Here is a 144,179-nt window from a genome sequence, read left to right on the forward strand (position 1 = left end):
CATTGTATACCTCTGTATGTTGTACATTGTATACCCCCTGTATGTTGTACATTGTATACCCCCTGTATGTTGTACATTGTATACCCCTGTATGTTGTACATTGTATACCCATGTATGTTGTACATTGTATAACCCTGTATGTTGTGGTCTTTAAGGTGCCCATCTAATAGGTTTTTTTTTTTAAACTATCGATGCTCCCTGCTGATACCCCTGCTTGTGGAAGAGAATTCCACATCCTTACTGCTCTGACAGTAAAGAACCCTTTTCGCAGTTTAAGGTAAACCACTTTTCTTCTAGTTTTAGTGAGTGGCCGCGTGACTTATTGAATTCCCTTTCTCTGTAAAGTTTGTTCCCTATGCTAGGGTCACCAGTACAATATTTGTACATTGATATCATATCCCCTCCTCTGCTTGTCTTCAGCAAACTTTGCAGGCTTTCTTGTGCATCATCTTTAGAAGAGGCTTCCTTCTGGGATGACAGCCATGCAGACCAATTTGATGCAGTGTGCGGCGTATGGTCTGAGCTCTGACAGGCTGACCCCCAACCCTTCAACCTCTGCAGAAATGCTGGCAGAACTCATGTGTGTATTTCCCAAAGACAACCTCTGGATATGAAGCTTAGCACATGAACTCAACTTCTTTGGTCGACCATGGCAAGGCCTGTTCTGTATGGTCTTGGCCACCCTGCTGCAGCTCAGTTTCAGGGTCTTGGCAATCTTCTTATAGCCTAGGCCATCTTTCTGTAAAGCAACAATTCTTTTTTTCAGATTCTCAGAGATCTGCCATGAATCTTGCCATGAGGTTCCATGTTTTTTTTCTGTGGTCATATCCTCATGACAACCTCCTATTTCCTGGACTGGAGTCACAGGGTCAGGAAGTGAGGTAAAGTCTCCCCTCACGGTCCATTTTGTTCCGTGGGTTCTGGTCCTAATGAAGCGTTCTCCTTTATCCCAACAGAAATATACAGGTTTTGTTCCCTTGTCATCTTGTGACACACATCTTTTTTAAATTTCCCCATCAAGACTACACTTATCCTGACATCAGACGCCATCCAGTCTCCGCCCTACGGTCTCCTGTCCGCCTGGATGCACACAGCCAGTCGGCACGACTGTCTGCACCCAAGGCTCCTCAGGACCCTGCAGACCCCCACCACTCCATCTCGGAGCTGCTGAACCAGGACACATCCTTACTGTTATGTAAGTTACTATGATTTTATCGCTGCAATAAATTTTTACTTTGCACTCAGAGGCGCTCTTCCCTCTTACTTGTTATCCAGAGTTGACTTCACTCTTCTTGAGAGCCGGCCTTGAGTTGCTACCATCCATCCCAGGTACTGGTTTGGACCCCACTTACAGACTTCTTCAAGTTCTTTTAAGTCTTTCATTATTCCCCTAATCCAGTGATATGCACATGGACTATTAATCCCCCCTGTGCATCCCAACCCCCCTGTCCTCAGCATTTGCACTACCATTATTGCTGTTTTATTATTATTATTGCTGCTATATAATTGCCTATATCCTTAAACGCCTATACACCTCTGTCTTTTATGAAGTGCCATGTTGAACTTCCAGTGACCAGTATGAGAGAGTGAGAGCGATAACACCAAATTTAACACACCTGCTCCCCATTCACACCTGAGACCTTGTAACACTAACGAGTCACATGACACCGGGGAGGGAAAATGGCTAATTGGGCCCAATTTGGACATTGTCACTTAGGGGTGTACTCACTTTTGTGGCCAGCGGTTTAGACATTAATGGCTGTGTGTTGAGTTATTTTGAGGGGACAGCAAATTTACACTGTTATACAAGCTGTACACTCACTACTTTACATTGTAGCAAAGTGTCATTTCTTCAGTGTTGTCACATGAAAAGATAGAATAAAATATTTATAGAAATTTGTGTGTGTGTGTGGGTGGGGGGGGGGGGGGTGTACTCACTTTTGTGAGATACTATATATATATTGTATTATTTATATATATATATATATATATATATATATATATATATATATATAAAATATATTAATTATATATATAATTTTGTATTGTTTGTATATATATATATAAAATAAATAATAAAAAATTATATATATAAATAATATAATATTTATACATATATTAATATATATATATATATATATATATATACATATATATATATATATATATATATATATATATATATATATATATATAAATAATACAACATTTTTAAAATATTATTAATAATGTAAATGAGTGTAAATATTTTCAGATGATGCAATACGTTCCCTTTAATTACCGGGCATGATGCACAAAGTTCTCGCCTGACCTTGCCCATAAACACAGCCTGAATGTAATGAGCTGCAGAAGCGGTATAATTTAGATTTGTCAGTAAATAAAGGGATTAGGCGGTAATCCCGGCACAGTCATACACACACCGGGGCCAGTTTAGGTGGAAGCCAATTAACCTACAAGTATGTTTGTGAAGTGTGGGAGGAAACTGGCATCGGTCTGATAGGAATCACAATCAAGGTACGGCTGGAGGGCCGGCGGGGGGCCACAATATTCAGTCAGCGGGAATCTACTGAATCACCTAGCAGAGACGCCGTTTATTAGGACAGACTGTTGTGCAGACATAATAACACATCAGGTACCCGAGGTCAGGCCCCGCCAATTTCATGAGACACCAGGAACTCCGAGTGCAAGAAGTTGTTAAAGTGGATGTAAACTGTAACAAGAAATTTCTGCTATTTTCTCCCTTTCATTCTGGTAAATGTCCCAAAAAATAAATCGCTGATCATCCAGCCAGAAATCCAGTGAGCTCTCCACCTCTGGTCTGTTATTGGTTACCATTGTTCCCCGCTAGCTCTGTGGACTACAAATCATTTTCCTAACTTTATCCACTCGCCGACCACAATACCTATAAATACCATGCAGCTTGCAAGTGGTTTACCAGCATTAAGGCTGAAGCTATCAGTTGGACTTGACACTATGTTCCTACACACAGTGAGATCAAGGCAGCGTGGCTAGGTTCCTATATACAGTGGGGTCAAAACAGTGTTGTTACGTTCCTACTTACAGTGGGACCAAGGCAGGGTGGCTACATTCCTACATACAGTGAGACCAAGGCAGCGTGGCTATGTTCCTACCTACAGTAAGACCAAGATAGTGTGGTCACTTTCCTACATACAGTGGGACCAAGGCAGGGTGGCAATGTTTCTACATACAGTGAGACCAAGGAAGGGTGGCTATGTTCCTACATAGTGTGAGACCAAGGCAGGGTGGCTATGTTCCTACATACAGTGAGACCAAGGAAGGGTGGCTTTTTTCCTACATACAGTGAGACCAAGGCAGGGTGGCTATGTTCCTACATAGTGTGAGACCAAGGCAGGGTGGCTACATTCCTACATACAGTGAGACCAAGGCAGGGTGGCTATGTTCCTACATAGTGTGAGACCAAGGCAGGGTGGCTACATTCCTACGTACAGTGAGATCAAGGCAGCGTGGCTATGTTCCTACCTACAGTAGGACCAAGATAGTGTGGTCACTTTCCTACATACAGTGGGACCAAGGCAGGGTGGCTACATACAGTGAGACCAAGGCAGGGTGGCAATGTTTCTACATACAGTGGGATCAAGGAAGGGTGGCTTTGTTCCTACATACAGTGAGACCAAGGCAGGGTGGCTATGTTCCTACATACAGTGAGACCAAGGAAGGGTGGCTTTGTTCCAACATACAGTGGGACCAAGACAGGGTGGCTACATTCCTACATACAGTGAGACCAAGGAAGGGTGGCTTTGTTCCTACATACAGTGAGACCAAGGAAGGGTGGCTTTGTTCCTACATACAGTGAGACCAAGGAAGGGTGGCTTTGTTCCTACATACAGTGAGACCAAGGAAGGGTGGCTATTTTTCTATACACAGTGTAACCAAGACAGGATGGCTACACTCCTAATATACAGTGGTACCAAGGCAGGGTGGCTGCATTCCTACATACAGTGTCACCAAGTCAGGGTGGTTATGTTCCTACATACAGTAGGACCAGGACAGGGTGGCTTCACTCCTAAATACAGTGGGACCACGGCAGAGTAGCTACATTCCTACAAACAGTGGGACCAAGATGGCGTGGTTACGTTCCTACATACAGTAGGACCAGGACAGGGTGGCTATATTCCTATATACGGTGAGACCAAGGCAGGCTGGCTACATTTCTTTATAGAGTGTGACCACGGCAAGGTGGCTAAAATAATCTGGCAAACAAGATGTGCAGAGACATGGCTAAAATAGGAAATTGATGGGAGGAGCTAAGAAGCCAAGGTTAACTAGAAACAAGATACAAGGTAAGGTTGTCCAAACAACCAGGCAGGGAGCTGTCCAGCATCTCAGGTGGCACAGTGAGGACACCTTCACCCAGACACTGCAGAGGTTCCCCGATTTAGATTCAGATCCTGACACTATGGTTCCAAAAAATAGACCATGTTTTTTTCTTAGGGAAGGACCCATCCACTAATCGTATGACTTTTATAGGTGCTTTCATAAGGTAAGGGCCTGCGAAAAATAACTGGCAATAATGCACATTCCCCTTAACCACTTAAGCCCCGGAAGATTTTACCCCCTTCCTGACCAGGGTTTTTTTTGCGATTCGGCACTGTGTGACTTTAACGGACAATTGCGCGGTCGTGCTACGCTGTACCTAAACGAATTTGACTTCCTTTTTTTCCCACAAACAGAGCTTTCTTTTGGTGGTATTTGATCACCTGTGCGATTTTTACTTTTTGCGCTATAAACAAAAAAAGAGCGTCAATTTTGCAAAAATAACAATATTTTTTAAATTTTTTTATATGAAATTCCCCAAAAAAAAATGTAAAAATCTAAATTTTTTAACATTTTAGGCCAATTTGTTTTATGCTACATATGTTTGCTAAAAAAAATTCGCAAAAAGCGTATTTTGATTGGTTTGCGCAAAAGTTATTGTGTTTACTAACTAAGGGAAAGATTTCTGTCATTTTTGTTGTTTTTTTTTTAACGCGTAATGGCGGCGATCTGCGATTTTTTTGCGGTACTGCGACATTGCGGCGGACAGATCGGACCGTTGACTGACATTTTTGACACTTTTGGGGTTGCCAGTGACATTACTGCAGTAATCAGTGCCATATATATGCACTGTTACTGCAAAATGACACTGGCAGGGAAGGGGTTAACTTTATTGGGGAAGGAGGGGTTAAGTGTGTCCCTAGGGGCGTGCTTCTAACTGTCATTGGACATGGCTACTGCCCTAGGAACAGTGATCAACGGTCCTACATAGTAGAACCGTATGATCACTATTCCTACACAGGGGAGAATGACAGGCGGCTTTGTTTACATCAGCCGCCTGCCTTTCTCCCTCTCCACCGACGATCGCCGAGTGACCGGCGGACATCGGGTCCGCCGGTCACACGCATGGACTTCCTAGGGAACGAGCTGGGGCGGGCGCGCGATCGCCCGCTATTGGCTCACAAGCTAGTGACAGGCTAGTGACGTACCGGTACGTCACTTTGCCTGGCCGGGGCTGACCGCCGCAGTATATGTACTTGTGGCGGTCGGCAACCGGTTAAACAATAGAGAAATCCATAGAGAGTCATTTTCCAGCTTCCCTCATACAGAAGGTGGATGTGAAATGGTAGATACCCGCTGCAATCACTTCTCCTATTAGCAGCTCAGACGGCTCATTAATTGGCGGGTTAGGTCAGCTGTATGACGCGCGGTTCTTACGTTGGGAAAGGGTGAGCTTATTTATTTGTAAATCGTTTTCCTCCTAATTGCAGTTATAAGGCAAAGGCCATCCAGGCTCAGATTAGAACACCTTTTTATGATTGAGGTTTAAATAAAGAGATGAAGAGCTAATGTGCTCCTGATCTTCATCTAAGCTTCGCTTTATTTCTCCATACGGGTCAGTATGAATGCACAGCAAACACAATTTCAAAACCTTTGCACACCAACCTATATAGAGACAGCAAGGCAGCAAAGAATCGTGCCTCCCGATGTCCGCCGGTTTATATTATAAGCATTGGGCTTCAGTCCACCAAGTTACCATGTAAATGAGGAACTTTTATGAACATGTTTTAGAAAAGATGAACCGAACTTCCCTCTACATTGACCCACAAATATCTGACGGTGATAGAAAGGTCAACTGTCTAAAACCATAAAACCAGTGATGGGAAGCTCTGATCCCTGGAGGTGCAACATTTTCTTTTTAATTTACTTTCCTCCAAGCCTAACTCCAGGTTTCATTTCACGTTCACTTCATTTTCATCAAGAGGGTCCAAACAAGCCATTTAATTTACAAATACTTGTGGCCACCAATGTCGGGACAAAGTCAACTGGTGCCCAGGGAGAAGAAAAAACATCTCAGGGCCCAGGGAGAAGAAAAAACTTCTCAGGGCCTAGAAGGAAGAAAAAACTTCTCAGGGCCCAGGGGAGAAGAAAAAACTTTGCAGGGCCCAGGGAGAAGAAAAAACTTTGCAGGGCCCATGGAGAAGAAAAAACTTTGCAGGGCCCAGGGAGAAGAAAAAACTTTGCAGGGCCCATGGAGAAGAAAACAATTCTCAGGGCCCAGTGAGAAGAAAAAACTTTACAGGGCCCAGGGAAAAGAAAAAACTGTTCAGGGGCAGGGAGAAGAAAAAACTTCTCAGGGCCCAGGAGAAGAAAAAACTTCTTAGGGCCCATGAATAATAAAACATTTCTCAGGGTCCAGGGAAAAGAAAAAACTTCTCAGGGCCCAGGGAGAAGAAAAAACTTCTCAGGGTCCAGGGAGAAGAAAAAACTTCTCAGGGCCCAGGGAGAAGAAAAAACTTCTCAGGGCCCAGGGAGAAGAAAAAACTTTTCAGAGCCCAGGGAGAATAAAACACTTCTCAGGGTCCAGGAGAAGAAAAAACCTCTCAGGGCCCAGGGAAAAGAAAAAAAACTCTCAGGGCCCAGGGAAAAGAAAAAAACCTCTCAGAGCCCAGGGGGAAGAAAAAACTTCTCAGGGCCCAGGGAGAAGAAAAAACTTTGCAGAGCCCAGGGAGAAGAAAAAAAATTCTCAGGGCCCAGGGAGAAGAAAACATTTCTCAGGGTCCAGGGAGAAGAAAAAACTTCTCAGGGCCCAGGGAGAAGAAAAAACTATGCAGAGCCCATGGAAAGGAAAAATAAAAATTTAGGGCACAGGGAGAAGAAAAAACTTCTCAGGGCCCAGGTAGAAAACAAACCTCCTGCGTTCTAGTGAAAAAACAATGGTGGGGAAAAAAAGAGGAACACTTCCAACGGGCTTAGATGGATATGACTACTGGTCTTGCCGCCCCCTCAGGACCAAGGGTGTCCGAAAACAAGTGAAAGACAACAAAAAAAGAAAGGGGCGCACCGACCTAGTGCATCACCACTAAAAATGTTTATTAAAATAGTATAAAATAAGCATTATACTCACAAACCAGATGGGAATATCGCACATAACAACATGTTCAACATAGGGTCTCCAATTTGGCCAGGGTACTACGCGATGCTGGATGGCATGCTGTGTACCATGTAATAAACCACTGTGGCTGGGCTGACGTGTTTCGAGGGCGAACCCCCCTTCCTCAGAGCCAAAAGGATGCTGCTGAACCTTCTTTTTTTGTTGTTTTTTTTTGTTGTCTTTCAGAAGAAAACACTTCTCAGGGCTCAGGGAGAAGAAAAAAGTTCTAAGGGTCCAGGGAGAAGTATATTGCCCCTCCCACTCCACCTATTTGACATTGGGTGGAAAAGCAGATGATTAAAGCAGAAATTTCCTTCAAGCCTAACTCCAGAGAAGAAAAAACTTCTCAGGGCCCATGGAGAAGAAAAAACTTTTTAGATCCCAGGGAGAAGAAAAAACTTCTCAGGGCCCATGGAGAAGAAAAAACTTTTTAGATCCCAGGGAGAAGAAAAAACTTCTCAGGGCCCAGGGAGAGGTAAACTGCGCTCCACTCTGCCTATTGGACATTGAGTGGAAAAGCACATGAGGTCAATAGTGGTGGACACAAAAATGTTTATAATGTTTGTGGCATGCTATGAAATATTAACAGTGAAACTTTTGGGGTTACAGTGGCAAGGGAAAATATGTCCCTGGGTTGGTGGTATCACTGAAGGGAAAAAATGGCCCTGCATCAGCTGTGTCACTAACATGAAAAAATGTCCCATAGTTGGTGGTGAGACTGGAATGAAAAAATGTCTCTAAGTCAGTGGTGTCACCAAAAAGCAATAAATGTCCCTCAGTCAGCATCACTGAAAAGAAAAAAAATGTCTCTGCATCATTAATGTCATCGTCGGTGTTGGTGGGGTCACTGGAAGGACAAAAAGGTCCCTGATGAGTTGGTGGTGTCACTGAAAGGAAATAATGTCCCTGTGTGGGGGGTTTCACTAGAAGGAAAAAAATGCCCCTGCATCGGGGGAATGACTAAAAAGAAAAAATGTACCTGTATGGGTGGTGTCACTGGAAAAAACCCCACTACAAAGCCTCCCGTCCTGTTCCTGAACAAAACTGAAGAGGACTTAGGAATGCCCAGTTACTCACAGGCAGCTTTGTATTTTATTGAGGCTTTCTCTGATTTTGCTGAGGTAAGTGTTGTGACATCATCCACCTCTCTATCCTAGCCAATCAGAGGGAACCTTGTGTAGCACCCTCCTAGATAGGTGCTAGGTAAAGGCATTGTTTTGCTCCATTTTCTTATCAGGGGAGCCTGATCAGTAGTTTTGCCTGTTGCATGTGTCCATGTGCGATTCACTTGGTTTGAGGGAGTGTCCACGCTGTATCCAATAGGGCAGCCTGTTGGACAGTGGAGGAAACCCAGCCAGTGACACACAGGCTTTTGTGGCTGTCCCAGTGGGTGGGCACAAGAGTGGTGCATCCTGGGATAGGCTATAAAAGCCAGGGGCACATGTGACAGGGTGTATTTGGGCGGGAAGTCAGGTCCCAAGAGGAGGGTGATGGCTGTCTCTCCTCCTGTCAGCAAGGAAGGTGGACACAGGCAAGTCGGCCTAGTAGATCCAGAGTGTGATGCTGAGCCAAGAGGTCCAGGATACTGACAAATGGGGCTGAAGGCAGAGCAACCCAGGGAAAAACAGTGTCCGTGAGTACCGGGAAGCTTGCCAGGGGTCTGCCCAGGAAGGGGACCAGTGGAGAATTAGTGGACAAGGGGCTAGCGTGCACGAGAAGTAAGAAAAGGGGTTCCCAAGTCAGGACCCTGAAGAGAAATCCAGTCAGGAACCTATTTTCCACTTCACTTCAGTGGCAAGGTGAAGCAGCGGCCTTGCCGCACTCATTACAGTTAGTGTCCTCAGAATTTGTGCATGGTTCAAGTTGGAGTATCCCACTCATCCCTTCTCCCATCAAAGTTCCAAAATAAAACACAAAAACCAAATCACCTGGACTGTTCATTGTCTTAACCTAAGTCTTAAAGTGATAAGTTTTATGGACTGTTGCTATGGGTAACCCAGGGGAATCCACACTCAGCAGCTCCTTAGGGGACAGTGCTACACTTGTATATGTAGCACCCTACAAGGTAGGTGCTAGGCAAAACTATAGTGGGCCTTGGCTGCCTGATTTTCAGCTGGGCTGTCATGTCTCCCAGGTGTTGCTGTTGAGGCTTGGGAGTCTCCCCACTGGTTCCATGAGAACGTTCTCATTGGGCAGTGGAGGAAACCCAATGAGTGGCACATTCAGGCTTGTATCTACCCCAGAAAGGCAGATTCTGCTGCACAGGATTCTGGCAGTGGGTATAGGTTTGCATGACGCAGCGTTTTTGGTGGGAAGCAGAGCCCCAGGAGGGAAAGTACGGCTGTCTCTCCTCCTGTCAGAAGGATCGGGTCGGCTTGCCTGAGAGTACAGAGAGAGCTGAGCTGAGCTGCAGAGAGGATCCGGTGTGTCAAGGACTAGCGAAGTAGAGGGGGTCCAGTTCCAGGAAAGCATTCCCAGTTTGTGAGTACTGTGACCTACCCCTGGGGGTTTGCCTAGCTGAGAGGGGACCGCTCTGGTGAAGGTCCAAGGGATCCAGGAGCCAGCTAGCTGTAAAGGGGGTGCAAGTGTGACCCTGAAGTGTCAGAGGGGGTGCCTAGTGAGAGGACCCTGAAGTGTCAGAGGGGGTGCCTAGTGAGAGGTCCCTGAAGTGTCAGAGGGGGTGCCTAGTGAGAGGACCCTGAAGTGTCAGAGTGGGCGCCAGTGGTTGGGCCCTGAAGAGTTAATGTGTACAGTGTGAAGTGTACAGTGTTGAGAGTTGCTGCAGCACAAGCAATTACAAGGAGCTACCTCAGCCAGTGAAGTCAAGTCTTACTACAGTCCAGGATCTTTTGACTTAACCTGAGAGTTAAAAGCTAAGTTCTAGCACAGCTCAGCAGCATATCACAGGTGACATGGATACTGGGGAGTGAGGTGTGTGTACTGGAGCAAAGATCTCACTGGTGACATGGATACTGGGGTGTGAGCTGTGTGTACTGGAACAAAGATCTCACTGGTGACATGGATACTGGGGAGTGAGGTGTGTGTACTGGAGTACAGATCTCACAGGTGACATGGATACTGGGGAGTGAGGTGTGTACTGCAGTAGAGATCTCACTGGTGACATGGATACTGGGGTGTGAGCTGTGTGTACTGGAATACAGATCTCACTGGTGACATGGATACTGGGGAGTGAGCTGTGTGCACTGGAATACAGATCTCACTGGTGACATGGATACTGGGGAGTGAGCTGTGTGTACTGGAGTAAAGATCTCACTGGTGACATGGATACTGGGGAGTGAGCTGTGTGTACTGGAGTACAGATCTCACTGGTGACATGGATACTGGGGAGTGAGCTGTGTATACTGGAGTACAGATCTCACTGGTGACATGGATACTGGGGAGTGAGCTGTGTGTATTGCAGAGCAGATCTTACTGGTGACATGGATACTGGGGAGTGAGCTGTGTGCACTGGAATACAGATCTCACTGGTGACATGGATACTGGGGAGTGAGCTGTGTGTACTGGAGTACAGATCTCACTGGTGACATGGATACTGGGGAGTGAGCTGTGTGTACTGGAGTACAGATCTCACTGGTGACATGGATACTGGGGAGTGAGCTGTGTGTACTGGAGTACAGATCTCACTGGTGACATGGATACTGGGGAGTGAGCTGTGTGTATTGCAGAGCAGATCTTACTGGTGACATGGATACTGGGGAATGGGCTGTGTGTACTGGAGAGCAGATCTTACTGGTGACATGGATACTGGTTAGTGTACTGGAGAGCAGATCTTACTGGTGACATGGATACTGGTTAGTGTACTGGAGAGCAGATCTTACTGGTGACACGGATACTGGGGAATGGGCTGTGTGTACTGGAGAGCAGATCTTACTGGTGACATGGATACTGGTTAGTGTACTGGAATACAGATCTTACTGGTGACACGGATACTGGGGAATGGGCTGTGTGTTCTGGAATACAGATTATCATTTCCCTTTAAAAGCGTGTGTGCTCAGCAATGATTTACACTTCCTTTAACATTTTATAAAACGCGTTGCTTCACAGGCAGTTTCTTCTCTCCACTCGTATGACAAATCTATATCTGCGTTGGTATAGGAGGAAATCTGCATGAACACTGGTAGAACGTACAAGTCCTATGTAAAAAGATCTCTGCTAGTAATTGATCCCAAGATAATAGTGCTACAGCGATAAACACAGTGCCATCACGCATATTACCGTACACAGGCCAGGCAATGCATAGAGCAGTGATATTGAATGTAAAATAAGCCGAAGAAATCAATGCGGTCCAATCTCTCACCGATCTCACTACAGTAGACTGAGCATGGCTCCTCGCAGTGCATTAGGGAACAAGCCCCCCCCCATGCATCTATTCAATACGTTTACATTTGTTTATCTCTCTGTTATGAATCTTCTTCTGTGTTTAATTGTCCTCCATGTTTTGCCAGCTGTCTAAGCTTTCCTCCATAGTTCATTCATGGACTGTGATTCAGTCCGAGGCGTGTCCCTGAAGAGCCCCATTACTCATTATTAAGCACGTCTGATGATGCAATTAAATGCAAATGTTACACGCATTTGACTACAGTGCAGAATCTCAAGATTGTAACAGATGTTATAATTAGGTTTAGGCCAATGGTGCAAAACTAAGACCTCATTATCATATTTTAAGACCAGCTGTTAACCAGTGTGCTATGTCTCCATGTAAAGTCAAAATTCCAGAAAAATCGTGTCCCCGGGCTTTAAACTTTGTGCTACAGAGTCTCAAACATTCAGAAGAGCGCGCATCGCGTTGTAGGGGTTTAAATGGCGGTGAGCACATGGCAAAGCATCTGAATTGGACTTCAATTGGAGGTATTTGCATACAGTAAGCACCCACTTCCGTGTATACCATTGTTCTCCCAGATCTGCTTTGAAGAGGAACGTATAAAGTTTTTACAAATACTTTCTTTTTTTTTTAAATTGATTTTTATTAGTTTCAATGCAAATTACAAGAAAAAGAAAGAACAAAGTAATTCTTGTACAAGGTTCTGGATATAAACATGAATGCATATATGAAATAGAAGGCATATTACGAGTTGTTAGAGAACCTTTTCGAGCCCGAGTGCCCAAACTGCAACACAAAACCAACTGGGAGTGGGAATGCGATATATCGCCTCCCAGCCACCTGCCAACTGCCGTCTGAAAATTGATCCACCGTGGATTGTTTCTCAGAAGAGCAGCAAGGGATGCTGCATATGTAAATGCACCCCAACCCAGCTACTCACCTCTGCCTCCCAAAGCCCCCCCTCTTTGCTTACTTCTACATGCCCTGCTTACTATTGCACCCCTCACAAAGCTGCTGACCTTATAAAGGTTAGCCGGTCTGTGGTGCACGCTCTTCTTCCTCGCGTGCCCACAGAGAGGGCTCTGCGTGCCAGCTGTGGCACGTGTGCCATGGGTTCGCCATCTCTGTGTTAGTGCTTTAAAAACATCCACTAAGTTACTTCGTAATGGTATAGGAAACAAAGGCCACCAGAATTGCTGGGATGTCTCCATCCTGAGTCAGGGAAAAATACAAGGCTGGAGACATCACATCCTTATTGTCTAACGTAAACCATTACAAATATTTTCTGTTTGTTTTCTTTAGAAATTAATTGCTTCAATAAAGGGCAATTTCACCCCCTTCCTGCCCAGGCCAATTTTCAGCTTTCAGCGCTGTCACACATTGAATGACAAGTGCGCTGTCATGCAACGCTGTACCCATATGAAATGTTTATAATTTTTTTTCACATAAATTGAGCTTTCTTTTGATGGCATTTATTCACCACTGTTTTTTTTTTTTTTGCGAAATAAACAAAAAAAAAAAAAAAAGACTGAAAATTTTGAAATTTTCTTAGTTTCTAATTTTGCAAATAAATAATCTTTCATCAAAAATTTGAGTCAAAATGTATTATGCTACATTTGCTTGGTGAAAATAACCCAAATTAGTGTATATTGTTTAGGCTGTAGGAAAGTTATAGAGTCCACAAACTATGGGATGTATATCTGAAAATTGATCAGTCCTGATGTACTGACGGCTGATGTCATTTCTTGAGACCCGAAAACACCAGGACAGCACAAATGACCCCTTTATGGAAAGTAGACAGTCCAAGGTATTTAGTGGGAGGCATGGCGAGTTTTTTTTAAAGTTGTTATTAATAAAAGAAAAAAAAAAATTTTTTTACATACTGTCACCAGTGCAGTACAGCGTCATCATATAACTGGTGACAGTATATATATATATATATATATATATATATATATATATATATATATAAAACGTATATACCGTATATATATATATTTATTTTTTCCTTTGTGTATTCTTTTTTATTCTTTTTTTTTTAATTTTTTTTTTTAACACACTGTGACCAGAGCAATACAGTGTTACCATAGTAACACTGTTCTACTTTGGATTGATCGGGATTTTTACATTCTTTTTTTACATATTATGATTGCTTATACCAATGACTTTGGTATAAGCAATTTTTATTGAATGAAACTGTTCAGTGTGTATTGTTGTGATTAGCTGTGATTTGGCCAGAGCTAATCACATGGTAAAGATGGGCTGTGATAGCCCCAGTCTGCACCATGTGATCACTGTGGCCAATTACAGCTAGCAGCACAATTGTATATAATGGATGGCATTAAAGGAAGCGATCCATTATATACAATTGTCATGTGATCTGCTGTGATTGGTCAGCCGGTGACAGAAAGTGCCTCTTTGTTGGTGTTCATGGAAGGAATAGTGCCCCATCTTCTGTATTATTGGGAAGAATAGTGCTCCATCATTGGTGTCAATGGGAGGAATAGTGTCCCATTGTATGTTGGAACCTAGCCACCCTGCCTTGGTCCCACTGTATGTAGGAACATAGCCACCCTGCCTTGGTCCCACTGTATGAAGGAACATAGCCACCCTGCCTTGGTCCCACTGTATGAAGGAACATAGCCACCCTGCCTTGGTCCCACTGTATGAAGGAACATAGCCACCCTGCCTTGGTCCCACTGTATGAAGGAACATAGCCACCCTGCCTTGGCCGAACTGTATGTAGGAACATAGCCACTGTTCGTTGGTTTAACTGTATGTAGAAATGTAGCCACCCTGCCTTGGTCCCATTGTATGTAGGAACGTAGTCTCCCTGCCTTGGTCCCACTGTTTGTAGGAACATAATCATCCTGCCCTGGTCCCACTGTATGAAGCAACATAGCCACCCTGCCTTGGCCGAACTGTATGTAGGAACGTAGCCACCCTGCCTTGGCCGAACTGTATGTAGGAACGTAGCCACTGTTCCTTGGTTTAACTGTATGTAGGAACATAGCCACCCTGCCTTGGTCCCACTGTAAGTAGAAACATAGCCACCCTGCCTTGGTCCCACTGTAAGTAGGAACATAGCCACCCTGCCTTGGTCCCACTGACCCCCTTATTGGTGTCAGTGGGAGGAATAGTGACCCATCGTTGGTGTCAGTGGGAGGAATAGTGCCCCATCGTTGGTGTCAGTGGGATTAATAATGCCCCCCTATTGGTATCAGTGGGAAGAAGAGCGCCCCATCGTTGGTGTCAGTGGGAGGAATAGTGAGTAATTGTTGGTGTTAGTGGGAGGAATAATGCCCCAGAGGCCACAAAAGGACACGTAAAGGTCCATAATTTTGAGGCCACTGGTCTACACCATCCGGTAACCAGCTCCCTCCCAGGAACATGCAAATGTAAAGGGTGCCCTGGGGATGTGTTCTTTCACTTGGTCTCAGATTTAGCAACAGTAAAGTTACTGGGGGCACTGAAAGGAATCATGGGAGATATAGTTTTGCAAGAATCTGAGGCATCACCCCCTGCTGGCTAATATGAAGAGCTGGAAATACAAAAAAAAAAATACAGCAGCTGCAGCTACAGGGATGTACGGAGGATTTGCACACATTTTCAAAGAAAGAAAATCTATTTCAACAATACTAATACAGCATTTTGAGTCGATAATTAATGCTCTTTATTAAAACTTAATGTCATAAATGTGACCTTAGTACTCTTTAACCACTAGATATACTGCGGCAGGCTGGCTCGGCTGCGTGAACCGCCATACCTGTATGGTGGTTCGTGGGAGCGCGCCCCCATTAGGCAGCGAGGAAGCTGATCCACGGGGGCGGCACCCGCGATCGCTCCCCGTGAAGAGAGAACGGCAGTCAGCTGTTGTAAACACAGCAGACCGTTGTTCTCTCTGGAATGAACACAGAGCGCCTTTGTTCCTCCTATTTAGGAACACAGGTCTCTGTGTTGATTCCACAAGCTCCTCCCCCTCATAGCTAGAAAGCACCCCCTAGGCTCACACTAAACCTTTTGATTGCCCCTGGGTTAACCCCTTCCCTGCCAGTGTCATTAGTACAGTGACAGTGCATATTTTTAGCACTGATTACTGTAGTGATGTCACCGGTCCCCCCAAAAGTGTCAGAAATGTCAGTTAGGGGTCCGATCTGTCTGCTGCAATGTCGCAGCCCTGCTAAAAATCGCTGATCTCCGCGATAACTTTTGAGCAAACCAATCAAAATACGCTTATTGGGATTTTTTTTTTTTACTAAAAATATGTAGCAGAATACAAATTGGCCTAAAATGATGAAAAAAATGTGATTTTTATATCTTCTTTTTATTGGATGTGTTTTATAGCAGAAAGAAAAATTATTTTAAAAAAAATATTTTTTTTTTTTTTCAGAATTATCGCAGAAAACAAATTGACCTAAAATGTTAAAAGATTTTGATTTTTAAATGTATTAATTTATTATTATTATTTTTTTTTTTGGGAATGTTAAATAGCAGAATGTGAAAAATATTGTTTTTTTTTTTTTTTTTCAGAATTGTCGCTCTTTTTTTTTATAGCGCAAAAAATAAAAATCGCACAGGTGATCAAATACCACCAAAAGAAAGCTCTATTTGTGGGAAAAAAAGAAATCTATTTTTTTTTTTCTTGGTACAGCGTCGCACGACCGTGCTATTGTCCGTTATAGTAACGCAGTGCCGAATCACAAAAAATGGCCTGGTCATTAACCGGTTGCCGACCGCCGCACGACTATATACTGCGGCGGTCAGCCCCGGCCAGGCAGAGTGACGTATCGGTACGTCACTCGCCTGTCACTGACTTGCGAGCCTATCGCGGGCGGGCGCGCGCCCGCCGAGGCGCGCGCCCGCCGCGGCTCGTTCACAGACAAGTCAGTGCGTGTGACCGGCGGACTCGATGTCCGCCGGTCACACTGCGATCGCTCCTGTGAAGGGAGAAAGACAGAGCGGCTTGTGTAAACAAGCCGCCCGTCATTCTCCCTGTGTAAAAGTGAAGATCTGACCGTTCTACTATGTAGAACGGTTGATCTTTGCTTTTACACCAATAGGAATGTCCCTACACAGTAGAAAGCACGCCCCTAGGACACACTTAACCCCTCCCTGTCCAATAAAGTTAACCCCTTCCCTGCCAGTGTCATTTTTGCAGTAACAGTGCATATGTATAGCACTGATTACTGCAGTAATGTCACTGGTACCCCCAAAAGTGTCAAAAATATCAGTCAAGGGTTCGATCTGTCCGCCGCAATGTCGCAGTACCGAAAAAAAAATCGCAGATCGCCGCCATTACGCGTTAAAAAAAAAAACACCAAAAATGACAAAAATCTTTCCCTTTGTTAGTAAACGCGATAACTTTTGCGCAAACCAATCAAAATACGCTTTTTGCGATTTTTTTTACCAAACATATGTAGCATAAAACAAATTGGCCAAAAAATGTTAAAAAATTTTGATTTTTACTTTTTTTTTTGGGGAATTTCATATAAAAAAATGTGAAAAATATTGTTATTTTTGCAAAATTTACGCTCTTTTTTTGTTTATAGCGCGTGATCAAAAAATCGCACAGGTGATCAAATACCACCAAAAGAAAGCTCTGTTTGTGGGAAAAAAAGGACGTCAAATTCGTTTAGGTACAGCGTCGCACGACCGCGCAATTGTCCGTTAAAGTCACGCAGTAAAAAATCGCAAAAAAACCCCTGGTCCTTTAGCAGCCAAATCCTCCGGGGCTTAAGTGGTTAAGGGGGGAAAATCTTCCGGTCTAGAAGTGGTTACCCAAAGATTAAAAAAAAATGTACACAAAATATCTGTATATAAATGTGTATTTTTTATTTTTTTTAATATTTAAATTTTAAGTTAGTTTAAATTTTCCTCTAACAGATGAGGAGGGTCACATTCAGGTATCACATGGTGCCGGCTAATAGGGAGTTCTGTCAGCCGGCTCTTGTTCCTCTTGGTGACAGGTTCTCTTGAAAGGGTTCTTGAAAAAAGACAAACATGCATTGAGAACGTTCTGGAAACGTGTTGATAAGAATCATATTAAATACACATTTGATTCCGGGCAAATTAGTTATGATCTGAGTGATTCTTCTTGTTGCTCCAGGGTCTCCTCTTGTGTGACTTTCAGATATAATTGGTTCTTTTTCTTCCCCCTAACCTCTCCAAGTCTCATCGCTAAAAAAAGCCCAGAGCCGTCTGTGACTGTTATTCCCCAAGGTTGCCGTCTCCCTGCTCAGCTGAGTGCAATTATTCGGAAGTCTGGATTACATCATAGAAAAAAGAAAAGAAAGAAGAAGAAAAAAAAAAAAAAAACAATAACAAACTTCAAAGAGAAGGGAGCGTAAAATATCATTATATTCGGATTTAAAATCGCACTACACTGGATTAACAAAACAAAAAAAATCTATTCAAGTCTGTATTCCTAACTTGTAAATGTCTCCTCTAATACTGCCACCCGCCTCCAAATCTCCAAACTTCTTTTATTTTTGCTACTGTGACCCGACTTCTTGTTAGAGGATGGCTATGGTAGTTCTCAATAGTCCCACTGTATGTAGGAACATACCCTGCCTTGGTCCCATTGTATGTAGGAACATACCCACCCTGCCTTGGTCCCATTGTATGTAGGAACGTATCCACCCTGCCTTGGTCCAATTGTATGTAGGAATGTAGCCACCCTGTCTTGGTCCAACTGTATGTAGGAACATAACCACCCTGCCTTGGTCCAACTGTATGTAGGAACGTAGCCACCCTGCCTTGGTCCAATTGTATGTAGGAATGTAGCCACCCTGCCTTGGTCCAATTGTATGTAGGAATGTAGCCACCCTGTCTTGGTCCAACTGTATGTAGGAACATAACCACCCTGCCTTGGTCCTACTGTATGTAGGAACGTAGCCAACATGCCTCAGTACCACTGTATGTAAGAACATAGTAAGCTTGCTGTGGTCCCAATGTATGTAGAAAAGTAGTTACCCTTCCTTGGTCTTACTGTATGTAGGAACGTAGCCACCCTGTCTTGGTCCCACTGTATGTAGGAACATAGCCACCGTTCCTTGGTCTAACTATATGTAGGAACGTAGCCACCCTGTCTTGGTCCCACTGTATGTAGGAACATAGCCACCGTTCCTTGGTCTAACTATATGTAGGAATGTAGCCACCCTGCCTTGGTCTTACTGTATGTAGGAACGTGACCACCCTGCCTTGGTCCCACAGTATGTAGGAATGTAGCCACCTTATCTTGGTCCCACTGTATGTAGGAATGTATCCACGCCTCATTCAGCCACTTCCTGACTATATACACTCACTCCAGTGTCCATAAAGACATGGATGAGCGAGTTTGGGGTGGAGGAACTTGACTGGCCTGCACAGAGTCCTGACCTCAACCTGATAGAACACCTTTGGGATAAATTAGAGTGCAGACTGCAAGCTAGGCCTTCTCGTCCAACATCAGTGTCGGATCTCACAATTGCGCTTCTGGAAGAATGGTGAAACATTCCCATAGACACTCCTAAACCTTGTGGACGGCCTTCCCAGAAGAGTTGAAGCTGTTATAGCTGTAAAGGGTGAGCCAACTCAATATTGAACCCTACGGACTAAGACTGGGATGCCATTAAAGTTCATGTGTGTGTAAAGGCAGGCGTCCCAATACTTTTGGTAATATAGTGTATGTGCAATGGCAAAACGGTGGACTTTAATGCCCACATACAGCACATCTGCGTCGCTGGGTGGTCAATGTCTATGTGCTGAGAGCACGCTCACCGTCAAAGACAGCCCTCAGGGCTTACTAAAGATCGGTAGCCGGTGGACCACTCTGACAGTGGTCACATGACCGGCGATCCTTCCTGCCCCCCAGGCATTCAGAACTGGGGTTGGTGGGAAGGGGAACTTATTAAAGCTTCTATTAGGTCCCACTCACACCTGTGCGATGCGACTCAGATGTGACACGTGCATTTTATGCGCATTTCCTGTCATGTGACAATATAGGGAATCCCGTTCACTTGAATGGCCTTCCCTATGCGTGACAAACACTCCAAGGCAGTTCAAGTACCTTTTTATTGGCGCTGAACCAAGTGCATTTTGGATTCTGTGTTGAGCCAAGCGCTGAGCTAGGCACATTTTGGAACCCACTGACACCAACGATGGGGCACGATTCTGTGTTTTGCCACATTTTCTGTGCGTTTTGTGGCACTGCGTGTGCAATAAAGCCAGGACTGCTGCCCACATTTAGGGGTGTCAGTAAGAAATAATGTGTATTGCGCCATTTAGTTAGTTTCTCTCCAAAAATGAGGGCAGATGTCTGCATTTCTCCCCTCATTTCTGCTACATGTAGATGTGAATGCAGCCTTAGATATTTGGTTTCGATATCCTATCACTTGAGAAGCCAAAAGAGACGTTTCTCTTTCTTTCTTCCTCCCGGAAAACCTTATCAAAGTATAAGAGATAAATGAGCTTGGATCCTGCCAATCGAATTGCGCGTCTGTCTCTGGTAAACTCACGCAATTAAAGACAGACCCTAAAAATGATGAGAATTAATCGTCAGTGCCAATATTCCAGGTGACAGTACCAGGGAAACAAGGAGTAACTGACAACCAGAAAAGGACCGCATTTAATGAACAGGCTTTTGTCTCTGGTTCAGAGTCTCATTTAGTGGACCCCTCTGGGCAAAAGAGTCTGGAGAGATTTCTTTTTGGAATGCTATCATTAAATTCCAGCCATTGGTACTAATTATGTGGAGGACACGGAGATTATGACTTCATTGTATCACTCCGCATGATATACTTGTAGCTCCAAACTGTGCTGCATTTCAAGGGATTATCCCTCTTCTTTCCCACTTTCCTTCTCTGTTGTCCCCTCTTTCCTCCTCTGTTGTCCCTCTTTCTTCCTGCAGCGTCCCTCTTTGCTATTCTGTCATCCCACTTTTCTCCTCCATTGCCCCTCTTTCCTCCTTCGTTGTCCCTCTTTCCTCCGTCTGTTGTCCATCTTTCCTCCTCTGTCGTCCCTCTTTCCTCCATCATTGTCCCTCTTTCCTCCATCTGTTGTCCCTTTTGTTATCCCTTTTTCCTCGGTCTGTTGTCCCTCTTTACTCCTCTGTCATCCCTCTTTCCCCTCAGTTGTCCCTCTTTCCCCCATCTATTGTCCTTTCATCCTCCTCCATTGCTCCTCTTTCCTCCTCCGTTGTCCCTCTTTCCTCCTTCGTTGTCCCTCTTTCCTCCATCTGTTGTCCCTCTTTCCTCCTTCCTTGTCCCTTCTTCCTCCTCCATTGCCCCTCTTTCCTCCTCCATTGCCCCTCTTCCCTCCATCTGTTGTCCATTTTATTGTCCCTCTTTCCTCGGTCTGTTGTCCCTCTTTCCTCCTCTGTTGTCCCTCTTTCCTCCTCTGTCGTCCCTCTTTCCTCCTTCGTTGTCCCTCTTTCCTCCATCTATTGTCCCTTTTGTTGTCCCTCTTTTCTCCTTTGTCATCCCTCTTTCCCCTCAGTTGTCCCTCTTTCCCCCATCTATTGTCCTTTTATCCTCCTCCATTGTCCCTCTTTCCTCCTCTGTTGTCCCTCTTTCCTCCTTCGTTCTCCCTCTTTCCTCCATCTGTTGTCCCTCTTTCCTCCTTCGTTCTCCCTCTTTCCTCCATCTGTTGTCCCTCTTTCCTCCTTCGTTGTCCGAAGGAGACCTAGGAGAACATGCCGGGAAGATATAGGAGAATATGCCGGGGAGACACAGGAGAACATGCTGGGGAGACATAGGAGAACATGCTGGGGAGACATAGGAGAATATGCCGGGGAGACATAGGAGAACATGCTGGGGAGACATAGGAGAATATGCCGGGGAGACATAGGAGAACATGCCGGGGAGACATAGGAGAACATGCTGGGGAGACATAGGAGAACATGCCGGGGAGACATAGGAGAACATGCCGGGGAGACATAGGAGAACATGCAGGGGAGACATAGGAGGACATGCTGGGGGGACATAGGAGAACATGCCGGGGAGACATAGGAGAACATGCTGGGGGGACATAGGAGAACATGCCGGGGAGACATAGGAGAACATGCCGGGGGGACATAGGAGAACATGCCGGGGGGACATAGGAAAACATGCCGGGGAGACATAGGAGAACATGCCGGGGAGACATAGGAGAACATGCTGGGGAGACATAGAAGAACATGCAGGGGAGACATAGGAGGACATGCTGGGGGGACATAGGAGAACATGCCGGGGAGACATAGGAGAACATGCTGGGGGGACATAGGAGAACATGCCGGGGAGACATAGGAGAACATGCCGGGGGGACATAGGAGAACATGCTGGGGGGACATAGGAAAACATGCCGGGGAGACATAGGAGAACATGCTGGGGAGACATAGGAGAACATGCCGGGGAGACATAGGAGAACATGCCGGGGAGACATAGGAGAACATGCTGGGGGGACATAGGAGAACATGCTGGGGAGACATAGGAGAACATGCTGGGGGGACATAGGAGAACATGCCGGGGAGACATAGGAGAACATGCCGGGGAGCCATAGGAGAACCTGCTGGGGAGCCATAGGAGAACATGCCGGGGAGACATAGGAGAACATGCCGGGGGGACATAGGAGAACATGCTGGGGAGACATAGGAGAACATGCCGGGGAGCCATAGGAGAACCTGCTGGGGAGCCATAGGAGAACATGCCGGGGAGACATAGGAGAACATGCTGGGGAGACATAGGAGAACATGCTGGGGAGCCATAGGAGAACATGCCGGGGAGACATAGGAGAACATGCCGGGGAGACATAGGAGAACATGCTGGGGGGACATAGGAGAACATGCTGGGGAGACATAGGAGAACATGCTGGGGGGACATAGGAGAACATGCCGGGGAGACATAGGAGAACATGCCGGGGAGCCATAGGAGAACCTGCTGGGGAGCCATAGGAGAACATGCCGGGGAGACATAGGAGAACATGCCGGGGAGACATAGGAGAACATGCCGGGGGGACATAGGAGAACATGCTGGGGAGACATAGGAGAACATGCCGGGGAGCCATAGGAGAACCTGCTGGGGAGCCATAGGAGAACATGCCGGGGAGACATAGGAGAACATGCTGGGGAGACATAGGAGAACATGCTGGGGAGCCATAGGAGAACATGCCGGGGAGACATAGGAGAACATGCCGGGGAGACATAGGAGAACATGCTGGGGAGTTTATTGGCTGCAGAAAAAAACGTCTGACACCAAAAACAGCCGCTGTAAAATTGCCCCATGTGCATGAGACCTGAATCTAAAAGAAAATGAAAAATAACATTGTATCATGTATAGTGTTGAGCGAACACGGACTGTATTATTCGTGTTCGTACCGAATAATTGGATTTTTTGTACCCGAACACGGACACGGACACTTTACTGTATGTTCGGGTAAAAATCCGTGTTCGGTCGTTTTATTTCCGGGTTTTGCATGCTTTGGCGCTCTTTTCATGGCGGGCTTTCAACAGCCAATCAACAATCGTTTAACTGGTGTGCCTTAAGCCATCCCAGCCATGCCTGCAAATGTCTCAGTAGCTGTGATTGGCCGTCTGAAGCATGTGACCAAGTCTTTATAAGTTCGAGGCAGCCGCAGCGGCGTCATTATGCTGCTTAGATTCAGGGACAGAGCACACATCAACGTGCTGGCTGCTGATTAGGGAAAGATAGGCAGGAAAAAACCATTTGTGTCCGGATAGAATTGAGGGACAGGTCGGAGTGTTTAGGCAGGGCGAGTTGTAGGCATTTTAGGGATAGAGTCTGCTGAATTATATAGGGTCAGTGTCTTCTACAAACTACAATCGATATTGCTGTGTGGGGGGTGGGGTCTGCACTCAATCCTGATCTACGATCTCTTCTCAATCCTGTTAGGGACAGAGTCTGCTGAATTTTAGGGAAACTGTGTTCTACAAACTACAATCGATATTGCTGTGTGGTGTGGGATTGGAGATAGGCAGGTGTCAGTGATCCACATCCATTTTTCTGTGTGTGAGCTGCAGTGAACACAATCTTTTTGGGCTGCAGTGAACACAATCTTTTTGGGCTGCAGTGAACACAATCTTTTTGGGCTGCAGTGAACACAATCTTTTTGGGCTGCAGTGAACACAATCTTTTTGGGCTGCAGTGAACACAATCTTTTTGGGCTGCAGTGAACACAATCTTTTTGGGCTGCAGTGAACACAATCTTTTTGGGGTGCAGTGAACACAATCCTTTTTGGTGTGCAGTGAACACAATCTTTGTGGGGTGCAGTGAACAAAATCCTTTGTGGGGTGCAGTGAACACAATCTTTTTGGGGTGCAGTGAACAAAATCCTTTTTGGGGTGCAGTGAACAACATCCTTTTTGGGGTGCAGTGAACACAATCTTTTTGGGGTGCAGTGAACAAAATCCTTTGTGGGGTGCAGTGAACACAATCTTTTTGGGGTGCAGTGAACACAATCTTTTTGGGGTGGAGTGAACAACATCCTTTTTGGGGTGCAGTGAACAAAATCATTTTTGGGGTGCAGTGAACACAATCTTTTTGGGGTGCAGTGAACACAATCTTTGTGGGGTGCAGTGAACACAATCTTTTTGGGGTGGAGTGAACAACATCCTTTTTGGGGTGCAGTGAACAACATCCTTTTTGGGGTGCAGTGAACACAATCTTTTTGGGGTGCAGTGAACACAATCTTTGTGGGGTACAGTGAACAGAATCTTTGTGGGGTGCAGTGAACACAATCTTTGGGGGGTACAGTGAACACAATCTTTGTGAGGTGCAGTGAACACAATCTTTGTGGGGTGCAGTGAACACAATCATTGTGGGGTGCAGTGAACTCAATCTTTGTGGGGTACAGTGAACACAATCTCATACTGAAGGTTTGAGGGTGCTGCCTGTTCCATACTCCCCCTACTCCTCATCTAGCCTTTTAGGGGTACAAACAATAGTAATTGGGGCCTAGTGTGGTTGTGTACGTGTGATATACATACACTTTTTTGGGATCATATTTTCTATTCCGCTATTTAATCAAAAACCTTTGGGGATCAGTTAAATTGGGGGATAGTCTGTGTTGGTACGTGTGAGAGAGATCCACCTTTCCAAGTTGTTGGGGTTCATCTCATACTTCTGAAGGTTTGAGGGTGCTGCCTGTTCCATACTCCCCCTACTCCTAGCCTTTTAGGGGTACAAACAATAGTAATTGGGGCCTAGTGTGGTTGTGTACGTGTGATATACATACACTTTTTTGGGATCATATTTTCTATTCCGCTATTTAATCAAAAACCTTTGGGGATCAGTTAAATTGGGGGATAGTCTGTGTTGGTACGTGTGAGAGAGATCCACCTTTCCAAGTTGTTGGGGTTCATCTCATACTTCTGAAGGTTTGAGGGTGCTGCCTGTTCCATACTCCCCCTACTCCTAGCCTTTTAGGGGTACAAACAATAGTAATTGGGGCCTAGTGTGGTTGTGTACGTGTGATATACATACACTTTTTTGGGATCATATTTTCTATTCCGCTATTTAATCAAAAACCTCTGGGGATCAGTTAAATTGGGGGATAGTCTGTGTTGGTACGTGTGAGAGAGATCCACCTTTCCAAGTTGTTGGGGTTCATCTCATACTTCTGAAGGTTTGAGGGTGCTGCCTGTTCCATACCCCCCCTACTCCTCATCTAGCCTTTTAGGGGTACAAACAATAGTAATTGGGGCCTAGTGTGGTTGTGTACGTGTGATATACATACACTTTTTTTGATCATATTTCCTATTCCGCTATTCAATAAAAACCTTTGAGGATCAATTGAATTGCGGGATAGTCTGTGTCGGTACGTGTGAGAGAGATCCACCTTTCCAAGTTGTTGGGGTTCATCTCATACTTCTGAAGGTTTGAGGGTGCTGCCTGTTCCATACCCCCCCTACTCCTCATCTAGCCTTTTAGGGGTACAAACAATAGTAATTGGGGCCTAGTGTGGTTGTGTACGTGCGAGATACATACACTTTTTTTGATCATATTTCCTATTCCGCTATTCAATAAAAACCTTTGAGGATCAATTGAATTGCGGGATAGTCTGTGTCGGTACGTGTGAGAGAGATCCACCTTTCCAAGTTGTTGGGGTTCATCTCATACTTCTGAAGGTTTGAGGGTGCTGCCTGTTCCATACCCCCCCTACTCCTCATCTAGCCTTTTAGGGGTACAAACAATAGTAATTGGGGCCTAGTGTGGTTGTGTACGTGCGAGATACATACACTTTTTTTGATCATATTTCCTATTCCGCTATTCAATAAAAACCTTTGAGGATCAATTGAATTGCGGGATAGTCTGTGTCGGTACGTGTGAGAGAGATCCACCTTTCCAAGTTGTTGGGGTTCATCTCATACTTCTGAAGGTTTGAGGGTGCTGCCTGTTCCATACCCCCCCTACTCCTCATCTAGCCTTTTAGGGGTACAAACAATAGTAATTGGGGCCTAGTGTGGTTGTGTACGTGCGAGATACATACACTTTTTTTGATCATATTTCCTATTCCGCTATTCAATAAAAACCTTTGAGGATCAATTGAATTGCGGGATAGTCTGTGTCGGTACGTGTGAGAGAGATCCACCTTTCCAAGTTGTTGGGGTTCATCTCATACTTCTGAAGGTTTGAGGGTGCTGCCTGTTCCATACCCCCCCTACTCCTCATCTAGCCTTTTAGGGGTACAAACAATAGTAATTGGGGCCTAGTGTGGTTGTGTACGTGCGAGATACATACACTTTTTTTGATCATATTTCCTATTCCGCTATTCAATAAAAACCTTTGAGGATCAATTGAATTGCGGGATAGTCTGTGTCGGTACGTGTGAGAGAGATCCACCTTTCCAAGTTGTTGGGGTTCATCTCATACTTCTGAAGGTTTGAGGGTGCTGCCTGTTCCATACCCCCCCTACTCCTCATCTAGCCTTTTAGGGGTACAAACAATAGTAATTGGGGCCTAGTGTGGTTGTGTACGTGCGAGATACATACACTTTTTTTGATCATATTTCCTATTCCGCTATTCAATAAAAACCTTTGAGGATCAATTGAATTGCGGGATAGTCTGTGTCGGTACGTGTGAGAGAGATCCACCTTTCCAAGTTGTTGGGGTTCATCTCATACTTCTGAAGGTTTGAGGGTGCTGCCTGTTCCATACCCCCCCTACTCCTCATCTAGCCTTTTAGGGGTACAAACAATAGTAATTGGGGCCTAGTGTGGTTGTGTACGTGCGAGATACATACACTTTTTTTGATCATATTTCCTATTCCGCTATTCAATAAAAACCTTTGAGGATCAATTGAATTGCGGGATAGTCTGTGTCGGTACGTGTGAGAGAGATCCACCTTTCCAAGTTGTTGGGGTTCATCTCATACTTCTGAAGGTTTGAGGGTGCTGCCTGTTCCATACCCCCCCTACTCCTCATCTAGCCTTTTAGGGGTACAAACAATAGTAATTGGGGCCTAGTGTGGTTGTGTACGTGCGAGATACATACACTTTTTTTGATCATATTTCCTATTCCGCTATTCAATAAAAACCTTTGAGGATCAATTGAATTGCGGGATAGTCTGTGTCGGTACGTGTGAGAGAGATCCACCTTTCCAAGTTGTTGGGGTTCATCTCATACTTCTGAAGGTTTGAGGGTGCTGCCTGTTCCATACCCCCCCTACTCCTCATCTAGCCTTTTAGGGGTACAAACAATAGTAATTGGGGCCTAGTGTGGTTGTGTACGTGCGAGATACATACACTTTTTTTGATCATATTTCCTATTCCGCTATTCAATAAAAACCTTTGAGGATCAATTGAATTGCGGGATAGTCTGTGTCGGTACGTGTGAGAGAGATCCACCTTTCCAAGTTGTTGGGGTTCATCTCATACTTCTGAAGGTTTGAGGGTGCTGCCTGTTCCATACCCCCCCTACTCCTCATCTAGCCTTTTAGGGGTACAAACAATAGTAATTGGGGCCTAGTGTGGTTGTGTACGTGCGAGATACATACACTTTTTTTGATCATATTTCCTATTCCGCTATTCAATAAAAACCTTTGAGGATCAATTGAATTGCGGGATAGTCTGTGTCGGTACGTGTGAGAGAGATCCACCTTTCCAAGTTGTTGGGGTTCATCTCATACTTCTGAAGGTTTGAGGGTGCTGCCTGTTCCATACCCCCCCTACTCCTCATCTAGCCTTTTAGGGGTACAAACAATAGTAATTGGGGCCTAGTGTGGTTGTGTACGTGCGAGATACATACACTTTTTTTGATCATATTTCCTATTCCGCTATTCAATAAAAACCTTTGAGGATCAATTGAATTGCGGGATAGTCTGTGTCGGTACGTGTGAGAGAGATCCACCTTTCCAAGTTGTTGGGGTTCATCTCATACTTCTGAAGGTTTGAGGGTGCTGCCTGTTCCATACCCCCCCTACTCCTCATCTAGCCTTTTAGGGGTACAAACAATAGTAATTGGGGCCTAGTGTGGTTGTGTACGTGCGAGATACATACACTTTTTTTGATCATATTTCCTATTCCGCTATTCAATAAAAACCTTTGAGGATCAATTGAATTGCGGGATAGTCTGTGTCGGTACGTGTGAGAGAGATCCACCTTTCCAAGTTGTTGGGGTTCATCTCATACTTCTGAAGGTTTGAGGGTGCTGCCTGTTCCATACCCCCCCTACTCCTCATCTAGCCTTTTAGGGGTACAAACAATAGTAATTGGGGCCTAGTGTGGTTGTGTACGTGTGAGATACATACACTTTTTTTGGATCATATTTTCTATTCCGCTATTTAATTTAACTGGGCCTCCATGCGAGACCTGTGTGCCTTGTTGCGCTGTTTTGAGTACTCCACCAACATGGCCAGTGGCAATGACGCCGTTCTCAGCTTAACTATCCCACTTCTATGCCTCCTTGAAAAAACAATTCGGGCGATGATGGAAGAGGATGTGGCACAGGATGAGGAGGAGGAGGAGGATGAAGAGGTAACATTTCCAAGGCTTTCAGGGCAGTCATTCGCAAGGGGCTCCGAGGGTGGGTTCCTGCACACGCAAACGCCAGGGACGCAATTGTCCAGCAGGGGCACAGTTCTGGAGGATGAGGAGGATGAGGAGGAGGAGGAGCTGGAGGAGGAGATGGAACCATGTTCACAGCAGGGTGGCACCCAGGCCAGCTCATGGCCATCACTGGTGCGTGGCTGGGGGGATACAGAGGACACGGACCATACACCTCCCACAGAGGACAGCCTTTCGTTGCCTCTGGGCAGCCTGGCACACATGAGCGATTACATGCTGCAGTGTCTCCACAACGACCGCCGAGTTGCCCACATTCTAACTTGTGCTGATTACTGGGTGGCCACGCTGCTGGATCCCCGTTACAAGGACAACGTACCGTCCTTAATTCACTCACTGGAGCGCGATCGCAAGATGCGCGAGTACAAGCGCACGCTGGTAGACGCCATGCTGCTGGCATTCCCATCTGACAGCGGGGCCACAGTGGAAGCACAAGGCAGAGGAGGAGGAGGAGGAGGTCGCCAACGCAACCAGGGCACCGCCAGCACCTCAGAAGGCAGGGTTAGCATGGCCGAAATGTGGAAAAGCTTTGTCAGCACGCCACAACAAACAGCAGCACCAGCAGCTCAGATGGAACGTCTTAGCAGGAGGCAGCATTTTACCAACATGGTGGAGCAGTATGTGTGCACACGCCTACATGTAGTGAATGACGGGTCTGCCCCCTTCAACTTCTGGGTCTCCAAATTGGGCACATGGCCTGAGCTTGCCCTTTACGCCTTGGAGGTGCTGGCGTGCCCTGCAGCCAGTGTATTATCTGAACGGGTATTTAGCACGGCTGGGGGCGTTATAACAGACAAGCGCAGCCGCCTGTCCAGAGACAATGTGGACAAGCTCACGTTCATTAAAATGAACCAGGCATGGATCCCACGGGACTTTTCCGTACCTTATGCAGAATAGCAATGGATACCGACCTTACCCACCCATTGTTCCATTTTTGCTCTTTCTCACTCTTTTGGGGTGTACCCTCATTTAAAATTTTTGAAAAGAAGCAGTGTTGGCTACCTCGTCCTCCTCCTCAGGGCCAGATTAATGTAGGGGCTATTGGAGCTGCAGCTCCAGGCCCCTACCTTTTATATAGGCCCCGGGTTGGCCATATTCACTGTTACCGCTCTTCTGTCACTTGTAAACACAGAAGTCTGGCTTCTATGCTCGCTTCCCCAGGCAGCACCCTCAGAACCTCCCCACACAGCGTGAAGGCCGGACAAGGAGGGACAGTTGGCGATGCATGGATGTGTTTATGGGCTTCAGAGACAGCATCCCATGTTGAATTAGGCATGCATGGCTGCACCCTTCCTCCTCTGGGTGCATGGCAAGGCACGGCCCTAAGGCCCTTCAAAATCCTCAGCACCAAGCCCATGATGCTGTTAATCCGGCCCTGGTCCTCCTCCACCGCCGCTTCCACCTACACCGCCCATAGGTGTGCGCAGCCTATTGCATTAAGGTGTGCACCCCAAAGTTGAAATACACATGCATGTGTTTGCCAGCAGGGAGAGTAATGTATCGGGGCCATGTACCTGTAGGCAAGGAGAAATAGAGCAGAGCAGGTCCCAGGGAGATCTTTCCCATCTCCTCACTGGCAATGCTATGTGCCCTAGGTGATTAGGGTGTGCCCAGGCACACCCAGCACACCCTGTGCGCACGCCTATGTCACCGCCACATCCACCACCACCTTAACCTCCCTCCTACTCCATATGGGCCTCGTCCTTCAGAGATGAAGAAGAACATTGTTTTATTTTTCTGTTTTTTTTTGTTGTTTTAAGTTATTTCCCTATCCACATTTGTTTTCAGAGCACTTGCCATGCTCTTAATTACGTTTTGCTGCCATTTGCAGCACTCTAGCCCTTTCCTTTGGTGTTTTAGAGCCATTTTAGTGCCTTAAAGTTCGGGTCCCCATTGACTTCAATGGGGTTCGGTGTCCGGGAAAAGTTCGGTAAAAGTCCGGGACACGGACCCGGACTTTTTTTTAAAGTTCGGCCGAACCCGTCGAACACGGACATCTAGGTGTTCGCTCAACCCTAATCATGTATATGGAAAAAATAAATAAATAAATAAACGTTGCCTTTAGTGCCGGTTCACACTACCGCGGCACGACTTCGGGGGCGACCTGTGAAGTCGCGTGCACCGCAACTTTGGCGCGACTTGCACGGACTTCATATAATGAATGTCAATGCAAGTCGCTCCGATGTCGCCCTGAAGTAGTACAGGAACTACTTTCTAAGTCGGAGCGACTTGAGTCGCTCCTATTAGAACCGTTCCCGTAGCACTGCATGGACCGCGACTCCTCAGGCTGACCAGTCGCGGTAGTGTGAATGGGCACTTAGTTCTATTTTAATCCTCGCTACATATTCAGAAAAAGTGTTCCCACCAAACCTTCTCCTTTGGGTGAATTATTATCTGTAAGGTTAAAGGTGGATTCTATTTCTGAGTTAGCAGCCAAGAAAGAACAATATGGTTGTGAACACTGGAATGTATTGAATGTATAGAAGATGCTTGTTTATTTGTCCTTCCTCCAGTGGGTGGAATTGTCTTCCATTCTGCATATTTTCTGCTTTGACGATGCCGATTCTTATTGTTCCATTCAACGCGTTTCGTCTTCCATGTTCCATCCACATTGAAGAAGCCTTACCATGAGACCTTGCAGCAACATTCGCCCTCTGAACAAACACATACCGAGAGAAATTTCTGCCACTGAATAGACAACGCAGATCGGTGTTACTGACAGTGAGAATTATTAGCATTCTTCACCCCGTATGGAAGATACAAAAAAATATTTTGGCTGGAGTTCTGCTTTACAGGGTAACTCCGCGTTTACGGCGGTTTGCGCTAGGACACGGTGCGGGAAAGTCACGTTTTGTGCACGCTTCCAATACCGCATGTGAACGCGCTGCTCTTTCGAGACACGCACAGGTGGCATTGTTAGTGCCCCCCCCCCCAAGTGCAGCACATTTGCGACTACCAAACCACACGGTACCTCAGTACAACGCATTTCGTGCACATGTCCCACACCGCACGTGAACGTGTTGCCCTTGTGATATGTGCAAAGGTGCCATTAATTGTTAGTGCCCCCCCCCCAACCATATGGTACCACATTGTGGCACATTTTGTGCACATTTCCCGCACCGCACGTGATGTGCTGCCCTTGCAAAATGTGCACGGGTGCCATTAATTGTTAGTGGCACCGAAAATGCATTTTGCCAAATACAGCGCGTTTACGATCACCAAACCATATCGCACCATAGTACGTCATGTTTTGTGCACGTTTCCTGCACTGGACATGAGCGAGACATGTACATTTGTGACCACACAGTACGGCGCATTTCGTGCACATGTTCCACACCGCATGTGAACGCGCTGCCCTTGCGAGACGTGCGCAGGTACCATTAATTGTTAGTGGCACACCAAACCACATGATCCCACAGTACGGCGTGTTTCATGCATGTTTCCCGCACCACACGTGCACACGCTAGCCTTGTGAGACGTGAGCGGATGCCATTAACTGTTAGTGGTACCCCAAACCACATGATACCACAGTACAGTGCATTTCGTGAACATGTCTCACACCGCATGTGAACGCGCTGCCCTTGCGAGACGTGCGCAGGTACCATTAATTGTTAGTGGCACACCAAACCACATGATACCACAGTACGGAGGATTTTGTGCATGTTTCCCGCACCGCACGTGCACACGCTGCCCTTGCAAGACGTGCACAGGTGGCATCATTTGTTAGTTGCCCCCCAAACGCAGCGTGTTTATGACCACCATACCATTTGGACCACAGTATAGTGTGTTTAGTGCACATTTCCCGCACTGGGAGACATGCAATGTGCATGGGGGCCAATGATAGTTATTGGCACTCCAAACCACCAAACCACATGATACCACAGTGCGGCACGTTTTGTGCATGTTTCCCGCGCCGCACATGAACATGCTGCCCTTGAGAGATATGCACGGGTGGCATCAACGGTTAGTGGCAGCTCAAATGCATTTCGCAACTGCAGCACGCTTATGACCACCAAACCATATCGTACTACAGTACCGCGCGTTTTGTGCACATTTCCCGAACCGCACATAAACGAGCTGCCTTTGCGAGATGTGCGCAGGTGCCGGTAATTGTTAGTGGCACCTCAAACCACATGATGCCACAGTAAGGCATGTTTCTTGCATGTTTCCCGAACCGCACGTGAATGCGCTGCCCTTGCAAGACATGCAAAAGTGCCAATAACTGTTAGTGACACCCCAAACTATATGATGCCAAAGTTCGGCGTGTTTTGTGCTTGTTTCCCACACCGCATGTGAATGCACTGCCACATTGCATGTACAATAGGCATAATTTAATAGTGCCCCCCCAGCGCATCTCTCAAACGCAGTGCGTTTACGACCACTATACCATTTGGTACCACAGTACAGCGCGAGACGTGCGCATGTGCTATTAATTGTTAGTGGCACCCCAAACCACATGATGCCAAAGTAAGCCATGCTTTTTGCACGTTTCCTGCACCACACGTGAATGCGCTGCCCTAGTAGGACATGCACGAGCAGCATTAATTGTTAGTGGCCCCCAAACGCATCTCTGAAAGGCAGCACATTTGCAACCACCAAACCACAGGGTACCACAGTACAGCGCTTTTTGTGCACATTTCCTGCACTGCACGTGAGCGCTCTGCACTTGCAAGATGTGCCAAAGTGCCATTAATTGTTAGTGGCTCCCCAAACTACATGATGTCACCACAGTAAGGCATGTTTCATGCATGTTTCCTGCACCACACGTGAATGCGCTGCCCTAGTAGGACATGCACGAGCAGCATTAATTGTTAGTGGCCCCCAAACGCATCTCTGAAAGGCAGCGCATTTGCAACCACCAAACCACAGGGTACCACAGTACAGCGCTTTTTGTACACATTTCCTGCACTGCACGTGAGCGCACTGCACTTGCGAGATGTGCCAAAGTACCGTTAATTGTTAGTGGCTCCCCAAACTACATGATGCCACAGTAAGGCATGTTTCGTGCATGTTTCCCGAACTGCACATGCACGCTCTGCCCTTGCGAGATGTGCAAAGGTACCATTAATTGTTAGTGACACCCCAAACTACATGATGCGAAAGTACAGCGTGTTTCGTGTAACTTTCCTGCACTGCACGTGAGCGCACTGCACTTGCGAGACGTTCCAAAGTGCCATTAAATGTTAGTGGCACCCCAAACTACATGATGCCACAGTAAGGCATGTTTCCCAAAGCGCACGTGCACGCTCTTCCCTCGTGAGATGTGCAAAGGTACCATTAAATGTTGGTGACACCCCAAGCTACATGATGCCAAAGTACAGCGTGTTTAGTGTAAGTTTCCTGCACCGCACGTGAGCACACTGCACTTGGGAGACATGCCATTAAATGTTAGTGGCACCCCAAACCACATGATGCCACAATAAGGCATGTTTCGTGCATGTTTCCCAACCCGCACCTGCACGCTCTGCCCTCACGAGATGTGCAAAGGTACCATTAAATGTTAGTGACACCCTAAACTACATGATGCCAAAGTTCGGCGTGTTTCGTGCATATTTACCGCACCACACGTGAATGTGCTGCCCTAGTAGGACATGCACGAGCAGCATTAATTGTTAGTGGCCCCCAAACGCATCTCTGAAAGGCAGCGCATTTGCAACCACCAAACCACAGGGTACCACAGTACAGCGCTTTTTGTGCACATTTCTTGCACTGCACGTGAGCGCACTGCACTTGCGAGATGTGCCAAAGTACCATTAAATGTTAGTGGCTCCCCAAACTACATGATGCCACAGTAAGGCATGTTCTGTGCATGTTTCCCGAATCCGCACATGCATGCTCTGCCCTTTGTGAGATGTGCAAAGGTACCATTAATTGTTAGTGACACCCCAAACTGCATGATGCCAAAGGACAGCGTGTTTCGTGTAAGTTTCCTGCACTGCACGTGAGCGCACTGCACTTGGGAGACATGCCAAAGTGCCATTAAATGTTTGTGACACCCCAAACTACATGATGCCAAAGTACAGCGTGTTTCGTGTACGTTTCCTGCACCGCACATGAACGCGCTGCCCTTGCGAGACATGCACGATTGGCATCATTTGATAGTGCTCTTCCCCAGCGCATCTCTCAAACACAGTGTGTTTACCACCACTATACCATTCGGTACCACAGTACAGTGTGTTTGGTGCAGGTTTCACGAAGTGCACGTGAAAATGTTGCCCTTGGGAGACGTGCACGGGGGCCAATAATAGTTAGTGGCCCCCCAAACCACCAAACCACATGATACCACTGTACAGCATGTTCTGTGCACATTTCCCGCACCGCATTCTTGCTAAATGTGCATGGGTACCAATAATTGTTAGTGGCACCTCAAAATGCATTTCGCAAATGCAGCACGCTTACGACCACCAAACCATATCGGCACATTTTGTGGACATTTTCTGCACCGCACATACACGAGCTGCCTTTGTGAGAGGTGCGCAGGTGCCATTAATAGTAAGTGGTACCCCAAACCACATGCTACCACAAGGCATGTTTCCCGCACCGCACGTGAATGCGCTGCCCTTGCAAGATGTGCACAGGTGCCAATAATTGTTAGTGGCACTCCAAGCTCATTTGGCTAACACAGTGTGATTACAGCCACCAAACCATTGGCATGTTTGGCACATGTTTCCCTCTCCACACGTGAACAAGGTGCCCTTTGGAGACGTACAACATGCACGGGTGCCATTAATTGTTAAGGCCCCCCCCCCCCCCCCCTAACCACATGATTCCACAGTGTGGCACATTTTATGCACATTTTCCGCACCACACATGAATGTGCTGCCCTTGCGAAACATGAAAGGGTGGCATTCATTGTTGGTGGCACCTCAAATTATTTTGCAAATGCAGCGCGTTTACAGTCACCAAACCATATCGGACCACAGTATGGCACATTTCATGCACATTTCCCACACTGCACTTAAATAAGCTGCCTTTGCGAGATGTACGCAGGTACCCTTAATTATTAATAAAAAAGTGTGACCAGCGCTACGGACTATATGTTGGGAGAGTGGTAACAAAATTAGAGGTGTAAGCTGCCCCAATCAAACCTTAAGTGTAAGGTGCAAGTGTATAAAAGAATGTGAAGATTGGTGATGGCGTTACCTATAAAATAAAAAAAAAAATAAATAAATAAATAAATAAAAAAACCATGTATAGTGCCCTTAATGACGTGAAAGAAAGGGGGTATACTGGTAGAGTGACCCACAAGTAGTGCAATATCATAAATAAAAAATATAGTAAATGAAAGGTGGGATCAAAGATTTATTCAAATCAACCAATAAATACAAGAAATATAGTGAACTATTATCGTGACAGAATACCCACAACCACAAGTATGTGAATAGTTTTCAAATAAACTTATAAATGTGCCACATACATGTGTGTAAACATTGGTGAAAAAAAGAAAAAAATGGATGTGTGAAATTCCACAAGTGGCCACTAAGTGGCGTTTGAAAGTTCGTACAACCTGTATGCTGTTATATGGGGAAATCCTCTTCGTAATGGGCGAGCAGTCAAAGGGTCAGCGGAGGATGCCCTGAATGCTCACACGAAAAAAAGAAGCATACCCCATGATGAATAATAGAATTGTACAGTCATACAATAGCGGCGTAGTAAACTCACTCGTTCAGTAGATCAGGATCAGAAGAATCGTGTACGCCGGGAAGCTTCCGCGTTCCACGGCCGACAACCGGAAGTGACGTTTGACGTCGGAGACTCCGCCCTACGCGTTTCGTCACAATGACGTCAACTGGAGCGGCCCTCCAGTTTTTTTTTATACCCTTAATTATTAGTGGCACCCCAAACCACATGATGCCACAGTAAGCCTTGTTTTGTGCAGGTTTCCCACAGCACACGTAAACGCCCTGCCCTTTCAGGACATGCACCTTAAATGCATTTTCCAAATACAGCGCGTTTACCATCACCAAGCCATATCAGACCACAGTATGGCACATTTCATCCACATTTCCCGCACCGTACATGAATGTACTGCCTTTGCGAGATGTGCGCAGGTGCCCTTAATTATTAGTGGCACCCCAAACCCCATGATGCCACAGTAAGCCTTGATATGTGCAGGTTTCCCGCACCACACGGGAACGCCCTGCACTTGCAGGACATGCACCTCAAATGCATTTTGCAAATGCAGCGCGTTTACAATCACCAAACCATATCGTACCACAGTACGGCGCGTTTCATGCACCGCACATAAATGTGTTGCCCTTACGGGACATGTACAGGTGGCATCAGTGCCGGGACAAAGTCGTCCAGTGCCCAGGGCAAGGATGACAAACTGCGCCCCCCTTCCCTTAGGTTAGGGTGAAGGTGCCCCCCCCTGCAATAAACCATTGCGCCCAGGGCAACCGCTCCCTCCTGCACTGCATGTGAGCGCACTGCACTTGCGAGACATGCCAAAGTGCCTTTAAATGTTAGTGGCACCCCAAACCACATGATGCCACAGTAAGGCATGTTTCGTGCATGTTTCCCAAACCGCACGTGCACGCTCTGCCCTCACGAGAGTACCATTAAATGTTAGTGACACCCCAAACTACATGATGCCAAAGTTCGGCGTGTTTCGTGCATATTTACCGCACCACACGTGAATGCGCTGCCCTAGTAGGACATGCACGAGCAGCATTAATTGTTAGTGGCCCCCAAACGCATCTCTGAAAGGCAGCGCATTTGCAACCCCCAAACCACAGGGCACCACAATACAGCACTTTTTGTGCACATTTCCTGCACTGCACGTGAGCGCACTGCACTTGCGAGATGTCCCAAAGTACCATTAATTGTTAGTGGCTCCCCAAACTACATGATGCCACATATACATATACACATTGATACTTTCTTGTCACTGCTGTCAAAAATGAATGTTAATGACTTAAACACTTTGAGAAGCTCACAGTGTGCGGTGAAATCAGAGGAAGCCATTTCAGTCCGGGAGAGGATCCAATACAACTGTGCAAGACCAGGAGGGACCAGAGGAGGGATTTATATTACAAGGTACCCTTGCTCACCTTAAGCACTTGCCGACCGCAAATCATATACAGGATCTCACAAAAGTAATACACCCCTTAAATTTTTGTAAATATTTTATTCTATCTTTTCATGTGACAACACTGAAGAAATGACACTTTGCTACAATGTAAAGTAGTGAGTGTACAGCTTGTATAACAGTGTAAATTTACTGTCCCCTCAAAATAACTCAACACACAGCCATTAATGTCTAAACCGCTGGCAACAAAAGTGAGTACACCCCTAAGTGACAATGTCCAAACTGGGACCAAAGTGTCAATATTTTGTGTGGCCACCATTATTTTCCAGCACTGCCTTAACCCTCTTGGGTATGGAGTTCACCAGAGCTTCACAGGTTGTCACTGGAGTCCTCTTCCCCTCCTCCATGATGACATCACAGAGCTGGTGGATGTTAGAGACCTTGCGCTCCTCCACCTTTTGTTTGAGGATTCCCCACAGATGCTCAATAGGGTTTAGGTCTGGAGCCATGCTTGGCCAGTCCATCACCTTTACCCTCAGCTTCTTTAGCAAGGCAGTGGTCGTCTTGGAGGTGTTTGGGGTCGTTATGTTGGAATACTGCCCTGCGGCCCAGTCTCTGAAGGGAGGGGATCATGCTCTGCTTCAGTATGTCACAGTACATGTTGGCATTCATGGTTCCCTCAATGATCTGTAGCTCCCCAGTGCCGGCAGCACTCATGCAGCCCCAGACCATGACACTCCCACCACCATGCTTGACTGTAGGAAGACACACTTGTCTTTGTACTCCTCACCTGGTTGCCCCCACACACGCCTGACACCATCTGACACCAAATAAGTTTATCTTGGTCTCATTAGATCACAGGAGACGGTTCCAGTAATTCATGTCCTTAGTCTGCTTGTCTTCAGCAAACTGTTTGCAGGCTTTCTTGTGAATCATCTTTAGAAGAGGCTTCCTTCTGGGATGACCATGCAGACCAATTTGTTGCAATGTATTTTTTTTTTTTTTTTTAATTCAGTGTATTTTTTCCCAAGAAATTGCATTTGAAAAACTGCTGTGCAAAAAATGTGTGAAATAAAAATTTGCAACGACCGGCATTTTTTTCTCTAGGGTCTCTGCTAAATATATATATATATCATGTTTGGGAGTTCTAAGTAGTTTTCTAGCAAAAAATACAGATTTTTACTTTTAAGCAACAAGTGTCAGAAAAAGGCCCGGTCAGCAAGTGGTTAAGAAGTAACTTTGTATTCATTTCACCGTTATTGTGACATCGTATTCTACAATAAAAATCAAAACCTTCTCTGAACGCTGCCATGGCACAGCGCTTTCCCCGTCTACTTCTTATCTGTAGGAGGAGTGACAGTCCTCTTATATCATCTTCTGTCCTGTGTGATCCTCGGAGGAAAGTTCTCTTCTCCCTCTGCTGATTTTGTGTTTTTAGTATTTGGTTTTATCCAATTAGGAGGAAATTCACACCCGCTGCGTGACAGAACCAACATTTGTGTATTGCAGAGATCGGCAATTTAATGCCACCTTCTTCCTAAGAGGAACTTCACATGGTGCAGACTGAAACATGGAGGGGCTACAACTCTGACAGTATCACCACTCACATCCAGGGGAAAGAAAGAAAGAAAGAAAGAAAGAAAGAAAGAAAGAAAGAAAGAAAGAAAGAAAGAAAGAAAGAAAGAAAGAAAGAAAGAAAGAAAAAGAAAGAAAAGTCATAGCCAGACAAACAAGGAAGGAAGGAAAGAAGAAATGAAGGAAGAAAGGAAAGAAGGAAGGAATGAGGGAAAGAAGGAAAGTCATAGACAGACAGACATAAGGAAGGAAAGAAGGAGGAAAGGAAGGAAAGAGAAAGAAAGAAAAAGAAAGAAAGAAAGAAAAAAAGGGGAAAAAAAGTAGGAGAAAAGGAAGAAAGGAAAATAAAAAGGAGTAGAGAAGGAAAATACAAAAGGAAGAAGGTAGGAAGAGGGGGAAGAACAAAAGGGAGAGAAGAAGAAAGAAGAAAAAAGAAAAACAAGGAGGAATGTATGAAAGAAGAAAGGAAGGCAGGGAAGAAAGAAAGAAAGAAAGAAAGAAAGAAAGAAAGAAAGAAAGAAAGAAAGAAAGAAAGAAAGGAAGAAAGAAAGAAATGTAGCACCCTACAGGTAGTCAGGGTGTCATGGTTTCCAGGTGTGCCTGCTGAAGGGTCTCCCCACTGGCTCCTGTGAGAGGCTAATCATAGGGCAGTGGAGGAAACCCAATCAGAGGACACATCGAGGCCTGTAACTACCCCAGGAGACAGATTATTCCGCAAAGGATTCTGGGAGTGGGTATAAGTTTGGGGGGGGGGGGAGGGGGAAGTGCGAGGCATGGTGTCTTTGGCGGGAGCAGAGTCCCAGGAAGGAGAGTGCGGCTGTCTCTCCTCCTGTCTGAGGAAGGCGGATATCTCGGGGTGTCGCCTGAGTATCCAGAGAATGCTGAGTTGAGCTGAGGGGATGCGGTGTGCCGAGAGCCTGGGGAGAGAGAGAGGGGTCCAGTCCCAGGAAAGGATAGTCATAGCAAGAAAGAAATACAAAGAAAGAGAAAGAAAGAAAGAAAGAAAGAAAGAAAGAAAGAAAGAAAGAAAGAAAGAAAGAAAGAAAGAAAGAAAGGTCAAAGCCAGACATAAGGAAGAAATTAAGGAAGGAAAGTCATAGCAAGAAAGAAAGAAACATTGAGGAGTGAAGGAAGAAAGGAAAGGAAAAGAGAAGGAAAATATGAAAGGAAGAAGGAAGAAAGAGGGGAAGAACGAAGAAGAAAAAGGAGGAGGAAGGAAGGGAAAGAAGAAAGGAACAAAGAGGGGAGGGAATGGAGGAACAGAGAGGGTAAAAGGAAGAAATGAGAAAGGGAGGATAAGATGGAAATATAGAAGAAAGGAGATAGTGAAGGAAGGAAGACTTTCTATGGAGAGAGTAAGACGCAGTTCATTTTATCTTAGTTGTTATTTCTCCCTGTAGAAGGGCCGCTGGGTCGGCATCAATCGGCTGTGCCAGCTGTTAGCGAGTATTTTTAGAAATTGATGGGCACTGTACAAATATCTCACCACACTTTCCTTTTCTGAAATCTTTGCTGAGATCCAATCTCCCGGTCGGATGTCATGGTATATAGTGTGATATAGTGAAGTACATTGTATTGGAATATACACATGCGGCTTGTTTTAGAATGCCGGGGGAGCCAGTATGTGACACATAGTGATATTTTCTGGTGACATTGCAATTGGGATATATACAGTCTATATATATATATATCTATACGTTATAGTAAATCCCATTTCCAGACATTACAGTCAGTGTTAGAGAGGCAAAGCTCACTTTACAAATATAACATTTTCTTTCTGCAGAATTTGAAGGTATTTTAGCTTTAGCACTGATTTAACCTTCTGTAACCTTCTATTGTAAATGATGTCCAATTGTCGGTACCTGCAAATCTGCCAGATTCCATCCAAATCCCGGATCAGGAGCACTCAATCATCGCTTCTTATGACCTGCAGCACACAACAGCGCATTGGGTACGCACTACCATGTCGGGAGAAATGGCGCATGTCTGACGTTCACTGCATTGTGGCGTGTTGGCAGCCAATTCAAATATTCATTCATTAATGCACCAAACAGAACAGACCCCCAATGGCCCTAAAATTTTAAAATCGTTACATTTTTTTTTCTTTTTTTTATGTTTTATACTATTTATATAAACTTTTTCTGTTACATTCAAAGCTCAAGCTGCAAGAAAAAAGAAAAAAAAACACTATAGTGCCCACCCCTACACATTACAAGTAAGGAATAGGCTGCATTACTTACCTTACCCCCACACTGGCAGGCTCCAGCGCTCTCCTCTTCCCCCTCCCGTACCCTGGTCTATGGGTGGTCACTTGGTGTCAACACAGGGCCTTGCAATGTAAGAAAAGGAGGAAGGAATGCAACCACAGCTAGGAGCGCCTTAGAGAAAAGGTTGCAGGGGGATCAGTGATTTTGCTGGAGGGACCTTGATAGAACGAGAAATTACTGAAAATACTTCTTATTCCTTTACTTCTAGATAAAAACGAGACTTTAATCCTTGCAACAAAGGGGAATACGCAAGTTTTCCATATATAAAGCTGCTGCAGATTCCCACCAGGTGACCACGTGGTATAGGATGTGAGCTGTCAGTGTACAGCTCACATTCCTCTCTCTGCCTGTGCAGTGATTACGCAGCACGAGCAGAGCTGCAATGGGTTAGGACCAGGGCCACTGATAAGGCAGTACAGCCAGCCCTCCTGTACTGGGCCCAGACCCCATCAGTTCAAAAGGGGGGCCCAGGCACCGACTACTGTACTGCCTCATTGGTAACTCTTGTGGCTCCCCCTGCAGCCCTGCCAGCTTTTCCTTAATTCTCTTCCTTCGGCTGCACTGCAGGGGGATTGGTACCTGCATCCTCACCCCCCTTCTGTCTGGGCCCCCCCCCCCACCCTGTATGCCCCCTTCCCCTGCAGCACTGCCAACTTCTCTCCTCTCCTTCTCCTGCTGCCAGCTGCTGAGGGCACACAGAGGGATGTTTCAGGATAGAGAGGGGGTGTCCTTAATAAATATGTTCTATTTACCAGCCTCTTTCTTTCCTGAATTGACACAGTGAGCGATCAGTAACAATCACTCATTGTTGTCTATTCATCACTGAAGCATAGTTAATTATGTACATATGTAAATAAAAAAGGAGGAGGGGCCCTGTCAGGTAGGCTGTACAGGGCCTCTGGATTTCCAACAGTAGCCCTGGTTAGGACCCTCCTTCTCCCCCTGCTATGAGGGTACAGGTGGAGCGATCGGGGCATGCCGCTCCAGCTCTCTCCCTTCTCTGAGCTCTGTGATTTGCTTGTAGCCGTCACAGAACACAGAGCCACAGAGAGCCTATCACTCCTAATTATCAAAGGGGCTTGCCCCCCTTTTGTTCACGAGGAACAGCATCTGCTCCATGTTCTAGTTTGTGTGTTTGAAAAACTCTTTGTTAATTCCACCCAATGTGGAATTATGATTAAAAATGCAGGACCCCTCTGACACCCCGAAAGGCAGGATAGCATCTCTAGAGGCCAGGGGCAGGCTAACATTCCACCCAACACCCAAGGGCTGAGTCCATGGCTAATATGGGGAGGCTGAGAAAGGGTATTGAGCGCCAATAACTTTATATCCTTTTAAAGTTGTATTGCAGAACGGTGAAGAAGGTGAGGTGAGGTTTAGGGGTCCCTAACGTAGCAGGTCACTTACAGACTCTCCAGATCCTGAAAAATGTTTGGCTTCACAGTGTCAGAACTTTTAAGCCAACCTGGCAACACTGTCAGCATATTCCCAAATTTCCATGCCTCCTCCAAGTGAGTCACCAGACCCTTCTGAGAGACGAGCCTTCTTCCTGGCTTTAATCAGTAGGGGACCTCCCCTGGGTCTCTTCCTTGGCACACTTCCAACAGACCAGGCAGGACAGCTTCAGGAACACTTCAGCACAGGTTAGGCCCAAAAACAGGCTATTGGGCCTAACAGTAGAGCTCCATTCATCAGCACATCCCTCGGCCTCAGCCCAGGGGAAGAGAGCAAGCTCATCGCTTGTCTCAATTATTTATATCCTCCCCAGCATGCACCAGTGGCTATGAACCTCTTATTAGATTGGCTAAAGAAAATTTACATATTATTAACTTAGTTTTGTTTTTGAAATATTGTACTATTATACCAGTGACATCTACTGGTCAACTTAAGTTTAGGAAAAAACCAGGTGAAAAACTGTACAATTAGTCTGAGCTAACTACAGCCCAGGCAAAGACTAAGTTGACATAGTAGCCCCTGTTTAGGACAAGGGGGCTTCAGAAAAAAAGCTTGCCTGGAGCCATACAGAGTGAGGGGTAGGAGCCATTGCTGGTTCACTCACCTGTGTTTGTTTACATAGGTGTGCGCAAAGTCAGTGTCAGTAGGACAGAGGTTGGTGTCAGTCAGTAGGGCAGTAGATGGTGTCAATAGAGCAGTGGATGGTGTCAGTAGAGCAGTGGACGGTGTCAGTAGAGCAGTGAATTGTGTCAGTAGAGCAGTGGATGGTGTCAATAGAGCAGTGGATGGTGTCAGTAGAGCAGTGGATGGTCAGTAGAGCAGTGGATGGTGTCAGTAGAGCAGTGGATGGTGTCAGTAGAGCAGTAGATGGTGTCAGTAGAGCAGTGGATGGTGTCAGTAGAGCAGTGGATGGTCAGTAGAGCAGTGGATGGTGTCAGTAGAGCAGTGGATGGTGTCAGTAGAGCAGTGGATGGTGTCAGTAGAGCAGATATTGGTGTCAGTAATGCAATAGATGGTAGTTTTTATTTTTATTTTTTTAATTGTTTATTTACAATTTTATTTCTTATTATTTTTTACAATATTATTTCTTATTATTTTTTCACAATGTTTTTTTTAGGAGCCCCATTGGGGGGCTTTGGTGAAATATCAGGGGTCTAAACAGTGAGGACAGAGATTCCCCGGTCCCTTAGCCTCAGCTGCAAAGGACAGTGAATGTGCACAAGACAAGGTCCATAAAGACATGAATGAGTGTGTTTGGGGTGGAGGAACTTGACTGGCCTGCACAGAGCCCTGACCTCAACCTGATAGAACACCTTTGCGATGAATTAGAGTGGAGACTGCGAGCCAGGCCTTCTTGTCCAACATCAGTGCCTGACCTCACAAAAGCGCTTCTGGAAGAATGATCAAACATTCCCATAGACACACTCCTAAACCTTGTGGACGGCCTTCCCAGAAGAGTTGAAGCTGTTATAGCTGCAAAGGGTGGGCCAACTCAATATTGAACCCTACAGACTAAGACTGGGATGCCATTAAAGTTCACGTGCGTGTAAAGGCAGGCGTCCCAATAATTTTGGTAATATATTGTATTGGCATAGATTTCCTGAGGGATATTGTTGAAATTTTCTGTTCAAAGTGATGAGCTTCTCCAACCTGGTCTGCAGGAGGGTCACCATATTTCCTCTGACCATTAACCTGTACAAGATTAAAATTACACCTTTCCATCAACTCCAGAAGGGAAGCTTTATTGTCCTTATTCAGAGAATTATTCCAAGCCTCGCTCTTAGCGCTCATCATGTTGTTGTCCATCATTAGAGAATGATCTTCTCTCTCCGTGGGATCAGAGGCTGAACTGAGCTCTTCACCATGATCTGACCGGAAGAAGAAGACAAAACCCCCAGTCTCCTCTATTCTGACTCCAATTGTTGTCCCTTGCTGATACCTATTCCTGTGTTGAACAATCATGGCAGACAACAGTTATCAGATAGCTGAACTCGCCAGACACCATTTCTTTCCATCCACGTAGGTTTTATTGCAAGCAATAGGTATAGCAGACAACAAAATGTGGCAGATGATTGAAGATGGTATCTGCAGGTCAAAACATGGTTATGTGTTCCCGAATGCGAGCAGATTGTTTGAAGGCCTAGACAGATTTGGCCATCTCTATCCCCACAAGCATAAAGAAGCAGAAACAGGAAACACATCATAAATGAGAGGGGACAGGAGGGAACACAGAAAAGAGAGACAGAAAGGCAAGTGCAACAACCAATTATAATGACATTACCACAACTATGCATGATATTATATTTTACATATTGGTGTAACAGCACGTCTTTCATGGGCCATAACCAGTGGGTAGGAGTCCCTTCCAAAAATCCCTGTCCCAGTTGGGTCTGTCACAGTAGCTGCTATTCTTCGTCGTTCAGACTGCATGCTGATGGATGTCACTGATAGTGAAGCTGAACAAGTTCACCACACAAACTGCTAGTACAGTAGGTTAGACATGGACCTTGGGGGGGCCTTGGCCAAATAGATGCCTTCACTCTTCATCCCGAACAAATATCGTTCTCGGTGAAACTTTGAATCATGAACAGCTCTAAAAAAAAAGTTTGGGAATTGTTGAATAACGTCCTTGAAGGTTTGTAACGCTCTAATAAATCACCTTTTGTTACAGCGTCATTTTATTACCTTATTTTGTATAATTGGAAGCAGAAATTATTTTAATGAATAATAACTTCCGATAACAATAAAAAATGTCGGTGTCAGACGCGTTGGCATACGGTTTGCCTGACTTGTAACCCCTGAGAGTCGTTGACATTTCAAGGGTAACGCCAAACAAAAACATTTTCATTAGTGATAAATGTAGCAAAGCTGGAAAATCGTTTACTTTGTAATTGTGGAGAACAGCGCTGGAGGTAACGTTTGGCTTCAGGATGGAAAGATGAACATGGCCCAGAAAAACCCACCAGTTAGAGTAGGGGGTCTCCAAACTTTCTAAACCAAGAGCCAGTTCACTACCTTTCGGACTATGGGGGGCCAGACTAGGGCCAATGGGAGTAGAAGATGTCTTAGCATCCAGTGGGAGCAAGCAATGCTCTATCTTTGGTGTCAGTGAGAGGGCTAGTTCTCCATCGTTGGTGTCAGTTGAAGGAATAGTGCCCCATTGTTGGTGTCAATGGGAGAAATCCTGCCCCTTTGTTGGTGTCAGTAAGAGGAGTAGTGCCCCATTGTTGGTGTTCCTGGGAGGAATAGTGGCCCATTGTTAGTATCAATAGAAGTAATTATGTCCAATCGTTGGTGTCAATGAAAGGAATTGTGCCCTCATCATTGGTGTTAATGGAAGGAATTGTGCCCCACTGTTTGTGTCAGCGTGAGGAATTGTGCCCTTTTGATGGTGTCAGTGGGAGGAATAATGCCACATGGTTGGTGTCAGTGTATGGAATAGTACCCCAAGGGCCGGATAAAAGCAAGCAAAAGTCTGCATTCCGGCCCCCGGGCCATAGTTTGGAGAGTGCTGCGTTAGAGCATGGATAAACCCCATTATCTCAGACAGAACGCCCCCCAAAAATTTCATGCTCAAAACCCCCCAAAATGTCATGCTCATGCTCAAATTGAATGCTGAGTTTTGCATGAAATGTCTGAATTGGGGAGATTGTCCCCCACTTCCTGCAGGACTTCATAAAGCACAAGTAGGTAAAGACTTGGACAGTCTATGGGAGCACAGCTGAAAACCATGCAGGTGTCTGGCTAGTAGTCAGTCCATAGGTGCAACCCAAGCAGAAATCCTGCATCAAGTAAAGGTTTGCCTCAGGGGTAATCAGCCCACTGACGCTCACAGATCCATTACCCTACTGAGAATCCAATCCACCTGTAAGGAACGCACAATGACATCCTGGGGGTGTACGAGAATGCGCATGTGCGAATTCACTTGCTTCCGTGCAATGGCGAACTTGCGTTCGCAAATGCGAATGCGCGAACACGCGCACGTAGTAGGGTCACGATTTGGCGCCATACGTGGCCTATATAAAGATGACTGACACACTTGTACCTTGCTGTCTTGTCTGCAGCTTTACCTATACTCCTGATCCTGAGCCTGCTGTATCCTGTTGACTTCCTGATTGACCTCCCGGCTTGTCCATTACTTCGTCTGTTTGCTGCCCGCCCTGACCATGATTTGTTCCTGTGACTACTTTCCTGCCTAATCCTTGTCGGCTTATCCGCTTCTGGTTCTGGACTTGTTCACCTGGTGGGGCGACCCTGGGGACCGCGACCTGGTGTTCAGCACGCAGCAAAATCCATCCTCACCATCAGAGGTTCTGGTGAAAACCTGCTGTCACTTAGACTCCGCACCTCTCTCTTTGTTGTTCTCTGTTATCACCTTAGATGCTCTATAGAAATGCCCTGTCTCAGACAGGAAGCTTTGTTTATGTAGCCATGCTAGAATTACTGTGTCTTTATATTTGGATCGCAGTCTGGGCCATGTCAGGATGCTCCTTTAAGAGTTTTATAAGAGGGATTATTTTCTCCCTAGGAGTGTTGAACTGGATTATGGGGGATGTAGTTTGGAAGGAGAACGGAGACCATGAGATGGATGGCTGACTGAACTACACTCCCAGGGAGCTTAGGGGATCCGCGGAGGATCATGGAAGAAGGTATATACTGGGGGCATGGTCGGATGTGCGCTCTCTTGCTTCGGGGACTCGTAGAGTGCGGATCAGAGAAGGAGAGCTGCGGAGAGACTGACTAAGACGGAGGCCTGAGTGTGCGACATAGTAGTGCGGAGAGCCCATCCTGAGTGGAGTGGGTGGCGGAAGTCACAGGAAGGTGACTGGTCCAGTGTGAGAGCTGAAGGGACAGAGAGCGGCCTGGTACAGTGTATGGTGAGAGTCTTCCCTGTGACGCAGAATCAGAAGGAGAGGTCTTGCTGGAGGACAAGAGGGTCACTTGTGGACACTGACGTTACACAAAAGTGCCTGGTGACCTTTGGGAACCGCTAGTATATATTTGCACACAGAATACACTGACAGCAGTTAGGATCTCATTAACATCCTTAACCTCGGGTTACAAATATCACCAGAAGAGTGATAAAGAGCTCCAACTGCCGGTGAAGAAGTGCAAGGCCTTGCTAGCATAGAGACTACACTTTCTTTAATCCTTAAAGGGGGCCCCCAGTTCTAGAGTATTTCTGCCAGTTGATTTAGACTGATTACTTAGCTGAACAAGAAGAAACAGATTACAGTTTGAGGCTACTATATCTTGATCACACTATAGCGGTTATAGCAATAATACACTATAGTCGCTCTCATTTAATATATATATTGTTTGAGTGTTTAATATTTGCTGGTGTCAGTCTCCCAGGCTCCGCTCCGATATTACTGAGATCTGGAAGATTGACACAATACTTACTATTATACAATAAACCCCCGCACCATCGTGGTTCCGTTTTTGCGGTACCGGTATATTGCGTTTTTTTTTGTAATGTTATTTTACTATATAAATCATTAAAAATGAAATATTTTTGTGTTTTCCATAGCTCTTGCTATGTCTCTCAGTATTTTTTATGTGTTTAAATGAGTTTCTATTGTTTTAAAAGTGTGTTTAAAGACCTTAAAATGCTTTTACATGTACAGTGACAGTAAAAAAAAAAACATGCCTACAATGCATTTTAATAGGGTTTTTCTATTTCGCGGATTTTCGCTTTTTGCGTCTGGGTCCGGAACGTAACCCCCGCAATGGAGGGGGGTTTACTGTATACAGATTTATTGTTTCTTATTTGTATGCCTGTTTAATTTGCTTTATTCCAGTAAATAGTTACACTGGTATCTGAGTGTTGAGAGTATCTTTACACAATTTCACAGAAAATGACTGAACCTGTAGTGCCTAGCGGGTCGGATGTTTTTCAGGGTCCAGGGAGTGCAGAGGATGTTCCATTAACCAGCAGCCTCCAAGGGGGTTGTGCTACATTTATTTATGAGACAAAGGGACAATCAACAGGAAGTGATGACTATACTACATCAGCCAATCAGTTCTAAATGTACAGTCACATGACACAAGTTACTCACATAGAATCAGCCAATGGCACACTTGTATATATTTAAATGTACAATAGAAAAGGGGATTCACAAATTCACAAATGTGAATGAGCAGAATAGAGTGCACGGCTTCCCACCTAAAACTACACAATGAAACCAGCGTGTAGAACCATGAACGCTGCTCTGATCAAACTCGAGCATGTATTCCCGCCACTACTATTGGTGTGAATCCCATTAAGCAAAGCTTCAGAGAACAATGCCTAATAGGATTATACTACTGTTCCCATAGACGTGAGGCTATCTGCAGGGAAAGGGCCATGTGGTTTCCATTATGGTGATCAGGCACAGTAGAAAGACATGAGCGTGTATCTCTTCTTAAAGGCAGATAGATATCAAAATGATATTGACTTCACACAGCAATACACATAGATCTCTACCGGCAAACAGACCTGCACATAGCACACGGAGTGTACGCCGGCGGAGATGTCTATGTAGATCAAACGCGTCTACACATCTAAAGGAAGGTTTATTATTCTGGTCAATTAACATGAATTAACGGCAAAGCATTTAATGTGTTTAACCACTTGCCCACCGCCCACAGTATATTTACTGCGTCAGTCAGCCCCTCCTGGGCAAAGCGACGTAGTACTACGTCGCTCGCCCCGCAGCCTGCAGGGGGCGAGCGCGCACCGCCGGAGGCGCGTTCCCACCCCTGCTCGTTCAGGGACATCCCCGCGCGAGTGACCGGCGGCTCTGATGTCCGCGGGTCACTCGCGATCTCCCGCTGTAGATGGAGACAGGCAGACGGCTGATGTAAACAAAGCCGTCTGTTATTCTCCCTGGTGTAACTGCAGAGATCATACGATCCTGCTATGTAGGATCGTATGTCTCTGTGGTTACATCACAAGCCACGCCCCTTTACAGTTAGACTCACGCCCCTAGGGACACACTTAACCCCTTGATCACTAATAAAGTTAACCCCTTCCCTGCCAGTGTCATTTTTACAGTGACAGTGCATATTTATAGCACTGATTACTGTAGTAATGTCACTGGTACCCCCAAAAGTGTCAAAAATGTCAGTCAGGGGTCCGATCTGTCCGCCGCAATGTCACAGTCCCACAAAAAAAAAATTGCAGATCGCTGCCATTACTAGTTTAAAAAAAAAACAATAAAAATGACATAAATCTTTCCCTTAGTTAGTAAACACAATAACTTTTGCGCAAACCAATCAAAATACGCCTATTGGGATTTTTTTTACCAAAAATATGTAGCAGAAAACAAATTGGCCTAAAATGTTGTAGAGATTCTTGGTCCGTAGCCTCCGGAAGGCCTCGCAGCCTCAAGTTGTTCCTGCGGCTACGAGTCGCAGCTGCAGGACAGTAACATGGGAGGTCTGCGTCGTCTGAGCCTCCTCAAGCCGGGATACTCTCGCCTCCAGGAAGGAAACGGAGGACTCCCCAGCTGTGACTTTATCAGCCAGTAGGTGAACATCCGTGCGGACGGCCTGGATATCCTTGTCACGGGCCTCTTCCAGGCGTAGGGCCAAGGCCTCGAAGTCCAGTTTGGTAGGCAAGGCCCATATCAGGGCCCGGAGGTCCCCCTCATCTCCCCGAGTATTGGCGGGTGCATAGGGGTCCATAGAGAGGTCTAGGGAGGAGGCGGGCTGAGTCTCTCGAGGGAAGAGGACAGGGGCAGTCGGAGACACCGGAGCAGAGGACATGGGTGCGAGGGAGGCCACACGTGTCCGGGGCTGCCCAGCGCGGGCCGAGGAGGAACGGGTCCCAGGGAAGAATCGGTGCAAGTCCGAGCGGGGCGAGGTCCGGAGAGATTTCCTGGGTCGTCTCCTACGTCCAGAGCTCATTCCAAGGTGTGTAAAGGCAGTTAAAACACGAAGGACAGGGAAAGATGGCAGGAGCTCAAGCCAAGTGCTTCTTCACTCCGCCATGTCCAGGACACGCCCCCTGGCCTAAAATGTTAAAACATTTTGATTTTTACATTTTTTTGGGGGGGAATTTCATATTAAAAAATTTGAAAAATATTGTTATTTTTTCAAAATTGACGCTCTTTTTTTGTTTATAGCGCAAAAAATAAAAATCGCGCAGGTGATCAAATACCACCAAAAGAAAGCTCTGTTTGTGGGAAAAAAAGGACGTCAATTTCATTTGGGTACAGAGTTGCACGACCGCGCAATTGTCCGTTAAAGTCACGCAGTGCCGAATCTTAAAATAGGCCCTGGTGTTTGAGCAGGAAAATCCTCCGGGGCTTAAGTGGTTAATGCACCTAAATGCATTAAAAGCGTTAGAAGCGTCAAGCATTTTTTTCCACCAAAGGGACATCTCTATTTGTGGGGAAAAAAAGGACATCAATTTTATTTGGGTACGGCGTCGCACAACCGCGCAATTGTCAATTAAAGTAACGCAGTGCCATATCGCAAAAAATGACGTGGTCATTAAGGGGGAAAATCTTCCTTCTTTTTTTTTTACATACGTTTGAAAAATTGCTGTGCAAATAGCACGTGACATAAAAAATTGCAATGACCGCCATTTTATTCCCTAGGGTCTCTGCTAAAAAATATATATTTATAATTTTTGGGGGCTCTGAGTATTTTCTAGCAAAAGAATTATGATTTTTCCATGTAGGAGAGGAGTGCCGGAATTTGCCCGGTATGGAAGCGGTTAATGTGTGCTCACAGGAGGTGTTAATAGTTGGAGTTACATCTACTTTAAATACAGAATTCTCAATCAGCCGTCTCCTATCATGACATATAAGGATAATCATGTGAGACGAGGGATGAGTGACAGCTGACAGGCGAAGGCAGAACTCTGAATGCTATGAATGGTAATGATGTGCGGATCATGTATGAGGTAGGAGCGCTGCTGCTGAGAATGGAATATTACATCTCCTGTATATCATACGAACGCATGGAGGAGATCTTAGCGACACGCCGAGGGTTATTTACATTCTGCGTTGTTCTCGTGTTGTTATTTGAGCTCGCTTTGCCGTTAGATGTACATTATAAATATTGAGGCCCATTCATCAGTGTCCCAGCGGTGCATTCCCAGCGATATGATAGAAAGGATCGCCGCTGCTCGCCGGTTAGGACAACAAAGTTTTAGCGTTCTCAGGGCTGGGTTTATGAGAAGTGAATAAAAAAAAATTGACGATGAAATAAATTGTGGCATTAGAAAAATAAAAACGCACATACAGTATCTCAGAAAAGTAAGTACACCCCTAAAATTTCTGTAAATATTTTATTCTATCTTTTCATGTGACAACACTGAAGAAATGACACTTTGCTACAATGTAAAGTAGTGAGTGCAGAGGTTGAAGGGGTGGGGGGTCAGCCTGTCAGTGCTCAGACCATACGCCGCACACTGCATCAAATTGGTCTGCATGGCTGTCATCCCAGAAGGAAGCCTCTTCTAAAGATGATGCACAAGAAAGCCGGCAAACAGTTTGCTGAAGACAAGCAGACTAAGGACATGGATTACTGGAACCATCTCCTGTGGTCTGATGATACCAAGATAAACTTATTTGGGTCAGATGGTGTCAGGCGTGTGTGGGGGCAACCAGGTGAGGAGTACAAAGATAAGTGTGTCTTCCTACAGTCAGGCATGGTGGTGGGAGTGTCCTGGTCTGGGGCTGCATGAGTGCTGCCGGCACTGGGGAGCTACAGATCATTGAGGGAACCATGAATGCCAACATGTACTGTGACATACTGAAGCAGAGCATGATCCCCTCCCTTCAGAGACTGGGCCGCAGGGCAGTATTCCAACATAACGACCCCAAACACCTCCAAGATGACCACTGCCTTGCTAAAGAAGCTGAGGGTAAAGGTGATGGACTGGCCAAGCATGTCTCCAGACCTAAACCCTATTGAGCATCTGTGGGGCATCCTCAAACAGAAGGTGGAGGAGCGCAAGGTCTCTAACATCCACCAGCTCTGTGATGTCATCATGGAGGAGGGGAAGAGGACTCCAGTGACAACCTGTGAAGCTCTGGTGAACTCCATGCCCAAGAGGGTTAATGCAGTGCTGCAAAATAATGGTGGCCACACAAAATACTGACACACTATACACTATACACTGTTATACAAGCTGTACACTCACTACTTTACATTGTAGCAAAGTGTCATTTCTTCAGTGTTGTCACATGAAAAGATAGAATAAAATATTTACTAAAATGTGAGGGGTGTACTTACTTTTGTGAGAAACCTTTGCGCAAACCAATCAAAATACGCTTATTGCAATTTTTTTTTTTTTACCAAAAATATGTAGCAGAATACAAATTGGCCTAAAAGGATGAAAAAATTGGATTATTTATTTATTTATTTTTTTGGGAATGTTATATAGTAGAATGTGAAAAAAATATATATATTTTTTTTTTCAGAATTGTCGCTCTTTTTTTGTTTATAGCGAAAAAAAAAAAATCGCACAGGTGATCAAATACCACCAAAAGAAAGCTCTATTTGTGGTAAAAAAGGACATCAATTTTATTTGGGTACAGCGTTGCACGACCGTGCAATTTTCCGTTAAAGTAACGCAGTGCCGGATCGCAAAAAATGGCCTGGTCATTAAGGGAGCAAATCCTTCCGGTCCAGAACTGGTTAACATCCCTTGTCCCCATTACCATTGATTGTGGCCCTATAGAGATCTTTGGGTTAACACAGTGAACCCTCACTTGCACCAATATTATTGTTTGTCTATCACACCCACTTTTACAAAATCCTTTTTATACCCCTGACTCTGCTAGCAGTCGTCTCAGTGGGGGCAGCAGCTTAGTGCCTTTGTTTTTTCCTTACACTGGTCCATAGCGCAGAATACATTTTCTTATTTCATCCTCTCTACTGCTATAGCTGCTGGTTTTCAAGCTTGACCCCCAACCGCGACACCAAACTTTGCAGATCGGCTGGGGTCTAGAAGCTGCCTGCTTCTTAACCTCATTCCCTTGTGTAGCACTGCCCCCTAGAGGACTGCTGAAAAATACACTTTCTGGAATCCCCTGGGTTACCCTTAGCAACTAGTAGCAGACAATTTGTAATCCAAGTCCTTGGCTCAGTCAATAATCAGTCCAGGCGATGTTATTTTTGTGGTTTTATTTAGAACTTGGATAGGAGAAGGGATGAGTGGGATACTCCAACTAGCAGCTATTCACAGTATTTGAGGACAACTGCCTTTTGAATACGGCAAGGCCGCTGCTTCACTCTGCACTGAAGTGAAGATACTTTAAGTGCTCCTGCTTGCAATTCTCTTCAGGGTTCTAAACTTGGCACCCCCTTTCTCTCTCACTGTGTGCTAACACCCCTCCACTGACTCTAGCCTCTGGAGTGGTCCCCTTCCTGGGCAGACCCCTGGGCAAGTTCCTCTGTACTCACGGACACTGTTTTTCCAGAGTCACCGTTGCCTCCAACCAGGGACGGACTGACCATTCGGGGATTAAGGCAGTGCCCGAGGGCCCAGGGTCAGTAGGGGGCCCCATGAGAGGCTACACACTACAGAAAGAAGTCAAGAACTTCCATGCAGGCTATGCTGTGATAGATATTAAAATGCCCACTCTATGTGAGCTGCAATTTGTAGGTGGGGCTTTGTGTGGCTTGAGTATGGACACAGGGGGCCCCATGACCTCTGATAGCCTGGGGGCCCCATGAGTTGTCAGTCCACCCCTGCCTCCAACTCCACCAGTCAGCCTCTTCTGGACCTCTGGATTCAGCCACACACTCTGGTACACCAGGCCAACTGCCTGTGACCACCATCCACTGCTACAGAAGAGGAGACAGCCGTCACCCTCCTTCTGGGACCTGACTTCTTGCCAAAAAGACCCCTACCTCATGTTCTCCTGGTTTTATATATCCCACCCCACAATGCACTGAGACAACTGTCTGTGCCAATCTTGGGGATGGTAACAAAGCCTGCGTGTCATTGGCCAGGTTTCCTCCACAGTCCAATGTGACACAGTGGGGCCACTCCCTCAGCCCAAATGAATCACATATTGAGTACATGAAGCAGGCAGAGCAGAACTATGCTTTTCCTAGCACCTATCTAGGAGGGTGCTACATCCACCCTCCACCAAAAATGAGCCATGTCCCTATTGGCTCTGGGGCAGCCGCCCCCTATAACTAGAAATCATGCCCCCCTGATAAGCAGAGTGCATTTATGTTTTGCCTGCTGCTCTCCTGATAAGCAGGCAGAGCCAGACTACATTTTCTAAACTAGCACCTGACTAGGAGGGTGCTACACTTGTTACAATACTATTGGATGGCAACGCCAATTGAATAACCTTGTGAGTCCAGTACTATTTTTATATTTTTCCTAAGATTTAGAATCTATTCGCTCATCATTAATGGTCAGGATAGTAACGTGCTACTGCTTTCTTCTACAAAGATTCATTGACTCGATTGGCTGCCCCTTGTATTGTGACCCGCACTATAAACCTGCTGCGGTATGGCTGGTACGGGTGACACACTTTTATATTGCGACAGATATTTATAGCTCAGGTCCCAAGACGCCTGACTGGCTGGATTTGCATACCGGTTTGGCATACAAATAAGGCCGAGTACAGCCGCCATTAGCCTGTCTCCTGGTCTGGTGTGAAAGCGATTCTTCCCATTCACGTAGACACCTGTGCGCGCTCATTGTTCGTATCTCAGACAATCTGGACGAGTTGCACCCTGGGACAACCAAAAAAAAAAAACAACAACTGATGATGATTCCTCGAAACTTTATACTAACCACATCTTTGTGTCATTGAGTCACAGCTGGATCTGCGAAGGATCCCAAGAGACCAAACAATTTATATTTGTCGTGGAGCCAAAAAAAAAAATTGAAGCCATCCGTCTGCTGCGGGGCCACTTCATCAGCGAAGACACTTGACAGAATGTCATAGCCTTGTGTTATTATAGCTGTTACCCGAGGTGTTTCAAAGCAGGTGCTGCCTCTAATTACCTCCGACTTTTTTTTTCTTTCTTCCCAATGAACGAAGAGCTCCAGAGACACTCGCCGGCCTGCGTGGTGCGCCAGCCCCACAACGGCGATCATCTGTTCCAAATCTGATTTAATAGTTTTTATTTGTTTATGATATTCATGGCAAGGTGCGACACGGTAAGTAGCATATGTTCCCAAATGTTTGTGTAACCGCTATTCAATTTCTCCATAATGATGACTTATTCTGCTATCTGAACTGGGGACAAGCACACGTGTTCTGGGCTAAATGAATATAAATGGTCCCACAACTGCCGGCTTAGATGGATTAGTGCGGAGAATTTTCTAAATGTTGCAGTAATTTGGCTGTGAGCCACCAAAACAATCATATAAATTGGGAGAGATAGATAGATAGATAGATAGATAGATAGATAGATAGATAGATAGATAGATAGATAGATAGATAGATAGATAGATAGATAGATAGATAGATAGATAGATCAGGGTTGGAAGAAGGGGTGGGCAGAAGGGGCGGCTGCTCCCTCGGTGCAGCATGTATTGTAGGGGTGGGGCTGCCGCAAATTCTTTCTACCATAAGGCTGACAGGAGTAGTGACAGCGGCATCACTACTTGTATATGCCCATCCCTGGAAGCGGCAAGGAGAAGAGGAAAGAGCCGTGAGGAGGTGCAGGCTGTGCTTTCTCTCCCCCTCCACCTCATAAGCTTGCACATAATGAAGCGGGGCGCATATTGGCATCTTTGCCCTGGGCACTGGATGATCTTGTCCCGGCACTGAGATAGATTAGATAGATAGATAGATAGATAGATAGATAGATAGATAGATAGATAGATAGATAGATAGATAGATAGATAGATAGCTCAGGGCTGAAACAAGGAGTGGGCAGAAGGGGTGGCTGCCATGGGTGTAGCATGTATTGTAGGGGTGGGGGTGCCACCAATTTCCTTCTACCATAAGGCTGACAGGAGTAGTGACAGCGGCATCACTACTTGTATATGACCATCGCTGGAAGCGGCAAGGAGAGGAGGAGAGAGCCGAGAGGAGGTGCGGGCCGTGCTTTCTCTCCCCCTCCACCTCATAAGCATGCAAATAATGAAGCGGGCGCATATTGGCATCTTTGCCCTGGGCACTGGATGATCTTGTCCCGGCACTGAGATACATAGATAGATAGATAGATAGATAGATAGATAGATAGATAGATAGATAGATAGATAGATAGCTCAGGGCTGAAACAAGGAGTGGGCAGAAGGGGTGGCTGCCATGGGTGTAGCATGTATTGTAGGGGTGGGGGTGCCACCAATTTCCTTCTACCATAAGGCTGACAGGAGTAGTGACAGCGGCATCACTACTTGTATATGACCATTGCTGGAAGCGGCAAGGAGAGGAGGAGAGAGCCGAGAGGAGGTGCGGGCCGTGCTTTCTCTCCCCCTCCACCTCATAAGCATGCAAATAATGAAGCGGGCGCATATTGGCATCTTTGCCCTGGGCACTGGATGATCTTGTCCCGGCACTGAGATAGATAGATAGATAGATAGATAGATAGATAGATAGATAGATAGATAGATAGATAGATAGATAGATAGCTCAGGGCTGAAACAAGGAGTGGGCAGAAGGGGTGGCTGCCATGGGTGTAGCATGTATTGTAGGGGTGGGGGTGCCACCAATTTCCTTCTACCATAAGGCTGACAGGAGTAGTGAAAGCGGCATCACTACTTGTATATGACCATCGCTGGAAGCGGCAAGGAGAGGAGGAGAGAGCCGGGAGGAGGTACGGACCGTGCTTTATCTCCCCCTCCACCGCATAAGCATGCAAATAATGAAGCGGGCGCATATTGGCATCTTTGCCCTGGGCACTGGATGATCTTGTCCCGGCACTGAGATAGATAGATAGATAGATAGATAGATAGATAGATAGATAGATAGATAGATAGATAGATAGATAGATAGATAGATAGATAGATAGATAGATAGATAGATAGATAGATAGATAGATAGATAGATAGATAGATAGATAGATAGGCAGAACTATCGCCATATCAGCCCATGCAGTGACTTATGAGGCCTGGATGGGGCCTCTGAGATGAGAAGTAGTCGGCTGGAGGAAGAGATATGAAGATATGGGATGCGGTGGTCCACGAAGTTCTGAGTGGTTCAGTCTTCAAGCGACTGGCTGGTAGTCACTGTGGCAGTTTAGGTGTCCATTGAAAAAGAAAAGAAGTAGGTAGGAGAGCCCTTATAGGGTAATTAGTTGACCCAGGAATGCTAATTACCTCAAAAAGGTTGGACAGTAGGGAAACCCAATGGGGGGGATGTCAAACTCTATTTAATCACAGGCTGCACCAGCATTATGGTTGCCCTCAAGGGGCGGGTTGTATCTGTCATAGTGTTCTGTCTGAGTGTTCTCCAATAAAGTTTCTTGTGGATGATACCAGAGTTGTGCCACCCTCCTATTCAACTGGCATAGAATTGTATTATTTTCATGATCACTATAAGCAGATGTCAAAAGCACCCCACCCTGCCTTGCATCAGATGTCAAGAGCCCCCCCCCCTCCCATTCTCCCTTACTTCATAGTGCACCCCCTTTATCATGAAAAAATAAAAGGAGAGAAGCGCCTCCAAATGCAGACTATGAACACGTTTAATTATAAAAAGATGGCAAATGGCAGTTCACCATACCCCACTGGTGACGTCATCCCGCCAACGCTGCGAGTCACGTGTGCACTCAGGTGCCATCTCGTTAGGACAGAGACGGCTTCCTCACCTCCTCTATGGCCCTGGTGGCCCCTCAGTGGGCAAATTTCACCTGATGTACTGGATCTCCCTACACTGACGAGCCTTTTTCTTACTGTTACCAGTTAGTTGCCATTTGGCATTTTTCCTATAATTATACATGTTTACATTCTGCATTTAGGGGCGCTTCTCTCATTTCTTCTTTTTCATGTGTGCACAGAGAGTCTGTTTCTGCTCTCCTGAAAAGCTGGGCTAATGTCTTAGAGACTTTCAAATTTATGGACCTTGCTACTTTTATGGACTTGTTATTAATCCTTAATCTTGTATACTCTTGCATTGCTTAAGGCATAATACCTGTTGGCACAGACTATCCCCTCTTTATACCACCTTTACCATGTGCTGCTGCCGGGAAGAAGCTAGGGGGGTGCTGGGAAGCAAAGAACGCAGGGTCTGGAGGACCAGAGGAGGACTGGAGTCAGCTGCCAGAGTCTGCTGAATGCTGAGACCAGGGGAAGTGGGGATGAGGAGATGCTGCAGCTGCACAGAGAGGCACAGGATCTGTAGGATGAGTTCTGCCCTCCTCTCTGCTGCTGTCTGCTGAGACTGGGGGCAGAGACAGGGCCAGCCCTACCTTGGGATTTTTATGTACTCAAAAACAATAATTTGAGTCCATACATTGTTATCCAGATCTCGCAGTGTGCCGGTGGTTTTACACGTGCTCCCCCCCGTATTGACCTCACTCACCAAAAGTTTTTCCCCTTATGGGGTAAAATCGCATTCACAGCACTTTTGTGGCTGTACACACGCTCCAGGTCCAGGGCTGTCCTCTCAAAAACTCTCACATGTGGAGACAACAACAGGCATGCCATAGTGTAATACCGTTTTTTTGCCTTTATTATTAAAAAGATTCATATGTATTGCACTTATTTTGACAAAATGCGTAGGGGCGGAGCTTCCAACGTCATTGCACCACTTCCGACCCGAATGCAGTAACATTCCCAGACTTCCTGGTTTTAAATGCTGATTGCTTCTTGATACAATGGAAGTGCAATACATACAAATCTTTTAATAATAAAGGCTAAAAACAGTGTTACACTATGGGGCATGCCTGTTGCTGTTGTCTCCACATGTGAGAGTTTTTCGATGGACAGACGAGCAAAAGAGAGGACAGCCCTGGATCTGGAGCATGCGTACAGCCACAAAAGTGCTGTGAATGCGATTTTACCCCATGAGGGGAAAAGCTTTTGGTGAGTGAGGTCAATAGGTCAATACGGGGGGGGGGGGGGGGGCAAGTGTGAAACAACCGGAACACTGTGAGACATGGATAACAATTTATGGACTCAAATTATTGTTTTTTTTAGCACGTCACTTTTTTAGTGGACTTTACTTCTGGGTTCAATATTATTACATATCCATCTGGCTGTGACAAATGCTAAGTACACCAGCAGGTGACCCTGGTGGATGGTGCGGGTTCACCTGAGGTGCGGGGTCTAAGAACTAACCGGTGTTCACCAGACCCCCTGATGGTGGATATGGGTTTTGCTGTGTGTTAATACCAGGTCACGGTCCTCAGGTTCCCCCCACCAGGTGCTGAGAAGTCGGAGTCCAGTAGCAGATATAGCAGAAAGAGATCAAGCAGAAACGTAGTCAGTGAATGAGCCAAAGTTTGGTAACAAATGGTTGCAGGCAGGGGAGGGCAGGAGGGGTTGCTGCCCTGAGCACTGTGGTGTCTTGTGAGGTGGGGGGCGCCACAAGGAGATTGGGGGGAGGGAATTTGTGTTGGAAGGGGGAATTTGGGGATAAGTATTGTTCTAGGAGGGGGAAATTGGAAGGAGGAGTACTAAGAGTGGTGATTTAGGGGGATTTGTGTTGGGAGGGGGAAGAGAGGGGTGACGATTTGTGCTAGGAGGGGGATCTGGGGGCAATTTGTGCTGGGAAGGGGAGATTTTAAGTGGAGGGGGGGGGTATGGAGATATGTACTAGGAAAATAAATTCAAGGGGTAGAGGATATGAGCTAGGAGGATAGAAATTGTGTTGGGGGGGGGGAGCATTAAGCAGATGAAGGGGTACAAAGATTTGTTCTGAGAGGGGGTATTTCAGCAGGGGGTACTTATGTTAAGAGGGTAAGCATGCGGATTAGTGCTCAGTGTTTTTTTTGGGGGAATTTTGCTGACACGTATTGCTCATACATCTTGAGGGGGGCGCAGTTTAGCATGTTCGCACTGGGCTCTAGATGATCTTGTCCCGACACTAGATAGGTGATCAAGCAGAAGCATAGTCAAAGAATGAGCCAAAGGTTGGTAACGAGCGGTAGTGGAAATAAGAACAGCGCATTTACACAAGCGAGCAAGGTTTCAGCTGGAGAGAGCACAATAATCTGGCAAACAGGAAGTGCAGAGACATGGCTTTAATCAGGAAGTTCCTGGGCAGAGAAAATGGTTCAAGGTTCACCAGAAACAAGGCACAAGGCAAGATTGCCCTAAGGGATTAGAAGGGGAGCTGTCCAGCATCTCAGGTGGCTCAGCAAGAAGAGCTATCGCCAGACATAGCAGACATCGTGGCTTCAGATCCCAGTCCTGACACTTGGTTTGTAGTGCAAGAAGAAGAATTTTAGTCCAGTAAGGGTTCAAGGGACAATAAAAGGAGTAGTCAATGCATTTTGGGGACCCAAAAATACCCTCTTAATCAGGGCTTGTAATAGATAATGATGTATCGGGACTGACTAATGTGTCATCTACCCAGTTGGAGGCCGAAGTGATGAAAGGGCTTTCCCATGGGGCTATGGTCCAAGCAACCCCAGAGGTGATAAAAGGGAGTGCAAGGCTCAAAGAAGCGTAAGTGCTGATAGAACAGTTTGCTGGTGGCTGCTTCAAGAGGTGCCTAGCTGGGTGGTTCTCAGGCAGGTGAGTAGGGATGTCTGCAGGAACACAGTGGGTCAGGCCCAGTTGTTGGTAGAGTGGTGATGCCTGCATAGAGCTGGTGGTAGGCTATTTCTATTTTGCTCCCTAGGCAAGACTAGCTACTTGCACCCCCCCCCCCAAAAAAAAAAAATACTTCTTTACCTATAAAATATACTTTCTATGCCTCTATACCCCCCTGTAGTGTGTGTTTCCCCCTCATTGAACTGACCTGAGCCGCCTTGCCGGACACAGCAAGCAGTGCATGGCTGGAGTACCTGGTCAGTCTGTCCCTGCTCAGTCTCAATCAGTCCTGCCGCCCGGCTCAGAACTTCCATGGTTCCACCTGGCAGCTGAGTTTGTCTACCTGCTCCTGCAGCCTCCAGTTCTCGCACTGCAGGCCGGTGACGGACCAGGATAGGGGCACTGCCAGGTGCAGCCAGGGGAGGACTGGGCCAGGGGGCAGAGGGCTAATTGCCCCCTGGGCTGCTATGATGCCCCATAAAAAGGCTGCTTCTGCCAAAGACATGCCTAAAGGATTCCTGGTGAAGAGAAGTAAAATGTTCCTGCCGCTGACCTAATGAGTGCAGATTGAAGACAAGTACAGTGCGCAGCCCCCTCCAGCATGGATGGTGTAAACTGTGTCTGAGCAGAGGTTGGTTCCATGTCTTATTGGAGACTCTCCTCCCCCGGCCAGTCCCAACGGAGCTGTTCCAGCTCCCCTCAACTGCCCCCTGCTTACCAGGTCAGGAATCTGAATTAGGCCAGTGAGTAGAGAGTACCTGGAGTGGAGCTTCAGCCTGGAATGGGGGTCAGGAGAAAGCTGGGAAGAGGGAGATTGGGAGGGGGGCAGACTCACTGCACCATGGGCCTCTGGTTTGTACTTGTCCCCTGGGCCTAAAGTTGCCAGTCAGCCCCTGGGTGCAGCACATCCTCCATCTGCCTCTCTACCTCGTCCCTGAGCTCCTCCATCTGGGCTTGCAGCCCCTGCACAGTCCACTGTAGCAGACATTATCTCTCCACCTCTAGTACAGATGGGTCACCGACACTTCCACCCCAGGCTCCATGCACGCTTGCGATGACAGGCGGTGATCGGAGCTTTGAGCTGACTTCAACTGCATCGAACGGCGATCACTATCATCCAGTAAATGACCTTGTCCATTGCCGGGATCTTAGCTCACTTCCGCTGTCTGCAGGTGCATCGGTGTATGCGGGGAGAGGGACGGTGGCTCTAGAGGTGATATCCACCGGGGATGAGGAGTCGACAGGAGAGGAATGTGGCACTGGCTGTGGCAGCGCCCTAGGTGGCTACCTAGCAAGCTACCTACCTACCTACCTTGCTTGAACTGCAGAGCTGGCACCTGTGTGCGAGGTGGAGGTGTGATTCGGAGTACTGACACTTGAAGCAGTAATACCTTCCTAGGTGGCTATCTAGAGGAAGCGGTGGCCCTGTCCCCACAGTAGGGAAGAGTGATGCAGAATCAGACCAGCAGTAAGAAACCTGGAGAGGTGTAGTTGAGGTCAGAGTCCAGGCCAAGGTCAAACATGGATGATCAGTGTGGTCAGGATCCAGAGCCAAGGTCATGCTCAGTGATCAGAAGGATAAAGGAGAGTAGTAAGGAACTGAGCCAAAGTCATACACAGTAGATCCGGAGAAGCAGAGTCCCTAAATGAACTGGTGTCGTAACCAGAGGTCAAGCAGCAGGAAGGTCCAGAGGTTCCATGGGCGTCCACAAGGGGGGTCAAGCCCCCCCCCTGGAAAATTTCTGGCCTGCTCTAAAAGGTGAATCTATGGGGACCCTGCTCTAAAGGGGGATCTATGGGGGACCTGTCCTGGCCTGCTCTAAAGGGGGTTCTATAGGGACCCTGCTCTAAAGGGGATCGATAGGGGACCCTGGCCCGGCCTGCTCTAAAGGGGATCTATGAGGATCCTGTCCAGCTCTAAAGGGGGTCATATTGGCTAGATATATACAAACCCAAATCCAAAAAAGTTGGGACACTGTACAAATTGTGAGTAAAAAAGGAATGGACTAATTTACAAATCTCATAAACTTATATTTTATTCACAGTATAATATAGATAACATATCAAATGTTGAAAGTGAGACATTTTGAAATGTCAGCCAAATATTGGCTCATTTTGGATTTCATGAGAGCTACACATTCCAAAAAAGTTGGGACAGGCAGCAATAAGAGGCCGGAAAATTTCAATGTACATATAAGGAACAGCTGGAGGACCAATTTACAACTTATTAGGTCAATTGGCAAAATGATTGGGTATAAAAAGAGCCTCTCAGAGTGGCAGTGTCTCTCAGAAGTCAGGATGGGCCGAGGATCACCAATTCCCCCAATGCTGTGGTGAAAAATATCGGAGCAATATCAGAAAGGAGTTTCTCAGAGAAAAATTGCAAAGAGTTTGAAGTTCTCATCATCTACAGTGCATAATATCATCCAAAGATTCAGAGAATCTGGAACAATCTCTGTGTAAGGGTCAATGCCGGAAAACTATACTGGATGGCGGTGATCTTCGGGCCCTTAGACGGCACTGCATCACATACAGGAATTCTACTGTAATGGAAATCACAACTTGGGCTCAGGAATACTTCCAGAAAACATTGTCGGTGAACACAATCCACCGCGCCATTCGCCGTTGCCGGCTAAAACTCTATAGGCCAAAAAAGAAGCCAAATCTAAACATGATCCAGAAGCGCAGGCATTTTCTCTGGGCCAAAGCTCATATAAAATGGTCTGTGGCAAAGTGGAAAACTGTTCTGTGGTCAAATGAATCAAAATTTGAAGTTCTTTTTGGAAAACTGGGACACCATGTCATCCGGACTAAAGAGGACAAGGACAACCCAAGTTGTTATCAGCGCTCAGTTCAGAAGCCGGCATCTCTGATGGTATGGGGTTACATGAGTGCGTGTGGCATGGGCAGCTTACACATCTGGAAAGGCACCATCAATGCTGAAAGGTATATCCAAGTTCTAGAACAACATATGATCCCATCCAGACGTCGTCTCTTTCAGGGAAGACCTTGCATTTTCCAACATGACAATGGCAGACCACAGACTGCATCAATTACATCATCATGGCTGCGTAGAAGAAGGATCCGGGTACTGAAATGGCCAGCCTGCAGTCCAGACCTTTCACCCATAGAAAACATTTGGTGCATCATAAAGAGGAAGATGGGACAAAGAAGACCTAAGACAGTTGAGCAACTAGAAGCCTGTATTAGACAAGAATGGGACAAAATTCCTATTCCTAAACTTCAGCAACTTCTCCTCAGTCCCCAGACGTTTGCAGACTGTTATAAAAAGAAGAGGGGAGGCCACACAGTGCTAAACATGGCCTTGTCCCAACTTTTTTGAGATGGTTGATGCCATGCAATTTAAAATCCACATATTTTTCCCTTAAAATGATACATTTTCTCAGTTTAAACATTTGATATGTCATCTGTGTTGTATTCTGAATAAAATATTGAAATTTGAAACTTCCTCATCATTACATTCTGTTTTCATTCACAATTTGTACAGCGTCCCAACTTTTTTGGAATCAGGTTTGTATATATATATTCTCAGCAGGGAGAGCCTGGACTAGCTGGTGGTGCAGGAAAACCTGGTAGCATGGGGAATTTAGGTGAAAATGTAAAGACATAGTTGCCAACATTTGAAAAAAAATTCCAGGGACACTTTGCAGCACAGCTATCAATTACTTACCACACCCACTTCCCTGAAGCTCCGCCTACTCCATATATTTAATCTCGGCCTACTTATCATCAGATTATAGGGTCTAATCAATATAGAGAGAATTACAGGAAATTGAAAAGGGAATTTCAAACTTAAGGCCACAGTAGCAGAGTTGGAATAATTCTCCCATTCAGCTGCACTACTTCTGCGTAACATTTACGAGCAGCCCGATTAACGGGCACTTCTAGGGACAATGTAAATTACCCGGGACAGGCTCCTATTTGCCAGGACTGTCCCGGCAAAAACGGGACAGTTGGCAAGTATGCTAAAGAGGGATCTATGGGGACCCGGCCTGCTCTAAAGGGGGATCTATGGGGGACCCTGGCTTGGCCTACTCTAAAGGGAATCTATGGGGACCCTGGTCTAAAGGTGAATCTATAGGGGGCCCCTGGCCGGCTCTAAAGGGGGATCTATGGGGATCCTGCTCTAAAGGTGAATCTATAGGGGGCCCTGGCCTGGCCTGCTCTAAAGGGGGATCTATGGGGGTGAAAAGTGGTGGAGCATAGGTGACCTTAACCGCTTGCCGACCGCCGCATGACTATTTTCGGCGGCTGTCAGCCCCTCACAGGCAAAGCGACGTGGGGCTACGCCGCTAGCCTGTGAGGCTCTAGGGAGCGAGCGCGCGCCGCCGGAGGCACGCTCCCGCGCAGTCACGGACTATCCCGCGCGTGTGCCCTGCGGACCCGATGTCCGTCGGTCACTCGTGATCATCTGTTACACCGGGAGAAAGGCAGGCGGCCAATGTAAACAAAGCCACCTGTCATTCTCCCCTGTGTAAGAATGGTGATCATACGGTTCTACTATGTAGGACCGTTGATCACTGTTCTTACACATCAAGCCACAGCCAATCACAATTAGAAACACGCCCCTAGGGACACACTTAACCCCTCCCTCTCAAAAAAAGTTAACCCCTTCACTGCCAGTGTCTTTTTTACAGTAACAGTGCATATGTATAGCACTGATTACTGCAGTAATGTCACTGGTAACCCCAAAAGTGTCAAAAATGTCAGTCAAGGATCCGATCTGTCCACCGCAATGTCGCAGTCCCGCAAAAACAAAAATCGCAGATTGCCGCCATTACGCGTTAAAAAAAAAAACAACAAAAATTACAAAAACCTTTCCCTTTGTTAGTAAACGCAATAACTTTTGCGCAAACCAATCAAAATACGCTTTTTGCGATTTTTTTTTACCAAACATATGGTAAAAAAAAAATTGGCCTAAAATGTAAAAAATTTTGATTTTTACATTTTTTTGGGGGAATTTCATATTAAAAAATGTAAAAATATTATTATTTTTGCAAAATTGACGCTCTTTTTTTGTTTATAGCGCATGATCAAAAAAAAAAAAAAAAAAAAAAAAATCGCAGAGGTGATCAAATACCACCAAAAGAAAGCTCTGTTTGTGGGAAAAAAAGGACGTCAAATTCATTTAGGTACAGTGTCGCACGACCGTGCAATTGTCCGTTAAAGTCATGCAGTGCCGAATCGCAAAATAGGCCCTGGTCAGGAAGGGGGTAAAATCTTCCGGGGCTTAAGTGGTTAAAATGATGCCCCCCCCCCCCCTCAAAAAGTTCTGCGGACGCCCATGAGAGGTTCTATTCTTTCTTCACTTCAAAACAAATGCTGTACTACAATAAAATGTAGACAGAGGATCTAACCCTTCCTTACTCCATCCATTAAAAAAATCTTTAGTCCGGACCCTCGGGCTCAATCTGTTTATTGGCTCCGGACGGAGCATTTAGCTGATTAGGATTTCTCTGGCTGTGCAGCTATATCATCCATAATGAAATATCTCATCCAGGGCTTTAGATGATCAGTAATGATTTTACATTTACATTTACAATGTTGATGAATATGTGCAATAAAACATCCCCGGGGACAGAGAACTATAAGATTTGTTTATTTGAATGTGATTTACGGCATGATGAATGACGGAAGAGCTATTCCAAAAGCAGCCAAATGGCTCTGCTGGAGTCAGATGACCTAAATATCAGCCGCTTTCCACTGAAAAGTTTCATTTTGGCTTTAAAATCATCAATTTAATATCTGCAAAGAGCATCTGCGAAAAAAAACAAAACAAAATGTTACACAATGGATTTTCATTTACTACACAGCAGGGCGAAGGTATGGTAAGGCGCTACCATGAAAACTTTCTGTTGCTCATAATAAACAATTATTGTGAAGTCACAGAGTATAGAAATGAAAGTTTATTGGCCACCATGGACACCAAAAAATGTTTCTGTTAGGACCATTTGCATTCATCAAACGCAATCTACACCGATCAGCCAAGGCTTTATGACCATTGACAAGCTAAGTGAATAACATGGATTATCTTCTTACAAGTGGTAGTCGGTTAATCACTTGCCGACTGCCGCCCGACTATATACGGCGGCGGTCAGCCCCTCCCAGGCAAAGTGACGTACCGGTACGTCACTAGCCTGGGAGCCAATAGGGGGCGAGCGTGCGCCGCAGGCGCGCTCCCGCCCCCGCTCGTTCCCTAAGCAGCCCGCGCGTGTGACCGGCGGACCCGATGTCCGCCGGTCACTCGCGATCGTCGGGTGGAGAGGGAGAAAGGCAGGCGGCTAATGTAAACAAAGCCGCCTGTCATTCTCCCCTGTGTAAAAGCACAGATCACTCGGTCCTGCTATGTAGGACCTTTGATCTCTGCTGATACACACACAGCCACATCCAATCACAGTTAGAATCACGCCCCTAGGACACACTTAACCCCTCCCTCTCCAATAAAGTTAACCCCTTCCCTCCCAGTGTCATTTTTACAGTAACAGTGCATATGTATAGCACTGATTACTGTAGTAATGTCACTGGTACCCCCAAAAGTTTCAAAAATGTCAGTCAAGGGTCCGATTTGTCCGCCGCAATGTCGCAGTCCCGCAAAAAAAAAAAAAAATTGCAGATCGCCGCCATTACTCGTTAAAAAAAAAAACAATAAAAATGACAAAAATCTTTCCCTTAGTTAGTAAACGCGATAACTTTTGCGCAAACCAATCAAAATACGCTTTTTGCGATTTTTTTTACCAAACATATGTAGCATAAAACAAATTGGCCAAAAATGTTAAAAAATTTAGATTTTTACATTTTTTTGGGGGGAATTTCATATAAAAAAATGTGAAAAATATTGTTATTTTTGCAAAATTGTCGCTCTTTTTTTGTTTATAGCGCATGAACAAAAAATCACACAGGTGATCAAATACCACCAAAAGAAAGCTCTGTTTGTGGGAAAAAAAGGACGTCAAATTTGTTTGGGTACAGCGTCGCACGACCGCGCAATTGTCCGTTAAATTCACGCAGTGCCGAATCGCAAAATAGGCCCTGGTCAGGAAGGCGGTAAAATCTTCCGGGGCTTAAGTGGTTAAAGGAGCGCCCAAAATCAGCAATAAGAATCCCACTTAGATCAAAGATCGTCGTTTGTTTTTTTTGGTAACAGAACATGTTAAAGCCTTTGGCTTCAACGTGTTCTGCTACCAATAAAACGACAATCTTTTGATCTAAGTGGGATTCTTATTGCTGATTTTGGGCGCTCCTTTAACCAACTACCACTAGAAACTTTGGAAACGACCACTAGGCCGTATCTTAAGGTAGCAGCCCAGACCCCTTAACAAGGGTCCACTGCCTTTTTTCATCCAGTCGGGCCAGATTGATTGGGAGTTAATTTCCCCAAGTGGCCCTCTCTCACCTACAGCCGAGCAGGTCAGTCCAGCGCAGCCATCAACTTTTCAAAAAAAAACCGATCTTGTTACAATGGAATCTGAAAGTGGGTGGGATATATTAGGCAGCAAGTGAACATGTAGTCCCTGAAGTTGTAACAATAGTAAAATTGGTACAGTGCCTTGAAAACGTCTTCATACCCCTTAAAACTTTCAAAATGTTGTTATATTACAACAACCAAAAACTTAAATGTATTTTATTGGGATTTTATGAGCTAGACCAGGGATGTTCAAACTACCGCCCTCCAGCTGTAGCAGAACTACAAGTCCCATGAGGCATTGTAAATCTCTGACATTCCCAGACATGACTAGGCATGATGGGAAATGGAGTTCCTGAACAACTTGAGGGCCATAGTTTGAAGACCCCTGTGATAGACCAACACAAAGTGGCACATAATTTTGAAGTGAAAGGAAAATGATAAATGATACAAATAAATCTGTGAAAAGTGTGTGTGTGGGGGGGGGGGGGGCATTTGTATTCACCCCCCCGGAGTCAATACTTTGTAGAACCGCCTTTCCCTGCAATTACAGCTGAAAGTCTTTTTGGGGATGTCTCTACCAGCTTTGCACATCTAGAGAGGACATTTTTGCCCATTCTTCTTTGCAGAATATCTCAAGCTCTGTCAGATTGGATGGAGAGCGTCTGTGAGCAGCAATTTTCAAGTCTTGCCACAGATTCTCAATGTGATTTAGGTCTGGACCGTGACTGGGCCATTCTAACACATGAATATGCTTTGATGTAAACCATTCCATTGTAGCTCTGGCTGGATGTTTCGGGTCGTTGTCCTGCTGGAAGGTGAATCTCCGCCCCGGTCTCAAGTCTTTTGCAGACTCTAACAGGTTTTCTTCTAAGATTTTCCTGTATTTGGCTCCATCCATCTTCCCATCAACTCTGACCAGCTTCCCTGTCCCTGCTGAAGAAAAGCATCCCCTCAACATGATACTGCCACCACCATGTTTCACAGTTGGGATGGTGTGTTCAGGGTAATGTGCAGTGTTAATTTTACCCCACACATAGTGTTTTGCTTTAAGGCCAAAAATTTCAATTTTGGTCTCCTCTGAGCAGAGCTCCTTCTTCCGCATGTTTGCTGTGTCCCCCACATGGCTTCCCACAAACTGCAAACAGGATTTCTTATGTCTTTCTTTCACCAATGGCTTTCTTCTTCTCACTTTTCCATTTGTGCAGCGCACGACTAATAGTTGTCCTGTGGACAGATTCTCCCACCTGAGCTGTGGATCTCTGCAGCTCCTCCAGAGTTCCTATGGGCCTCTTGCTGCTTCTCTGATGAATGCTCTCCTTGCCCGGCCGGTCAGTTTAGGTGGACGCCCATGTCTTAGTAGGGGCCCGCCGGTCAGTTTAGGTGGACGGCCATGTCTTGGTAGGGGCCCGGCCGGTCAGTTTAGTGGACGGCCATGTCTTGGTAGGGTTGCAGTTGTGCCATACTCTTTCTATTTTCTGCTGATGGATTGAACAGCGCTCCGTGAGATGTTCAAAGCTTGGGATTAGGGAAGACGAGGGATAAGGGTGATGGTAGAGAGAGGGAGGATGAGGGATAAGGACGATTGGGAGAGAGAGGGAGGATGAGGGATAAGGACGATGGGAGAGAGAGGGAGGATGAGGGATAAGGGCGATGGGAGAGAGAGGGAGGATGAAGGATAAGGACGATGGGAGAGAGAGGGAGGATGAGGGATAAGGACGATGGTAGAGAGAGGGAGGATGAGGGATAAGGGTGATGGTAGAGAGAGGGAGGATGAGGGATAAGGACGATGGGAGAGAGAGGGAGGATGAGGGATAAGGGTGATGGTAGAGAGAGGGAGGATGAGGGATAAGGGCGATGGGAGAGAGAGGGAGGATGAGGGATAAGGACGATGGGAGAGAGAGGGAGGATGAGAGATAAGGGTGATGGGAGAGAGAGGGAGGATGAGAGATAAGGGTGATGGGAGAGAGAGGGAGGATGAGGGATAAGGACGATGGGAGAGAGAGGGAGGATGAGGGATAAGGGCAATGGGAGAGAGAGGGAGGATGAGGGATAAGGGCGATGGGAGAGAGAGGGAGGATGGGGGATAAGGGCGATGGGAGAGAGAGGGAGGATGGGGGATAAGGGCGATGGTAGAGAGAGGGAGGATGGGGGATAAGGGCGATGGTAGAGAGAGGGAGGATGAGGGATAAGGGCGATGGGAGAGAGAGAGAGGATGAGGGATAAGGACGATGGGAGAGAGAGGGAGGATGAGGGATAAGGGCGATGGGAGAGAGAGGGAGGATGGGGGATAAGGGCGATGGTAGAGAGAGGGAGGATGAGGGATAAGGGCGATGGTAGAGAGAGGGAGGATGAGGGATAAGGGCGATGGGAGAGAGAGGGAGGATGAGGGATAAGGGTGATGGTAGAGAGAGGGAGGATTAGGGATAAGGGCAATGGTAGAGAGAGGGAGGATGAGGGATAAGGGTGATGGTAGAGAGAGGGAGGATTAGGGATAAGGACGATGGGAGAGAGAGGGAGGATGAGAGATAAGGGTGATGGTAGAGAGAGGGAGGATGAGAGATAAGGGTGATGGGAGAGAGAGGGAGGATGAGGGATAAGGACGATGGGAGAGAGAGGGAGGATGAGGGATAAGGGCAATGGGAGAGAGAGGGAGGATGAGGGATAAGGGCGATGGGAGAGAGAGGGAGGATGGGGGATAAGGGCGATGGTAGAGAGAGGGAGGATGGGGGATAAGGGCGATGGTAGAGAGAGGGAGGATGAGGGATAAGGGCGATGGGAGAGAGAGGGTGGATGAGGGATAAGGATGATGGGAGAGAGAGGGAGGATGAGGGATAAGGGCGATGGGAGAGAGAGTGAGGATGAGAGATAAGGACGATGGTAGAGAGAGGGAGGATGAGGGATAAGGGCGATGGGAGAGAGAGGGAGGATGAGAGATAAGGGGGATGGTAGAGAGAGGGAGGATGAGGGATAAGGACGATGGGAGAGAGAGGGAGGATGAGGGATAAGGACGATGGGAGAGAGAGGGAGGATGAGAGATAAGGGGGATGGTAGAGAGAGGGAGGATGAGGGATAAGGGCGATGGGAGAGAGAGGGAGGATGAGAGATAAGGACGATGGGAGAGAGAGGGAGGATGAGGGATAAGGGTGATGGTAGAGAGAGGGAGGATGAGAGATAAGGGTGATGGTAGAGAGAGGGAGGATGAGGGATAAGGACGATGGGAGAGAGAGGGAGGATGAGGGATAAGGGCGATGGGAGAGAGAGGGAGGATGAGAGATAAGGGCGATGGTAGAGAGAGGGAGGATGAGGGATAAGGACGATGGGAGAGAGAGGGAGGATGAGGGAAAAGGACGATGGGAGAGAGAGGGAGGATGAGGGATAAGGGCAATGGGAGAGAGAGGGAGGATGAGGGATAAGGGCGATGGGAGAGAGAGGGAGGATGGGGGATAAGGGCGATGGTAGAGAGAGGGAGGATGGGGGATAAGGGCGATGGTAGAGAGAGGGAGGATGAGGGATAAGGGCGATGGGAGAGAGAGGGAGGATGAGGGATAAGGACGATGGGAGAGAGAGGGAGGATGAGGGATAAGGGCGATGGTAGAGAGAGGGAGGATGAAGGATAAGGGCGATAAGTAGTAGTAGTGTTTGTTGTAGCAGCAGTATTAGTAGTAGTAGTGGTTGTTGTAGCAGTGGTAGTAGTAGTGGTTGTTGTGGCAGTAATATTAGTAATAGTAGTGGTTGTTGTATCAGTAGTGTATTAGTAGTATTAGTAGTGGTTGTTGTAGCAATGGTATTAGTAGTAGTGGTTGTTGTAGCAGTAGTAATGATAGTAATAATAAAAATGAATATTCTCTAATATAGGTGTGTTGGGGTGATTTACTAAAGGAGTGAAGCATGGTTGTTGTAGCAATGGTAGTAGCAGTGGTTGTTGTAGCAGTAGTAGTAGTAGTAGTGGTTGTTGTAGCAATGGTAGTAGTAGTTGTTGTAGCAATGGTAGTAGTAGAAGTGGTTGTTGTAGCAGCAGTATTAGTAGTAGTAGTGGTTGTTGTAGCAGTGGTAGTAGTAGTGGTTGTTGTAGCAGTGATATTAGTAGTAGTAGTGGTTGTTGTATCAGTAGTGTATCAGTAGTATTATTAGTAGTAGTAGTGGTTGTTGTAGCAGTAGTGTATCAGTAGTATTAGTAGTAGTAGTGGTTGTTGTAGCAGTGATATTAGTAGTAGTAGTGGTTGTTGTATCAGTAGTGTATCAGTAGTATTATTAGTAGTAGTAGTGGTTGTTGTAGCAGTAGTGTATCAGTAGTATTAGTAGTAGTAGTGGTTGTTGTAGCAGTGATATTAGTAGTAGTAGTGGTTGTTGTATCAGTAGTGTATCAGTAGTATTATTAGTAGTAGTAGTGGTTGTTGTAGCAGTAGTGTATCAGTAGTATTAGTAGTAGTAGTGGTTGTTGTATCAGTAGTGTATCAGTAGTATTAGTAGTAGTAGTGGTTGTTGTAGCAATGGTAGTAGTAGTAGTAGTGGTTGTTGTAGCAGTAGTAATGATAGTAATAATAAAAATGAATATTCTCTAATATAAGTGTGTTGGGGTGATTTACTAAAGGAGCATGTTCACTTTCACAGTGAATTTTCACCAATCCTGTGCATCAGCCAAAGAAAAGAAACAAAGTCATAGATCACTTTGCTCAGATTACCAATCTATGAATTATGATTGAATTATCTCTTTGAAAAGTTAACAATTCCCTTTGAAAGTGAAGATGTTCTACACCTTCGTTACATCCGTGTATAATTATACTAAAATAATAAGCCGGTTGATGAAAGATAGATGGATTGATAGAAGTACATAGACACTGGTATAGATACAAACATGCGATTACGCGGTCCCTTGTTCCTGCAATCCTTCAGATGCGACATTTAACTTGTGTTATATTTTAATGGGGATACAAATCAATATTCATTGCGGCACATGAAGACGTTGTCTCCTAATGAAGCCAAACATTCGATGATCTCTGTGAAGCTTCGTTGTGGGAAGGTCGGACATGAAATACATCTCCGGGCTTCAGGCAGCCAATTATTCTCTGCGTTTTCTCAGGAAGAGCCGACAAAGAGTTGAAGATGACAGGACTGGTTGGGGTGACAATGGCTTTTATCATAACACTGATAATTGTTCGCAGACTTGCCTGCGAGAGATCGGCGCTGGCTGTTCCGGCACAAGGTATAAATATTTCATTCTTGTTTGTTTAGGAAACCACCTGGAGGTCCCTCCGAGGGCGAGGAAGAATTATGTCTGATGATGGGAAGGAACCTATTGGAAAATGTTACAAAGAAAATAATTCTGAGAAAACAAATTATGAGAACTGATATTCTGGGATGTGATGGGGAGTCCTTCCAGCAATACATTGATCCCCTTGTGTTGGGCAGGGCTTTCTTTCTCAGAGAAAAAGTGCAGGAACTCCCCTCTTCTGAGCCCCCCTTGTCTCCGCCCCCTACCCACCTCCAAACACTGTCCCTTGGTTCCACCCCCTACCCACCTCCAAGCACCATTCCTTGGTTCCAACCCCTACCCACCTCCAAGCACCGTCCTTTGGTTCCACCCCCTACCCACCTCCAAGCACTGTCTCTTGGTTCAGCCCCCTACCCACCTCCAAGCACCGTCCCTTGGTTCCGCCCCCTACCCACTTCCATGCACCGTCCCTTGGTCCGCCCCTATCCACCTCCAAGCACCATCCCTTGCTTCCAGCTTCCACCCACCTCCAAGCACCGTCCCTTGGTTCCGCCCCCTAACCAGTTCCAAGCAGGCCCACACTGGGACAAAAAATAGGCCCGGGCATTTTGGACTGAGCAGCCCGGGAGGGGGGGCGTGACGGGGGCGCTGCGTTCATTGGGATGGTTGATGACAGGATTTAATGTTCCAGGATGTGTGGATTCGATTAGGGTACCTTTTTTAGTTTAATCTGACAGATTGGGTCCAATTTAGATCAGAGATGCCATATGATGCCGTTTTTTTTTTTTTTTTTCTTACTTTAAATCCTGCTTTGATCGTTGAGTTCTAAAAATATTATGAAGCAGCACAAGATGAGGGTTACTCTAATCAAGGGGTAGACAACCTTTTTGGGCAGTGTGCCGAAAAATGTTTTCAAAGAAATTGGGAGTGCCAGATACATATGAGAGACATGTGAGAGACACCCTATTATGGGATACACTGACTGAGAGTGGCACAAACCCCACAGCACAGACCCCTCAAGCACAAACCCCACACAAACCCCTAGCACTAATGCCACAGTACAGGCCCCCTAGCACTAACCCCACAGTACAGACCCCCTAGTACAAACCGCACAGTACAGACCCCCTAGTACAAACCGCACAGTACAGACCCCCTAGCACTAATTCCACAGTACAGACCCCCTAGCACTAATTCCACAGTACAGACCCCCTAGCACAAACCCCACAGTACAGACCCCCTAGTACAAACCGCACAGTACAGGCCCCCTAGCACAAACCCCACAGTACAGACCCCCTAGTACAAACCCCACAGTACAGACCCCCTAGTACAAACCCCACAGTACAGACCCCCTAGCACAAACCCCACAGTACAGGCCCCCTAGCACTAATTCCACAGTACAGACCCCCTAGCACAAACCCCACAGTACAGGCCCCCTAGCAATAATCCCACAGTACAGACCCCCTAGCACTAATCCCACAGTACAGGCCCCCCAGCACTAATCCCAAAGTACAGGCCCCCTAGCAATAATCCCACAGTACAGACCCCCTAGCACTAATTCCACAGTACAGACCCCCTAGCACAAACCCCACAGTACAGACCCCCTAGCACTAATTCCACAGTACAGACCCCCTAGCACTAATTCCACAGTACAGACCCCCTAGCACAAACCCCACAGTACAGACCCCCTAGTACAAACCGCACAGTACAGGCCCCCTAGCACAAACCCCACAGTACAGACCCCCTAGCACAAACCCCACAGTACAGACCCCCTAGCACAAACCCCACAGTACAGACCCCCTAGCACTAATTCCACAGTACAGACCCCCTAGCACAAACCCCACAGTACAGACCCCCTAGCACAAACCCCACAGTACAGACCCCCTAGCACTAATTCCACAGTACAGACCCCCTAGCACTAATTCCACAGTACAGACCCCCTAGCACTAATTCCACAGTACAGACCCCCTAGCACTAATTCCACAGTACAGACCCCCTAGCACTAATCCCACAGTACAGACCCCCTAGCACAAACCCCACAGTACAGACCCCCTAGCACAAACCCCACAGTACAGACCCCCTAGCACAAACCCCACAGTACAGACCCCCTAGCACAAACCCCACAGTACAGGCCCCCTAGCACAAACCCCACAGTACAGGCCCCCTAGCACTAATCCCACAGTACAGACCCCCTAGCACAAACCCCACAGTACAGGCCCCCCAGCACTAATCCCACAGTACAGGCCCCCTAGTACTAATCCCAAAGTACAGGTCCCCTAGCAATAATCCCACAGTACAGACCCCCTAGCACTAATCCCACAGTACAGACCCCCTAGCACAAATCCCACAGTACAGACCCCCTAGCACAAACCCCACAGTACAGACCCCCTAGTACAAACCCCACAGTACAGACCCCCTAGCACTAATCCAACAGTACAGGCCCCCTAGCACTAATCCAACAGTACAGGCCCCCTAGCACTAATCCCACAGTACAGGCCCCCTAGCACTAATCCCACAGTACAGACCCCCTAGCACAAACCCCATAGTACAGGCCCCCCTAGCACAAATCCCAAAGTACAGGCCCCCTAGCAATAATCCCACAGTACAGACCCCCTAGCACTAATCCCACAGTACAGGCCCCCTAGCACAAACCCCACAGTACAGACCCCCTTTCAACGCAGTGACCAGCATACATGATGCCCCCAATGCAGAGATCAGCGTGCGTGCGTGCCCCCAATGTTGTGACCAGTTCATTGCCCCCAATGCAGAGATCAGCATACATGCCCCCAATGCAGTGATACATGTCCCCAATGCAGAGATCAGCGTGCATGCCTCCAATGCAGTGATACATGTCCCCAATGCAGAGATCAGCATGCATGCCTCCAATGCAGAGATCAGCGTGCATGCCTCCAATGAAGTGATACATGTCCCCAATGCAGAGATCAGCGTGTGTGCCTCCAATGCAGTGATACATTTCCCCAATGCAGAGATCAGCATGCATGCCTCCAATGCAGAGATCAGCGTGCATGCCTCCAATGAAGTGATACATGTCCCCAATGCAGAGATCAGTGTGTGTGCCTCCAATGCAGTGATACATTTCCCCAATGCAGAGATCAGCATGCATGCCTCCAATGCAGAGATCAGCGTGCATGCCTCCAATGAAGTGATACATGTCCCCAATGCAGAGATCAGCGTGCATGCCTCCAATGCAGTGACCAGCAATGGATGGAGGATGGTGCTGGATGGATGGTAGAGTGCTGCGGGAGGTGCATGCATGGCTGCACTGTGTGCTGTGATAGGGAGAGCTAAGTTGGGCCTTGGGCCAAGGCCCAACTTAGCTCTCCCTATCAAAGCACAGTGCAGCCATGCATGCACCTCCCGCAGCACTCTCCAGCACAGGGCAGGATCCTGCTTTGCTTACCTGTTTGTTAGCAGGAAGAGGCGCTCCAGTCCAGTCGGCGACGGTCACTCCAGGCCGACACACCCCGGTCACTCCAGGCCGACACACTCCGGGCGCGGGTGGTCACTCCAGGCCGACATCCGTACCAGGCAGACACTGCACTGCGGTCACTTCACTCCTCTAGGTCAGCGCCAGTCTCACGCCACGCAGCTAAGCGAGCTGCGAATGCCTGAGCGAGCCCGAATGACAGTACGTACGGTCCGGTCGGACGCATGCGGTTGCTCTCCTTAGGCTCTCACTCCGTCTGCAGGTGGGAAGAACGTTACGCCGGGGTGGTGCACCGCCCCCACGCGTCACGTGACCAGGACTGTCCCGGGATGTCCTCCTGTGATTGGTCCAGGCTGGAGTCTGGACCAATCACAGCCAGGAGTCCAGGAAAGTGGGGAGTGTCTGGGCGCATTGCTCTGAGCCCCGATGACCCCCAGAAGGCCGCCAATCGGCGCCTCTGTCTGCCTCTCGTGGGAGGCAAAACCCCACCCCTCCCTTACCCAGCACTAGGTCCGGCCCCCCTAGTGGGCTAAAAATTTACTTTTTTTTTTTTTTTTTTCTTCTTTTAGGGGGGGCGGTGCCCCTGCGCCCCCTATTGGCCGGCCGCCACTGGCCAGAAGTGAACAATGCTCTGCCGGAGGCCAGAACAGTTCTGGCCTCCGGCAGAGCATTGTTCACTTCTGGCTTAGCAGCAGGCAGGCCGCAGGCGTAAAAAACAGATAACAGTCAGCTACACACTGTCACTGCTAGAAAACATGTGCCATGCCAGTTTGCTTGTTACATGTGATGTGACAGCCAGGTGCACATTTTCAACTTGAACCTATTTGCAGTACAGGGGATGTGTTTCCAGTCATTTGAAGTGTAATAAGGCAATGGGGGTAGGGGGGGTGGATTTACTAAAACTGGAACATTCAGAATCATTTGCAGCAGCAACCAATCAGCTTGTTTAAATTAGCTATGACAATAAAACCTAGAAACTGATTGGTTACTATCATAGGTGTGATTGTGTGCACAGCGTCTGCCTTGGCACACCCTAATCACCCCATGCGGTGCAGATTCTCCCTTCTGCCCCCACCCCCCAGGGCTTCCGGCTTCCCCCCTCCTGGTTCAAGTTGGAGACCCATGGAAGGGGCCAATTAATATGTCAATTAATGGCCCCTTCCTTTTCTGAACGAACACAGAGTTAACGGTACTGATCACTCACTGTGTTCATTCATAACTAAAGCATAGTTACTAGGCCTTCAGTTTGTGAATGAACAGGAAGCCGCTCAGCACAGAGCTCCGCCTCCTCCCATTCATTCACTGCCCAGTTCCAAAAAAGATAAGTCAGGCTCTGAGGAAGAGGCACAGCCTCGAAACGCGTCAGCCCTCTGCTTCCAGTAAAGACGTTGATCCTCTGGCATGAGGCAGATTTATGGAATTGATGTGCCTGAATTTCACTATTGTTTGTGAGTAGCTGATTTTAATTTTTCATTTAATAAACTCGCTGAGGATAATGCGCTAGGCTGGTGCGCCCTTTTCTTTGCTTTGTATATTCACTGCCCAGTGCAGCTGAGGCTGCGGTGAAAGGGATTGGGGAATCTCTGTCCTCAGTCCCTAATTCTCTGTCTCAAAAGTGAGATGTCGGGGTTCTGTTTAGAAGCTTAATATTTCACCAAAGCCCCCCAAAGGGGCTCCTAAAACAATTGTACACTTTTGTGTATATTGTAAAAAATAATAAAAAAAATATAATATAATATAAATAAAATTGTAAGAAATAATAGAAAAGTAAAATAATAAAAATAAAAAACAGCTGACACCACATACTGCCCGACTGACACTGTCCAGGTCTAATACATTAATTAAAATATTTGTTTACATTCATTTATAAGAGTGTGTGTAATGTATGTATATATACAGTATCTAACAAAAGTAAGTACACCCCTCACATTTGTGTAAATATTTTATTCTATCTTTTCATGTGACAACACTGAAGAAATGACACTTTGCTACAATGTAAAGTAGTGAGTGTACAGCTTGTATAACAGTGTACATTTGCTGTCCCCTCAAAATAACTCAACACACAGCCATTAATGTCTGAACAACAAAAGTGAGTACACCCCTAAGTGAAAATGTTCAAATTGGGCCCAATTAGAAATTTTCCCTCCCCGATGTCATGTGACTACAAGGTCTCAGGTGTGAATGGGGAGCAGGTGTGGTAAATTTGGTGTTATCGCTCTCACTCTCTCATAATGGTCACTGGAAGTTCAACATGGCACCTCATGGCAAAGAACTGTCTGGGGATCTGAAAAAAAGAATTGTTGCTCTACATAAAGATGGCCTAGGCTATAAGAAGATTGCCAAGACCCTGAAACTGAGCTGCAGCACGGTGGCCAAGACCATACAGTGGTGTAACAGGACAGGTGCCACTCAGAACAGGCCTCGCCATGGTCGACCAAAGAAGTTGAGTGCCGTGCTCAGCGTCATATCCAGAGGTTGTCTTTGGAAAAAGACGTATGATTGCTGCCAGCATTGCTGAAGGGGTGGGGGGGTCAGCCTGTCAGTGCTCAGTACCTGTACGGCGGTTCACGGTAGCGATCCTCGGAAGCCGATGCATGGGACCGGCGGCCACAAATTCTGCCGGGCATCCGCGATCGCTCCCTGTAAAGAGAGAACAGCGGTCTGCTAATGTAAACACAGCAGACCATTGTTTTCTCAGGAATCACACACAGAGAGCCTGTGATCTTCCTATTTAGGAACACAGGTCTCTGTATTGATTTCACAAGCCCATCCCCCTCACACTTAGAAAACACCCCCTAGGCTCACATTTAACCCTTTGATTGCCCCTGAGTTAACCCCTTCCCTGCCAGTGTCATTATTACAGTAACAGTGCATATTTATAGCACTGATTACTGTAGTAATGTCACTGGTACCCCAAAAGTGTAAAAAAATGTCAGTTGGGGGTCCGTTCTGTCCGCCGCAACGTCGAAGTCCCACTAAAAATCGCTGATCGCCGCCATTACTAGTAAAAAATATAAAAAAATAAAAATGACATAAGACTTTCCCCTAGTTTGTAGACGCGATAACTTTTGCGCAAACCAAAATACGCTTATTGGGATTTTTATTTACCAAAAATATGTAGCAGAATAAAAATTGGCCTAAAATGATGAAAAAATTTGGTTTTTAATATTTTTTTTAATGTTATATAGCAGAAAGTGAAAAATATATATATATTTTTTTTTCAAAATTGTCGCTCTTTTTTTTGTTTATAGCGCAAAAAATAAAAATCGCAGAGGTGATCAAATACCACCAAAAAGAAAGTTCTATTTGTGGGAAAAAAAGACATTAATTGTATTTGAGTACAGCGCCTGCACGACCGCGCAATTGTCCGTTAAAGTAACGCACTGACAAATAGCAAAAAATGGTCTGATCATTAAGGGGGAAAATTTTCTGGTCCAGAAGTGGTAATAAAAAAAGTGGTTTGGGAAAATACCACATTTTGACCACTAGATGGAGCTGAAGATCATAGGAGATAAGTACTTATTTCCTAAAGACATTTCGTTTCATCTAGTGGCCATAATGCAGTCATTTCCTGAACCATTCCACTTTTATAAATCTGCCTGTGCAACCAAAATCGGCACTCTGACAGTTACCGTTCAGATTTTTTTTGCTATTAACACCTTCCCCATCTTTTAGCATTCCCTGAAGAAGGGGGGGGAGTAAAAAATCAATAAAAGAGATTTTGAAGAAGGAGCTTCTGAGCATGCTCTGAAACACGTCACCGCCCCTTTTCTGATGTCACTTCTGCCCCTTGCGTTCCATTGTGGTTTCGGAAAGACAGCAGCCATCTTGCTCCCACAGACCCTTCGTTCCTGCAGCTGCTGGTTGGCACAGAAACAGGGAATACCATCTCAGGAGCACCCTATAGACGGATGAGCCTGTCCTACCTCGATATTCTGTGTTTTTAACCATTGTGTTCTAATAAAATGACTGGCTTACTGCACTTAGAGGCGCCTTTCTTTGCACAGATTTTCAATAAACGCCACCAATACTAGTAAAAAAATGTAAAAAAATAAAAATGACATAATTCTTTCCTACAGTTTGTAGACGCGATAACTTTTGCGCAAACCAATCAAAATACGCTTATTGTGATTTTTTTTTTTACCAAAAATATGTAGTAGAATACAAATTGGCCTAAAAGGATGAAAAAATTTGATTTTTAATTTTTTTTTTTTTGGGAATGTTATATAGCAGATTGTCAAAAATAATGTTTTTTTTTCAGAACTGTCGCTCTTTTTTCGTTTATAGCGCAAAAAAAAAAAAAAAAAAATCACACAAGTGATCAAATACAACCAAAGGACGTCAATTTTATTTGGGTACAGCGTCGCACGACCGCGCAATTGTCAGTTAAAGTAACACAGTGCCAAATCACAAGAAAATGACCTGGTCATTAAGGGGGCAAATCCTTCCGGTCCAGAACTGGTTAATTGTTTTTTACATTAAAAAAAAAAAAACGTACATTTTTTTTTCAAAATAAAAATTTTTTTACAATTATTTTATTTTACAATTTTTAAAACTATTTATTACAATGTTTAATTATTATTATTACAATTTTTTTTTTACAATTTGCTATTTTTTTACAGGACAGGGAAGCCTGCAGTCCTGGGGGGGCCGGGGGGGGGGGGGCGCAGAGTGAAAGGGGGGCACACAAGGAGGGGGGGGATCAGAAGTAGGCAGAATACTAACTACCTACTTATCACTGCTATACCTTGCTCTCAGACTATTGTTCACATTTGGGTATTTTTTTGCCATTGCTGTATTATTTCTGTTATCACTTGTATTTGATATTCTTTAATAAAAAACCATTGAAATCGAAAAAAATAAATAAATAAATAATAAAAATAATAAATAAAAAAAGAAGCAGGCAGAATAGGGAGGGAGATCGGTTTTGGAGAAGCAATTACAGGAATAATGCCCTGTGTCTGTGTCTCTCACTACAGCAGCTCAAAGCTGGCAGGAGGGGGAGACAGCACAGGGAAAGGGGGGCACACAAGGGAGGGGGGGGGGGGGTCAGAAGCAGGCAGAACAGGGAGGGGGATTGGTTTTGGAGAAGCAATTACAGGAAGGATGCCCTGTGTCTGTGTCTCTCCCTGCAGCAGATCAAAGCTGGCAGGAGGAAGAGGCGGCAGAGTGAAAGAGGGGCACACAAGGGAGAGGGGGGACCAGAAGCAGGCATAACAGGGAGGGGGATTGGTTTTGGAGAAGCATTTACAAGAACGTTGCCCTGTGTCTGTGCCTTTCCCTGCAGCAGCTCAAAGCTGGCAGGAGGGGGAGGCAGCAGAGTGAAAGAGGGGCACACAAGGGAGGGGGGGATCAGAAGCAGGCAGAACAGAGAGGGGGATTGGTTTTGGAGAAGCAATTACAAGAACGATGTCCTGTGTCTGTGTCTCTCCCTGCAGCAGCTCAAAGCTGGCAGGAGGGGGAGAAAGTGGCTTTCAGCTGCTGCAGAGTGCCGCACAGGGCTTCCTTCTGTAATTGCCCCCCTGCCTGGCCGCACCAATTCCCTGTGCTTTTGGGGCTCCCCTGTGTGCCCGTGCTGGTGGTCCCCCCCTATCAGCGGCCCTGGGTATGAATATTTTTTCACGGCACTGTAAAGCAGCGTCCTCCCTTTCCTTCACTCGCCTCCTCTTCTACCATTTAGTCACTAGTAGGCTTGTAAGGAATAATAATGGTAACATTGTATCCAGCCTCATTAAAAATGAGCACCCCGAGGGCTGAATGGGGCAGCCAAATGGAAAGAGAAAGAAACAACGTTATTATAATTCCTAGAAATATAAGAGAACTTGTAAACTTGTATCCATTTGTGTCCCGCTCTCATCGCTACAAATAATATTTGGCTGTACGGTGAGAATAGTTGAAGGTAAGCCCTGATATGACGCGTGAACCGTTCCCCGGTGATTCTCCGCCTCATTACTAACGATGACAGGAGCTATAAATAGCGTCAGACTTCTCCAATTCCCCGCGTCCCGTCCCTTCGTGTCGCTTCTTATTCCTTTCCCGTAATTCCTTTCAATTCTTCTGCGGTGGAAAAAACCGGGCAGAAAAATGTGAAAATATCAGACTAAGTAAATTCCGACCTGTGGCATTTCACGTCAGGTGGAAAGTTGTTAATTCTAAAGGTCAACAAAAAAGAATATGTATATCCTTTATTATTTAAAATAAAAAAATGTGAGTCATGTATTATTCCAGATCTTTTATTATAGGCCTTTTATTGTATGCATGAAAATGTTTGAATTTGTAATGGAATGTTAGAGGAAAATATCACTTTCATTAATAAGAACGCTCAATATCATTTCTGCAAAAGTCATCTTGTTAATAATCTCTTCTAAAAATGGGTTTAATTTCTGGTCTGAAGAAATCTGGTTATATAAGGCAGTGATCTCCAAGCTGTGGCCTGTGGGATGGATGTGGCCCTTTGCTTGCCTTTATCTGGCCCTTATGGGAACTATTCCTCCCACTGACACCAATGATGGGGCACTATTCCTCCCACTGACACCAATAATGGCAGTCTATTTCTCCCACTGATACCAATATTGGAGAGCTATTCCTCCGACTAATACCAATGATGGGGCACTATTCCTCCCACTGACACCAATGATAGGACACTATTCCTCCCACTGATACCAATGATGGTGCACTATTCCTTCCACTGACACCAATAATGGCAGTCTATTTCTCCCACTGATACCAATATTGGAGAGCTATTCCTCCGACTAATACCAATGATGGGGCACTATTCCTCCCACTGACACCAATGATGGGACACTATTCCTTCCACTGACACCAATGATGGGACACTATTCCTTCCACTGACTCCAATAATAGGACACTATTCCTTCCACTGACTCCAATAATAGGACACTATTCCTCCCACTGACACCAATGGTGAGGCACTATTTCTCCCACTGACACTAATGATGGGGCACTATTTCTTCCACTGATACCAATAATGGGGCACTATTCCTCCCACTGATACCAATAATGGGGCACTATTCCTCCCACTGACACCAATGATGGGGCACTATTCCTCACACTGACACCAATGATGGGACACTATTCCTCCAACTGACACCAATGATGGGACACTATTCCTCCAACTGACACCAATGATGGGACACTATTCCTCCCACTGATACCAATGATGGGGCACTATTCCTCCCACTGACACCAATGATGGGGCACTATTCCTCACACTGACACCAATGATGGGACACTATTCCTCCAACTGACACCAATGATGGGACACTATTCCTCCAACTGACACCAATGATGGGACACTATTCCTCCCACTGATACCAATGATGGGGCACTATTCCTCCCACTGACACCAATGATGGGACACTATTCCTCCAACTGACACCAATGATGGGACACTATTCCTCCCACTGACACCAATGATGGCACACTATTACTCCCACTGATACCAATGATGGGACACTATTGATCTTTTATTGAAAAGAATCAAGCAACATATTTTATACAAAAGTAAAAAACAGAACTATAGTACAATATTCCAACAGAAAAAAACAAAGGAATTCACATCCATGTGCAGAATATATACAATATATACATAATCCACTTCCAACATTCTTAGAAAACTATTTACATAAAGCAGCAGAGAGGGCCTAAGAGGCACAACCCATCACCTATGTATGCAGCCATTTATCAAAAACTGAGCATTAACAAAAAATCTAGGGTGATAAGAGACAGAAAGCCACACCCGGGAAAGAGACTCCTGGCAGTCAGGGAGGCTTGAAACCCCTCCACGCCTTCAGCCAAGCCCTCTGACCCCACTTGTCTCTCTCAAGCGCCCGAATCTTCCCCACCTCATGCAGAATGTCACACACCACCACCTGAACAGGAAGGATTTTACGCCGAAGGGTGACCTGACACCGTGCGTTCCATGTGTAATAACGGACTACTAAACTAACTAAAAAAAGTGTATCCAAACAAAAGCCCCCACCAGTATTGAATGCTCCGTACACCCACTCAGCATAACCCAGCCTGGAGAGGAAAGGAACACCGAGGGCCCGCCCAACCTGTTTGTATACCTCTATGTTAAAAGGGCAACGAAGCAGAAAATGGTCCATAGTCTCCTCCTCACCTGAACATTCCTCCCGAGGACAACCACGATCCATCCCACTGCGGAATTTCAAATTGCCCCGAACATAGAGCCTCCCGTGGAAGCACAACCAGGCCAGATCCCTGAATTTAAGGGGGACTCTAGCCAAATTAATCAATCTTAACCCTTCCCTCAAAATTGGGCCTGGGCAATCCCTTAAGGCCAGTGGGTCATGAAAGACTTCACTCAAGACTCGGCTCATAAGGACTTTCCTCGGAGCGGATCTGAGATCTTCAGCCGACAGTTGCCACTGCCGCAGCAACTTCAGACACGGAGCGACATAGGCTGGGAGCTGACCACGATGACCCCTGAGATTCTTCACTTGGCCACCTTCTTCCCAAAGTCGCAGAAAAGGCCTAAACCAAGATCTAAACATGCCTGCCCATCCAGGAGGTTCCACTGCAAGCATACTACCAATGTTAAACTTGAGAAATAGCAGTGAAAAGAAAAGAACGGGGTTGACCATACCTAAGCCACCCTCCCTCCTGGATAGATAGGTGACATTCCTCTTGATGGGGTTCAGTCTGTTCCCCCACAGCATCTGGAAGAACACACTATAGATCCTAGCATAGAGAGACACTGGCAAGATGCAGACAGGGCTGACATACAAGAAGATCGGTATCAGGTAAGTCTTAATCAGATCAACCCTTTCCCTCAGAGATAACTTCCATCTCTTCCAGCTGACCACCTTAGTATTGGCAACTTCCAGCCTGCCCTCCCAGTTTTTGAGGCCATAATCGCCAGGTCCAAATTCAATGCCTAATATCTTAATTTTTTCCTGGGGCACTGGAAAAGTGTCCGGGAGATCAAACCCCTCACCTTCCTTTCCCATCCAAAAAACTTCACTCTTTTCCTGATTGATCTTGGAGCCTGATGCTTCAGAGTACCGTGATGTCAGAGAGACCACCTCCTCCGCTTCATCTGTCCCAGTGACAATCACTGACACATCATCCGCATAGGCAACAACCCTCAAAGGCGGCTCACCCGGGATTCCCACTGGTACCCCACACAACATGCTGCTCTCTAGCCTCCTGATGAAGGGGTCGATTGCAAACACATAGAGCAGGGGACTCAGCGGACAACCCTGGCGCACCCCAGAACCAACCTCAAAGGACTGTCCAACCCAACCATTAACAAGAGGGAAGCTTTCTGCCCCCTTATACAAAACTTTTAACCAATCGACAAAACCACCCGGCAGACCGTACTTACTAAAGAGCAACCACAGGTACTCATGGTTGACACGATCGAAAGCCTTTGCCTGATCCAATGCCAGTAGATACTTTCCCCAGCCTGCAGCCCTGCACTGCTCCAAGGCCTCCCGGACAGCTAAAACCGCTGTGAAGGTGCTCCTACCCTGGATCGAACAGTGCTGATGGCGAGAAAGCAAAGACTCTGCTACTGCCGATAGGCGCCAGAAAAGTATCTTCGCCAGCACCTTTCTATCGACATTGAGAAGGCTGATGGGGCGCCAATTCTCAATCATCGAAGGATCTTTACCTTTTGAAAGAAGAATCACAGCTGAGTGTCTCATGGAAGGGGGAAGCACCCCCTCAGCAAGACAACTGTTAAAAATCTCTACCAAATGTGGGGCCAGAATAGACTTAAAGGCTTTGTAAAACTCAGCCGTCAGACCATCCGGTCCAGGTGACTTCTTGATGGCAAGCTGTTCAATTGCCCTCGTCACCTCTTCAACTGTGATCTCTTCTGTCAAATTCATCAAAGGGACATCTCCACCATTTAGACCTGGAATAGAGTCCAAAAAGCTTTCCATCTTGTCTCGGTCAAGCTCCTTCCTCCCAAGAAGTTCAGCATAAAAAGACCTCACGACCTCCAGGATCCCTGACCTGGACTTTGTCAAGGAACCTGTACTATCCTTAAGGCCAACGACCATCTTAACAGCTACACCCTGTTTGCAGTTCTGGTAAGGGTCAGGCGAGTGGTATTTCCCATAGTCCCGCTCCAGAACCAAAGAGGTATGCCGGTCACATTGACACTTCCTGAGGAGGATTTTCACTTCAGAGATTGCCCCAGGATCTCCTCCTCTCGAGACAAGAATATCCAGCTTCCTCCGCAAACGTTGGTAGGTCATGTATCTATTAAACTGTTTTTTATTGGCTAGGCCCCTGAAGAATCCAGCAATCCTCTTTTTGGTCAGCTCCCACCACTCAGCCTTGCTGCTACAAAAGTCCAGGATGGTCACCTGTGCCTGAAAGAATTCCTCAAAGGATTGTCTAACATGTTCTTCCTCAAGGAGAGTCGAATTTAATCTCCAGATGCCTTTGCCCCTCTGAGGGAAATCTGAAGCATTCAAGACCACAGATAGCATACAGTGATCAGAGAACTCCACCGCCTGCACCACTGGGGGTGAGAAAGCAGAGGCCTCCTTCAAAAAAAACCTATCTATCCTACTCTGACTATTACCTCGATGAAAGGTGAACCCTGTGTCATCCGGGAGGTGCTTAATGTGCACATCCACAAGACCAGCATCCCTAACCATACTATTTAAAAAAACGCTATCATATCCCAGCCGGTCATTGAAGTCCTTCCTGTCCTTGGGCCTAGTCACAGTATTAAAGTCACCTCCAAAAACCACTTGCCGGGATGTAAAAAGAAATGGCTTGATCCTTGTAAAAAGGCATTTCCTGTCCCACTTTGTGTGCGGCCCATAAATATTAATTAGGCGCAGGTCCTGCCCTCCCACAAGAACGTCTAAGACCATACATCTCCCAATCTCCACCTCAATAACCCGCCGGACAGTTACCATGCCGGTTTTAAACAACACCGCCACCCCGCCGTAAGGCTCGGCCGCAAGAGACCAGTAAGATGGACCATACCTCCACTCTCTCTTGGCCATATGAATATCTGCCAAGGAGGTGAGCCTAGTCTCCTGCAAAAATAAAATTTCAGCATCTAATTGGCTGAACAAAAAGAAGGCCATAGAACGAGCTCTTACTGACTTAATACTGGCGACATTTATTGTCACCACTTTTAACGGAGGGGGAACCGCCATTTGGGTTATTGAGTGGATTGCTTCTTAGCTCCCCTCTGCTGCTCATCACCAGAAGCCTCTCTCTTTCTTGAGGCCTCCTCCAATTCCATTTCTGAATCAGAATTTTGCTCAGAAGAAGCTCCAGATGTGGAGATATCCCATGCAGAAGCCCTAGAACGGTTGGGGACAGACACTGGGGCATCCTGTCCCTGTTCCGTCCTCACCGCCTGTCTCTTCCGCCTCACAACCTTCCTTCTCTCCTCCAGGTACTGCAGGTCAGATTCAGAGATGTTATCTCTTGTTTTCTTCTTTTTTGAAGTCTTCACAGAAGACTTCTTTACAGAGGAAACCGCAGCACCCTTTTTGGTACCCTCTACCACTCCTGGTGGGGGGGGACCTTCCCTTAAGTCAGACCTAGGAGGGGATGACTCATGGGGCAAGACTGACTCGGGGGGGACAGACTTAGAAGGTTCTGACACAAGAGGAGCGGGTACAGTAGGCTGGGGGGACACAGAGACAGTCACAGAAGGAATACCTACAGACACAGGAGGGTTGGCCACAGAAACTGGGGAGGGATCCTGAACAGGACCTGGGGGGTCAGTCACCGCTGAGGAGGATGGTACACCAGGGGCCTCATCCTCCATCCCGTCCAGCCTCAACAGTTCATCTACTACCTCCTTCTCCATGTTGTGCCAGGCCTCTGGACATCGGCTGTAGGGGTGGCCAAGGCGCAGGCACAGGTTGCACCTTATCGCCTGGGTACAGTCCCTGGCCACATGACCCTGTCCCCGACATACTGAACATATTAAGGCTGAACAGGAGGAGCTAAAATGCCCCTTTTCTCCACAGCGGTGACATAGCTTTGGCTGACCAGGATAAAAAATAGTCATCCTATCCCTCCCTATGAAAGCCGAGGAGGGCAGGTGACGGACAACATTCCCATCCCTGGCCAACCTAACCGTTACTGACCAACCCCCGGTCCAGATGTCACGTTCATCAAGGATTTTTTCTAGCCTTGTCAAAACCTCACCATAGTTCCTTAACCAGACCTCTAGGTCCCGAGCAGGAACACTCTCATTATTGAGGATGATGGTTATTTTTTTAACCGTTGATCTCTGCGAAACAGCAACTGGTGCCAGATCTTCCCATTCGGGTCTTGACCTGCACCGAGCTTCATATCGTTCCCAGAACAGGTCAAGACCCTCCGGCCTGGTGAAGCTGATTGTGTACTCCCGGCTCCCAGCTACATGTATTAGGGCATAAAGGTCATTCGCCCCAAAGCCCATCTCCAAAATCATATCCACCACCACACGCCGTGCTGGAGAGACTGCACCACCTTCCCATTTAAGTATAACGACATTACGTCTTGGACCCCCAGCAGAAGCCAGAGACCCAAGACCGGAACCAGGGGTGCTCAAAGTGGCAGTTTGTGGTGTAAATCTCTGCCTGGAAGCAGGGTTCCTCATTGGCTGCAGCCCTGGCTTAATAATATTACCAGGAGCAGAGCGTACCACCTGAGCAAAAGAAGGCTTATCAGGGCCAAGACCCCACACCGATGTAACTTTAGCTGGTACATTATTATTATTATCCTTATTATTAACTGCTTGTACTGAGCCAGCAGGATTGTCTATTACACAAACATTAGTAGGATTATTCAGAACACCTGTGTTGGAAGTAATGTCAGAACAATCAGTATTCACTATCACAGTTTCTGCTGTAGTACCACAGGTGTCCTGATGCTGCAGTATAGAGACAGCAGCTGTGACTGGACAAACAGCCTTTGACTCAGCAAAAGGGGGGTTAACTGGTTGTTCTGGCTCTTGTAGTTCCTTTGCTGCAATGTCATTTTTTAAACGCAATTTTTCCTCAGTGGAAACATCAGCAGCTGAAGTATTGCTGGATATAATATTACCAGCCTGGGTGTCATTGGGCAAAACATCAGTATTAGCCAAGGTGTTAAATGGCACAAAAATAGTTTTATCAGTCACTTGTGACTTGCTAGGCTTTACCTTATCAGGCACATTATCAGGAAAGTTCTCCTCACCAAACACCAGCTGATCCGCCCGTAATGGAGACTCCACTGCCTGGATCACTGTCAGCATGCCTCCTGAGCCCTGAGAAGGCAACGGGTTGCTTACCTCACCTTGGGGGGTCAGGGGGTCAGAACTGGGGGTCTCCTCGTCCACCTCCATCTTTGCCATCCTTGCAAATCTGCGGTCATTGCAAAACTTTTCCTTAAAGGGCCCCTCTTTACCTTCCATCATGGCCACAATGGTTTCCTGGTGTTGAACCCGGACCTTTGCCAACTGGATTTCCGGATCCATAGATCCACGGTTTGCGGCTGTACAAACCTTCACGTTGCTTTCGCAGACGCTTCAACTCCGCTCTCAGTTTGTAGAGCTGGTCTCTCTCCCTATTCAGGACCTTGATCCCGGCCACCACTCGCTCCCGAATGGACTCGGTATCCTCATCCTCACCAGGGGCAGAGAGATCCCCAGCCATGGCTTGTCCAGGAGCAGGTATGTCATCCATCTGCCCAGGGGATGGCTGAGAGCTTCCAGCAGGAGAGGCCCTGCTGGCCTGCATGGCCTCCCCAGATAGGGGCCAGCAGAGCTGGGAGAGATTTTACCAGACTCCCCTCTCAAACAGATCACCTGGAGCAGCTCCAGACACACAGCCAGAGAACCTTCCTGCAGCCACACCCGAAGCTGAATGATGGGGCACTATTCCTCCCACTGACACCAATGATGGGGCACTATTCCTCCCACTGACACCAATGATGGGACACTATTCCTCCCACTGACACCAATGATGGGGCACTATTCCTCCCACTGACACCAATGATGGGGCACTATTCCTCCCACTGATACCAATGATGGGGCACTAATCCTCCCAGTGACACCAATGGGGAGGCACTATTCCTTCCACTGACACCATTTATGGGGCACTATTCCTCCCACTGACCACAGGCACAATGTATTTTTCCTACTCCCACCAGCACTAAGCCTTAGGCATTTTCTACCCCGATTGGCCACAGTCTGCTCCCCCTAAAGTCTGAAGGACAATAAACCGGCCCTTTGTGTAGAAGGTATGGAGCCCCGTCATACTCAGAAACGGCTTTAGCACAAAGTAAATTTCTGGAGATGTTTTTTTAGAGTGCACTGAATGGCTCCAAAAATATTACATTCTGCTCTTGTGATTGGCCGCTGCCCGTCAGGGTGCCAGGAAACCAGACCACACGAAGATAAAGTAAAATAAAGCATTTCATTTATGTAACAATAATAATTGCACAGCAAGAGAGAGGAGCAAAATCAAGAACAGCCGGGGTCAAGTTCGGAAGCGGGTAGTCATCCAAGCCGGGATCAAGTCCAGGAACAGGTAGTCATCCACGCTGAGATAGAGTCCAGGAACAGGTAGTCATCCAAGCCGAGTCCAGAAGTGGGTAGTCTGCCGAAGCCGGGTCGTCATCTGATGCGGGGTCATCTGCCAATGCGGGATCCAGAGCCAGGAATGTCGTCAGCCAAGCCAAGCCAAGTCATGCACGGAGAAACCACAGAGACCAGAGGACTGCTAGCCAGTGTTGCCAACCGTCCGTATATTCACGGACGGCCCATAAAATCGGGGCACTTTTCTCCTGCCCGTAAATGCCCGTAGCAGGAGAAAAGTGCCCGTTAAAACGATGGCTGCGGCGAGAGCCGCGAGAAAAAACTGACTGCGCATGCGCGGCGTGTGCCTCTTCTTGGTCTGACACACATCATCATCTCCTCCTCCCCCCCGCCTGACCGCCGCCCTGTGCCCTGCCCATGGCCCGCCCAGATTTTCCCCGCCACTGCCGCCGCTACCTCCCCCTGGCCTATAATACCCCAGGACTGAGTGGGTGACGCAGTGGGGGACCGAACGTGACACGCGCAAGGCAAGCCAGGAGGACGGAGGTGGACGGAGAGGACCATAAGAGGCTGCGGTATATGATTGTAATTGTTACTGTATATCCACCTGGCTGGTTTCCATTTCAGCTCTCTTCTCTTAGTAAAACCTTTCCACATAGGGGTTCATTTGCCCATACCCACAAAATGTATGCCACTATAATCTTCCTAGTGGCAAATGGCAAAAGACTGTGTCCCTTAAACCCCTTTGTAACATTATAAACATTCTCTAGTGATCTGCTGTGCTCATGTGGTGCTGCCAACATATTGCAAGCCAAACTGGTGATGCAGCAGGTACATTCAAAACCAAAAACCCCATTTTACTTCACTCAGATCTACCCAATTTCAATACAGTATAGGAGATAAAACTACATTAAAGTGGTGACCCTTCTGTACCCTACGATGAGGTCTATTAGTGTTCATTCATTGTCCCCTCACAGGGGATCCAGATGACATCCTAGGCTGGTGACACCCAGGCCATTTCCTCCTCACCCATCAGCAGATAAATGTATAAGGATTGTCCATGATCAAAAACACATTGTACAGTATTTTGTCGATCAGTGATGAAGATTCAGCTGCGTCTCGTGTAGTCAGCAAAATCGCTGAAATCACTTCACACCACAAGTTCTGTGTTCCCGATGCATTTCTCTGACCACCTCCTGTACCATGTCTGCAGTCTCTGACCACCTCCTGTACCATGTCCGCAGTCTCTGACCACCTCCTGTACCATGTCCGCAGTCTCTGACCACCTCCTGTACCATGTCCGCAGTCTCTGACCACCTCCTGTACCATGTCCGCAGACTCTGACCACCTCCTGTACCATGTCCGCAGTCTCTGACCACCTCCTGTATCATGTCCACAGTCTCTGACCACCTCCTGTACCATGTCCACAGTCTCTGACCACCTCCTGTACCATGTCCACAGTCTCTGACCACCTCCTGTACCATGTACGCAGTCTCTGACCACCTCCTGTACCATGTCCACAGTCTCTGACCACCTCCTGTACCATGTCCACAGTCTCTGACCACCTCCTGTACCATGTCCGCAGTCTCTGACCACCTCCTGTACCATGTCCGCAATCTCTGACCACCTCCTGTACCATGTCCGCAGTCTCTGACCACCTCCTGTATCATGTCCACAGTCTCTGACCACCTCCTGTACCATGTCCGCAGTCTCTGACCACCTCCTGTACCATATCCGCAGTCTCTGACCATCTCTTGTCTTTTATCATGTCTGCAGGGGAGTCTTCAGAGGAGTCAAGAGTGAGAGCGCCGCCGGGATGGGGGTCACAGGAGAAGTCAGATGTGTGGGGCCTGCAGAGTGGAGACCTGAGCCGTCTGACTGAGCCCTGCACAGTGCACCTGAGAGGAGGTCAGTGACAGCCGCCAGACCAGTCTAATGGGGGGGGGTCACTGATATAAAGATCCCTCTATATTAGTAACCCCCCCCATATCTTAATGTAGTCACTCTGTGGAAGGCGGTCTCTGGTCACTAGATTGCCCCCCACATCAGAGTTCCTGGCGTTCCCCTTTACATCAGAGTCTGCAGGATTCTCCCCTTACACTGCGAAGGGGGAACTCTGCGGACCCTGATGTAAAAGGGAACTCTGATGTAAAGGGGAATGCAGTGGACTCTGATATAAGGCGGTTTCTGGTCACCAGAGCACCCACTTAAATCAGAGTTCCCCCTTAAATCAAGATCTGCAGCATTCCTCTTTATATCAGAGTTACACTGTAAGGGGGAATCCTGCACACTCTGATATATGGGGGAACGCTATGCTGGCTGGGTTATATTAATCTGATGTTCATGTAAATGGAGAAATATGGTTTTTGACTTTTGTTTAACCTAAACACATTGCTAATAGCACCATCTACATGTTTATAGTTTAATTATTGATATTTGCACGGTTTAGCACTGAAAACAGCCTGTTTATGTACATTTTTGCCATGTCAGTAAAAAATTGGTGCCGTCCGTAAATTTTGGACGTTCTGCCAGTAAATTCCCCTCCGGGGGGTTGGCAACACTGCTGCTAGCAGTGATGCACCTTGGAGCACAAAAGCAAGGGCAAGGTCTGAAAGCCATCAGGTGATATATATAGTCAGGTGTGCAACATCATCACTGAGCGACGCCCAGGCAGCAGACAAGTGATGATGCAAACAAAGTTTATAAGAGACAGCAGTCTGCACATGTCCAAGATTGCTGCCAACAAGGTAAGACCTTGGCACTGCCTTCCCAGTGGTTTGTACCCTATAATCACACCAGTCTGACCATGTGACTAAAGCAGGAAATGTAATTTGGTAAGTTTCACCAGGACAGCGGGAGGTAATACTAAATTCCTCACAAGAGCTGTTTTCTTTCCTTTTTTTTTGCAACAAATGTGGAGGTCCAAAAAAAAAAAAAAAATAGAACCATGTTTAATGTGAAACTAAATGTATTTAAAATTAAGTAAGACTGCTCACAATGTAAGTAGAATAAGTGCAGGAAAAAATCCACACATAAAAATGCTAGATGCAAAACAATACTGTGTGTATATATATATATATATATATATATATATATATATATATATATATATACAGTATCTCACAGAAGTGAGTACACCCCTCACATTTCTGTAAATATTTTATTCTATCTTTTCATGTGACAACACTGAAGAAATGACACTTTGCTACAATGTAAAGTAGTGAGTGTACAGCTTGTATAACAGTGTAAATTTTCTGTCCCCTCAAAATAACTCAACACACAGCCATTAATGCCTAAACTGCTGGCAACAAAAGTCAGTACACCCCTAAGTAAAAATTGGGCCCAATTAGCCATTTTCCCTCCCCGGCGTCATGTGATTCGTTAGTGTTACAAGGTTTCAGGTGTGAATGGGGAGCAGGTGTGTTAAATTTGGTGTTATCGCTCTCACTCTCTCATACTGGTCACTGGAAGATCAACATGGCACCTCATGGCAAAGAACTCTCTGAGGATCTGAAAAAAAATTGTTGCTCTACATGAAGATGGCCTAGGTTATACGAATATTGCCATGACCCTGAAACTGAGCTGCAGCACGCTGGTCAAGACCATACAGCAGTTTAACAGGACAGGTTCCACTCAGAACAGGCCTCGCTATGGTCGACCAATGAGGTTGAGTGCACATGCTCAGCATCATATCCAGAGGTTGTCTTTGGTAAATAGACGTATGAGTGCTGCCAGCATTGCTGGAGAGGTTGAAGGGGTGGGGGGTCAGCCTGTCAGTGCTCAGACCATACGCCGCACACTGCATCAAATTGGTCTGCATGGCTGTCATCCCAGAAGGAAGCCTCTTCTAAAGATGATGCACAAGAAAGACCGCAAACAGTTTGCTGAAGACAAGCAGATCACTGGAACCATGTCCTGTGGTCTGATGAGACCAAGCTAAACTTTTTTGGTTCAGATGGTGTCAAGAGTGTGTGGCGGCACCCAGGTGAGTACTACAATAACAAGTGTGTCTTCCTACAGTCAAGCATGGTGGTGGGAGTGTCATGCTCTGGGGCTGCATGAGTGCTGCTGGCACTGGGGAGCTACAGTTCATTGAGGGAACCATGAATGCCAACATGTACTGTGACATACTGAAGCAGAGCATGATCCCCTCCCTTCGGAGACTGGGCCGCAGGGCAGTATTCCAACATAACGACCCCAAACACACCTCCAAGATGACCACTGCCTTGCTAAAGAAGCTGAGGGTAAAGCTGATGGATTGGCCAAGCATGTCTCCAGACCTAAACCCTATAGAGCATCTGTGGGGCATCCTCAAAGGAATGGTGGAGGAGCGCAAGGTCTCTAACATCCACCAGCTCTGTGATGTCATCAAGAAGGAGTGGAAGAGGACTCCAGTGGCAACCTGTGAAGCTCTGGTGAACTCCATGCCCAAGAGGATTAAGGCAGTGCTGGAAAATAATGGTGGCCACACAAAATATTGACAATTTGGGCCCAATTTGGACATTGTCACTTAGGGGTGTACTCACTTTTGTTGCCAGCGGTTTAGACATTAATGGCTGTGTGTTGAGTTATTTTAAGGGGACAGCAAATTTACACTGTTATACAAGCTGTACACTCACTACTTTACATTGTAACAAAGTGTCATTTCTTCAGTGTTGTCACATGAAAAGATAGAATAAAATATGTACAAAAATGTGAGGGGTGTACTTACTTTTGAGATACAGTATATAAATATATATGTATATATATATATATATATATATATATATATATATAGACATACAGTAGGACTAAGACAGGGTGGCCATGTTTCTACATACAGTGGGACTAAGACAGGGTGGCTACGTTCCTACATACAGTGGGACCAAGACAGGCTGGCTACGTTCCTACATACAGTGGGACTACAACAGGGGGGGCTTTCTTTCTATATACAGAGGATCCAAGACAGGGTGGCTATGTTGAATTGGGACCAGGAAGGCAACATTCAGTGCGACAAAGGCAGGGTGGTTATGTTCCTACATACAGTGGGACTAAGTCAGGGTGGCTACGTTCCTACATACAGTGGGACCAAGACAGGGTGGCTACGTTCCTACATACAGTGGGACAGAGAAAGGATGGCTATGTTCCTACATACAGTGGGACCAAGACAGGGGAGCTTTGTTTCTATAAACAGAGGGACCAAGACAGGGTGGCTATGTTCAAGTGGGGCCAAGACTAGGATGGCTATGTTCCTACATACAGTGAGACTGAGACAGGATTGCAATGTACCTCCATACAGTGCGACCAAGACAGGGTGACTACGCTCCTACATACAGAGGAACTAAGGCAGGTTGGCTACGTTCCTACATACAGTGGGACCAAATCACGGTGGCCACGTTCCTACATACAGAGGGACCAAAACAGGGTGGCTACGTTTCTACATACAGTGGGACCAAGACCAGCATGGTTACATTTGTACATACAGTGGGATCAAGGCAAGGGTGGCTATGTCCCTACATACAGTGAGACCAAGGCAGGGTGTCATCATTCCTACATAGAGTGGGACCAAGACAGGATGGCTATGTTCCTACACACAGAGGGACCAAGGCAGAGTGGCTACATTCCTACATACTGTACATTGGGACCAAGGCAGGGTGGCTAAATTCCCACATATAGTAGGGCCAAGGCAGGTCGGACATGTTATTACATACAATGAGACCAAAACAAGGTTGGCTACATTCCTACTTACAGTGGGATCAAGACAGGGTGGCATTGTTCCTACATAAAGTGGAACTGTCAGGGACATGCTGGCCATAACACAGCTGAAACTCCAGGGCAAAGTACAATGCACATGCCCGGTCCTGCAGATGCCCGTCTTTCCAGGCACAGGCGCATAAATAGGAGCATGTGCGTAAATATTTGCATGGCAAGGCAGGGTAGCTACTTTCTACATACAGTGGGACCAAGGCAGAATGGCTACATTCCTACAAACAGTTGGACCAAGGCAGGGTGGCTGCATTCCTACATGCAGTGCAGCCAAGGCAAGGTGGCTACATTCCTACATACAGTGGGACCAAGGCAGGGTGGCTGCGTTCCTATATACAGCGCAACCAAGGCAGGGTGGACACATTCCTACATACAGTGCAACCAAGGCAGGGTGGCTACGTTCCTACATACAGTGGGACCGAGACAGGGTGGCTACGTTCCTACATACAGTGGGACCCAGACAGGGTGGCTACGTTCCTACATACAGTGGGACCCAGACAGGGTGGCTACGTTCCTACATACAGTGCAACCAAGGCAAGGTGGCTACATTCCTACATACAGTGGGACCCAGAAAGGATGGCTACATTTCTACATACAGTGGGACCCAGACAGGGTGGCTACGTTTCTACATACAGTGGGACCGAGATAGGATGGCTACATTCCTACATACAGTGGGACCGTGGCAGGGTTCCTACATTCCTATAAGAGCATTAGTGCTCCCTTAGGCACAGATGTTTTTTATTTATTTTCCTTGTGATGGACAGCCCAGGGAGAGAGGAGAACGCAACAAGGGTCTTCATTGGTTGCTCCCACACTCAGGAAAGCCTAACAACAAAGCTCTGGTTGGCCGCCCAGCAGGCATTGGATTGACTGCTGAGGTAGGAGTTAGGTTCCCCTACGATCAACACAGCCAGAGCTCCAGGACCTGCATGGAGAGTGGGTGGCCTGGTGGTCAGGGACCCTGCACTGTGGGCAAGGAGCCTACACAAATTATGAGAGGGAGCTGCAGTGCAAGGGCAAGGTTTAGGGGTCCCCTTCTTCTGTGGTCCTCCTGAGGAACTTACATTTTTTGAGAAAGTTGCAAGGCATTCCATGAATGACGTTCATACCAAGCACATGGCATGGACTATGAAAGTGTTTTTCTGCTTCCACTGCCATCTCACAGGCATGGCTTTGATAAAGGTAATTGTAACGGAACCTCAACCCTCACTGTACTTCTGTCAGTATACAGCTTCCTTGAAGTCATGAACATATATACCAGATTTTCCCAGCCACCCTCCATACAAAGCTAGCCGACAACTTAGCTTGTACTGGAATCACTCTTTATTGAACAGTCACACAGAATTTATATACAGCATGGACCTCCCCCTCCTTATCAAATTACCACACACAGGTCAGGGGTTGCCTGATTACATTATCATATGCAGATGAATTTGTATACAGAAACAGAATTAACCTGAACGAATTATCTAGCCATCTGGATAGAACAATGCAAGGTCTTTAACATTTAACAATGGGACAGGCAGACTTAACACAATCCACATTCCACCTCAATAGATAGACAATAGGACAAGACTGCCAATGACAGTCTGTCCGTCTCCTACATTGAAGCACATGGAATACACATCTATGTATTGCTATGATTATTTAGGAGTCAGACTTCATGGCAACAGGCTATAGGTCTCAGTGTAAAGTGGAATTAAAACTTCATACTTCTTGGGAGATATTGCTGACAAATATTACTGTCCCACTTGAAGCAATCCAAACCATTAAGTATCTGTCTTTCACTCCCAGTGACAGTGAGTACCGCCACGGTAATTTAGTCCAGGCTGGGCCAATGTAATTACGTAGAAAAAAAAAACATAGCTGGAGTTTCGTTTTAAGACTGATAATACGAGATTTACATGAATACTGAAAATGTTCTGTACGGTGCAATCAGCTATGGCTCTCATTTCCGACCATTGTTCCCTCCATCTAACACTTGTATCTGGTGGATATTAGGATGCACGGGGACGCTGGGACATTGATTGGGCAGAACATTATGAATATGCAAAGCCGAGGAGCATGTGGAGAGATAATTCTAACAAATTGGAGCTACTGTACCAAACCCAACATGACTGAAGGTCCAATCAGAGAAATCTGATTACAAATCCCCCGTTCTGGGATATGGCGGCTAATCTTCCTAATTAAAAATCATTTAAAATAATGTTTTATCTCCGGCTCGGAGCACGCACTTTATTTATCTCGGAAGTATTCGTACGATGGAGAAAAGTTCCTCGCATCCGCGTAAATAGAAAAAATAATTATTTCGGCATCTTTGGAATGCTTCATTAAATTAAACCGAAGACTGCAAAGCTTGGAAATGAGGCGGTGGGAGTCGATTGAGCCACATGTGCATTCACCAAGACATCCACAAGGATAAAAGTGGGTGATTATCCGCTCCCCCACCACCCAAAGGCGTGCCCAGGGCTACTCCTCCCTTCTGAGTCACCCTTTGACTCCGCCCCTACCCACCTCCAAGCACTGTTCCTTGGTTCCGCCCCTTACCCACCTCCCAGTACCGCCCCATTTAGAGAATACATAACCAAGTATTTCATGTGGAATTTGTTAATGATAACAAGAAAGGCAGTAAAATAGATCTAGCAACAACGGACACCCCCAGCAACAATAGATCCACCGCAGCAACAATGGACTCCCAACAGCCACCATCAATAGACCCTCCAGCAGCCAGCAACGTTGGACCCTGCCCTCAACAGTAAACCCCTTCCAGCAACGGTTGACCCCCTCCAAAACACAACCCACCCCAGCAACAATAGATCCGCACCAGAAAAAATAGACCTCCCCAGCCACATTAGACCTCTACCTCAAGAATAGATCCCCCCAGCAACGATTGACCCCCTGCAGCATAAGACTCACACCAGCAACAATAGATCCCCCTACCAGCAACAATAGACCTCACTAGCAACAATAGACTCTCTCAACTCCCTCAACAGTAAATCCCTCAGAGCAACAATAACATCCCCCGCCAGCAGTAATAGACCTCACTATCAACAATAGATCCCTCCCTCAACAGTAAATCCCTCCCAGCAACAATAGGTCCACCACCAGCAACAATAGACCTACCCAGCAATAATAGACCCCTCCCTCAACAGCAGATCCATCCCAGCAACAATAGACCCCACACCAGCAGCAAAGACCTCCCCAGCAACAATAGACCCCCCTCTAAACAGTAGATCCCCAGCAAACAATTGACCCCCTGCAACATAAGACCCACCAAAGCAACAATGGACTCCCAACAGCCAGCAACATTAGACCCTTCCCTCAACAGTATATCCCTCCCAGTAACAATTGACCCCTGCAACATAAGACCACTCCCAGCAACAATAGATCCCCCACTAGCAACAATATACCTCCCCAGCAACAATAGACCCCTCCCTCTACAATAGATTGCCCGCCAGCAACAATAGACCTCCCCAGCAATAGTAGACCCCTCCCAGCAACGATTAACCCCTTGCAACATAAGACCCACTCCAGCAACAATAGATTCCGCACCAGAAACAATAGATTTCCCACCCAAAACAAAAGACCTCCCCAACAACAATAGACCCCCCAATCAAAAATAGATCCCCTTCAGCATCAATAGATTCCCCAGTATTCAACATCAATAGACCCTTCAGCAGCCAGCAACAAAGACCCCTCCCTCAACAGTAAATCCCTCCTAGAAACAACTGACCCTCCAGAAACATAAGACCCACCCCAGCAACAACAAATACGCCAGGAGCAACAGAAGACCTCCCCAGCAACAATAGAATCCCTTCCTCTGCAAAAATAGATCCCCTCCAGCAACAACAGATCCCCCAGCAGCCAGCATCAATAGACCCTCCAGCACACATTCAGTTCTGGAGGTGCAGAAACAGCGTTCCACCGCATTCCCACTGAAAAAAGCCTTGGGTGTGCACAGGGGGTGTTTGGGCAAACTCTAATCACTACATGCAGATCCCACCTACTGCCCAGGCTGCCCCCCCCCCCCCGCTGCATCTTTTCCCCCAACAGTAATCCTGGCTTCTCTCCTCTCCTCCCAGCTGCTGTGGGTCATATTTCAAAATGGAGAGCTGGGGGGAAGGGGCTAGTAAATATGTAATTTACTGTACATGCCCCCTCCATTTCTAAGTGAATACAGTGAACACACTCACTCACTGTGTTCATTCATAACTGAAGCATAGTAAACTGTTTACTATGCTTCAATTTGTGAATGAACAGGAAGCCACTAAGCACAGAGCACCTCCCATCCATTCACTGTCCAGTGCAGCTGTGGCTTCAGAGAAAGGCATGTGTGTTTGAGTTCGGGGTGCACACAACTATACGACTGCCTTATAGCAGATCAGTGATTCCGCACTCCTGGGCAGGGGGCGCACGTCGCCGCTTCTGCAGTGATTAGTTGCAGCAGAAGCCGATCTGCGGGTGCCGGCCAATGGATGTCCGCTGGTACCGGCTGATCGGTAAGAAGACACACAGGACAGACCTCTGCCTATGTAAACAATGCAGAGCTCCATCCTGACAGCGGGGGATGGAGCACATCCCTTAGTAAAAGCAGAACACAGTACACACACGAACACTGGCTAGGCACACAATTAACCCTTTGATCGCCCAAGATGTTTAACACCTTCCCAGCCAGTTTCATTAGTACAGTGACAGTGCCATTAGTACAGTGACAGTGCATATTTTTAGCACTGATCACTGTGTCACTGGTTCCGGCAAAGTCACCACACTGTCAGTTAGTGTCCAATTGTCCGCCTCAATATCGCCTCTATTACTAGTAAAAAAAGATTAAGTCCAGTATCTCACAAAAGTGAGTACGCCCCTCACATTTTTATCAATATTTTATTCTATCTTTTCATGTGACAACACTGAAGAAATGACACTTTGCTACAATGTAAAGTAGTGAGTGTACAGCTTGTATAACAGTGTAAATTTACTGTCCCCTCAAAATAACTCAACACACAGCCATTAATGTCTAAACCGCTGGCAACAAAAGTGAGTACACCCCTAAGTGACAATGTCCAAATTGGGCCCAATTAGCCATTTTCCCTCCCTGGTGTCATGTGACTTGTTAGTGTTACAAGGTCTCAGGTGTGAATGGGGAGCAGGTGTGGTAAATTTGGTGTTATCGCTCTCACTCTCTCATACTGGTCACTGGAAGTCCAACATGGCACCTCATGGCAAAGAACTCTCTGAGGATCTGAAAAAAAAATTGTTGCTCTACATAAAGATGGCCTAGGCTTTAAGAAAATTGCCAAGACCCTGAAACTGAGCTGCAGCACGGTGGCCAAGACCATACAGCGGTTTAACAGGACAGGTTCCATTCAGAACAGGCCTCGCCATGGTCCACCAAAGAAGTTGAGCGCACGTGCTCAGCGTCATATCCAGAGGTTGTCTTTGGGAAATAGACGTATGAGTGCTGCCAGCATTGCTGCAGAGGTTGAAGGGGTGAGGGGTCAGCCTGTCAGTGCTCAGATCATACGCCGCACACTGCATCAAATCGGTCTGCATGGCTGTCGTCCCAGAAGGAAGCCTCTTCTAAAGATGATGCACAAGAAAGCCACAAACAGTTTGCTGAAGACAAGCAGACTAAGGTCATGGATTACTGGAACCATCTCCTGTGCTCTGATGAGACCAAGATAAACTTATTTGGTTCAGATGGTGTCAGGCATGTGTGGGGGCAACCAGGTAAGGAGTACAAAGACAAGTGTGTCTTCCCTACAGTCCAGCATGGTGGTGGGAGTGTCATGGTCTGGGGCTGCATGAGTGCTGCCGGCACTGGGGAGCTACAGTTCATTGAGGGAACCATGAATGCCAACATGTACTGTAACATACTGAAGCAGAGCATGATCCTCTCCCTTCAGAGACTGGGCCGCAGGGCAGTATTCCAACATGATAACGACCCCAAACACACCTCCAAGACGACCACTGCCTTGCTAAAGAAGCTGAGGGTAAAGGTGATGGAGTGGCCAAGCATGTCTCCAGACCTAAACCCTATTGAGCTTCTGTGGGGCATCCTCAAATGGAAGGTGGAGGAGCGCAAGGTCTCTAACATCCACCAGCTCTGTGATGTCATCATGGAGGAGGGGAAGAGGACTCCAGTGGCAACCTGTGAAGCTCTGGTGAACTCCATGCCCAAGAGGGTTAAGGCAGTGCTGGAAAATAATGGTGGCCACACAAAATATTGACACTTTGGGCCCAATTTGAACATTTTCACTGCTGTATGGTCTTGGCCACCGTGCTGAAGCTCAGTTTCAGAGTCTTGGCAATCTTCTTGTAGCCTAGGCCATCTTTATGTAAGGCAACAATTCTTTTTTTTCAGATCCTCAGAGAGTTCTTTGCCATGAGGTGCCATGTTGAACTTCCAGTGACCAGTATGAGAGAGTGAGAGCGATAACACCAAATTTAACACACCTGCTCCCCATTCACACCTGAGACCTTGTAACACTAACAAGTCACATGACACCGGGGAGGGAAAATGGATAATTGGGCCCAATTTGGACATTGTCACTTAGGGGTGTACTGACTTTTGTTGCCAGCGGTTTAGACATTAATGGCTGTGTGTTGAGTTATTTTGAGGGGACAGCAAATTTACACTGTTATACAAGCTGTACACTCACTACTTTACATTGTTTCACTTTTGTAAAATACTGTATATGTTTTGTTTCTTTTTTTTTTTTTGGTTTTTATGTTTTTTTTCATTCGGAACGCAAATTTTTATATAATTAGATCATTTTATGTTGTACTGTATATACCATCGTTTGTATACGCTATAACTTTTGCACAAACCAATAGACATGCACATGACGAAAAAAAATGTGTTTGTTTTGTTTGGATTTGTTAATCTAGTTATTAAGTTTCGTTAAATTCATTTGATTTAAGTTCTTATTATTTTTTTCTTGATTCGAAACGATAAATTTCGGTTCAGTTACGACAAAAATTTTAGATTGTTTTTTTATCAACATTGATCTTGTTTGTATTAATAATACTTTTATTCAAAATATTCAGTGTTCTAATTATTATTTTTATTATTGTTATTATTAAAAGTAGTATCTTACTTTTAACATGTTACTACCGTATTTTCCGGCGTATAAGACGACTGGGCGTATAAGACGACCCCCCTAATTTTTAAGTTAAAACATAGGTTTTGGGCTATACTCGCCATATAAGACTACCCCCTTCCGAAGCAAGGCAACACCATCGAAAAACATTGGATTTCTCATAGATCTCCAAGGTACCCCAAGTACTGTAATGCATGTTCATAATACTGTAATAATACTGTAATACAGCTCATAATACTTAGGTTACCTTGGAGATATTATACTCGACGTATAAGACGACCCCCCATTTTTGGGGGATTTTTTTGAGGTTCAAAAGTAGTCTTATACGCCAGAAAATACAGTATATACAATACTGGGCAGAGGTTTTAGCCAGCTGAGAAAAAAATAATATCAGGTACAAATGTTTTATATATTTTACTGTTTTTTTTTTAAATCAATTTTACACTTGTAAAGTGAACGAACAAAAGAAAAATCTACATCAAATGATTTCAATGACTCATTAAATCATCTTTAGCTAAACAAAAAAACAGCATTATTTCGAAATGGTACTCTAATAATACACACAGTCTTTGATTTTAACAATATGTTTACAATTCCAATTCAAATGGAATCGGATGGAAAATTCAAATCGAATTTCAATTTGAATTTTGAAAATTCGGACAAATTTAGTTTAGTTATTCTGAAAATTGAGTAAAATTAATTTGTACTGTAATTAGGGATTCTGAATTTCGAAATAACGAAAAAATAGTTCAAATATTTTTTCGGAATGAAACAAACCGCACATGTCTACAAACCAATCAATTTACGTTTATTGGGATTTTTTTTTTTTTTTTTTGCCATAAATATGTAGCAGAATACATATTGGCCTAAATTGAGGTAGAAATTTGAATTTTTAGCAAGCTGAGAAAAAATAATGTCAGGTACAAATCCTTTTAAATATTTATATTGTACTGGTTTCTTTTTATCATTTTTTACACTTTCAAAGTGAATGAACACATGAAAAATCTTCATCAAATGAATACAATGACTCATTAAATCCTTTTTGGCTAAACAAAAAACAGCATTATTTTGAAATGGTACTCTAATATCACACACCAGTCTTTGATTTCAACAATATGTTTACGGTTCAAATTTGAATAGAGTTAAATGTAAAATTCAAATCAAATTTCAATTTGAATTTTGAAAATTCTGACACATTTAGTTTCGTTATTCTGAGAATTCTACAAAATTTGTTTGTACTGAATTTTTGATATATTTATAATATTTTTTCGGAACGAAACGCACTGCACCGCATATATCTACAAACCAATAAATACACTTTTTTTGGAATTTTTTTTTACCAAAAATATGTAGCAGAATACATATTGGCCTAAATTGATGAAGACATTTTAATTTTTTAGCCAGCTGAGAAAAAAATAGTCAAGTATAAATGTTTTATATATTTATATTTTAATGTTTTTTTTAAATCAATTTTACACTTGTAAAGTGAACGAACAAAGTGAATGAACAAGAAAAATCTTCATCAAATGATTACAATGTCTCATTAAATCATCTTTGGCTAACGTTTATTGGGATTTTTTTTCCCAAAAATATGTAGCGGAATACATATAGGCCTAAATTGATGAAGAATTTTTTTTTTTAGCCAGCTGAGAAAAAATAATGTCAAGTACCAATGCTTTTAAATATTTATATTGTATTGGTTTCTTTTTATCAAATTTACACTTGCAAAGTGAATGAACAAAATAAAATTCTTCATCAAATGCCCACTGTGTATTTATGTCGGTATTTTTTTTTTTTTCTAACAATAATCTTTATCAGAATTTTTTCAATATTTTCAAACATATAAAATACAACATTTGACCCACAGAAAACCCCAGCAGCAGCAAAAAGAGGAAAAAGAGAAAAAAAACAAAAAGGTCAACCTTTCCTTCCATTACCAATTATAATCAACATTCCATATTATTCATAACTTTGATTATTTATCTCCATTGCCCTATCTAATAAAAGATGAGAAAAAAAGGGGACCATATCTGAGTATACAAACCAGGGCTCCCATATTTAAAAAATATTTATAAAAACTTTTGAGGAGTTTCTTTAGGCTCCATTCACACTAGTACGACTTGTCAGGCGATTTGTGTGCCCTCAAGTCGCCCCAAGTCGCTTGTCATAACAAATGCAATGTAAATGAACGAGAGCCGTCTTAATATGCACTACTGAAGTCGCTCTGACTTCAGAAAAGGGTCGTGTACTACTTCAAGGCGACCTCTATCCGACTTGTGCCCTTAGACTTCAATGGGAGTCGCCTCCAAGTCGGATCCTTATCTATTTTCAAGCGACTGTGATCACACTTTCAAGGGAGAAGAAGGAAAATTAGCCAGGCATTCCCCACATTGCAGCCATGGCTACAGTTCCTGTATACCATTATCTCTGCCTGGTCTGTGTGAGTGGCACTGGTGGACACAGATAAGTGGCACTGGTGGGCAGTGGCACTGGTGGACACTGATATGTGGCACTGATACGTGGCACAGATAGGTGGCACTGGTGGACACTGATACGTGGCACTGGTGGACACTGATACGTGGCACTGGTGGACACTGATACGTGGCACTGACATGTGGCACTGATGGACACTGCTACGTGGCACTGGTGGACACTGATTCGTGGTACTGGTGGACACTGATTTGTGGCACTGATATGCGGCACTGGTGGACAGTGATTTGTGGTACTGATACGTGGCACTGGTGGACACTGATTCGTGGCACTGATACGTGGCACTGATATGTGACACTGGTGGACACTGATTTGTGGCACTGATACGTGGCACTGGTGGACACTGATTCGTGGCACGGATATGTGGCACTGGTGGGCAGTGGCACTGGTGGACACTGATACGTGGCACTGGTGGGCAGTGGCACTGGTGGACACATACGTGGCACTGGTGGGTAGTGGCACTGGTGGACACTAATACATGGCACTGGTGGGCAGTAGCACTGGTGGACACATACGTGGCACTGGTGGGCAGTGGCACTGGTGGACACTGATACGTGGCACTGGTGGGCAGTGGCACTGGTGGACACATATGTAGCACTGATGGGCAGTGGCACTGGAGGACACTGATATGTGGCACTGGTGGACACATACGTGGCACTGGTGGGCAATGGCACTGGTGGACACATACGTGGCACTGGTGGATACTGATACGTGGCACTGGTGGGCAATGAGGAAATGAGTAAAAAAAACAGAAAAGGGGAATTAGGTCACAACACATCATATTCTGATTGGCCAAATACAAAGTCGTCTATCATATAAGTTGCTTTAAATAATTCACAAGTCGCGCTGAAGTCGCGGTAAAGTTGTGGTAAAAAGTCGCTCCATCATGGGGCGACTTATGGTCGCGGTAGTGTGAACCGAGTCTTATTCTTATATATTTGTTGTTCTTTCAACAGAGCATCATTTAGGCCCCGTTCACACTGGGGCGATCCGACTTCCCAGGGCGACCTCACAGGTCGTGGCGCGCTGCTCGCACCGCGACCTCGGAGCGGCCGGCACGGACTTCATAACATTGAAGTCAATGCAGGTCACTCCAGGTCGCCCCAAAGAAGCTCCGGACCCTTTTTCTAAGTCGTAGCGAATTGTGTCGCTCCTATTAGAACGGGTCCACAGCTTCTCTATGCCAGGCGACCTACGGCGACCTGTCAGGCGACCAGGTCGCCTGACAGGTCGCCCCAGTGTGAACGGGGACTGACCTGAAGTCTCCAGTCCTCTAAAGAGGGCGGTACTTTGACGTTAAATACCGGGGTTGTGGCAGCAGATAGCAGATTTTAATTTTAAATTTATTTTAAACAGCAGGCGATCCGGTTTTTATTTTTTGCGCTATAAACAAAAAAAAGAGCGACCATTCTGAAAAAAAAAAAAAAAAACAATAATTTTCCCATACTGCTATATAACATTACCAATAACAAAAAATAAAAAAATCTAAATTTTGTAACATATTAGGCCAATTTGTATTCTGGTACATATTTATGGTAAAAAAAAAATCCCAATAAGCGTATTTTGTTTGGTTTGCGCAAAAGTTATACCGTCTACAAACTACGGGAAAGATTTATGTCATTTTAATTGTTTTTTTTTTTTTTTTACTAGTAATGGCGGCGATCTGTGATTTTTAGCGGGACTGCGACATTGCGGCGCACAGATCGGACCCCTAACTGAAATTTTTGACACTTTTGGGGGGACCAGTGACATTACTACAGTAATCAGTGCTAAAAATATGCACTGTTACTGTAATAATGACACTGGCAGGGAAGGGGTTAACCCTGTGGGTGATCAAGGGGTTAAATGTGAGCCTAGGGGAGTGATTCTAACTGTGGGGGGGGGCGTGGCTTGTGAAATGATCATAGAGACCTGTGATCCTATATAGAAGGATCACAGGGGCTCTGTAATCATTCCAGAGAGAAGAACGGTCAGCTGTGATTACAACATCCGACCGTTCTTCTCTCTCAGCGGGGAGCGATCGCAGGTGTCAGGCAGCAATTGGAGCCGCCTGCCCCATGCATCGGAGTCCCCGCTGCAGAGTGGGGGCGCCGGCGGGGCGTGCTCACCCACTAGCTGCAGGCATGCAACAGGCGTAGGTCTACATTGTTTCGCGCAGGAGGGGCGTCGGGAACTGGCTAAACCAGATGCCAGACTGGGGACATCTAGTGGCGAAAATGAATTATTGCATCAGACGGCTCAGATTTATTGTCGAGTGTCTCAGCAAAAGCGGCTTTTCCATTTTCACTTTGGCGGACATTAAAAAAAAGAACCTTCTGGAGTTGGGCTTTATCATTGCTCCCCATTGCCTTGTGCATGACCTGACTTGGATGTGACGCGGTGTCTACCTTGTTTATCAGTGCTGTGCTCCTCTTCACGTGCGTTTCAGTGTATGTTGCTGATGGCTATTGATTAATACGTGACATTTACATCCATCATGGAGCCAATGATTGGAAAAGAAGCTGGAGACTGCGCCTGGATTTTATGGGTTGATAGATGCCCGCGAAGCACACGGTATTGATTGAAAGTCTTATCATTCACTTTCATTTATGAAGCTTGGCCAGGCTGGGGTGCTAACCGTGATTAAACCGCCGTTCGCATTTAAAGCAAAAAAAAGCTAAATTAAACGCTATAAAGCAGAAGCAGTAATGTAAAGTTTAACCGGTAACCCATGAAACGTAAATCCAATTAGAGGTATCAAAGTAGACTTCTCTTAAATAACATTACTAGTTTACATGTTGAAGAAACTTTAGATCATCTTCTTCCTTTGACAAATACCCACCTGGAGTTTGTCAAACGTGTACATTCTTTAAAAAAATATATATATTTTCTAAACAATTTTTAATTTTTTTTTTTATTTAATTTTTTTTTTTTTTTTACTGTTTAGATTTTTTATTTATTTATTTTTTATTGTCTGGAAGTCTTTATTTTTTTTATTTTTTTTTATTTGCTACATGGGAGTTTTTAGGTTTCTTGTAGTTTAAAGAACTGACATGAGACATATAATGTGGAGCCAAATCCCAATAAGCCAGCAATAAGAAAATGTGTTAAATAATAATCATAAAAAAAAGTAAGTCGAACCTTGTGAATCATTTGATTAAATACTAAATAGTTTAAAGAATAAATCCACTTTTGTTCAGAAAAAAAACATTTCCCTCTGGGGGAAACTTTATTGCAGAGGTATCAAAGTAGACTTATCTTTAATAACATTACTAGTATACGTGTTGAAGAAACTTCACATCATCTTCTTCATTTGACAAATACCCACCTGGAGTTTGTCAAATGTGTACATTCTTTAAAAAAAAAAAAAAGGTTTCTAAACAATTTTTAATTTTTTTTTTTTACTGTTTAGATTTTTTATTTATTTTTTTTATTGTCTGGAAGTCTTTATTTATTTATTTTTATTTGCTACATGGGAGTTTTTAGGTTTCTTGTAGTATAAAGAACTGACATGAGATATATATAATGTGGAGCCAAATCCCAATAAGCCAGCAATAAGAAAATGTGTTAAATAATATTCATAAATTAAAAAAGTTAGTCAAACCTTGTGAATCATTTGATTAAATACTAAATAGTTTAAAGAATAAATCCACTTTTGTTCAGAAAAAAAAACATTTCCCTCTGGGGGAAACTTTATTGCAGAGGTATCAAAGTAGACTTCTCTTAAATTAACATTACTAGTATACATGTTGAAGAAACTTGAGATCATCTTCTTCATTTGAGAAATATCCACCTGGAGTTTGTCAAACACGTACTTGTTTTATTTTTATTTATTTATTTTTTGCTTAGCTTTTTAATTTTTTAAATTTTATTTTTTATTGTTTATTTTTAATGTTTGGAAGTCTTTATTTTTTACTTTTTTTATTTGCTATATGGGAGTTTTCGGGTTTCTTGAAGATTACTTAATTTTTTTTTTTTTTTTTTGACTGTTTAGATTTTTTATTTATTTATTTTTTATTGTCTGGAAGTCTTTATTTTATTTTTTTATTTAGTACATGGGAGTTTTTAGGTTTCTTTTAGTTTAAAGAACTGACATGAGATATATATATAATGTGGAGCCAAATCCCAATAAGCCAGCAATAAGAAAATGTGTTAAATAATGACCATAAATTATAAAAGTTAGTCGAACCTTGTGAATCATTTGATTAAATACTAAATAGTTTAAAGAATAACTCCACTTTTGTTCAGAAAAAAACATTTCCCTCTGGCGGAAACTTTATTGCAGAGGTATCAAAGTAGACTTATCTTTAATAACATTACTAGTATACATGTTGAAGAAACTTCACATCATCTTCTTCCTTTGACAAATACCCACCTGGAGTTTGTCAAACGTGTACATTCTTTTAAAAAAAATGTTTATTTTCTAAACATTTTTTAATTTTTATTTTTTTATTTAATTTTTTATTGTTTAGATTTTTTATTTATTATTTTTTTATTGTCTGGAAGTCCTTTATTTTTTTATTTTTTTTTATTTGTAAATTGCTATCATGTCCCCTCTCAGGTGTCTCTTCTCCATGGAGAATAAATCAATTGATTGTAAATGTTCTTCATAATTAAGGTCCTCCAATCCCCTAATTAGTTTAGTTGCCCTTCTCTGGACTCTCTCCAGCTCCAACACATCCCTCCTGAGGACTGGCGACCAGAACTGGCTAACAGAGGGTGAAATCACCAGGCCCGGATGGCGTACATCCGAGAGTACTCAAAGAACTTAGTAAAACTATATTTAGACCACTGTTCCTGATCTTTGCTGACAGTAGTATGACAGGAACTGTACCAGGGGATTGGAGGAAAGCTAACTTGATACCAATATTCAAAAAAAGGGCAGAGGCATGTCCCAGGAAATTATAGGCCGGTCAGCCTGACGTCAATAGTATGTAAACTTCTGGAGGGGATGATAAGGGACTATATCCAAGAGTTTGTCAAAGACAACAACATCATCAGCAGCAATCAGCACGGGTTTACAAATGGGCGTTCTTGTCAAACCAATCTGTTAACATTCTATGAGGAGGTGAGCTGTGAGCTAGATGGGGGGAGACCAGTGGATGTGGTGTACTTGGATTTCGCTAAGGCGTTTGATACAGTTCCCCACAAATGCTTAATTTATAAAATAAGGTCTGCAGGCATCGACCACAAGGTTTGCTCTTGGATACGGAACTGGCTAAATTGTGAGTAAAAAAGGAATGGACTAATTTACAAATCTCATAAACTTATATTTTATTCACAATATAATATAGATAACATATCAAATGTTGAAAGTGAGACATTTTGAAATGTCATGCCAAATATTGGCTAATTTTGGATTTCATGAGAGCTACACATTCCAAAAAAAGTTGGGACAGGTAGCAATAAGAGGCCGGAAAAGTTAAATGTACATATAAGGAACAGCTGGAGGACCAATTTGCAACTTATTCGGTCAATTGGCAACATGATTGGGTATAAAAAGAGCCTCTCAGAGTGGCAGTGTCTCTCAGAAGTCAAGATGGGCAGAGGATCACTAATTCCCCCAATGCTGTGGTGAAAAATAGTAGAGCAATATCAGAAAGGAGTTTCTCAGAGAAAAATTGCAAAGAGTTTGAAGTTCTCATCATCTACAGTGCATAATATCATCCAAAGATTCAGAGAATCTGGAACAATCTCGGTGTAAGGGTCAAGGCCGGAAAACTATACTGGATGGCGGTGATCTTTGGGCCCTTAGACGGCACTGCATCACATACAGGAATGATACTGCAATGGAAATCACAACATGGGCTCAGGAATACTTCCAGAAAACATTGTCGGTGAACACAATCCACCGTGCCATTCACCATTGCCGGCTAAAACTCGATAGGCCAAAAAAGAAGCCAAATCTAAACATGATCCAGAAGCGCAGGCGTTTTCTCTGGGCCAAGGCTCATTTATAATGGTCTGTGGAAAAGTGGAAAACTGTTCTGTGGTCAGACGAATCAAAATTTGAAGTTCTTTTTTGGAAAACTGGGTCGCCATATCATCCGGACTAAAGAGGACAAGGACAACCCAAGTTGTTATCAGCGCTCAGTTCAGAAGACTGCATCTCTGATGGTATGGGGTTACATGAGTGCATGTGGCATGGGCAGCTTACACATCTGGAAAGGCACCATCAATGCTGAAAGGTATATCCAAGTTCTAGAACAACATATGACCCATCCAGACGTCGTCTCTTTCAGGGAAGACCTTGCGTTTTCCAACATGACAATGCCAGACCACATACTGCATTAATTACAACATCATGGCTGCGTAGAAGAAGGATCCGGGTACTGAAATGGCCAGCCTGCAGTCCAGACCTTTCACCCATAGAAATCATTTGGTGCATCATAAAGAGGAAGATGTGACAAAGAAGACCTAAGACAGTTGAGCAACTAGAAGCCTGTATTAGAGAAGAATGGGACAACATTCCTATTCCTAAACTTCAGCAACTTCTACTCAGCCCCCAGACGTTTGCAGACTGTTATAAAAAGAAGAGGGGAGGCCACACAGTGCTAAACATGGCCTTGTCCCAACTTTTTTGAGATGTGTTGATGCCATGAAATTTAAAATCAACTTATTTTTTCCCTTAAAATGACACATTGTCATGTCCACGAAAGATTTGTTTTTGAACTTTTTTTTCCTGGAAAATAATGAAAAAAAGTAGAACATGTAATCATTACCATTTCAGGATGGAGTGGTGAGGTGGAGGTTCCCCAGTGTACTTTGAAGGACCAATTCTATCACTTGGAATGGAGTTTTGCAGCATGGGGCAGTGGTAAAGGTGTTTACCTTCTTCATTGTTTTTGTCTAATAATAATATTAATAATACCATTAATAATAACGATGATAATAATTTCAACAACAACAATACTACTACTAATAATCATAACAATAATAATAATTATCATCATCATAATTCCAATAATAGTTTCAATAATCAAATGAATAATAATATGTTTACTGGATATTATATAATAATAATTATTATTATAATCATCATCATAATAATAATAGTAATAATAGTTTCAATAATAATAATATATATTTTTTTAATTTTCATGTCCACAAAAGATATTTGTTTTTGAATTTTATTTTCTGGAAAATATTGAAAAAAGTAGAACATGTAATCATTTCCATCACAGGATGGCGTGGTCAGGTGGAGGTTCCCCAGTGGACTTTAAAGGACCAATTCTATCAATTGGAATGGAGTTTTGCAGCACAGGGCAGTGGTAAAGGTGTTTACCTTCTTCATTGTTTTTGTCTAATAATAATATTAATAATACCATTAATAATAACGATGATAATTCAACAACAACAATACTACTACTACTAATAATAATAATCATCATCATCATTCCAATAATAGTTTCCATAATCAAATAAATAATAATATGTTTACTGAATATTATATAATAATAATAATAGTAATAATAGTTTCAATAATAATAATATATATTTTTTTAATTTTCGTGTCCACAAAAGATTTGTTTTTGAATTTATTTTTCTGGAAAATAATGAAAAAAGTAGAACATGTAATCATTACCATTACAGGATGGAGTGGTCAGGTGGAGGTTCCCCTGTGGACTTTGAAGGACCAATTCTATCAGTTGGAATGGAGTTTTGCAGCATGGGGCAGTGGTAAAGGTGTTTACCTTCTTCATGGTTTTTGTCTAATAATAATAATACCATTAATAATAACGATGATAACGATGATAATAATTTCAACAACAATACTACTACTAATAATCATAACAATAATAATAATCATCATCATCATAATTCCGATAATAGTTTCAATAATCAAATGAATAATAATATGTTTACTGAATATTATTATATAATAATAATAATTATTATTATAATAATAATCATCATAATAATAATAATAGTAATAATAGTTTCAATAATAATAATAATTTTTTTTTAAATTTTCATGTCCACAAAAGATATTTGTTTTTGAATTTTATTTTCTGGAAAATATTGAAAAAAGTAGAACATGTAATCATTACCATTACAGGATGGAGTGGTCAGGTGGAGGTTCCCCAGTGGACTTTAAAGGACCAATTCTATCAATTGGAATGGAGTTTTGCAGCACAGGGCAGTGGTAAAGGTGTTTACCTTCTTCATTGTTTTTGTCTAATAATAATATTAATAATACCATTAATAATAACGATGATAATTCAACAACAAAAATACTACTACTAATAATAATAATAATAATAATAATAATAATAATAATAATACCATTGATAATAACGATGATAATAATTTCAACAACAACAATACTACTACTAATAATCATAACAATAATAATGATAATCATCATCATCATCATCATAATTCCAATAATAGTTTCAATAATCAAATGAATAATAATATGTTTACTGAATATTATTATATAATAATAATAATTATAATAATAATAATCATCATCATAATAATAATAGTAATAATAGTTTCAATAATAATAATATATATATTTTTTTAATTTTCATGTCCACAAAAGATTTGTTTTTGAATTTTCTTTTCTGGAAAATATTGAAAAAAGTAGAACATGTAATCATTTCCATCACAGGATGGAGTGGTCAGGTGGAGGTTCCCCAGTGGACTTTAAAGGACCTTTTCTATCAATTGGAATGGAGTTTTGCAGCACAGGGCAGTGGTAAAGGTGTTTACCTTCTTCATTGTTTTTGTCTAATAATAATATTAATAATACCATTAATAATAACGATGATAATTCAACAACAAAAATACTACTACTACTAATAATAATAATAATAATCATCATCATTCCAATAAAAGTTTCCATAATCAAATAAATAATAATATATTTACTGAATATTATATAATAATAATAATAGTAATAATAGTTTCAATAATAATAATTTATATTTTTTTAATTTTCATGTCCACAAAAGATTTGTTTTTGAATTTATTTTTCTGGAAAATAATGAAAAAAGTAGAACATGTAATCATTACCATTACAGGATGGAGTGGTCAGGTGGAGGTTCCCCGGTGGACTTTGAAGGACCAATTCTATCAGTTGGAATGGAGTTTTGCAGCATGGGGCAGTGGTAAAGGTGTTTACCTTCTTCGTTGTTTTTGTCTAATAATAATAATAATACCATTAATAATAACGATGATAATAATTTCAACAACAACAATACTACTACTAATAATCATAACAATAATAATAATTATCATCATCATAATTCCAATAATAGTTTCAATAATCAAATGAATAATAATATGTTTACTGAATATTATTATATAATAATAATAATAATTATAATAATAATAATCATCATAATAATAATAGTAATAATAGTTTCAATAATAATAATATATATTTTTTTAATTTTTCATGTCCACAAAAGATTTGTTTTTGAATTTTCTTTTCTGGAAAATATTGAAAAAAGTAGAACATGTAATCATTACCATTACAGGATGGAGTGGTCAGGTGGAGGTTCCCCAGTGGACTTTAAAGGACCTTTTCTATTCTATCAATTGGAATGGAGTTTTGCAGCACAGGGCAGTGGTAAAGGTACCGTATTTACCTCCTTCATTGTTTTTGTCTAATAATAATAATAATAATAATAATAATACCATTAGTAATAATGATGATAATAATTTCGACAACAACAATACTACTACTAATAATCATAACAATAATAATGATAATAATAATCATCATCATAATAATTTCAATAATCACATGAATAATATTGTGTAACTGATTAAATAATAATAATAATAATGATTCCAATAATAGTTTTACTAATAATAATAATAATATATATATATAATTTTTTTTAACAAATTTTCATGTCCTCAAAGGATTTGTTTTTTTTGCTTTTCTGGAAAATATTGAAAAAAAAAAGTAGAACATGTAATCATTTCCATTACAGGATGGAGTGGTGAGGTGGAGGTTCCCCAGTGGACATTGGAGGACCAATTCTATCAATTGGAATGGAGTTTTGCAGCATGGGCCAGTGGTAAAGGTATTTACCTTCTTCATTGTTTTTGTATTATAATAATAATAATAATAATACCATTAATAATAACGATGATAATAATTTCAACAACAACAATACTACTACTAATAATCATAACAATAATAATAATAATCATCATCATCATCATCATCATCATAATTCCAATAATAGTTTCAATAATCATAGGAATGCTAATATTTTTTTACTGAATAGTAAATATAAATAACAATACTGATATTAATTCCAATAAAAGTTTCAATAGTAATAATATTTTTTTTTTTACGAATTTTCATGTCCTCAAAAGATTTGTTTTTTTTTTTTCCTCAGGAAAATAGTTTAACCACTTACCGCCCGCTCGCCGTCATATGACGGCGGGACGGTGCCGCTATTATCCTGGGCGGACGTCATATGACGTGACCCAGGAAATGCACGGCAGGCGCGCGATCGCGGGCGCGCCGCCGTGCACTGCCGGTGTCTGGGTGTCCCCGGGACACCCCCCGTCACCGGCAGGGGGGAAACAGCCACTGGGCGTGGCTGTTTCCCACGTGATCGGCTGTGTTCCAATGACACAGCCGATCACAATGGAGGCGCCCGGGAGATGACCGCGCATGCGCGATCGGGAGCGCGCAGCGCGGTCATGTCGGTGGCACTGTGTTCCGTAGGAACACAGCTGTCACCGGCAGTAGTAAACAGTCACTGATAGTGACTGTTTACTATGTGATCGGCTGTGAATCCATTCACAGCCGATCAGAAAATGTAAACAAAGAGCAGTAACTCAGTGTTACTAGCTCTTCTCTCCTCATACAGTTTCCAGTATGAGGGGAGCAGAACTAGAAACAGTGAGTTACTGCTCTGTGTACCTGCAAAAGTAAAATCACACTAATAAAGGTCCCCCCACATAGTCCTCAGCCCCCCCCAATGTCACCTGTCACCCAACAGTCACCTCATCAGTGCCCAGAAATTGACACCCATAACGTTCACATGTGAGCGCAGCGATCGCGGGCAGAATCACCGCGATTCTGCCCGCGATCCGGAAATCATTGCAAATTGCGGGACGCCTGTGCGTTGCCCGTTTTTTGCAAAAGCACCCCAAACGCTGTGCAATGTTGCCGCCATTTCCACCTGCCGAATCGCGGTAACATCGCGCAAACATCGCATGACGCCCAAAAAAGGTACAAGAGCTTCTTTGGGGCGTCATGCGTTGTTTGCGTGATGTTACCTCAATTCGGCAGGCGGAAATCGCAGCAACATCGCACAGCGTTTGGGGTGCTATTGCAAATCACGAGCAACGCACAGGCGTCCCGCAATTTGCAATGATTTCTGGATCACGGGCGGAATCGCAGTAATTCTGCCCGTGATCGCTACGCTCACATGTGAACGAAGCCTAAAGTTCACCGGTCACCAGAGACTGCCATCAGTACCGCCGTGCACCATCGCCCGTCACCTGTCACCCATCAGTGACCATCGCCCGTCACCTGTCACCCCATCAATCACCGTCACCTGTCACCCCATCAGTCATCGTCACCTGTCACCCCATCAGTCATCGTCATCTGTCACCCTATCAATCATCGTCACTTGTCACCTCATCAATCATCGTCACCTGTCACCTCATCAGTCATCGTCACCTGTCACCCCATCAGTCCTCGTCACATGTCACCCAGTCAGTGATTATCATCTGTCACCCCATCAATCATCGTCACTTGTCACCTCATCAATCATCGTCACCTGTCACCTCATCAGTCATCGTCACCTGTCACCCCATCAGTCCTCGTCACCTGTCACCCCATCAGTCATCGTCACCTGTCACCCCATCAGTCATTGTCACCTGTCACCCCATCAGTCATTGTCACCTGTCACCCCATCAGTCATCGTCACCTGTCACCCCATCAGTCATCGTCACCTGTTTGCCATATACATGCAATCACTTACTGACCGCCTAACGACTATATGCGTCGGCCATTAAAAGCTAAATACTGGGGTTATGGCAGCAGATAGCCCCCATAACCCCGGTATTTTTTGAAACGGCGGGCGGTCGGCTTTCAGATAAGGGTGGTCCCAGTGGCGGATTCGCCACGGAATTACCCTTACGGTGCAGGGGAAGAGGTGCCCCCCCCCCTCCTGCCGCGTCCCAGACGTTTTCCCAGCTTACCGGACCCGCCGGCAGCGGGGAAAACTATCCGGTCCCGGATCCTCAGAGACAGGAAGTCGAGTGAGGGCAAGATGGCCCTCACTCAACTCTATGGTCTTGGAGGACCGGAGCTACGTCAAAAGACGTTGCCTAGCAATCGGTTTAAAGGGCCGCTTTTTTTTTTTCTTTTTTTTTTTTCCTCTTTCAACAATTTTTTTTTTCTTTTCTTTTTTAGTGTAGTTGTGAGGTGTGAGGTCTTTTTGACCCCAGATCTCACAATAAAGAGGACCTGTCATGCCTATTTCTATTACAAGGGATGTTTACATTCCTTGTAATAGGAATAAAAATGATCAAAACATTTTTTTTTTTTAAACTGTGTAAAAATAAAAAAATAATAAATAAAATAAATAGGAAAAAAAAAAAAAAAAAAAATTAAAGCGCCCTGTCCCCGTTAGCTCGCGCGCAGAAGCAAACGCATACGCAAGTCCCGCCCACATATGTAAACGGTGTTCAAACCATACATGTGAGGTATCGCCGAGATCGTTAGAGCGAGAGCAATAATTTGAGCCCTAGACCTCTTCTGTAACTCTAAGCTAGTAACCTGCAGAAATTTTTAAAATGTTGCCTATGGGGATTTTTAAGTACCAATGTTTGGCGCCATTCTGTGAGCATGCGCAATTTTGAAGCATGACATGTTGGGTATCTAATTACTCGGCGTAACATTTTTTTTCACATTATGGAAAAAAATTGTGCTAAATTTACTGTTTTCTTATTTTTTAGTTCAAAAAAGTGAATTTTTTTCAAAAAAATCGCATCTGGAAGACTGCTGCGCAAATATGGTGTGATAAAAAATATTGCAACGATCTCCATTTTATTCTCTAGGGTCTCTGCTAAAAAAAAATATATAATGTTTGGGGGTTCCAAGTAATTTTCTAGCAAAAAAAATGATTTTAGCTTGTAAACACCAAGTGTCAAAAATAGGCCCAGTCTTAAAGTGGATAAATGGACAACTTTGTGTTAAGCGCTACTTGGATGTTAGGCCTATGTGTGTGGCCAGGCTGTGAAAAAGTGTTACACATGTGGTATCGCCATACTCAGGAGGAATAGCAGAATGTATTTTGGGGTGCAATTTTTGCTATGTACATGCTATGTGTTAGAAATATTGCATAAATGGACAGCTTTGTGTAAAAAAAAATGTGTTTTCATTTTCTTTCCACATTTTCCAAAAACTTGTGGAAAAAAACGACATATTCAAAAGACTCATTATGCCTCAAAAATTATACGTTGGGCTGTTTGCTTTCCAAAATGGGGTCATTTTATGGGGGTTTCCATTGTCCTGGTGCTCCAGGGCCTTCAAAAGTGCGATAGGTTGTCAGGAAATTATATGTGTAATTTGTGCTCCTAGAATGCCGGACGGGGCTACTTGAATGTTAGGCCTCTGTATGTGGCCAGGCTGTGAAAAAGTCTCACACATGTGGTATCGCCATACTCAGGAGGAGTAGTAGAATGTGTTTTGGGGTGTAGTTGCAAGTATACATGTGCTGTGTGAGAGAAATAACCTGTTAATTCGTCAATTTGTAAAAAAAAAAAAAAATCTTCATTTTGCAAAGAGTTGTGGGAAAAAATGACAACTTCAAAAAACTCATCATGCCCCTTATTAAATACCTTGGAATGTCTACTTTCCAAAAAGGGGTCATTTGGGGGGTATTTGTACTTTCCTGACTTTTTAGTGTCTCAAGAAATGAGATAGGCCTTCAGTACATCAGGTGTGATCAAGTGTGATCAATTTTCAATGATTCGCACCATAGCTTGTGGACTCTATAACTTTCACACAGACCAAATAATATACACTTACTTGGGTTATTTTTACCAAAGATAAGTAGCAGTATAAATTTTGGCCAAAATTTGTGAAGAAAAATGACTAATTTGCAAAATTTTATGACAGAAACAAAGAAAAATGCGTTTTTTCACAATATTTTCAGTCTTTTTTTATTTATAGCACAAAAAATAAAAAACCCAGTATTGATCAAATAACATCAAAAGAAAGCTCTATTTGTGTGAAAAAAGGACACAATTTTTGTATGGGTACAGTGTTGCATGACTGAGTAATTCTCAGTCAAAGTGTGAGAGCGCTGAAAGCTGAAAATCGGTCTGGGCAGGAAGGGGGTGAAAGTGCACTGTAGGCAAGTGGTTAAAAAAAGTAGAACATGTACGGTAATCACTTTATGTATTTTATTTAGTACGAACGCAGCCAAAATTTATTGCAAATTTATATTCTTAAATGCTTGATTGTGTCTGAGATTTTCTTTATCTACCTCTCGATTCTGTTTCATTGCAAAATATGTTTAATAAGCATGAACAATCATTGAAGATTGCTTTTACAGCCTACACCTGGGTCCGTGCCAGTTGAATTGGATTGAAATAATTGTATTTATGTGAAAAAGAAAAGTGTGTGGGGGGGGGGGGGGGGGTTGGTCTGGTTTAAGGAATTGGTTGAAGATGAAGATGGGATTGTCATCACACAAAGGCCGAACAAATTCCCCTTTTATCACAACGACCAAAGTCTTTTTTTCTTGCTATTTAGAGGGAATTTGCCGGCCTCTCTGGGGGATTTGTAGATGCTGCTGAGCCGGTAAAGATTGCCAAAAATAAAAATAAAAAGATTAATTTACAAATCTTACCAAGCTCAGGAAAATTATCTCTACAATACAACGTGATAGTTCGGGATTTTCTCACTGATATTCAACTGCAATACAGATTTTCCCTAATTAATTTCTAAAAATCAAGGCGAAAGATGAAAATCCGGAGAAACGATCCTTTGTGTGAGTTCGGTGATGGATGATTTGTGCACCAAATCCCCGAAAACGGAATTAAATGTCCAATAGAAAAACTTCAATCTGTTGCTTTTCTCTCAGGGAAAGGGACAAAGAAAGAATACTTTCACCCCCTACCTATCCAGGCCAATTTTCAGCTTTGTCACACTGTGACAATTGCGCGGTCATGCAACACTGTACCCATTGTTAGCATTTTTTTTATAGCTTTCATTTGGTGGTAATTAATCACCACTGGATTTTTTGCTAAACAAACAAAAAGACCAAAAATTTGGGAATAAAAAAAAAAACAGAAAACAAAGTTTTTCATAGTTTCTGTTATAAAGTTTTCTAAAAAAGTAATTTTCTCCTTCACTGATGTGCGCTGATGAAGTGGCACTGATATGCAGCACTGATGGGCACTGATATGTGGCACTGATAGGCAGCACTAATAGGTGTCACTAATCAACAGTACTAATGGGCACTGACAGGCATCACTGAAGGACACTGACAGGCAGCACTGATGGGCACTGATTGGCAGCACTGACAGGCACTGATTGGCAGCACTGACGGGCACAGATTGGTAGCACTGATGGGCACAGGTTGGCAGCACTGATGGGCACAGGTTGGCAGCACTGGTGGGAACTGATTGGCAACATGGATGGGCAGCACTGATGGGCACTGATTGACAGCACTGATGGGCACTGATTGGCAGCACTGGTGGGCACAGATTAGCAGCACTGAAAGGCACAGATTGGCAGCACTGATAGGCAGCACTGATAGGTGTCACTGATCAACAGTACTAATGGGCACTGACAGGAATCACTGAAGGACAATGAGAGGCAGCACTGATGGGCACATATTGGCAGCACTAATGGGCACGGATTGGCAGCATGGATGGGCAGCACTGATGGGCACTGAATGGCAGCACTGATGGGCAGCACTGATGGGCACAGATTAGCAGCACTGATAGGCACAGTAGAGCAGCACTGATTGGCAGCACTGATAGGCACATATTGGCAGCACTGATGGGCAAAGATTGGCAGCACTGATGGGCACATATTGGAAGCACTGATGGGCACTGTTGGGGCTGCACTGATAATCAGGACACTAATGATCAGTGCTCTGGATGATGGATTTGCCTGTTACAGGCTCTCCTCTCCTCATGTGCTGTCATTGTGAGGAGCGGACTGCCGATAACCAACAAATCCTGTTTACACTGTGATTGGACACAGCTGGTCACATGGCAAAGAACCGCTGTCATTGGCTCTTTACCTTCATCTGTGATCAGCTATATCCGAAGGACACGGCGGACACGGATACATGCCAATGCATGCTGCAGGGGGCGTGCGGGAAGCGTGATCACAGGAGGACATCCATAGGTGCCCGCCCGCACTATGGCCGTTTTCTGGCTATAACTGTACATAAAGTTATCCACATAATACATTGTTAAAATTGTGAATAAAAGTTCGGGAAATAACCTAAAATGAAAAAAGAACAAATTGTTATTAGACACACTTCTCACATTTCGCCCGATTGTATTATCACGTTCTAACAAATATTCCCATTATTAATTGTGTCAATCTATATTCAGGCGACATCCCACTGACACCAATAATGAGGCACTATTCCTCCCACTGACACCAATAATGAGGCACTATTCCTCCCACTGATACCAATGATGTGGGCACTATTCCTCCCACTGATACCAATGATGTGGGCACTATTCCTCCCACTGACACCAATGATGGGGTACTATTCCTCCCACTGACACCAATGATGGGGCACTATTCCTCCCACTGATACCAATGATGGGGGCACTATTCTTCCCACTGACACCAATGATGGGGCACTATTCCTCCTACTGATACCAATGATGGGGACTATTCCATTCACTGACACCAATGATGGGGCGCTATTTCTCCCACTGACACCAATGATGGGGCACTATTCCTCCCACTGATACCAATGATGGGGCACTATTCCTCCCACTGATACCAATGATGGGGCACTATTCCCCCCACTGATACCAATGATGGGGCACTATTCCTCCCACTGATACCAATGATGAGGCACTATTCCTCCCACTGACACCAATGATGGGGCACTATTCCTTCCACTGACACCAATGATGGGGCATTATTCCTCCCACTGACACCAATGATTGGGCACTATTCCTCCCACTGACACCAATGATGGGACATTATTCCTCCCACTGACACCAATGATGGGACACTATTCCTCCCACTGACACCAATGATGGGGCACTATTACTCCCACTGATACCAATGATGGAGCGGGAGAGAGGGGAGGATCAGAAAACCAGAGGATCAGCAGAGCTGGGGGTTACTACTGAGTGGGACATCAGTAAAACTAGGGGTGCAACTGAGCAGGGGATATGCTGAATGAGGATACTAATATGCTGAGGATCTGCTGAACAGGAGTATTCATGAGCTGGAGATCTGCTGAACAAGGATACTAATTAGCTGGGGATCTGCTAAACAGAAGTATTCATGAGCTGGGGATCTGCTCAATGAGGATACTAATGAGCTAGGGATCTTCTAAACAAGGATATTAAAAAGCTGGGGATCTGCTGAACGAGGATACTAATAAGCTGGGGATCTGCTGAACTGAAGTTTTCATGAGCTGGGGATCTGCTGAATGAGGGTACTAATGAGATTTGGATCTGCTGAACGAGGATACTAATAGGCTGAGGAATGGATCTGCTGAACAAGAATACTGATAAGCTGGGGATCTGCTGAACAGGGGTATTTATGAGCTGGGGCTCTGCTGAATGAGAATATTAATAAGCTGGGGATCTGCTGAACTGGAGTATTCATGAGCTGGGGATCTGCTGAAAGAGGGTACTAATGAGCTGGGGATCTGCTGAGCGAGGATACTAATAAGCTGGGGATCTGCTGAATGAGGGTTCTAATGAGCTGGGGATCTGCTGAACGAGGATACTAATAGGCTGAGGATCTGCTGATTGAGGACACTAATAAGCCGGGGATCTGATGAACAAGAATACTGATAACCTGGGGATCTGCTGAACAGGAATATTCAGGAGATGGGGATCTGCTGGATGAGGGTACTAATGAGCCGGGGATCTGCTGAAGGAGGGTGTTAATGAGCCAGGGATCTGCTGAACAGGAGTATTCAGGAGTTGGGGATCTGCTGAACGAGGATACTAATAAGCTGGGGATCTGCTGAATGAGGGTACTAATGAGCCAGGGATCTGCTGAAGGGGGTATTAATGAGCTGGGGATCCTCTGAACAAGAATACTGATAATTTGGGGATTTGCTGAACAGGATTATTCATGAGCTGGGGATCTGCTGAATGAGGGTAGTAATGAGCCAGGGATCTGCTGAGTGGAGGAACTACAGAGCTGGGATTTTACAAATTGAAAATCAATCCACACTCGGGGCATTTGCCAAGCTTCAGTAAAGTTTCAAAAAACAATCACAGAAGCGTGAACTAAGCATGCCGAAGAAGAAGGCGCTTTAATGGGCGTTAAAGTCGAAGCAAAGTGTAAATGAGCTCTTAAAGGGGAACTCTGGTTCAGATGCACTTTATGCTCCTCTATGCACACAGGGAGCACTGCCCTCCTGGTTGGAACATACAGTCACATGACAGCGTTCAGGCCTGTTGACTGGCTACGCTGACACAAAAAGAGAAAAGTGTAACAAGGTGGTAAGGCCCCCTTTGCACAGGCGTTTTGCCACACTTCGAGCCCTCAGCATCAGGAACAGCTGCAGCCACGGTGACTGCTGGCTTTGCGAACACCCATGAATAGTTGCGTCCACCAACAGCCAGTCATTGCAGAGTTCGGGTTCAGCGGCTGCAGCATGCAGATCCCTGTCGCTGGAATTTGCAGCTTGGCAAAATGATTGTGTGAATGACGCCTGGAGGTTTTTCACTTTGATGCTGGAAAGGGGAAGGGGGTGCAATTATGTGAACCTGTTGCCTTGGCTTCTATGGGTGAAGCCCAGGTTTAAAGTCTCCATCTTGGAGAAGTCATACAGCACAGTAAATTTTCCATACGCTGGACGGTCGCCATGTCTCTCTGTTGCGTCTCATTAATTATACACAATCGTTTTCTCCGATTAAAATGACATGTTTTTCTTTGCAACTGTAACCGAGGAATGAGCAATTGTAGGCTGTGAACCCGTAATGACTCGCTGGATTTCGGCAGACATCAAAAAAACATTTATCCGTTTTTTTTTCTCCATCTTCATCGCCTCCCTCATCCCGGTCAATTCAATTAGAGCCTACGGATACTAATATATCGATCGAGGAAGAGGCCACCGGGTTACTTTTGGTTGACTAACAACCTGAAAACATTCTTTGATGAGCACTAATGATTAAAACCCAGTTTGATAAGGTCATAGATTTTTAACAAAATTAAAACATACAAGTAAAACGATTCAGCGCTAATGATTTCCATGAATTTTCCCAGCTGCTTTCCACTGAGAAAGAAAAAAAAAGAATAATTTGTGGAAAATAAGATGCAGAGGAAAGTGTTGGTGTTGCAGTTGTAGCTGTTAAATTAATTCTTCTAATGAAAAAAGAATTATATATATATATATATTTTTTAATACAGTATATATATATATATATATATATATATATATATTATCCACTTACCGCAAACTGACGTATATATACGTCGGGTAACTTTGCGGGGTCATACCGGGATGATGCCTCTAGCTAGAGGCACCATCCCGGTACCGTGGTTTAGTGGCAACAGTCGGCTTTCCGTCGGTAACGACCGATGCGGTTCGGGAGCCGCTCGACCGTTACCCGGGTGAGCGGGAGTGGACATCCGTGACTTTTAACAGGGCTCCCGTCCCACCGGGAGCCCCAAGCACCCAGCCGGCACGTCCGCCGGCTGGATGGAGTCCCGATCAAAGCCGGAAACGGCTTTGATCGGGTCTCCGATGATGTGTTGGAGCTGGAGAGAGTCCAGAGAAGGGCAGCTAAACTGATTAGGGGATTGGAGGACCTTAATTATGAAGAGCGTCTGCAATCGCTTGATTTATTCTCCCTGGAAAAGAGACGTCTGAGGGGGGACATGATAGCAATTTATAAATATCTCAATGGGGATCTCAGCTTTGAAAAAAAGCTGTTCAGTCGAAGGGATTGCATGAGGACTCAAGGGCATACAATGCGATTAGAGGAGAAGCGTTTTAACCTCAGGCAACGTGGGAGGTTCTTTACTGTTAGGGCTACTAGATTGTGGAATTCTCTACCACAAGAGGTGGTTTCTGCGGGAAGTATGGTGGCTTTCAAAAGACTCTTAGACTTACATCTCAAGGATCAGAACATTCAGGGGTATGAGAGATGATTACAGTTACACACACCTACACAGGTTGAACTGGATGGACTATTGTCTTTATTCAACCTCATCTACTATGCAACTATGTAACCCGGAGGCGGCGTCCATGACGTCACTTCCGGGTTACTGTGCTGCAAAAGGCGGCAAATTTTAAAAACTGCTGTATGCAAAAACTCAGTTTTCGGCGTTTTGCATATATGGAAGTGTAGTGGAGGGGTTTGGGGTCTTTTAGACCCCCGATCCCTCCATAAAGAGTACCTGTCACTGCATATTGGTGTCACAAGGGGTGTTTACATTGCTTGTGACAGCAATAAAAGTGATCAGATTTTATTTATTTTTTTTTAAAACTGTAATAAAGTTAAAAAAATAAATAAAATAAATAGGAAAAAAAAATTTTTTAGCCGCCGCCGTCACCATTAGCTCACGCACAAAAAAAAACGTATACGGAAGTCGAGCCGCGAATGAAATTGCTGTTCAAACCACACATGTGAGGTATCGCCGCGATCGCCAGAGCGTGAGCAATAATTAAAAAAAAAAAAGAGCTACACTCTACCTCTAAACTGGTAACCGTTAAAACAGTTTAAAGCGTCGCCTATTGAGATTTCTATTGACTGTAGTTTGTCGCCATTCCACGGGTGTGCGCAATTTTAAACCGTAACATGTTGGGTATCTATTTACTCGGCGTGACATCATCTTTCACAATATACAAAAAAATGGGCTAACTTTACTGTTTAGTATTTTTTAAATGCAGTGAAATGTGATTTTTCTAAATTATTCCCAAAAAAATGGCGTTTTAAAGACGGCTGCGCAAATATTGCAATGACCGCCATTTGATTCTCCAGAGTCTTTGCTAAAATAATATATATAATGTTTGGGGGTTCTAAGTAGTTTTCTAGGAAAAAATACTGATTTTAACTTGTGAACAAAAAGTGTCCGAAATAGGGCTGGGGCTTAAGTGGTTATACAGTATATATATTTTTATATAGTATATATATATATGTATATATATATATATATATATACTATATATAAAATGATAAAAACATAAAAGCAAAAATCATACACAGTATCTCACAAAAGTAAGTACACCCCTCACATTTTTGTAAATATTTTATTCTATCTTTTCATGTGACAACACTGAAGAAATGAGACTTTTCTACAATGTAAAGTAGTAAGTGTACAGCTTGTATAACAGTGTAAATTTGCTGTCCCCTCAAAATAACTCAACACACAGCCATTAATGTCTAAACCGCTGGCAACAAAAGTGAGTACACCCCTAAGTGACAATGTCCAAATTGGGCCCAAAGTGTCAATATTTTTGTGCAGCCACCATTATTTTCCAGCACTGCCTTAACCCTCTTGGGCATGGAGTTCACCAGAGCATCACAGGGTGCCACTGGAGTCCTCTTCCACTCCTCCATGATGACATCACGGAGCTGGTGGATGTTAGAGACCTTGCGCTCCTCCACCTTCCGTTTGAGGATGCCCCACAGATGCTCAATAGGGTTTAGGTCTGGAGACATGCTTGGCCAGTCCATCACCATTACCCTAAGTTTCTTTAGTAAGGCAGTGGTCATCTTGGAGGTGTGTTTGGGGTTGTTATGTTGGAATACTGCCCTGCCCCCCAGTCTCTGAAGGGAGGGGATCTCTGCTTCAGTATGTCACAGTACATGTTGGCATTCATGGTTCCCTCAATGAACTGTAGCTCCCCAGTGCCGGCAGCACTCATGCAGCCCCAGACCATGACACTCCCACCACCATGCTTGACTGTAGGAAGACACACTTGTCTTTGTTCTCCTCACCTGGTTGCTACCACACATGCTTGACCCCATCTGAACCAAACATGTTTATCTTAGTCTCATCAGACCACAGGAGATGGTTCCAGTAATCCATGTCGTTAGTCTGCTTGTCTTCAGCAAACTGTTTGCAGGCTTTCTTGTGCATCATCTTTAGAAGAGGCTTCCTCTTGGAATAACAGCCATGCAGACCAATTTGATGCAGTGTGAGGCGTATGGTCTGAGCACTGACCGGCTGACTCCCCACCCCTTCAACTTCTGCAGCAATGCTGGCAGCACTCATACCTCTATTTCCCAAAGACAAACTCTGGATATGATGCTGAGCACGTGCCCTCAACTTCTTTGGTCTTGGCCACCGTGCTGCAGCTCAGTTTCAGGGTCTTGGCAATCTTTTTATAGCCTAGGCCATCTTTATGTAGAGCAACAATTCTTTTTTTCAGATCCTCAGAGAGTTCTTTGCCACGAGGTGCCATGTTGAACTTCCAGTGACCAGTATGAGAGAGTGAGAGCGATAACACCAAATGTAACACCCCTGCTCCCTATTTACACCTGAGACCTTGTAACACTAACGAGTCACATGACACCGGGGAGAGGAAATGGCTAATTGGGCCCAATTTGTACATTTTTACTTAGGGGTGTACTCACTTTTGTTGCCAGCGGTTTAGCCATTAATGGCTGTGTGTTGAGTTAATTTGAGTTGACTGCAAATTTACACTGTTATACAAGCTGTGCACTCCCTACTTCACATTGTAGCAAAGTGTAAATTCTTCAGTGTTGTCACATGAAAAGATAGAATAAAATATTTACAAAAATGTGAGGGGTGTACTCACGTTTGTGAGATACTGTCAATCCAAACTTTTGTTTAGTTCTGGGTAGAGTGGAAAAGGGTTAGAACTATTAATAAGCTTGGGTTTGGTCCAAACCCAAGATTGCCCAAAATCCCCGGAAGTTATTTCTCATTGCTGGGCCAATGTTTTGGAGCAAGGGATGTCACCATGGACCTGTTATGGCCATGTGGCCATGTTAGGTCAATACCATTGACCTAATACAGCCATGGGGCATTTTGAGAACAACATTATTGACCTAATATTGTCATGTGGTTTGAAGGAAGCTAAACAAGGTCTTTGGACAAAGTGAGTGGAGCTAAAGTTGTTGGGGATATGAATATTGTATAAGTGATCCTACACAATGATAAATATTAGAACCCAAGCCTAAATATTCTAATTCTTGAATAAGACCACCTAAGGCTGGTTCTCATTAAAAAAAAAAAAATATGCATTGAACTGTATGATTAAGGAAGTCAGAGATCTCACAATTATGAGATAATGAGTGTAACAAATACTTTCCGAACGAGTAAAAAAGAGAGATTTTGGTTTGTCAAAATTTTATAGAAAATTGGGAAATTGAATAAGACCACCTAAGGCTGGTTCTCATTAAATAAAAAAATAAAAAAATATGTATTGAACTGTATGATTAAGGAAATCAGAGATCTCACAATTATGAGATAATTAGTGCAACAAATACTTTGGAATACTCGGAATGAGTAAAAAAGAGAGATTTTGGTTTGTCAAAATTATATAGAAAATCTGGAAATGATGGCAAAATTTTACCAATTTGCCCAAATAATTGGGGTCAGCAGGGAAGGAGAAAGTGTATATAAAGCCATTTTTTTTGTTTTGGGTAAAACATGGAAGGGTTAGAACTATTGATAAGCATAAGCTTGGGTTTGGATTCAGTCCAAACCCAAGTTTGTCTAAAACCCTCAGAAGTTATTTGTCATTGCTGGGTCAATGAGCTGGGATTGGGGATGCCATCATGGACCTGTTATGGCTACGTGGCCATGTTAGGTCAGTGCCATTGACCTAATACAGCCATGTGGCCATTTAAGGCCAACATCATTGACCTAATATGGCCACATGATCATAACAGGTCCATGACAACATCTCCTGCTCCAGCTCATTGGCCCAGCATTGACATATAACTACAGCTAAATACTACAAATATGACAACTAAAGTGTGAAAAAGTAGATTACAGTGCAGGGGTTTCAACAAAAAAATGTAGATTCTAGTGCAAGGAAAAAAACATAAAGGGGTACTAACTAGGGATGAGCTTGGGTTCGCTCAAACTGAGTTTGGTCCAAACCCAGAAGTTAGTTGTCATTGCTGGGCCCAATGAGCTGCAGGTAGTCGATACCCCACACAACAGCTGCACATATACAAACGGACAGGGATGCTCATGACATAATTGACCTAATATGGCCACATGACCATATTAGGTCAATGATATTGGTCTAAAATGGTTGAATTAGGTTGATGACATTGACCTAACATGGCCAGGTGGCCCTAACAGGTCTATGGTGACATCTCCTGCCCAGGCTCATTGGTCCAGTAAATAACATCCTTGTTTGGACTGAACCCAAACCTAAACCCAGGCTTATCAATAGTTCTAAGCCTTCCAAGTTCTACCCAGAACTAAAAAAATTGGCTTTATATACACTTTCTCCTTCTCTGCTGACCCCAATGTTGTTGATTTAATATGGCCATGTAGCTCCAAGTTGGGAGCTGAAGGGAGCCAAACAAGGTCCTTGGAAAAAGTGAGTAGAGTTAAATGAGGGGTGGAATATGGATGATTTATAGGTGATCCTACACAATGATAAATATAGGAACATACTGTAAGTCTAAATATTCTTATTTTTGAATAAGGCCACTAAGGCTTGTTCTCTCTTATACATTGAACTGAAGGATTAAGGAAGTCAGAGATCTCAGAATTATGAGATCATCCGCGCAACAAATACTTTAGGAATTAGTAAAAAAAGGGAGATTTTGGTTTGTCCAAATTTTATTGAAAATTGGAAAATTATTACAAAATTTTACCAATTTGCCCAAATCAAATTAATTGGGGTCAGCAGGGAAGGAAAAAGGTGTCTATAAAGCCAATTTTTTTTAGTTTTGGGTAGAACATGAAAAAGTTTGAACTTTTGATAAGCTTAAGCTTGGGTTTAGGCTTGTTTTTGGTCCAACCCCAAGTTTGTCAAAAGTCCCTGGATGTTGTTATTGTTGGGCCAATGAGCTGGGACTTGAGATGCCATCATGGACCTGTTATGGCTACGTGGCCATGTTAGGTCAGTGCCATTGACCTGATTCAGCCATGTGGCCATTTAAGGCCAAAATATTGACCTATTATGGTCATGTTGCTGAAAGGAAGCCAAACAAGGTCCTCGGACACAGTGAGTGGAGCTAAAGGAGGAGGGGGGGGGGGGGAATATGGATATTTTATAGGTGATCCCACACAATGATAAATATAGGAACATAAGTCTAAATATTCTAATTTTCGAATAAGGCCACCTAAAGCTTGTTCTCTGCAAATAAAAAAAAAAAAAAAAAAAAAAAATTGCATTATGCATTGAACTGAAGGATTAAGGAAGTCAGAGATCTCAGAATTATGAGATCATCAGTGCAACAAATACTTTGGGAATTAGTAAAAAAGGGAGATTTTGATTTGTCCAAATCTTATTGAAAATTGGGAAAGTATGGCAAAATTTTACCAATTTGCCCAAATTAATTGGGGTCAGCAGGGAAGGAAAAAGGTGTCTATAAAGCCAATTCTTTTTTTGTTTAGTTTTGGGTAGAACATGGAAGGGTTAGAACTTTTGATAAGCTTAAGCTTGGGTTTAGGCTTGTTTTTGTCCAAACCCAAGTTTCTGCAAAATCCCCGGAAGTTGCCATTGTTAGGCCAATGAGCTGGGACTTGAGATGCCATCATGGACCTGTTATGGCCATGTTAGGTCAGTGCCATTGACCCAATTCAGCCATATGGCCATTTAGGGCCAATATCATTGACCTAATATGGTCATGTTGCTGAAAGGAAGCCGAACAAGGTCCTTGGACAAAGTGAGTGGAGCTAAAGGAGGAGGGGGGGGGGGGGGATATGGATATTTTATAGGTGATCCTACACAATGATAAACAGAGGAACATAAGTCTAAATTTTCTAATTTTTGAATAGGGCCCCCTAAGGCTTGTTCTCTGTAAATAAAAATAAAAAATTGCATTATGCATTGAAATGAAGGATTAAGGAAGTCAGAGATCTCAGAATTATGAGATCATCAGTGCAACAAATACTTTAGGAATTAGTAAAAAAAAAGGGAGATTTTGATTTGTCCAAATTTTATTGAAAATTGGGAAATTATGGCAAATTTTACCAATTTGCCCAAATTAATTGGGGTCAGCAGGGAAGGAAAAAGGTGTCTATAAAGCCAATTTTTTTTTTTGTTTAGTTTTGGGTAGAACATGGAAGGGTTAGAACTTTTGATGAGCTTAAGCTTGGGTTTAGGCTTATTTTTGGTCCAAACCCAAGTTTCTGCAAAATCCCCGGACGTTGTCGTTGTTAGGCCAATGAGCTGGGACTTGAGATGCCATCATGGACCTGTTATGGCTACGTGGCCATAATAAGTCAGTGCCATTGACCTAATTCAGCCATGTGGCCATTTAAAGCCAATATCATTGACCTATTATGGGTCTGAAAGGAAGCCAAACAAGGTTCTTGGACAAAGTGAGTGGAGCTAAAGGAGGAGGGGGGGGGGGGATATGGATATTTTATAGGTGATCCTACACAATGATAAACAGAGGAACATAAGTCTAAATATTCTAATTTTTGAATAGGGCCACCTAAGGCTTGTTCTTTGCAAATAAATTAAAAAATTGCATTATGCATTGAAATGAAGGATTAAGGAAGTCCGAGATCTCAGAATAATGAGATCATCAGTGCAACAAATACTTTAGGAATTAGTAAAAAAGGGAGATATTGATTTGTCCACATCTTATTGAAAATTGGGAAAGTATGGCAAAATTTTACCAATTTGCCCAAATTAATCGGGGTCAGCAGGAAAGGAAAAAGGTGTCTATAAAGCCAAATTTTTTTTTTTTTTAGTTTTGGGTAGAACATGGAAGGGTTAGAACTTTTGATAAGCTTAAGCTTGGGTTTAGGCTTATTTTTGGTCCAAACCCAAATTTGTCCAAAATCCCTGGACATTGTCATTGTTAGGCCAAAGAAATGGGACTTGAGATGCCATCGTGGACCTGTTATGGCTACGTGGCCATAATAAGTCAGTGCCATTGACCTAATTCAGCCATGTGGCCATTTAAGGCCAATATCATTGACCTATTATGGTCATCTTGCTGAAAAGGAAGCCAAACAAGGTCCTTGGACAAAGTGAGTGGAGCTAAAGGAGGAGGGGGAATATGGATATTTTATAGGTGATCCTACACAATGATAAATATAGGAAAACAAGCCTAAATCTTCTAATTCTTGAATAAGGCCACCTAAGGCCGGATCTCTTTATTTAAGTAAATAAATAAGATTGTAGGTAAGCGTTCTAAAAAATCGTTCTTCTGCTTGAAATAATTCTCCGATCTCTCTTTAATATTCCAGCAGCTTTGAAGCACCGCTATTTTCTTTAAATTTGGAAATGGAGAGAAGTGAGTTTCATTAAAACATTCTGATAAAATGACACTTGATTAAGAAGAGATCCTTGAAAATGTCTAATTTGCTTGCAGATGAGCAGAAAGGTGCATCACCTCCCCGAGTTTATCACACTAAAGAGCCAAAATTAAACTGAGGAAAATACTGTGCTGTGTTAAAGCAAACCGGCAGTCAGGTTGTATAGGAGTAGTATAGTTGACCGCCCCCCCCCCCACACTTCTAAAAATACTAGTTACCTGGTTGTCAAGCTGATCCAAAGGCTTCAGGACTTTCTAACTTTCCGTCTTGCAGTGGCGGCCCGTCCATTGGGGGTGCAGGGGCGCCGCCCCCTATCCATGCATCCGGCCCCCTAATCTACATGCAGGGTGCCGGACGCATGGATTCCAATGTTTTTTTTTTTTTTTTGAAGACCGTGATTAGAGCCAGAGGCTCTAATAGGCTTCAAAAAAGGGTGGGCTCAGGCCTGAGCCCACCCAGTTGTGTGACAATAGTGAATAAATATTCACTATTATCACACGGATTCTTCTCCTGGGCAATCAGAAAGCGGGTCCTGAGACCTTTTCCTGATTGGCCGAAAGGAGAAGCCATGCTATTGGCCAAGGAGGAGTAGAAGGGAGGAAACACAGGGGTAGCTGACCCAAGGAGGAGACTGAGGGGGAAGCCGCCGCCGCTGCTTCCACATGTCAGTCCAGGGTGAGTGAGCCGGCGACCGGGGGGGGGGGGGTATGGTCCGTCTGCCGCCCCCCCGGCCCATGGAGCACCAGCTACTACTGCCATTTTGGAACCAAATACAGGAGAGGAAGGAGCAGCACAAGAAGCCAACCAGTTGTGCTCATGTGCTATCAAGAAACAAGCTGAAGTGTGGAAAGACCACCCAAAACTCAACAGTCTGCTGCCTCTCCTTTCACTGCCCAATCACAGACTAGGGGGAGGGCCAAGACCTATAAGTGTCACTTTACCGCAGTAGAGAAAAATCAGGTCTCCTGCCTTGCCTGACATGAAACTAAGATGATGGGATCCCCCCCCCCCTCCAAGTTCCAGTTTAAAGCTAAATCCGCAGTTGTTTCAACTGCAAAAGGATTGAGATCCTGTCCTTCCAGTCCTGAGATTTTCACAGCCCAGCCAGACAGCAGAGCCAGGCGGGTGACCTCACCTCCCTCCACTCTAGTTTAGCACTAAGGATCAGCCACTTTCCCATTCCAGCCTGTGATTGGACAGTGAAATGTCAGCAGCAACCAGATTAGCTCATCCTTCTGCTCACTCTGCTCCTTCCTCCTGTCAGCGGGTTCCTTGTCAGAACATGTGTGTCTTGGCACGCCTAATTGGCTCCTAGTATTGGCCCTTCAATTCATCTACCTACTACCTACTCTAGCTGCACTTAACCACTTCAATACTGGACACTTTCACCCCCCTTCCTGCCCAGATCGATTGTCAGCTTTCAGCACTGTCATACTTTGAACGACAATTGCGCAATCATGCAACACTGTACCCATATGACATTATTAGCATTTTTTTTTTTTTAAATAGAGCTTTTTTTTGGCGGTATTTTATTTATTTATTCTTATTTTTTTTTGCTAAATAAACGAAAAAAGAAAAAGTAAATTAAAAAAAAAAAAACAAAAAAAAATGTTTTTTATAATTTGTTTTAAAATGTAACAAACAGGTAATTTTTCTCCTTCGCTGATGTGTGATGATGGGGCTGCACTGCTGGGCACTGATGAGGAGGCACTGATGAAGCAGCACTGATAGGTGGCAGTGATGAGCACCGAAGGGCACTGATAGGCGGCACTGATGCGCACTGAGAGGTGGCACTGATGGGCAGGGCCGGGACAAGTGGTGGGCAGGAGGGAGGTCTGCCCTGGGCACTCTGGCATCATGTGAGGTGGGGGGGGGGGGCGCCACAATGAGATTGGAGGTAGAGGATTTGTGTTGGAAGGGGGAATTTGAGGGGGCGGCAAGAGGGAAGTATTGTGCTAGAAGGGGGGATTTGGGGGGAATTTGTGCTGGGAGATGTAATTTGAAATGGGGGGGGGGGATAAGATGTCTACTAGGAGGGGAAAATTTAGGGGTAGACCATTTGTGCTAGTGAGAGTTAATTTTTTTTTTGGGGGGGGGGGTGGTGCAAAGATTTGTACTGAGTGGGGGGATTTCAGCGGGGGGGGGGCAGATGGATTTGTTCTGGGAGGAGGGAGATTTTATGCTTAGGGGGTAAGCATGCAGATTTTTGCTGACACATATTGCTCATACATCTTGGGGGGGGGGGGGGGCGCAATTTGGCATGTTCCCCCTAGGCTCTAGATGACCTTGTCCTGGCACTACTGATGGGCACTGAGAGCTGGCACTGATGGGCACTGAGAGGCGGTACTGATGGGCACTGAAGGTGGTACTTATGGGTACTGGTAGGCAGCACTGATATGTGACACTGATAAGGAGGCACCGATGGGCACTGAGAGGCGATACTGATGGGCACTGATAGGTGGCACTGATGGGCACTGATAGGTGGCACTGATGGGCACCAGTAGGCAGCACTGACATGTGACACTGATAAGGAGGCACCGATGGGCACTGATTGGCAGCAGTAATGGGCACTGATTGGCAGCACTGGTGGGCACTGTTAGGACTGCACTGATAATCAGGACAGCTGATCACGTGGTAAAGAGCTGCTGATTGGCTCTTTACCCTGATCTGTGATCAGCTGATTCCAGAGGATACAGTGATCACAGAGCACGCCGCCCACGTGCCACAGCGCAGGCGCAGTCACAGGAGAACGTCGTATGACACCCTCCCAGAACTGGCCAGCCGCGTGTAGCTATCTTTCAGCTATAGCGTGGTTGGCAAGTGGTTAAAAGTTAAAAAATAGAAAAAAAAAAAAGCACAATATATATACAACTGCAACAAAAGTCACATTGTAATTGAACGTTATTAAAAATGACCTTTCCTTTTTACCCTGCAGCCTCTGTAAAATGCAATATAGCCACCTGGAGGCGCTCCCCCCCCCAGGAATGTAATTTCCTGCTTGTGTGATTGGCTCACTGATTTTCCCAGAAGTCTGCACTAAGATACAAGTCAGATTTTGGGCATCCTCTGCAACAAAAACGTAATGTTTGGTGAGATACTCCCAAAGGAAAATCACGTCTAAAGGGATGCAGACACTGTCACTAAAAAAAAGTAAGGAATCCCCCCAACTGGGTTTTTTTAGCAGCAAATGAGTCCTTAAGACAAGGTTTTAAAAATATTAATTTTTATTAAGCAAAGGGTATTTAAAAGGTGTATATTCCACATAGGGTAAAACTCTGACACTGCCACTTTCCTCATCGCCTCCAGGTTGCCATATTGTATTGCATTTTACAGAAAATGACAGTGGCTGAAAAGAAAGGAAAAGTTATTTTTTATTTTTTTTTTATTAGCATTAAATTACAACGTGGCTTGTATAGCAACTACAGTATCTCACAAAAGTAAGTACACCCCTCACATTTCTGTAAATATTTTATTTTATCTTTTCATGTGACAACACTGAAGAAATGAGACTTTGCTACAATGTAAAGTAGTGAGTGTACAGCTTGTATAACAGTGTAAATTTACTGTCCCCTCAAAATAACTCAACACACAGCCATTAATGTCTAAACAGCTGGCAACAAAAGTGAGTACACCCCTAAGTGACATTGTCCAAATTGGGCCCAAAGTTTTAATATTTTGTGTGGCCCCCATTATTTTCCAGCACTGCCTTAACCCTCTTGGGCATGGAGTTCACCAGAGCTTCACAGGTTGCCACTGGAGTCCTCTTCCCCTCCTCCATGATGACATCACAGAGCTGGTGGATGTTAGAGACCTTGCGCTCCTCCACCCTCCGTTTGATGCCCCACAGATGCTCAATAGGGTTTAGGTCTGGAGACAAGCTTGGCCAGTCCATCACCTTTACCCTCAGCTTCTTTAGCAAGGCAGTGGTCATCTTGGAGGTGTTTGGGGTCGTTATGTTGGAATACTGCCAGAGGCGGACTGGGCCGGGAGGCAGGGAGGCGATTGCCCTCCAGGCCGCTCTGATGCTTCCTAAAAAGGCCACTTGCTCCGCACCGATTCCACCCCTGCAGACAGGCATGACACCCGCCGGCCGCCGCTACATTGTGTTATACTTGCGGAGCATCACTGCTCTGCTGCAGCTCTGCAAGTATACTATAATGTAGCGGCGGCCGGCGGGTGTCATGCCTGTCTGCAGGGGTGGAATCGGTGCGGAGCGAGTGGCCTTTTTGACTGGTGAGTCCAGTCACTTCCCTGTCAGGCGGAGTGATCTCCACCCGACAGATGCTTTCTAGTCCCGGCCGAGTGTGATGTCATCCAGAGGCCAGGAGGCGGGAAGAAAGGACGGAGGAGAGTGCTTCTGCAAGGAACTGCGAGGAGCCAGCCCAGTGAAGCCCTGTGGAATAGTGAGTTTTCAGAGGCTGCTCAGGCTGATAATACACCTTACATAAGGCAATGTTATGTCAGTGTTGTAGATGTGTGAAATGGCTCAAGTAATTAACTCATTGAGGCGAGGAGTTAATTTACAATGCTGTTTGTAAAATGCAGCATGGAGGGGGTTAATGTACTGCCACTGGCCACTAATGCATTAGTGACCAGTGGCAGTTAATTAACCCCTTTGTGCTGCATTAGTGACAGTGGCACCAGTGTCAGTGTTAATTAACCCCTGTATTGTGCAGCATGAAATGGTTAATAAACACTGACACTGGTACAACTAATGCAGCACAAAGGGGTTAATGACTGCCACTAGTCACTATGCATCAGTGTCCAGTGGTGTATTTTATTTTTGTGCTACCCTAGGCAAGATTTAAATCGGGCACCCCCATCTACATTTATCCCACCCCAGCCACAGTATACTGTTCTTGTCTCAGGGTCTGATGAGGAAGCCACAGCTGTTCACAATGAATGGCTGCGGCTTCCTTATCAGACCCTGGGACATGAGGGCAGAGGATGGGGGTCAGTGGGACATAGGACGGGGTCAGCAGGGCAGAGAATGTGGCGGCAATGGTAAGCACTGATCAGGAGCAATGATTAAGCTGGATTGATATGCAGCACTAGTAGGTGGCAATGATGGACACTGATAGGTGGCACTGATCAAGCAGCACTGATGAGGCTGAACTTATATGCACTGGTGAGGCTGCATTGATGGGCAATGATCAGGCTGCACTGATGAGGCTGCACTGATGGACACTGGTGGTGCTGCGTTGCTGGGGACTGATGAGGCTGCATGGATGGAAACTGATGAGGCTGCACTGACTGGTGGACACTGATGAGGCTGAAAAAGTGAAAAAATGTGGCGCTCAACAGCTTGATAAAACACAAAATAAATTATTCCAATGTGCAAATGTTCGTGCAAAAAAACTGTTTCTAGTGTCCAAAAAAAAAAAAGGGTTAAGCAAACAGCCAATGATGGAAACACAGACTTGATAGGAGTGAATCTCAAAAAAGCCTCCACCTCCACACGATCACCCAGTGAAATGTATAGGTACCGCTTACCAGAACCACTGGACCCCTTAGTTATAGGGGGTCAAACACGCTTATTGATCCACATCAGATCCAACCTTGCACATCCCCCTCTCACACAGGCGACAGTGTGTTGCCAAATCGATGGAGCATTAAAGAACCAATTCATAGATGGAGAGAAATGACAAACAGGCTCTCATGGTGCAGTATTACTCATCAAAGGATCATTTTCAGTTTGCTGGGGATAGGAGACCCCGCTCCACGCCTGCGTTCCTTAGACCCGGAAGTTTACGGTCTCACGTTCCCAATCTAAGGGTCTAAGGAACGCAGGCGTGGAACGGCGGCTCCTATCTCGCCTGTGTGAGAGGGGGATGTGCAAGGTCGGATCTGATGTGGATCAATAAGCATGTTTGACCCCCTATAACTAAGGGGTCCAGTGGTTCTGGTAAGCGGTACCTATACATTTCACTGGGTGATCGTGTGGAGGTGGAGGCTTTTTTGAGATTCACTCCTATCAAGTCTGTGTTTCCATCATTGGCTGTTTGCTTAACCCTTTTTTTTTTTGGACACTAGAAACAGTTTTTTTGCACGAACGTTTGCACATTGGAATAATTTACTTTGTGTTTTATCAAACTGTTGAGTGCCACATTTTTTCACTTTTTCATTTGTCACGTTATTTACGTTGATTTTGCAGCTCGCAGAGTGGAAGCAATTTCACCCTAAACACATTTATAGATATGAGTAGTGTTTATTTATTTATACATCACATTCATTTTGCGCAGTTTTTGTTGGGTTCACCAATAATCTTCTTTCACTGATGAGGCTGAGCTGATGGACACTGATCAGGTTGCATTGATGGGCACTGGTGAGGCTGCATTGATGGGTACTGATCAGGGTGCATTGATGGGCACTGGTCAGGTTGCATTGATGGGCAATGATCAGGATGCCTTGATGGGCACAGGTGAGGCTGGATTAATGGGCACTTATGAGGCTGGACTGATGGGCACTGGTGAGGCTGCATTAATGGGCACTGATGAGGCTGGACTGATGGGCACTGGTGAGGCTGCATTAATGGGCACTGATGAGGCTGAACTGATGGGCACTGGTGAGGCTGCATTGATGCATTATTTTTGTTAAACCTCCTTTGTTGCTATTAACATTAAATTATGTTACCACATTGTATCATATTTGTCTTGCTTTATAACATCAATATCCGTTATAAACCAGGTGGGCATAGATGGTGAGCTCGGTGGTTCAATGGGCCACTTGACTGGACTTGCCCCCCAGGCCCAAGGCTGCCAGTCCTCCCCTGAATACTGCCCTGCGGCCCAGTCTCTGAAGGGAGGGGATCATGCTCTGCTTCAGTATGTCACACTACATGTTGCCATTCATGGTTCCCTCAATGAACTGTAGCTCCCCAGTAACGGCAGCAATCATGCAGCCCCAGACCATGACACTCCCACCACCATGCCTGACTGTAGGAAGACACACTTGTCTTTGTACTCCTCACCTGGTTCCCGCCACACACGCTTGACACCATCTGACACCAAATAAGTTTATCTTGGTCTCATCAGACCACAGGAGATGGTTCCAGTAATCCATGTCCTTAGTCTGCTTGTCGTCAGCAAACTGTTTGCAGGCTTTCTTGTGCATCATCTTTAGAAGAGGCTTCCTTCTGTGACGACAGCCATGCAGACCAATTTGATGCAGTGTGCGGCGTATGGTCTGAGCACTGACAGGCTGACCCCCCACCCCTTCAACCTCTGCAGCAATGCTGGCAGCACTCATACGTCTATTTCCCAAAGACAACCTCTGGATATGACGCTGAGCACGTGCACTCAACTTCTTTGGTCAACAATGGTTGAGGCCTGTTCTGAGTGGAACCTGTCCTGTTAAACCACTGTTAGGTCTTGGCCACCGTGCTGCAGCTCAGTTTCAGGGTCTTGGCAATCTTCTTATAACCTAGGCCAGTGATGGCAAACCTTGGCACCCCAGATGTTTTGGAACTACATTTCCCATGATGCTCATGCACTCTGCATTGTAGTTGGGCATCATGGAAAATGTAGTTCAAAAACATCTGAGGTGCCAAAGTTTGCCATCACTGACCTAGGCCATCGTTATGTAGAGCAACAATTCTTTTTTTCAGATCCTCAGAGAGTTCTTTGGCATGAGGTTTCATGTTGAACTCCCAGTGACCAGTATGAGAGAGTGAGAGCGATAACACCAAATTTAACACACCTGCTCCCCATTCACACCTGAGACCTTGTAACACTAACAAGTCACATGACACCGGGGGAGGGAAAATAGCTAATTGGGCCCAATTTGGACATTTTCACTTAGGGGTGTACTCACTTTTGTTGCCAGCGGTTTAGACATTAATGGCTGTGTGTTGAGTTATTTTGAGGGGACAGTAAATTTACACTGTTATACAAGCTGTACACTCACTACTTTACATTGTAGCAAAGTGTCATTTCTTCAGTGTTGTCACATGAAAAGATAGAATAAAATATTTACAAAAATGGGAGGGGTGTACTCATTTTTGTGAGATACTGTATATATTTTATATTATTTTATGCTATATTTTTTTTTTTTTTCGGACGAAAGTGGCTTTATCCTTTAGGCTTGTATAAGCGGACGACGTATAAATACTATTCTGAGTATTGTTGTGAATATTTGAAATGTTGTGGTTGTTTAATTTAGACATGGCTGGCAGATGTAGTAATAAAGGTCCCATGATTTGCATAATTTGACAATCCTGATAAATGTCGTACCAGTTGCATAATCTGACAACACGCAGGGAATATCAGTTGCCTGTTTTTTTGTTATTAGTTGGCATTATCTAGAAATTACTGGAAAGATAATAAGCACGAGCAAGATAACAAGAAAAAAAGTCAATGCTTACTGCTGGAATGAATATGATTTATGACCTCCATGCTGGAGGTATCGGGAGATAGTCTGCAAACATACAGCCAGCAGCTTTTGTTTTTTGCAAATGTGCAGAGGCTGAGAATGGTAAAGCAAGATGAATCTGTGAAATGCATTGAATTGTAGGCTTAACCACTTAAGCCCCGGAAGATTTTACCCCCTTCCTGACCAGGGCCTATTTTGCGATTCGGCACTACGTGACTTTAACGGACAATTGCGCGGTCATGCGATGCTGTACCTAAACAAATTTGGCGTCCTTTTTTTCCCACAAACAGAGCTTTCTTTTGGTGATATTTGATCACCTGTGCGATTTTTTGATCATGCGCTATAAACAAAAAAAGAGCGTAAATTTTGCAAAAATAACAATATTTTTCACATTTTTTTACATGAAATTCCCCCCCCCCAAAAAAAATGTAAAAACAAATTTTTTTTAACATTTTAGGACAATTTTTTTTTTTTACCATATGTTTGGTAAAAAAAAAATCGCA

General features: G+C 44.8%; 1 long non-coding RNA gene across 1 annotated transcript; it reads right to left on the reverse strand.

Annotated features, from left to right (window-relative positions):
• Positions 1 to 3,575: 3,575 nt before the first annotated feature.
• On the reverse strand, positions 3,576 to 97,574 carry LOC309568610. The gene is made up of 3 exons (XR_014226045.1): positions 97,408 to 97,574; positions 97,168 to 97,274; positions 3,576 to 3,637 (listed from the first exon to the last, which is right to left on the reverse strand). It is a non-coding gene; the product is annotated as an uncharacterized lncRNA (long non-coding RNA).
• Between the last annotated feature and the right edge of the window lie 46,605 nt (positions 97,575 to 144,179).

Source organism: Pelophylax lessonae, assembly GCF_965119305.1.
Source record: "Pelophylax lessonae genome assembly, chromosome: 12".
NCBI classification, from domain to species: Eukaryota; Metazoa; Chordata; class Amphibia; order Anura; family Ranidae; genus Pelophylax; species Pelophylax lessonae.